The sequence below is a fragment of the Ipomoea nil genome, unplaced genomic scaffold, assembly GCF_001879475.1.
Source record: "Ipomoea nil cultivar Tokyo-kokei standard unplaced genomic scaffold, Asagao_1.1 scaffold0861, whole genome shotgun sequence".
Taxonomy (NCBI): Eukaryota; Viridiplantae; Streptophyta; class Magnoliopsida; order Solanales; family Convolvulaceae; genus Ipomoea; species Ipomoea nil.
The window spans coordinates 11,730-146,287 of NW_017617289.1; the positions used below are offsets into that span (position 1 = coordinate 11,730).

General features: G+C 33.3%; 1 protein-coding gene, 75 non-coding genes and 1 pseudogene across 76 annotated transcripts; 3 read left to right on the forward strand and 74 right to left on the reverse strand.

Moving 5' to 3' along the window:
- Positions 1-8: 8 nt before the first annotated feature.
- On the reverse strand, positions 9-80 carry TRNAK-UUU. The gene has a single exon. It is a non-coding gene; the product is annotated as a tRNA-Lys (tRNA).
- Positions 81-4,437: 4,357 nt separating this feature from the next.
- On the reverse strand, positions 4,438-4,509 carry TRNAK-UUU. Its single transcript has one exon. It is a non-coding gene; the product is annotated as a tRNA-Lys (tRNA).
- A 1,697-nt stretch (positions 4,510-6,206) lies between these two features.
- TRNAK-UUU lies at positions 6,207-6,278 on the reverse strand. The gene has a single exon. It is a non-coding gene; the product is annotated as a tRNA-Lys (tRNA).
- Positions 6,279-26,831: 20,553 nt separating this feature from the next.
- On the reverse strand, positions 26,832-26,903 carry TRNAK-UUU. The gene has a single exon. It is a non-coding gene; the product is annotated as a tRNA-Lys (tRNA).
- Positions 26,904-27,458: 555 nt separating this feature from the next.
- Positions 27,459-30,316, forward strand: LOC109178534 (15-cis-phytoene desaturase, chloroplastic/chromoplastic-like). Its single transcript, XM_019328165.1, has 6 exons — positions 27,459-27,728; positions 28,310-28,412; positions 28,671-28,759; positions 29,000-29,057; positions 29,329-29,415; positions 29,928-30,316. The coding sequence occupies exons 2-6, from the start codon at positions 28,334-28,336 to the stop codon at positions 30,047-30,049; spliced, it is 435 nt and encodes a 144-aa protein (XP_019183710.1). The 5' UTR covers positions 27,459-27,728; positions 28,310-28,333; the 3' UTR covers positions 30,050-30,316.
- Positions 30,317-30,866: 550 nt separating this feature from the next.
- Positions 30,867-30,938, reverse strand: TRNAK-UUU. Its single transcript has one exon. It is a non-coding gene; the product is annotated as a tRNA-Lys (tRNA).
- A 1,256-nt stretch (positions 30,939-32,194) lies between these two features.
- TRNAK-UUU lies at positions 32,195-32,266 on the reverse strand. Its single transcript has one exon. It is a non-coding gene; the product is annotated as a tRNA-Lys (tRNA).
- Positions 32,267-34,850: 2,584 nt separating this feature from the next.
- TRNAK-UUU lies at positions 34,851-34,922 on the reverse strand. The gene has a single exon. It is a non-coding gene; the product is annotated as a tRNA-Lys (tRNA).
- Positions 34,923-35,293: 371 nt separating this feature from the next.
- On the reverse strand, positions 35,294-35,365 carry TRNAK-UUU. Its single transcript has one exon. It is a non-coding gene; the product is annotated as a tRNA-Lys (tRNA).
- An 813-nt stretch (positions 35,366-36,178) lies between these two features.
- On the reverse strand, positions 36,179-36,250 carry TRNAK-UUU. The gene has a single exon. It is a non-coding gene; the product is annotated as a tRNA-Lys (tRNA).
- An 813-nt stretch (positions 36,251-37,063) lies between these two features.
- TRNAK-UUU lies at positions 37,064-37,135 on the reverse strand. The gene has a single exon. It is a non-coding gene; the product is annotated as a tRNA-Lys (tRNA).
- Positions 37,136-39,276: 2,141 nt separating this feature from the next.
- On the reverse strand, positions 39,277-39,348 carry TRNAK-UUU. The gene has a single exon. It is a non-coding gene; the product is annotated as a tRNA-Lys (tRNA).
- A 3,027-nt stretch (positions 39,349-42,375) lies between these two features.
- TRNAK-UUU lies at positions 42,376-42,447 on the reverse strand. Its single transcript has one exon. It is a non-coding gene; the product is annotated as a tRNA-Lys (tRNA).
- An 812-nt stretch (positions 42,448-43,259) lies between these two features.
- TRNAK-UUU lies at positions 43,260-43,331 on the reverse strand. The gene has a single exon. It is a non-coding gene; the product is annotated as a tRNA-Lys (tRNA).
- An 812-nt stretch (positions 43,332-44,143) lies between these two features.
- On the reverse strand, positions 44,144-44,215 carry TRNAK-UUU. Its single transcript has one exon. It is a non-coding gene; the product is annotated as a tRNA-Lys (tRNA).
- A 2,081-nt stretch (positions 44,216-46,296) lies between these two features.
- TRNAK-UUU lies at positions 46,297-46,368 on the reverse strand. Its single transcript has one exon. It is a non-coding gene; the product is annotated as a tRNA-Lys (tRNA).
- A 905-nt stretch (positions 46,369-47,273) lies between these two features.
- TRNAK-UUU lies at positions 47,274-47,345 on the reverse strand. The gene has a single exon. It is a non-coding gene; the product is annotated as a tRNA-Lys (tRNA).
- A 906-nt stretch (positions 47,346-48,251) lies between these two features.
- Positions 48,252-48,323, reverse strand: TRNAK-UUU. The gene has a single exon. It is a non-coding gene; the product is annotated as a tRNA-Lys (tRNA).
- Positions 48,324-49,136: 813 nt separating this feature from the next.
- On the reverse strand, positions 49,137-49,208 carry TRNAK-UUU. The gene has a single exon. It is a non-coding gene; the product is annotated as a tRNA-Lys (tRNA).
- A 371-nt stretch (positions 49,209-49,579) lies between these two features.
- Positions 49,580-49,651, reverse strand: TRNAK-UUU. The gene has a single exon. It is a non-coding gene; the product is annotated as a tRNA-Lys (tRNA).
- An 816-nt stretch (positions 49,652-50,467) lies between these two features.
- TRNAK-UUU lies at positions 50,468-50,539 on the reverse strand. The gene has a single exon. It is a non-coding gene; the product is annotated as a tRNA-Lys (tRNA).
- Positions 50,540-51,835: 1,296 nt separating this feature from the next.
- Positions 51,836-51,907, reverse strand: TRNAK-UUU. The gene has a single exon. It is a non-coding gene; the product is annotated as a tRNA-Lys (tRNA).
- An 817-nt stretch (positions 51,908-52,724) lies between these two features.
- Positions 52,725-52,796, reverse strand: TRNAK-UUU. Its single transcript has one exon. It is a non-coding gene; the product is annotated as a tRNA-Lys (tRNA).
- Positions 52,797-53,608: 812 nt separating this feature from the next.
- On the reverse strand, positions 53,609-53,680 carry TRNAK-UUU. The gene has a single exon. It is a non-coding gene; the product is annotated as a tRNA-Lys (tRNA).
- A 371-nt stretch (positions 53,681-54,051) lies between these two features.
- On the reverse strand, positions 54,052-54,123 carry TRNAK-UUU. Its single transcript has one exon. It is a non-coding gene; the product is annotated as a tRNA-Lys (tRNA).
- A 1,212-nt stretch (positions 54,124-55,335) lies between these two features.
- On the reverse strand, positions 55,336-55,407 carry TRNAK-UUU. The gene has a single exon. It is a non-coding gene; the product is annotated as a tRNA-Lys (tRNA).
- Positions 55,408-55,777: 370 nt separating this feature from the next.
- TRNAK-UUU lies at positions 55,778-55,849 on the reverse strand. Its single transcript has one exon. It is a non-coding gene; the product is annotated as a tRNA-Lys (tRNA).
- Positions 55,850-57,053: 1,204 nt separating this feature from the next.
- TRNAK-UUU lies at positions 57,054-57,125 on the reverse strand. Its single transcript has one exon. It is a non-coding gene; the product is annotated as a tRNA-Lys (tRNA).
- Positions 57,126-58,030: 905 nt separating this feature from the next.
- On the reverse strand, positions 58,031-58,102 carry TRNAK-UUU. The gene has a single exon. It is a non-coding gene; the product is annotated as a tRNA-Lys (tRNA).
- An 812-nt stretch (positions 58,103-58,914) lies between these two features.
- TRNAK-UUU lies at positions 58,915-58,986 on the reverse strand. Its single transcript has one exon. It is a non-coding gene; the product is annotated as a tRNA-Lys (tRNA).
- A 373-nt stretch (positions 58,987-59,359) lies between these two features.
- Positions 59,360-59,431, reverse strand: TRNAK-UUU. Its single transcript has one exon. It is a non-coding gene; the product is annotated as a tRNA-Lys (tRNA).
- Positions 59,432-60,244: 813 nt separating this feature from the next.
- On the reverse strand, positions 60,245-60,316 carry TRNAK-UUU. The gene has a single exon. It is a non-coding gene; the product is annotated as a tRNA-Lys (tRNA).
- Positions 60,317-60,687: 371 nt separating this feature from the next.
- Positions 60,688-60,759, reverse strand: TRNAK-UUU. The gene has a single exon. It is a non-coding gene; the product is annotated as a tRNA-Lys (tRNA).
- Positions 60,760-63,204: 2,445 nt separating this feature from the next.
- On the reverse strand, positions 63,205-63,276 carry TRNAK-UUU. Its single transcript has one exon. It is a non-coding gene; the product is annotated as a tRNA-Lys (tRNA).
- A 371-nt stretch (positions 63,277-63,647) lies between these two features.
- TRNAK-UUU lies at positions 63,648-63,719 on the reverse strand. Its single transcript has one exon. It is a non-coding gene; the product is annotated as a tRNA-Lys (tRNA).
- An 813-nt stretch (positions 63,720-64,532) lies between these two features.
- On the reverse strand, positions 64,533-64,604 carry TRNAK-UUU. Its single transcript has one exon. It is a non-coding gene; the product is annotated as a tRNA-Lys (tRNA).
- An 814-nt stretch (positions 64,605-65,418) lies between these two features.
- TRNAK-UUU lies at positions 65,419-65,490 on the reverse strand. Its single transcript has one exon. It is a non-coding gene; the product is annotated as a tRNA-Lys (tRNA).
- A 370-nt stretch (positions 65,491-65,860) lies between these two features.
- On the reverse strand, positions 65,861-65,932 carry TRNAK-UUU. Its single transcript has one exon. It is a non-coding gene; the product is annotated as a tRNA-Lys (tRNA).
- An 813-nt stretch (positions 65,933-66,745) lies between these two features.
- Positions 66,746-66,817, reverse strand: TRNAK-UUU. The gene has a single exon. It is a non-coding gene; the product is annotated as a tRNA-Lys (tRNA).
- A 371-nt stretch (positions 66,818-67,188) lies between these two features.
- Positions 67,189-67,260, reverse strand: TRNAK-UUU. Its single transcript has one exon. It is a non-coding gene; the product is annotated as a tRNA-Lys (tRNA).
- Positions 67,261-67,631: 371 nt separating this feature from the next.
- TRNAK-UUU lies at positions 67,632-67,703 on the reverse strand. Its single transcript has one exon. It is a non-coding gene; the product is annotated as a tRNA-Lys (tRNA).
- Positions 67,704-68,516: 813 nt separating this feature from the next.
- TRNAK-UUU lies at positions 68,517-68,588 on the reverse strand. Its single transcript has one exon. It is a non-coding gene; the product is annotated as a tRNA-Lys (tRNA).
- Positions 68,589-68,959: 371 nt separating this feature from the next.
- Positions 68,960-69,031, reverse strand: TRNAK-UUU. Its single transcript has one exon. It is a non-coding gene; the product is annotated as a tRNA-Lys (tRNA).
- A 371-nt stretch (positions 69,032-69,402) lies between these two features.
- Positions 69,403-69,474, reverse strand: TRNAK-UUU. Its single transcript has one exon. It is a non-coding gene; the product is annotated as a tRNA-Lys (tRNA).
- An 813-nt stretch (positions 69,475-70,287) lies between these two features.
- TRNAK-UUU lies at positions 70,288-70,359 on the reverse strand. The gene has a single exon. It is a non-coding gene; the product is annotated as a tRNA-Lys (tRNA).
- Positions 70,360-71,173: 814 nt separating this feature from the next.
- Positions 71,174-71,245, reverse strand: TRNAK-UUU. The gene has a single exon. It is a non-coding gene; the product is annotated as a tRNA-Lys (tRNA).
- A 1,256-nt stretch (positions 71,246-72,501) lies between these two features.
- Positions 72,502-72,573, reverse strand: TRNAK-UUU. Its single transcript has one exon. It is a non-coding gene; the product is annotated as a tRNA-Lys (tRNA).
- Positions 72,574-73,385: 812 nt separating this feature from the next.
- On the reverse strand, positions 73,386-73,457 carry TRNAK-UUU. Its single transcript has one exon. It is a non-coding gene; the product is annotated as a tRNA-Lys (tRNA).
- Positions 73,458-73,828: 371 nt separating this feature from the next.
- Positions 73,829-73,900, reverse strand: TRNAK-UUU. Its single transcript has one exon. It is a non-coding gene; the product is annotated as a tRNA-Lys (tRNA).
- An 813-nt stretch (positions 73,901-74,713) lies between these two features.
- Positions 74,714-74,785, reverse strand: TRNAK-UUU. The gene has a single exon. It is a non-coding gene; the product is annotated as a tRNA-Lys (tRNA).
- Positions 74,786-75,601: 816 nt separating this feature from the next.
- On the reverse strand, positions 75,602-75,673 carry TRNAK-UUU. Its single transcript has one exon. It is a non-coding gene; the product is annotated as a tRNA-Lys (tRNA).
- An 814-nt stretch (positions 75,674-76,487) lies between these two features.
- TRNAK-UUU lies at positions 76,488-76,559 on the reverse strand. The gene has a single exon. It is a non-coding gene; the product is annotated as a tRNA-Lys (tRNA).
- An 812-nt stretch (positions 76,560-77,371) lies between these two features.
- Positions 77,372-77,443, reverse strand: TRNAK-UUU. The gene has a single exon. It is a non-coding gene; the product is annotated as a tRNA-Lys (tRNA).
- A 2,147-nt stretch (positions 77,444-79,590) lies between these two features.
- Positions 79,591-79,662, reverse strand: TRNAK-UUU. The gene has a single exon. It is a non-coding gene; the product is annotated as a tRNA-Lys (tRNA).
- An 814-nt stretch (positions 79,663-80,476) lies between these two features.
- On the reverse strand, positions 80,477-80,548 carry TRNAK-UUU. The gene has a single exon. It is a non-coding gene; the product is annotated as a tRNA-Lys (tRNA).
- An 813-nt stretch (positions 80,549-81,361) lies between these two features.
- Positions 81,362-81,433, reverse strand: TRNAK-UUU. The gene has a single exon. It is a non-coding gene; the product is annotated as a tRNA-Lys (tRNA).
- Positions 81,434-83,131: 1,698 nt separating this feature from the next.
- On the reverse strand, positions 83,132-83,203 carry TRNAK-UUU. Its single transcript has one exon. It is a non-coding gene; the product is annotated as a tRNA-Lys (tRNA).
- Positions 83,204-84,016: 813 nt separating this feature from the next.
- On the reverse strand, positions 84,017-84,088 carry TRNAK-UUU. The gene has a single exon. It is a non-coding gene; the product is annotated as a tRNA-Lys (tRNA).
- An 813-nt stretch (positions 84,089-84,901) lies between these two features.
- TRNAK-UUU lies at positions 84,902-84,973 on the reverse strand. Its single transcript has one exon. It is a non-coding gene; the product is annotated as a tRNA-Lys (tRNA).
- Positions 84,974-85,344: 371 nt separating this feature from the next.
- On the reverse strand, positions 85,345-85,416 carry TRNAK-UUU. The gene has a single exon. It is a non-coding gene; the product is annotated as a tRNA-Lys (tRNA).
- Positions 85,417-86,194: 778 nt separating this feature from the next.
- TRNAK-UUU lies at positions 86,195-86,266 on the reverse strand. Its single transcript has one exon. It is a non-coding gene; the product is annotated as a tRNA-Lys (tRNA).
- A 1,257-nt stretch (positions 86,267-87,523) lies between these two features.
- On the reverse strand, positions 87,524-87,595 carry TRNAK-UUU. The gene has a single exon. It is a non-coding gene; the product is annotated as a tRNA-Lys (tRNA).
- A 1,257-nt stretch (positions 87,596-88,852) lies between these two features.
- On the reverse strand, positions 88,853-88,924 carry TRNAK-UUU. Its single transcript has one exon. It is a non-coding gene; the product is annotated as a tRNA-Lys (tRNA).
- Positions 88,925-89,738: 814 nt separating this feature from the next.
- On the reverse strand, positions 89,739-89,810 carry TRNAK-UUU. Its single transcript has one exon. It is a non-coding gene; the product is annotated as a tRNA-Lys (tRNA).
- Positions 89,811-90,623: 813 nt separating this feature from the next.
- On the reverse strand, positions 90,624-90,695 carry TRNAK-UUU. Its single transcript has one exon. It is a non-coding gene; the product is annotated as a tRNA-Lys (tRNA).
- A 1,121-nt stretch (positions 90,696-91,816) lies between these two features.
- On the reverse strand, positions 91,817-91,888 carry TRNAK-UUU. Its single transcript has one exon. It is a non-coding gene; the product is annotated as a tRNA-Lys (tRNA).
- An 813-nt stretch (positions 91,889-92,701) lies between these two features.
- On the reverse strand, positions 92,702-92,773 carry TRNAK-UUU. The gene has a single exon. It is a non-coding gene; the product is annotated as a tRNA-Lys (tRNA).
- A 1,121-nt stretch (positions 92,774-93,894) lies between these two features.
- TRNAK-UUU lies at positions 93,895-93,966 on the reverse strand. The gene has a single exon. It is a non-coding gene; the product is annotated as a tRNA-Lys (tRNA).
- An 814-nt stretch (positions 93,967-94,780) lies between these two features.
- TRNAK-UUU lies at positions 94,781-94,852 on the reverse strand. Its single transcript has one exon. It is a non-coding gene; the product is annotated as a tRNA-Lys (tRNA).
- A 3,892-nt stretch (positions 94,853-98,744) lies between these two features.
- On the reverse strand, positions 98,745-98,816 carry TRNAK-UUU. The gene has a single exon. It is a non-coding gene; the product is annotated as a tRNA-Lys (tRNA).
- Positions 98,817-99,187: 371 nt separating this feature from the next.
- On the reverse strand, positions 99,188-99,259 carry TRNAK-UUU. The gene has a single exon. It is a non-coding gene; the product is annotated as a tRNA-Lys (tRNA).
- Positions 99,260-100,514: 1,255 nt separating this feature from the next.
- Positions 100,515-100,586, reverse strand: TRNAK-UUU. The gene has a single exon. It is a non-coding gene; the product is annotated as a tRNA-Lys (tRNA).
- A 1,680-nt stretch (positions 100,587-102,266) lies between these two features.
- Positions 102,267-102,338, reverse strand: TRNAK-UUU. Its single transcript has one exon. It is a non-coding gene; the product is annotated as a tRNA-Lys (tRNA).
- A 1,256-nt stretch (positions 102,339-103,594) lies between these two features.
- On the reverse strand, positions 103,595-103,666 carry TRNAK-UUU. Its single transcript has one exon. It is a non-coding gene; the product is annotated as a tRNA-Lys (tRNA).
- A 371-nt stretch (positions 103,667-104,037) lies between these two features.
- TRNAK-UUU lies at positions 104,038-104,109 on the reverse strand. The gene has a single exon. It is a non-coding gene; the product is annotated as a tRNA-Lys (tRNA).
- Positions 104,110-124,562: 20,453 nt separating this feature from the next.
- Positions 124,563-125,473, forward strand: LOC109178533 (annotated as a pseudogene).
- Positions 125,474-126,233: 760 nt separating this feature from the next.
- TRNAL-CAA lies at positions 126,234-126,317 on the forward strand. The gene has a single exon. It is a non-coding gene; the product is annotated as a tRNA-Leu (tRNA).
- The last annotated feature ends 8,241 nt before the right edge of the window (positions 126,318-134,558 follow it).

Genomic DNA, 134,558 nt, shown 5'->3' on the forward strand with positions numbered 1-134,558 from the left:
ATTTCAATCACCGTCTATGGGGATTGAACCCACGACCACGTGGTTAAAAGCCACGCGCTCTACCACTGAGCTAAGAAGGCCTACACAATTATATGCATGTATAGTTGAGGAGAGGATATTGGATATAAACCAATATATATCTTCTTTGGAAGAATTTATTTTAGAGATTACGACTTATTTTAAGTTGAAACCAAGCTATAACTTCTATTTGGTAAAATAAAGAAAGTTTTAAATAATAGTTTACTTTGAAACGCTACCCAAAGTAGCATTTAAAATGAGATGAAAATTGAATTTTCAACTACTTACGAGAGGGTTTATGGGTATATAAGTAAAAATTTTAACCACTTATGGATTCAACAAATATAGAAATATGACAAAATTAGTATGAATCAAATTTTTAACCACCTTACGAGACGAAGAAAATACAACTTTGATAATGTTACAATTTCATTCACCATCTTTGGGGATCAAACCAACAACCATGTGGTTAAAAGCCACGCGCTCTACCACTGAGCTAAGAAGGCCAACTCAATTATATACATGTATAATGTGAGAGAGGATATTGGATATAAACCAATATTTATCTTGTTTGGAAGAATTTATTTTAGGGGTTATGACATATTTTAAGTTTTAACCATGCTATAACTTCTATTTGGTAAAACAATGAAAGTTTTAAATAATAGTTTACTCTGAAACGCTACCCAGAGTAGCATTTAAAATGAGATGAAAATTAAATTTTCAACTACTGACGAGCGGGTTTATGTGTATATAAATGAAAATTTTAGCCACTTATGGATTCAAGAAATATACAAATATGAAAAAATTAATATAAATCAAATTTTTAACCACTTACGAGATCAAGAAAATACAACTTTGTTAAACCTACAATTTCAATCACCGTCTGTGGGGATCAAACCCACGACCACGTGGTTAAAAGCCACGCGCTCTACCACTGAACTAAGAAGACCTACTCAATAATATGCATATATAGTTTAGGAGAGGATATTGGATATAATCCAATATTATCTTGTTTTGTAGAATTTATTTTAGAGATTATGACATATTTTAAGTTGAATCCAAGCTATAACTTCTATTTGGTAAAACAAAGAAAGTTTAAAATACTAGTTAATTTTGAAACGCTACCCTAAGTAGCATTTAAAATGAGATGAAAATTGAATTTTCAACTACTTACGAGAGAGTTTATGGGTATATAAATAAAAATTTTAACCACTTATGGATTCAACAAATATAGAAATATGACAAAATTAGTATGAATCAAATTTTTAACCACTTAGGAGACGAACAAAATACAACTTTGATAGTGTTACAATTTCATTCAACATCTGTGGAGATCAAACCAACAACAACGTGGTTAAAAGCCACGCGCTCTACCACTAAGCTAAGAAGGCCAACTCAATTATATACATGTATAATGTGGGAGAGGATATTGGATATAAACCAATATTTATCTTGTTTGGAAGAATTTATTTTAGGGGTTATGACATATTTTAAGTTGAAGCCATGCTATAACTTCTATTTGGTAAAACAATGAAAGTTTTAAATAATAGTTTACTCTGAAACGCTACCCAGGGTAGCATTTAAAATGAGATGAAAATTAAATTTTCAACTACTGACGAGCGGGTTTATGTGTATATAAATGAAAATTTTAGCCACTTATGGATTCAAGAAATATTCAAATATGAAAAAATTAATATAAATCAAATTTTTAACCACTTACGAGATCAAGAAAATACAGCATTGTTAAACCTACAATTTCAATCACCGTCTGTGGGGATTGAACCCACGTCCACGTGGTTAAAAGCCACGCGCTCTACCACTGAGCTTAGAAGGCCTACACATTTATATGCATGTATAGTTGAGGAGAGGATATTGGATATAAACCAATATATATCTTGTTGGAAGAATTTATTTTAGAGATTACGACTTATTTTAAGTTGAAACCAAGCTATAACTTCTATTTGGTAAAATAAAGAAAGTTTTAAATAATAGTTTACTTTGAAACGCTACCCAAAGTAGCATTTAAAATGAGATGAAAATTGAATTTTCAACTACTTACGAGAGGGTTTATGGGTATATAAGTAAAAATTTTAACCACTTATGGATTCAACAAATATAGAAATATGACAAAATTAGTATGAATCAAATTTTTAACCACCTTACGAGACGAAGAAAATACAACTTTGATAATGTTACAATTTCATTCACCATCTTTGGGGATCAAACCAACAACCATGTGGTTAAAAGCCACGCGCTCTACCACTGAGCTAAGAAGGCCAACTCAATTATATACATGTATAATGTGAGAGAGGATATTGGATATAAACCAATATTTATCTTGTTTGGAAGAATTTATTTTAGGGGTTATGACATATTTTAAGTTTTAACCATGCTATAACTTCTATTTGGTAAAACAATGAAAGTTTTAAATAATAGTTTACTCTGAAACGCTACCCAGAGTAGCATTTAAAATGAGATGAAAATTAAATTTTCAACTACTGACGAGCGGGTTTATGTGTATATAAATGAAAATTTTAGCCACTTATGGATTCAAGAAATATACAAATATGAAAAAATTAATATAAATCAAATTTTTAACCACTTACGAGATCAAGAAAATACAACTTTGTTAAACCTACAATTTCAATCACCGTCTGTGGGGATCAAACCCACGACCACGTGGTTAAAAGCCACGCGCTCTACCACTGAACTAAGAAGACCTACTCAATAATATGCATATATAGTTTAGGAGAGGATATTGGATATAATCCAATATTATCTTGTTTTGTAGAATTTATTTTAGAGATTATGACATATTTTAAGTTGAATCCAAGCTATAACTTCTATTTGGTAAAACAAAGAAAGTTTAAAATACTAGTTAATTTTGAAACGCTACCCTAAGTATCATTTAAAATGAGATGAAAATTGAATTTTCAACTACTTACGAGAGGGTTTATGGGTATATAAGTAAAAATTTTAACCACTTATGGATTCAACAAATATAGAAATATGACAAAATTAGTATGAATCAAATTTTTAACCACCTTACGAGACGAAGAAAATACAACTTTGATAATGTTACAATTTCATTCACCATCTTTGGGGATCAAACCAACAACCATGTGGTTAAAAGCCACGCGCTCTACCACTGAGCTAAGAAGGCCAACTCAATTATATACATGTATAATGTGAGAGAGGATATTGGATATAAACCAATATTTATCTTGTTTGGAAGAATTTATTTTAGGGGTTATGACATATTTTAAGTTTTAACCATGCTATAACTTCTATTTGGTAAAACAATGAAAGTTTTAAATAATAGTTTACTCTGAAACGCTACCGAGAGTAGCATTTAAAATGAGATGAAAATTAAATTTTCAACTACTGACGAGCGGGTTTATGTGTATATAAATGAAAATTTTAGCCACTTATGGATTCAAGAAATATACAAATATGAAAAAATTAATATAAATCAAATTTTTAACCACTTACGAGATCAAGAAAATACAACTTTGTTAAACCTACAATTTCAATCACCGTCTGTGGGGATCGAACCCACGACCACGTGGTTAAAAGCCACGAGCTCTACCACTGAACTAAGAAGACCTACTTAATAATATGCATATATAGTTTAGGAGAGGATATTGGATATAATCCAATATTATCTTGTTTGGTAGAATTTATTTTAGAGATTATGACATATTTTAAGTTGAATCCAAGCTATAACTTCTATTTGGTAAATCAAAGAAAGTTTAAAATACTAGTTAATTTTGAAACGCTACCCTAAGTATCATTTAAAATGAGATGAAAATTGAATTTTCAACTACTTACGAGAGGGTTTATGGGTATATAAATAAAAATTTTAACCACTTATGGATTCAACAAATAAAGAAATATGACAAAATTAGTATGAATCAAATTTTTAACCACTTACGAGACGAAGAAAATACAACTTTGATGATGTTACAATTTCATTCACCATCTTTGGGGATCAAACCAACAACCATGTGGTTAAAAGCCACGCGCTCTACCACTGAGCTAAGAAGGCCAACTCAATTATATACATGTATAATGTGAGAGAGGATATTGGATATAAACCAATATTTATCTTGTTTGGAAGAATTTATTTTAGGGGTTATGACATATTTTAAGTTGAAACCATGCTATAACTTCTATTTGGTAAAACAATGAAAGTTTTAAATAATAGTTTACTCTGAAACGCTACCCAGAGTAGCATTTAAAATGAGATGAAAATTAAATTTTCAACTACTGACGAGCGGGTTTATGTGTATATAAATGAAAATTTTAGCCACTTATGGATTCAAGAAATATACAAATATGAAAAAATTAATATAAATCAAATTTTCAACCACTTACGAGATCAAGAAAATACAACTTTGTTAAACCTACAATTTCAATCACCGTCTGTGGGGATCGAACCCACGACCACGTGGTTAAAAGCCACGCGCTCTACCACAAAGCTAAGAAGGCCTACTCAATAATATGCATATATAGTTTAGGAGAGGATATTGGATATAATCCAATATTATCTTGTTTGGTAGAATTTATTTTAGAGATTATGACATATTTTAAGTTGAAACCAAGCTATAACTTATATTTGGTAAAAGTAAGAAAGTTTAAAATACTAGTTAATTTTGAAACACTACCCTAAGTAGCATTTAAAATGAGATGAAAATTGAATTTTCAACTACTTACGAGAGGGTTTATGGGTATATAAATAAAATTTTAACCACTTATGGATTCAACAAATATAGAAATATGACAAAATTAGTATGAATCAAATTTTTAACCACTTACGAGACGAAGAAAATACAACTTTGATAGTGTTACAATTTCATTCACCGTCTGTGGGGATCAAACCAACAACCACGTGGTTAAAAGCCACGCACTCTACCACTGAGCTAAGAAGGCCAACTCAATTATATACATGTATAATGTGAGAGAGGATATTGGATATAAACCAATATTTATCTTGTTTGGAAGAATTTATTTTAGGGGTTATGACATATTTTAAGTTGAAACCATGCTATAACTTCTATTTGGTAAAACAATGAAAGTTTTAAATAATAGTTTACTCTGAAACGCTACCCAGAGTAGCATTTAAAATGAGATGAAAATTAAATTTTCAACTACTGACGAGCGGGTTTATGTGTATATAAATGAAAATTTTAGCCACTTATGGATTCAAGAAATATACAAATATGAAAAAATTAATATAAATCAAATTTTCAACCACTTACGAGATCAAGAAAATACAACTTTGTTAAACCTACAATTTCAATCACCGTCTGTGGGGATCGGACCCATGACCACGTGGTTAAAAGCCACGCGCTCTACCACAAAGCTAAGAAGGCCTACTCAATAATATGCATATATAGTTTAGGAGAGGATATTGGATATAATCCAATATTATCTTGTCTGGTAGAATTTATTTTACAGATTATGACATATTTTAAGTTGAAACCAAGCTATAACTTCTATTTGGTAAAACAAAGAAAGTTTTAAATAATAGTTCACTTTGAAACGCTACCCTAAGTAGCATTTAAAATGAGATGAAAATTGAATTTTCAACTACTTACGAGAGGGTTTATGGGTATATAAATAAAAATTTTAACCACTTATGAATTCAACAAATATAGAAATATGACAAAATTAGTATGAATCAAATTTTTAACCACTTACGAGACGAAGAAAATACAACTTTGATAGTGTTTCAATTTCATTCACCATCTGTGGGGATCAAACCAACAACCATGTGGTTAAAAGCCACGCGCTCTACCACTGAGCTAAGAAGGCCAACTCAATTATATACATGTATAATGTGAGAGAGGATATTGGATATAAACAAATATTTATCTTGTTTGGAAGAATTTATTTTAGGGGTTATGACATATTTTAAGTTGAAACCATGCTATAACTTCTATTTGGTAAAACAATGAAAGTTTTAAATAATAGTTTACTCTGAAACGCTAACCAGAGTAGCATTTAAAATGAGATGAAAATTAAATTTTCAACTACTGACGAGCGGGTTTATGTGTATATAAATGAAAATTTTAGCCACTTATGGATTCAAGAAATATACAAATATGAAAAAATTAATATAAATCAAATTTTTAACCACTTACGAGATCAAGAAAATACAGCTTTGTTAAACCTACAATTTCAATCACCGTCTGTGGGGATTGAACCCACGACCACGTGGTTAAAAGCCACACGCTCTACCACTAAGCTAAGAAGGCCTACTCAATAATATGCATGTATAGTTGAGGAGAGGATATTGGATATAAACCAATATATATCTTGTTTGGAAGAATTTATTTTAGAGATTACGACATATTTTAAGTTGAAACCAAGCTATAACTTCTATTTGGTAAAATAAAGAAAGTTTTAAATAATAGTTTACTTTGAAACGCTACCCAAAGTAGCATTTAAAATGAGATGAAAATTGAATTTTCAACTACTTACGAGAGGGTTTATGGGTATATAAGTAAAAATTTTAACCACTTATGGATTCAACAAATATAGAAATATGACAAAATTAGTATGAATCAAATTTTTAACCACTTACGAGACGAAGAAAATACAACTTTGATAGTGTTACAATTTCATTCACCGTCTGTGGGGATCAAACCAACAACCACGTGGTTAAAAGCCACGCGCTCTACCACTGAGCTAAGAAGGCCAACTCAATTATATACATGTATAATGTGGGAGAGGATATTGGATATAATCCAATATTTATCTTGTTTGGAAGAATTTATTTTAGGGGTTATGACATATTTTAAGTTGAAACCATGCTATAACTTCTATTTGGTAAAACAATGAAAGTTTTAAATAATAGTTTACTTTGAAACGCTATCCAAAGTAGCATTTAAAATGAGATGAAAATTAAATTTTCAACTACTTACGAGCGGGTTTATGTGTATATAAATGAAAATTTTAGCCACTTATGGATTGAAGAAATATACAAATATGAAAGAATTAATATAAATCAAATTTTTAACCACTTACGAGATCAAGAAAATACAACTTTGTTAAACCTACAATTTCAATCACCGTCTGTGGGGATCGAACCCACGACCACGTGGTTAAAAGCCACACGCTCTACCACTGAACTAAGAAAACCTACTCAATAATATGCATATATAGTTTAGGAGAGGATATTGGATATAATCCAATATTATCTTGTTTGGTAGAATTTATTTTAGAGATTATGACATATTTTAAGTTGAATCCAAGCTATAACTTCTATTTGGTAAAACAAAGAAAGTTTAAAATACTAGTTAATTTTGAAACGTGTTAGGAATATATTGTAAATTTTGATGAGCCGAATGTATTTTTGAAAAATCAAGTAGTCCCCAATTTTATTCTATTTGAGTCAGTCCTTGTCTACGGAGTATGGTGCACCTATATCATGAAACCCATGTACATGTCTGGAAAATCATATTTTGATTTTCGATGTTAAGTGGGATTATAGCTTAACATAATTATGTTGCGGAGAAGTCACTAAGAACCATGCTAGAGGAGTTGGAAGAAACGTGTGTGAGCTAAGCTAAGTGATCCTTAGTTCGAATCGCAAGTGAAGCAATTTTTAAGCTTTCTTTGGACACTAGCTTGGACCGTATGAGAGACTAAGTCCACCGTATGGGAGACTAGCTTCACTGTATTGGAGACTAGCTTGGATCGTATTGGAGACTAGCTTGGATCGTATGAGAGACTAGCTTGAACCGTATAACCGTATGAGAGACTAGCTCAATGTATACGAAGACCGTATGGGAGACTAGCTCAATGTATACGAAGATCGTATGGGAGACTAGCTCAATGTATACGAAGACCGTATGAGAGACTAGCTCAATGTATACGAAGATCGTATGGGAGACTAGCTTGGACCGTATAACCGTACGGGAGACTAGCTTGGAGAAGTATGAGAGACTAGCTTAAAGTATACAAAACCGTATGGAGACTAGCTTGAAAACGAGACTAGCTAAAATAGAGACTAGCTAAATGGAGACTAGCTAAAAGGAGACTAGCTAAGGAAAGACTAGCTAGAATGGAGACTAGCTAAGGAGAGACTAGCTAAATGGAGACTAGCTAAGGAGAGACTTGCTAATGGAGACTAGCTAAGGAAAATGCACAAGTCTCACAGAAGCCATGCACCATATGGAGAAACATACCAAGTATGGTGGACTAAGCTTGAAATTCGAAACAGAGCATCTCACCATGAACAACAGTGAAGTTTTTACAGAGGTTCCAGTATATTATTTTACAAGGATCATGAAGGAGAAAATATCTGATATATTTTCATCTGAACATCAAGTTTTTACGATGGAACCGGAGACGCTCGAAGAAGGCTGATTTGCGGAGAAATAATTTTATACTCAAGCAAGAATCAGCAGTTAAATTATTTGATCAACTTGACATGTCAGAGCATTTATGAAGGAGAAGAAAATCAAGCACGCCGCGCCGAACTTATTCAAATTTTGGAGGCTACAAAATTCAAGACACGGCAACGGGCAATTTATTCAAATCATCTGACAAAAAGGAGAAATGACATCTACCTACAATTGCAGATCAAGTTGACAAAATTATCAGATCAACTACAATTCAAAATGGACGATCAAGATCGAAAGTTGATCAACGGGCAAATAGCTTTCTTTGGCTATAAAATGCCCAAGCAGACTTGAAGACAAGAGAGGACTTGAACACGGCTGAAAAATTACAAGCAAGAGAAAAGCAAGCAATATTTATATCAGCCAAGAAGCAATATATTGAGCTATACACGATAGAATTCAAGTCTGAGTGAGAAAGAAATTTTATTTCTTTGTAATATTCTCTACTGAGTGTAGAAAGAGGGCGGAGTAACTAGAGAGAGTGAAAAACCCTGGTTGAGTGTAGCTTTGTGCGTAGCACTCGTGGTGAAGGGCAGAGCAGGGCCGTATTTTAAATTTTGGTGGCCCTGTTCTGGTAAATAAATGTGGCCCTACCAAAATCACAATTTTTAAAATCAATACATGCAAGTTTCGAACCTTTGACCTCCAAGTTAAAATACAATAAATATACATTTTTACCATCTCTTCATAGAACCTTTTAAGTTTAATTGAAAACTCTTAATTTTTATTTCTAAACTAGCTAGGTAAAAATTAAATATTGGACCTATAAAATTTGGGGCCCCTCTAAAATTGGGGGCCCTGTGCGGTAGCCCAGCTTGCACAGCCTAAAATCCGGCCCTGGGGCAGAGTAACAAGAGGAGCTTGTGAAAACCCTTGGAGGACGTAGCTTTGTGCGTAGTTCTCGTGGTGTAGGAGTACAGCTTGGTGCGAAGTACTCGGGAAGGCGGAGTAACAAGAGGAGCTTGCGAAAAACCTTGGAGGAGTGTAGCTTTGTGCGAAGCACTCGGAGAAGTGTCGTTGGGCACTTATTCACTATTGTATCTGGGTGATCGAAGAATAGTGAATTTCCTCCTTGAAGTGAAAGGAGAAGAGTGGACTAGGAGGATTACACTACCTCTGAACCACTATAAATCTCTCTCTCTATTTACTTACTGCTCATATATTTTGTGCATGCTTATTCTAACTGCGAACTAACCCGATTATGATTTATCGCGTATCTTTATCTGTCTGGGTTTGATAGTTCCCACGTTTGCATGCGAGCCAAACTTTGCGTACATTATATTTGAACCATATTAAGTGTTTCTAACGTATTGCATGTTTAGAATCTCTCTTTGAGCACCACACTATTAAGCATAACACTATATCGCTACCTATTCCGCTGCACACTCTAAGTTGTTTATCTTGATGATGCTTGTTACTTAGAGTTGATATAATTAAAGTGTTATTTGCCTTGTGTGTTTTGCGAAAGAATTTGAAAAGTTAGAGAAGTCTATTCACCCCCCCTCTAGACTTCTCGCCACCCATTCGGGACCAACAAGTGGTATCAGAGCGGTTGTCTATTTGAGTCAATTTTTTACTGCTAGATAGATCTCAAAATCCTCAAGATGAAGAGAGATATGGCTCTTGCTCAAAATTTGCTTTTCTCACTTGATAAATTTGATGATTGGAAAATACGTATGCAGGTGCACTTATCTGCTTTAAATGACGAAATGTGGGAAGTCATCGCAAATGGTCCTATCCAAATTATGGAAGTTAACACTGCCGCCGCACTAACTCCAAATGCTCCACGATATATTCCAAAGCCAAAAATGGAGTGGACAAAGGAAGATAGAGGGCGAAATAATTTGGACAACATTGCCAAAGATATTTTGTTCAAAGCGGTCGATGACACCATATTCCCAAAGATTCGAAAGTGCACCACAGCAAAAGAAATATGCGATACTCTCATTAGTATCGGTGAAGGCGATGAACAAGAAAAAGACAACAAACTAACCATTGCCATGAAGAGGTTCGAAGATTTCAAAATGCTACCAAACGAAAGCATCACCGACATGGAAGCTCGATTGATCAAAATTCTTGGAGAAATCACAGATCTGGGAAAAACCATTACCCAGAAAGAAATATCGCTCAAAGTGTTACGCGGACTACCTACAAATTGGGATATGAAGGTGACCGCAATGCGCGATCATAGAGATCTAAGAACATTATCTACGGATAAACTCTTTAGTGATCTTAAGGCGTATGAGTTCGAAATGAAGACACAAGTCGAGGAAGAACGCGATGAACGAACATCCGCATTGATGGCCGATCAACCGTCTACATCAAGGTCAGTAGGAAATAATGATTTTTTATCTGACGAACAATTTTCTCTATTTGTTAGAAAATTCAGGAAGTTCATGCGAAAGAACAAAGGATCACCACAAGGAAATTTCTTTCGAGAAAATAGAAGATCAAGAAGGGAACCCTCGAAGATAACACAAACGTGTGTTACAATTGTAGAAAGCCTGGACATTTTATGGCCGAATGTCCACACCCCAAGGCGGACAAAAATTCGAATACTTCTCCACAAGTGGAATACAAATCCAAAGAGAAGAAATTCAAAAAGGGCAAACGGAAGGCTCTAATAAGCGATCCGTTAGAAGCAAGTGAATCCGAAGAATCATCTAGTGACGAGAATGATTCATCACAAGAAGATACGGCGCTACTATGCCTAGTGGGCAAGACATCCGAACATGAAAAATGTTATATGGCGCGTGAAATCGACGAAGAGGTATCTTCTAGCTCTTTTAGTTCTTTTAGTTCAGTTGACACTTCTTTCCAGACTCAAGAATCATTTCAAAGTCTTATGGAAGATTGTCAAAAAGTCATGGCCACTCATACTCAAATCAAAGAGCGCAATAATACGTTAATTCTTGAAAAGGAAGAAATGTCACAAAAATTTCAAAATGCTCTAAATGAAATGAGTAACTTGAAAGCCGAAAATGTTCGACTTCAAGAAGAGTGCAAAACTAGAGAGGTTAGAGAACATAACCTTCGGGAAGTTATTGCATCATTTACGCATTCATCCAAAATAATGGATAAAATGGTAAACATGCAAAAACCCGCTGGAGATAAAGCCGGATTGGGCTACGATCCATCATGTTCTAAAACCCCTCAAAAGTTGACTAATTCTACTACTACTTTAATCAATAAAGTTCCAGTGGTAAAATTTGTAAAAAGTCAACATAGCACAATGAGACAAGGAGTTGGAAACAAAATTAATGCACAGAAAGTTGTTGCTAGGCCGAAACAACACAGTGACATTTTGGCAAGACAACAAAATTTTAAAAGGCAAAAATTTGTATCTCAAAGGAGAACCAACGAGTCTAGTGCAATAAAACCTCATAGGAATATGGGAAGAATTCCGAGAATTGGGGCTGGGAGATTATATCCCTCAGAAGAAGATTGGTCGCTTGAACATAAACCATGGACCAAGTCCAGATTTAATTTGTTTCATAGAATCAAGCAACTATCTGTTTCCCAACCCGCACCAAAGCATTATTCGCAAGTGCGTTATGATTATAATGTTTTTAATGGTTACAAATCACCTACTCTTGGATCAGTGGGATCTAGGTGGATTTGGATGCCAAAAATTACTAACGCAAAAGGACCCAAACGAGTGTGGGTACCTAAAAATAATTAATCTGTTTTGCAGGAAATTTGGTATTTCGATAGCGGATGCTCTCGACACATGACCGGCAATAAAGCTAGTCTAGTTGAGTTCAAAAGTATCGAAGGACCAAAAGTAGTGTTCGGTGGAAACGATCAATATGGAATGACAAAAGGAACCGGCGCAATTGTGAAAAATGGTCTACGAATTGATGACGTATCTTATGTCGAAGGATTAAAATTTAACTTGTTTAGTACAAGTCAATTTTGCGACAAAGGATATCTCGTAGAATTTTACAAAGGCAAATGTCAAGTCAAGGACGAATCCACGAATGAAGTCGTACTCGCCGGATCAAGAAAGAAAAACATGTATGTTGTGGATTGGAGTACAACGAAGGAATCCGTATGCTTGATGGCAAATAATTCGAATGAAGTTTGTTGGGAATGGCACAGAAGGCTAAATCATTTGAATTTCAAAACCATCAACAAGCTTGCAAGAAATAATATAGTCGAAGGACTACCCAACATTGTGTTCAAGAAAAATTAAATTTGTGATGCATGCCAGAAAGGAAAACAAATCAAAGCATCATTCAAAGTCAAAGCTCAAGAGTCAACATCAAGACCCTTAAGTCTACTGCACATGGATTTATTTGGTCCAGTAGACCCAGTAAGTATAAGTGGTAAGAAATATACTTTGGTTGTTGTTGATGATTTTTCTAGGTACACATGGACAATATTCATTAAGAAAAAGGATGAAGTCTTATCAAAGTTGCCAGAGCTATTGAAGCTACTGCAAGTCGAAAAAGACATGAAGATTGCAACAAAACGAACCGATCGAGGAACAGAGTTCGTGAACAGAGTGATTCAATCTTATTGCAATTCACAAGGAATTTTACATCAAGATTTAATTCCATTTTTGGTCCTAGACTTATTAGGGTGTCGACAATTTTCATCCTCCATAATTAAAATTGCCATTTAGTAGCCACCGTTATTCAACGGTGGACACTTTTGCTCCTCTGTGAACTTCTCCGTCTCTTGGCCGTCTATGAGAAGGGCAAACAGGTCTTTTAATTGGTCTTCTTCTCTAAGCGTATTAGTCAACTGATTAGTACTTGTACTCCACAACGTTGACGAACAGAACCAGCTCAGAAGTGCGAAGACCACAGTAACCCTAATCTTCTCGAAGGCGAATGCGAAGGCGAGGACGTAGGGAGCAAGCACAATGGAAGGCGTCAGACGAGGCGACAACAATACCCCCGGTAATTTTGGATTTTTATGCGTTGTATGTATACGTATGCGAATAATAGCGAAACCCTAGGTGAATTTGAGTGTTGTGTGTATGTAGTGAACATAATAGTTGCAAAATCGTATGTGTTTTCTTAATGTGTGGTAAAATATGAAATAGGTTGATTTGTTATGCTTGTTGGTGGTATATATAGTGTGAGTTGTGGGAGTTGTGGGTATATAATGAACTGATAAAGTGCAATTTCCTTAGCTTTGCTTTAAATATTCTGTACATGTCAGCGGTTGTTTGTTGTTTGATATACATATGCTTTGAATGGTGTGGTTGGTGTTTCACTTTAAATGTGCAGTACATCTCCATTTGTTTTTGTATTCAAAGGGGGACCACATGGGGCAGTAGCTTTTTTTTTTTTTTCTTTGAAAGGGGACCACAATTTGCTTTGTCTGTTTCTCTGTTTTGTTGCTTTGTTGACTTATAATTAGTAAACTGTTTTAATTGTTGTGTTGCTTTGTTGCTTTGTTGCTGTGTTGTCTGTTAAATTGCTACATAGATGGAGGAAGTAACACAGCTAAATTCAATCTGAAGTTAAGACATGGTGGTCGTCTTAAGACACATGGAATTGGATATATTGGAGGGGTTGTTAACAGTTTTCATTTAGACATTGATTTGTGGGGCATGATGACTCTTAGGGATACAATTGAGGAGTTGGGGTACAATATGTTAGACACCTTTAAATATTTCACCCCTACTGGTAGTGACACCCTATTTGAAATAAGTAATGATAGCGATTGTTGGGCTATTTGCGATGTTGGAATGTTTTCCAAAGAGATTGAGGTTTGGGTAGTAGGTGGTGTAGAAGGTGATGATGAAGCACCATCAGTAGAAAGTGAGGGTGATGAAGAATCTGGAGATTTTTTAGATGACTTTGAGAACAGTGCTGATGAAGTGGGAAATGATGACCAAGAGTTTGAGGCCAATGTTGACAACAATGTGGAGTTTGATGGGGTAAGAGAAAGTGGACAACCAGTAGCTGGGGTAAGAGAAAGTGAACAACATGTTGGTGGGGACAGTACTAGGGTTGTAGACAATGATCATGGTCTACAATTGTCTGATGAAGACAGTGGTAAGGACAGTGATGAAGAAGGCAAAATGAAATGGCCAGAATTTAGGTCTACCACTCAAATGCGTACCCCAAAATTCTGTGTTGGTTTAACATTTGCATCAAAGGTAGAATTCAAAGATGCAGTCCACAATTATGGTTTCAACAATGGTAAGGAATTAAAGTTTATTAGGAATGACAAAGAGAGGGTCTATGTTAGATGTAAACAAGTTGGCTGCCCTTTCAGAATTAATCTTTGGAAAGTTAAAAATGCCTTGTCATGGAGAATTGCCAGTTATAATGAATTGCATGATGGCTGTGGTTGGGTTTATGAGAACACCATGGTTAAATCAACTAGGATTGCAAAGAGATGGATGAAAGAGATTGGTGGCAACAGCAACTGGACCACTGCAGAATTTAGAGAGAGGGTTAAAGCAGATGAGGGGTTTGATTTGTCCACCAAGCAAGCCTATAGAGCTATGAGAAAGGCAAAGGAAGTCATTGAAGGTGAAGCTATTGAATTTTTCAACAAAATATGGAGCTACAAGTTGGAGATTGAAAAAACAAATCCTAACACCACATGCAAGGTAAAGGTAAGTGACTTACTATATGATGGAAAACCTAGGTTTCTAAGGATGTATTTCTGCTGGGAGGCTTCAAAGGAGGGATATAAGTTCTGTAGGAAGCTAATTGGAGTTGATGGTTGTCATCTAAAAACAAAAATTGGAGGTCAATTATTAACAGCTATTGGGATTGATGGGAATGACAGTATCTTCCCACTGGCTTATGCCATTGTTGAAGGAGAAACCAAGGATTCATGGATCTGGTTCTTGAATTTCATTAAAACAGACCTAGAAATCACTCGAGAAGCAGAACAGCAGCTTACATTTATCTCAGGTATAAACATTTATCTCATACCAGTGTATGTTTTCTGTTTTCTGTTTACATTTATCAAAGGAAGCTAATTGTAATATGTTTTCTGTTTTTAAATTGGTTGCAGACAAACAGAAAGGGCTTCTACCAGCTTTTGTAGAAGTGTTTCCATATGCCTCACATAGATTTTGTGTGAGGCATCTTCATGGGAACATGAAGCTTGCAGGATTTCAAGGCAAAGCAATGAAGGATGCACTCTGGACAGCAGCCAAGGCAACTACAGTTAACAGCTTCAGAGAAGCTATGTTAGAACTCAGGAAGTTGGATGAAGAGGCTTATCAGTGGCTAGGAGATAAACACCCTTCAGAATGGTCAAGGTCACATTTCACTCCCTTTGCTAGAAGTGATGCCTTAGTTAACAACATTTCTGAAAGTTTCAATGCCCTTATAGTAGATGCAAGGAAACAACCTCTGATTTCTTGTCTAGAAAGTATTAGGAAATTGTTGATGACAAAGTTCTTTGAAAATAAACAAAAACCTGTGAAATGGAAAGGTCCTTTCTGTCCTAACATAATGAAAAAGATAGAATCTGTTGAGAGGGATGCCAGTGGGTGTTTAGGGAATCAAGCAGATGAACACTTATTTGAGATAAGGTGCATGTCAGTGTTAGGGGGGATAGAGCAGCATTCCGTGGATTTGTTTAGGGGTACTTGTAGCTGTAGAAAGTGGGACTTAACAGGGATACCATGTAAGCATGCTGTGAGTGCCATTTGGATTAGACATGGTAATGGTCCAGTTCATCATTATGTAGACCCTTGTTACTCTATTACCAACTACTTGAATACATATGGGGGAAGGATTAAGCCACTGGCTGGTCCTAAAGAATGGCCCATTTCAAACCAAGAACCACCATTGCCACCTCTGTACAATAGCAAGCCTGGAAGACCAACAAAGTTGAGGAAGAGAGGCAGAGATGAAATGACCAAAGATGGCACACATGTTAACCCAAGTTTGCTTGTTAAGCATTGCAAGAAATGCAACAAAATAGGCCATAACTCTAGGACATGCCCAGATGATCCAACTACAAGTCAAAGAAAGGTAATGTTGACTGATTATGTAACTGGCATTAATGTTTTATTATCTTCTCTGATTATTTTTTGCAGTAATTTTTTGTTTTTCTTCTCTGATTATGTAGCTGGCTCCAAAGAAAAAAAGGAACAGAAAGAAGAAAAATGTTGCTGCCCCACCAGTTCAACCTTGTGCCTCCTCACAAGCATCTTCAGGTTTGATAGAAGAAAATATAGATTTCTGGAATGAAGCAGCAGATTTTGCAAGTTTGTTTGACCACAATGCACCTATGGCAGGTTTGGTTGGCACTCAGCATGAAGAAATCTCTATAACTCAGCCAGAAGGTATCTTTGGGATCACTCAGCAACCAATCACCCCATCTCAGGCACCAAGCATGACTCAACCACCTCAAGCACCAGTAAGGCCACCTCAAGCACCAGTCAGACCACCTCTGGCACCAATCAGAAGACCTAAGGCACCAATCAGAAGACCTCAAGCACTCAATATACCTGCTTTGCCACCATCTCAGACTCAGCCACCAATCAGGCCACCTCAAGCACTCAACATACCTGCTCTGGCACCATTTCAGACTCAGCCACCAATCAGGCCACCTCAAGCACTCAACATACCTGCTCTGGCACCATCTCAGACTCAGCCACCAATCAGGCCACCTCAAGCACCAAGCATACCACCTCAGGCACCAATCAGGTCTACATTAGGGTTAAAATCAAAATCAAAGAAGATGAAGAATACCTCTGACACACCTGTTCGTAGGAGGACAAGATCCACAACAACTCTCAAGTGTAGGTTCACCAACACATCGGACACACCTCTAAACATTGAGTAAACTTGACTTCTAGACTGATGTTTTGGTACTGTGATACTGAAATTGGTTGTATGTATGCATATATTCTGGATTTAGTTTTTGGTAGGCTACTGTGAAACTCAAACTTGGATGTAGCTTATGTTTTGGTACTGTGAAACTGCTTGTATCTATGCATATATTATGGTACAGAATCTGGATTGGTTTTTTGCTACATTGATGAACTTAATCAATTTGGAATGACATGCCTTGTATGGCTATATTCTGAACATGGATCTCTTTTATTTTATGTTCTTTGATATGGCTTAGAATTGCTACTTTTTTGGGCAATTACCACTACCACATTCCTTAAAAGATGAACAAGTAACATTGGAATAATGCGATAACAGTTACCATTGCTTAAAAGATGAACAAGTAACATTGTCATCACACTGTATAGAATTACCAAATTCATTACAAGTACCATTGTCAAATTCATTACAATGCATAACACTGCCATACACAAAAAAGCAAAACATAACACTCACTCCTTATGTCAAAACACACACTGCATAACACTTATGGGAGCAAATACACCTCATTCTTAAAACCTAACCTCTCATTTTTTCCATTACCACTGGTAAAATAAGCAATTAACAATACAATAAGCCCACATACAACAAGCAGCTTCATTGAACTACATCTTTTGCTCCTACGCATATCCTTCAAATCACCATCTTCCCCTCTTGGAACACTTCTAGGCTTTGATTTTAATTTTGCTATTTCTTCTTCACATTTGTTAATTCTCTTCAGAAGCCCCGGTATAATCCTCTTAGACCTAGGGCACATTGGAGGATCATACCACTTCACAAACGTATAGCTAGATCCATCCTGAAAATTTGCAACAATAGCAATCAAAACCACTACAAACAATTCTAAATTCCAGTAAATTAATTTAATGCACTATGCAAATACAAAAACAAAATTTGAGTACTAACCTTACAACCCGAGCATTCCCAGTACCTCCTACCGGGGTTGTCATTTGTCCATGATGTTCTCAAACTCAGTTCTTGACCACATTCGCAAACTTCGGTTGAAATCCATTCCCCATACATATAAGTCTTTCTCGTTGTTGAAGAACTCGAAGAATGACTGCGTACTACCTTCGATCCTTCCATTGAGAATTTCAAAATGATTCCCCTAACCCTAACCCTCTCTGTTGATCGACAAACACTCGAGTGAAGGAAGAAATATAAGGAAGAGAAGAAGACCAATTAAAAGACCTGTTTGCCCTTCTCATAGACGGCCAAGAGACGGAGAAGTTCACAGAGGAGCAAAAGTGTCCACCGTTGAATAACGGTGGCTACTAAATGGCAATTTTAATTATGGAGGATGAAAATTGTCGACACCCTAATAAGTCTAGGACCAAAAATGGAATTAACTCTTACATCAATTATCTGCCGCACGAACGCCGCAACAAAATGGTGTAGCTGAAAGAAGAAATCGAACACTCAAGGAAGCCGCACGAGTCATGATAACGGCCGCCGGACTACAAAAAAGATTTTGGGCAGAAGCGATTAACACGGCGTGCTATAAATCGCAGTCTAATCCACAAGTCTTATAACAAAACACCTTATGAATTATGGAAAGGGAGAAAACCCAATCTCACCTATTTTCATACATTTGGTTGTAAACGTTTTATACTTGTTAATGGAAAGTCTCAATTAAAGACTTTTGACGAACGTGCGAACGAAGGAATATTTTTGGGATATTCATCCACCAGCAAAGCGTACAGAATATTCAACAAATCAACAATGGTGGTAGAAGAATCAATTCATGTTGTGTTCAACGAGAATCACGACAAAAATGGCAAAAATGGTGAAGGTAATTGTGATTTGAATAATTATAATGAGTTGTTCGAAGATGATGTGTTGCAGGAAGTAGAAGAATCAAGTGACATGGGTATTCACCAATTTGAGGCAATATGCAATGAGGAACCCGAAATGTCACGCATGCCTGTTGCACCCGAAATTGCACAAGAAGAAACTCCAGTAGTTGAATCCGAAGAAGCACCCGTCAATAATATACAACAAGTGGTGTCACACCAAGTGGAATCACAACAAGAAGGAAACTCTGAGAATCCAACAAATTTCCAACCAAATCAAAAATGGCTAAGAAGTCACACACATGACTTAGTCATTGGAAATCCAAGTGACGGAGTGAAAACGCGATCATCTACTAGGAATCAACAACAAGATGCAATGTTCTCATGCTTTCTATCTCAACTGGAACCAAAAGAAATTGATGAAGCTTTAGCAGATCCAAGTTGGATAGATTCCATGCAAGAGGAATTAGATCAATTCAAGCGCAACGACGTATGGAGACTTGTTCCAAGACCAACGCACCAAAATGTAATTGGCACTAAATGGGTCTTTAGGAACAAAGCAAACGAAGACGGCGTCATTGTTAGGAATAAAGCAAGATTAGTTGCGAAGGGGTATTCACAAGAAGAAGGCATTGATTTTGATGAGACATTCGCCCCCGTCGCACGACTCGAAGCAATTCGGATATTCCTAGCATACGCAGCGCACAAGAATTTCGTGGTATATCAAATGGACGTAAAGAGCGCATTTCTTAATGGCTTACTTGAAGAAGAAGTTTACGTCGAACAACCACCCGGTTTTGAGGTAAAAGACGTTGGTGATCAAGTCTACAAATTAAAGAAGGCATTGTATGGGTTAAAACAAGCTCCGCGAGCTTGGTACGACACCTTGTCGATGTTCTTAATTAGTTGTGGATTCACCAAAGGTCTAGTCGATAAAACCCTCCTTAGAATTCAAGAAAATAATCACATTTTGTTAGTACAAATTTATGTTGATGATATTATCTTTGGAAGTACTGATAAATCTTTATGTGAGAAATTTTCTAAGCTCATGCAGAATAGGTTCGAGATGAGTATGATGGGAGAATTAAATTACTTTTTGGGACTGCAAGTCAAGCAACTTGAAGAAGGAATTTTCATAAATCAAGCCAAGTACACAAAAGATCTTATCAAGAAATTTGGCATAGATGGAAAATCCTCATTCAAAATTCCCATGAGTACATCTCAAAAATTGGATAAAGATGATGAAGGAAAAGACGTCGATCAAACGATGTATCGAGGGATGATTGGATCGTTACTATACTTAACCGCGAGCAGACCGGACATATCCTACTCGGTTGGCGTATGAGCAAGATTCCAATCAAAGCCCAAAGAAAGTCATCTAATTGCAACCAAGAAGATAATCTGATATCTCAAAGGAACAATCAATGTGGGATTATGGTATCCCAAAGAAGGAGATTTTACACTAACGGGTTATTCAGATGCAGATTTTGCAAGTTGTAAAATAGACCGAAAAAGTACCTCAGGGACATGCCAGTTCTTAGGGGGAAGATTGGTCTCTTGGTTCAGCAAAAAGCAAAACTCCATAGCTACGAGCACTGCCGAAGTCGAATATATTGCAGCTGGGAGTTGTTGTGCACAAATCTTGTGAATGAAGCAACAATTATTGGACTATGGGATTAAGTGCGAAAATGTTAGGATTTTATGCGATAATACAAGTGCAATCGCCATAACCCAAAATCCAGTTCTTCATTCGCGAACCAAGCATATTGATGTTCGACACCATTTTATCCGCGATCACGTCGAAAAGAAGGATTTGACAATCGATCATATTCCCATGGAGAATCAAATTGCCGATATTCTCACAAAGCCGTTGTGTGAATCTCGTTTTGCTACTCTAAGGCACGAAATGGGAATGATCGAAATGAGCTAAGCAATTTCTAAACTCTTAATTTTTGTTAATTTTGATACGTTCTGTGCATGTAATTTATGTGTCTTATGTGTTTTAATTTGATTTGGTATGTATGTATGATATATGCTTAATTGTGTACATGTTTTCGTATAATTTGTATGTACCTAAATGTGTTATAATTTTATCTTACGGAATCTACGTACCTAAATTTTGCGATTTATTTGTATGTTATGTACGTTTATTTAATTTGTCATGTTTTTGAAATATTTAATTTGTGTAATTTATTTGCCTAATTTGCTTATTTGAAATTAGTATGCAATTTAGGGGGAATTTTCTTTTATTTTGGGTTAATTATGTTAAGTATATAATTAAAAGGGAATTTTAGATGCCTAATTGGGTTTGTGTTAAAGAAAGCTTATTCTGATGAAATGTTATGCCCATAAGCTTTGGTTTTCAATAGTCAAAAATGTTGGCCCAATTACAAAAGTCAACCAATTTGGGAATTTGTAATTTTTACAGATATTAGGTATCTGTCAGATCAGTTCAAGTTTTATCAGATAACCTTTTCAGAAAATCAGCTTTATTGAAATATGAAATTGAATTAATTTTATTTATCTAGAGCATATTTATTGGACTAACAGATTATCTTCGAGATATTTTTTTTTATCTGATTTGCTCCAGGTTGGCGGTTATTTGAAGCACAATTTTTGGCGCCATGTACTCACAAATGAAGTATAAAAATCTGAGCTGGCAAATTTAAATCATGTGGAAGGTCGAATTTATCCTCAAGGAGATCAAGACTCTCTCTCTACCCACTAGAGGGCAAAAGAGTATTTTCACACCCTTTCACCCTCATTCCTAACGGGTAGAAAGAGAAAATCAAGAAGAACTCAAACTCTTCTCCATCTTTCCTCTCGCCGGCCGGAATTCAAGCTCAAGGAGAAGCCAAAATTTCACCATTGCTCAAATACCCACTCTAATTTCTCTACTCTAAAATCTTCTACACACAAAAACCCATCACCCAAACCCAAAATCCTACCCAAATAACCTCTCTACACAAAAACTCATCCCTTCTTACCTTATTTTCGGACCTCACTGCCGAAATATTCACTTTTGCACCCAAAAATTTCCTAAAAATTCTTTTATACTCAAATGGATGCTCATCAAGTGGAGATGGAGTCTTTCACAACCGGAGGATCAAGAAGGTCGAGCCGTGTGCTAAGCGGGATGATTCTTGATGTCAACGACTTCAACAAGCATGTGGAGAACAAATCTATTGGGGTAAAAATTATCAACTCTCTCGAATCTAGTGGGTTGTTAAATTTTTGCACTTTTAGATATGTTGGTTTCTATAAGGATGAAGTGACCGAACTATATATGAATGCTAGAATAGAGAATGGCTCTATTATTTCTATGATCAAAGGTGTTGATGTAGAAATTAATCTCGGTGATTTTCGGAGGATGTTTAATCTTGTTGAATCAAATTTGAGAGTTGAAAATTATGTGCATGATGTCAATGCCATATGGGCCGAGGTACGCGATGCAAACGCACCGCTATCTCCGAAGGTTAATGGTGTTAAAAAAGACTTGAAGAAGGATTATGGATTGTTGTTGGATATTATTCATAAATGTGTAGAATCACGTTATCATTGCCGTGATAGATTGTCTAAGGAGAAATTGATGATTATGGATATTATCTTGAACAATGTTTGTGTGGATTGGGGATCTTTTATGTTTGGGAGGTTGTGTGAATCTATAAGGAAGGCCAAACCTTTAGTTGATGGATGGTTCCAACAAGAGATTGGTTACGGGTTTGCCGTTGGTGAGATTTTGAGAACCAAGAATGTAACCCTTACAAAAGCCAAACACATTACCAACCATAGCTACTTGTTTCGGCCACCCAACTCAAATGAGCCTAAAAATCCCTCCTTACTCTCAAGCCTACCTAAACCCACCCGAAAGAGAAAAACACCCAACCCTTTCCTAAATCTAAGGCAATTTATTCGTGAGCTGAGTAATGAAGGCTCGAATTCTCCCGCCATGAGATCCAATGAGGAACAACATAGCCACCCAAGCTCTACACCCTTACCCACTCAAAACCCGAACCACCCGAACCGCCCCATTCTTGAAAGTCAAGGTTTTGAAAATAGAGTTGAGGAGAATGTTGTTGTGAATGATGTTGTTGAAGTTGGAAGTGATGATGAGACACCTACAATTGGAGCGGATAGTGTACTCTTGGAGGAGTTTAAAAGAGCACTAGATTGGAGATCATGGAGATTGGGAACCCATAGTGTGTTGGCCGAAACAATAGGGCCAAATACTTTGGAAAATGAAGAATTTGTGTTGAGTTGGTTGAGCACAAGAGATCTTGCAAAGGCTACCCGGCTTTCGGTGATTAAATCTTGTTTTTCTACTAAGCTTGCTAGGAAGAAGAGAACGGAAAAGGGAATGATGGTTGAAGCCACAACTGAGGAGCCTTTAGGAGAATTTGATTCAAATGATATTCGCCGTGCCACTGCTATGTCTTTAGTAGATACCCGAAGAGGACTCGGTGAGGGATCTTTGGTGAGAAGTGATGATGTACGGCCCTTAGGATTTGATCCATATCTTGCAAATTTTGGAGATGCAAATATGAATGAAGATTTAAGCTTTGAGTCCTATTTTCCACATCCCGAAACGGAGGTTACGGGATCCATTCTTGAGGAAGGGAATGCACCAAGTCAAGGGATCTCTTTGAACTTGGATGAAACAAGGAATTTGCCAACTTTGCCTCCTTCCTATGAGTTTTATGATCAAGCAAATCCAAGACATCAACCTACTTTACTTCTTTGCTACAACACCGAAGAGGCCGAACCAAGCTTTGTTGATGCAATGATCACCACACCAAGAGATGATTTTGCACACCCTTTGCCAATTTCAACCGCACCCGTGCAACATCAACCCTTGTTCAATGCACAAGCCTTGAGAGAAGAAATTGTTGGAGATGTTAAGGCAATTGTACAAGACTCTACGGGTGGATTGAACACAAAGATGGAGACAATGAACACAAAGCTTGATGACTACCACAAGGAGATGGTGGATCGTGCAACACAATTATTTAATAGGCAAGGCCTATTAAAAACCGAAATTGACACGGCCAAGGAAGAGTTGAAGAAAGATGTGTTGAAGTTGTTCAATGAAATGGGAAAGCATGGGTCCGATTCTACGTCGCGGCTCAAACTTTTGGAGCAACAAGTACAAGGTTTACTCACGCAATCGCGTATTCACATGGACCTTCTAGAGGGAGTGCGTGAAAGGCAAGATTCTTCCACAAAGAGCTTTCAACGTTTCATGGATGCTGCCGAAAAGGGGGAAGGATTGGCACGTCATTTTGTGCCACAAGCATATGCGCAACCCCGAGCTCCAAGAGGACCATTGGTTGAGCTAATTCGGCCAACAACACCAAGAGCTCCAAGCCGTGTGAGTATGATTGATTACCTCAAGGGAACTTGTCCAAGCCAAAGTTCTACATCTTTAGGAGTGTTGCCACCGACGCCAATTGTTCCAATGCCGAAGCCAATTGCAACAAGAGTTCAAAAATTGCAAGAACTTCAAACGGAGTTCGGACACCGCAATGAGCAAATGTGTGATGGCCGAACATTTGATGAATGCATTTTCTGGCATGAAGCAGGAGTACTAAAAGGGAACAACATACGGGAAGCTTATGGCAACTACATCACCAGGCAAGTGACCGCACCGTATCAACACAAAGGGCTAGAGAATGATTTCAAGAAGCTAAGAGAGTTCATCAATGACAAGCTGAAAGGGAGGTAACAATTCGAAAGACAGTTTCAAATTTTTGGTGTACAAAAATATTTTAGCTAAGCACATTTGTTTTGACATCCTACATATGCTAAGCTAAAATGGGTTTAAATTGCATGATGATACTATTTCGTAACATATGAAGTAAGTCCTAGTTAATTTATTTATTTTGTGTTTATGTTACAAGTAAATTTTCAAGTATATATATATATATATATATATATATATATATATATATATATATATATATATATATATATATATATATATTTATATTTATATCAAGGTGTGTAGTTAGTATGATAATGCACGGATTAAATATTTGGAATATTAAAATTCTAAACAACACATTTATAATAGAAGATCAAATGAAAAAGAAATTCCTTTAGAAAAAGAAATATACAAAATAAACTCAATTCTTTTTTTTTTTTTTTTTTTTTTTTTTTTTTTGCAATTTCTACACACATTGAAGAACCCTTCTACAATGAGGTTTTGTCAAATCATTCATCATATTCGGTCATTCACAAATCTTTCGTTTAGATATGCACATTGGTCCACTCCCACCAGATTTGTTAAGGATCATCATATAACCATTGAGGAAGCAAATAAAAAAAAAAAAAACTTAAACTCTTTGCAAAATAAAGGAAATAAGAAAATACAAAACCCTGCATAAGAACAACCCTGAATAAACATTCTCTTCAAAAAAAAAAAAAAATCCTGCATAATGTAGGCATTATCTATACCACTTCCAACCAGCAGAGGCACTGCAGCTACCCAAACGCTCATTGAGTCGTCACCATCTTCGACCTCTACCCTGTGCAAGTAATTGAAACATCCAAATCCTTGCCTCTTCTTCGCATGTTGCCTCGCCTCCGCCATGTACGGTTTCTCCACCATGGCCAGCCGCAGTTTTCCTTGTGTGGTCATTGATCGACCGCGACTGCAACGCATTTAACACCTACGCGAAATCCAAGAACCCAATCCTGCGACCACTATGCCTCTGCTATATATATATATATATATATATATATATATATATACTACTACTACTACAAAAATAGCCATCATTCAAGATAGAACAAAAATAGCCACATGAACAATGCAAACCTTTTCACCAGAAAGCTTTTCCAGTTTATCAATGGATCCATAACAACAATCTCCTCGCCATCCTCACTAATCCATACAGAACGTGGAGTTCCCCAGAACTTACTTCGAATCCCTTGCATTTTCCTGTCAAAGAACACACCTCATTAAAAATATCAAGTGATAAATTTATTATCTGAGTTGTCAAACAGTACCTAATCTGCTACTTCTTCTTTTCTTTTTCGCCGGAATGGGATCGGAATCCGAACCTGATCCATTTCCTTCCCGCAATCTGAGACCTACCTCAAATCCATGGACCCAATCTTGCAACCACTATGCCTATATATATATATATATATATATATATATATATTATATATATATATATATATATATATATATATATATATATATATATATATATATATATATATATATATGCGAAGATGATATCGAGAATTGAACAGGTACCTTGAGCATAACAATAGATCATTACTCTTTATCAATAAATGTTTTCTAGAAATAGGAAAAGACATATGGATAAATGAGTTGTTTGCCTAGGAAATCTAATCCAGGAACATACACCATTAAATACATCTTTTATACGGAATAATTAAATATTTCAAGAATTGTAAAATATCTGAGATTTTGCTCAAATATCACATTTACCAAACGGTGTCGTATTGCTTGGGCGGGAATTGGAGCCATTTTTTATGGCCAATACATCTGGCTTTATTATAGATAAGATTTGGTAAAACAATGAAAGTTTTAAATAATAGTTTACTTTGAAACGCTACCCAAAGTAGCATTTAAAATGAGATGAAAATTAAATTTTCAACTACTTACGAGCGGGTTTATGTGTATATAAATGAAAATTTTAGCCACTTATGGATTCAAGAAATATACAAATATGAAAAAATTAATATAAATCAAATTTTTAACTACTTACGAAATCAAGAAAATACAGCTTTGTTAAAACTACAATTTCAATCACCGTCTGTGGGGTTCGAACCCACAACCACGTGGTTAAAAGCCACGCGCTCTACCACTGAGCTAAGAAGGCCTGCTCAATAATATGCATGTATAGTTGAGGAGAGGATATTGGATATAAACCAATATACATCTTGTTTGGAAGAATTTATTTTAGAGATTATGACATATTTTAAGTTGAAACCAAGCTATAATTTCTATTTGCACTACTACAGAATTCACATATAACGTCGGGCCTTTAACGTCGGCTATATACTTAGCCGACGTTAAAAGCTTATTTTAATTTTTATTTTATTTTATAAAACTTATAACGTCGGCTATTAACAAATAGCCGACGTTAAAGCCTATTTTAATTTTTATTTTTTTTTATAAAACCTATAACGTCGGCTATTTACAAATAGCCGACGTTATAAATAAAAAAAAAAAAATACAATACAACGTCGGCTATCTATATAGCCGACGTCGTAGGTTATTTTATTGTGTATTTATTTTTTTATTTTATTTTTAACGTCGGCTATTTGTTAATAGCCGACGTTATAGGTTTTATAAAAAAAAATTTAAAATTAAAATAGGGTTTTAAAAGTAGATCTGAGTGGTTTTGAAATCATTTTCACACCACCGCCCATTTTCCCCTTCTCCGCAGCCCCTTTTCCCTTCTCCCCAGCGCCCACCGGCCGGCCAGCAACCCGCCACCGCCAACATCACAGCCACCGGCCAGCGTCGGTTTCGCTCCTCCATCGCCCACCGTCATACCGCACAGCCACCGCCACACCGCACCTTCTATTCGACGCCTCCGCTGCCGAGCCACAGACACAGCCGCCTAGCTTCCCGCCGCACGGCCGCCCACAGACGAAGCGCTGCACCGCCACACTGCCTTCAGCCGCACCCCGCTCCTTTGGTAGTTTTTTTTTTTTTTTTTTTTTTTTTTTTTTTTTTTTTTTTTTTAATTATTATTTTAATTTCTAAATATTGAAATTACAATAATTATATTTGAAATTATTTATTAATGTATTTCGAATTTTAGGAATTGTTAGGTATATATTTTGAATTTTATAAGTTATTGGTTATATATTTGGAACTATTGATATACTTGTATTTTAAGATTTATTTGTAATATGTTTCGAATTACTATTAATTTAATTTGAATTTTAGTAAATAATGTTGATATATTTGTATTTTAGGATTTATTGATAATATGGGTACAACATCTTGCCATCTTTCTAGATAATTAAGTGAATATTATCGAAGCTATCTTTCTATATAGTTTTGTTTGGGTTTCAATTGCTCTTGTTTCAGCTTTTGTTGGTGGGTTCTGTAATACTGGGAATTGTGGTTTGAGTCTCAAAGTACTAATCTTGATCTATTTTGTGTTTGTGCCCTGTTTATCTCTGCAGGTTGTGTTTTTTTCCCTTTACTTTTTAGAGTTTTAGGGTGATGTTGTAGATTTAGCAAGCTAATCCAGATTGTTTATCTGTAAAGAATCTGTTTGTGGATGTAAGCAAGATGTATGCTTACCTGTCCTCTTCATTTTGTTCTGCTCCACGTCCAAGTAAACCATTGGAAGTTGTTATTGCTGGTGCCGGTAAATGTTTACTCGGTCTCAATTATATTTTCTTATTGGCGTTTTTGAAGAAATGCTATTCCTTTGCTACTTCTGTTGTACTAGAACGTTTAGGGGGATTATTCCACTTCAGTTTTACGTTCAAACAACCCCTCACTATGCTCTAAGAAATGTAGAAAGCTCCTTTCATTCTACTATCTTACAACTATCTTATAACCGAACTGTGAAAGGAGAAAAAGGAATTCAAAGAAATTTGTTTTCGTATTTCGGTGCTTGCAGGTTTGGCTGGGTTGTCTACTGCAAAATATTTAGCAGATGCGGGCCACAAACCAATACTGCTGGAGGCACGAGATGTGCTGGGAGGAAAGGTTGGTGAGACTCTCTATCACACTATTGCTTCTCTTCTTCTATCTCACTAACAAAATGGTAACTCTCACTATCTCACCCTTTATGCTCGTCTTCTTTCTCATGAACTATTATACTTAAAAATCATCATTGCATGAATCACTAGAGCTAAACCTAAGTGCATAGGTCGTGAAATAATGTCTACTTGGAATGTTAGATGTCATCGTAATAGTATGGAGTATTAACTATCTTTGGTTTTCTAGGTAGCTGCATGGAAAGATGATGACGGAGACTGGTATGAGACTGGCTTACACATATTCTGTAAGTTTAAATTCCCATATTGTTCATATTGATTCTAGCATTGTAAGTATTGTTGCTTTAATAAACTTGGTTTCAATTAGTTTCAATTATTTTTCTCCATTAAACACTTTTTGTACGCCTCCCTGGACCCAACACACACACCTTTTTGACCTTATGAAGGACGTTACATTTCCTATGATTATACTTTTGGAATTGGTATGGTCTGGTTGTGGTTTTCTAATTCAATGCTTGGTTTCCTAAATATTTGTCCTGGATGTTAATTATGCAATAGGTTCTGAAGTTTCAGAAGCTTCTCATCAATCCATTGGCAAAAGTGATGAAGAATGGTTACATTGCAAATTACCCAAATGCATTCAAGGTATCTTTCATGCTGCTTCTGCCTGCTCTATACCATATCAATATATTTTTAGTCTGTTTAATGCATGATCTTGTTCACTACATGTCTTATATCAATGGTCACTACAGAACAAAACAAGTCATCTTGCTTTCCATGGAAGTGATGGAACATTACTAAATCGTTTATGTTACTTCTAATTTGTTCTTACTTCTTGAAAGAAATGGGGTGGCGGTATACATGCAAAACTGATGTGGATCAACTGTAATTAGCAGAATAGTAAAAACAATATATGATTAATTTATTAATTTTGTGATGCAATTTTGCCCTTTATGATCTATTCGGAGCAATTTTTTTTTCTAATTTAAAACAAAAATAAAATAAGAAACTGCAGCCATTCATTTCATTTTACATTCCTGATGGTGCACTCGTGATGTTAGTTCTGTAGTAATTTTTTTTATCATTTGCTGTTTATTCATAGATTATTATTTTGCATAAGTTAATACTCATGATGCCTTTTTTTTTTTCATCGAAAGGATGTCTTCGTTTAGAGACAAGTCAGAGGAGGGCCCTGATGCTGCTGCACTTAAAGGCAAATTGCATGCGTTTAATCAAGTTTGGTTGGAGGATTTTGGATGATGTGTATGTGGAAAAATGAACAAGCTTTTCACATTTGTTATCTTATATTAATTGCAGAGTATTAGTCAACAAGTGGGTAATTACATGAGAGATCCAAGTAAAATGATAAAGGGTATGCAGCTTAGCAGATCTGCAGTTGCGCTATTTGGAAGTGTAAGGAGAGGGTGATTACTATTTTGTTGTCTGAATCCATCTCCATATTATTACTGTTCTGTTTTTCTATATTATAAGTTAGTTAATTTTTTAATGAATGCTAAATAAGTATCATTTTTAAGGTTTGGATTCATGATTGTGGGACCACCTCAGAAGTTCAATATCATTTTTTTTTTAATTTAATAGACCCTACAACGTCAGTTATTAATAAATAACCGACGTTGAAGGCTTATTTTTTTTAATAAATAAAACTTTAAAACGTCGGTTATTTCCTAATAACCGACGTTGTACACTAGTTTAAAAAAAAAATTCGAATTAGTATACATAAAACGTCGGTTATTAATAAATAACCGACGTTGTATGTATACTATTAAAAAAAAAAAAAATTTACGACGTCGGTTTTCGTATAGCCGACGTTGTATGTTTACCATACAACGTCGGCTGCAACAACATCGCTTTTTAGCCGACGTTACAGGGTCTAAACAGACCCCAAAGTAACATTTAAAATGAGATGAAAATTGAATTTTCAACTACTTACGAGCGGGTTTATGGGTATATAAATGAAAATTTTAACCACTTATGGATTCAACAAATATACAAATATGACAAAATTAATATAAATCAAATTTTTAACCACTTACGAGATCAAGAAAATACAACTTTGTTAAACTTACAATTTCAATCACCGTCTGTGGGGATCGAACCCCCGACCACGTGGTTAAAAGCCACGCGCTCTACCACTGAGCTAAGAAGGCCTACTCAATAATATGCGTATATAGTTTAGGAGAGGATATTGGATATAATCCAATATTATCTTGTTTGGTAGAATTTATTTTAGAGATTATGACATATTTTAAGTTGAATCCAAGCTATAACTTCTATTTGGTAAAACAAAGAAAGTTTAAAATACTAGTTAATTTTGAAACGGTACCCTAAGTAGCATTTAAAATAAGATGAAAATTGAATTTTCAACTACTTATGAGAGGGTTTAAGGGTATATAAATAAAAATTTTAACCACTTATGGATTCAACAAATATAGAAATATGACAAAATTAGTATGAATCAAATTTTTAACCACTTACGAGACGAAGAAAATACAACTTTGATAATGTTACAATTTCATTCACCGTCTGTGGGGATCAAACCAACAACCACGTGGTTAAAAGCCACGCGCTCTACCACTGAGCTAAGAAGGCCAACTCAATTATATACATGTATAATGTGAGAGAGGATATTGGATATAAACCAATATTTATCTTGTTTGGAAGAATTTATTTTAGGGGTTATGACATATTTTAAGTTGAAACCATGCTATAACTTCTATTTGGTAAAACAATGAAAGTTTTAAATAATAGTTTACTTTGAAACGCTACCCAAAGTAGCATTTAAAATGAGATGAAAATTGAATTTTCAACTACTTACGAGAGGGTTTATGGGTATATAAATAAAAATTTTAACCACTTATGGATTCAACAAATATAGAAATATGATAAAATTAGTATGAATCAAATTTTTAACCACTTACGAGACGAAGAAAATACAACTTTGATAATGCTACAATTTCATTCACCGTCTGGGGGGATCAAACCAACAACCACGTGGTTAAAAGCCACGCGCTCTACCACTGAGCTAAGAAGGCCTACTCAATAATATGCATGTATATTTGAGGAGAGGATATTGGATATAAACCAATATATATCTTGTTTGGAAGAATTTATTTTGGGGATTATGACATATTTTAAGTTGAAACCAAGCTATAACTTCTATTTGGTAAAATAAAGAAAGTTTTAAATAATAGTTTACTTTGAAACGCTACCCAAAGTAACATTTAAAATGAGATGAAAATTGAATTTTCAATTACTTACGAGCGGGTTTATGGGTATATAAATGAAAATTTTAACAACTTATGGATTCAACAAATATACAAATATGACAAAATTAATATAAATCAAATTTTTAACCACTTACGAGATCAAGAAAATACAATTTTGATAAACCTACAATTTCAATCACCGTCTGTGGGGATCGAACCCACAACCATGTGGTTAAAAGCCACGCGCTCTACCACTGAGCTAAGAAGGCCAACTCAATAATATGCGTATATAGTTTAGGAGACGATATTGGATATAATCCAATATTATTTTGTTTGGTAGAATTTATTTTAGAGATTATGACATATTTTAAGTTGAATCCAAGCTATAACTTCTATTTGGTAAAACAAAGAAAGTTTAAAATACTAGTTAATTTTGAAACGCGACCCTAAGTAGCATTTAAAATAAGATGAAAATTGAATTTTCAACTACTTATGAGAGGGTTTAAGGGTATATAAATAAAAATATTAACCACTTATGGATTCAACAAATATAGAAATATGACAAAATTAGTATGAATCAAATTTTCAACCACTTACGAGACGAAGAAAATACAACTTTGATAATGTTACAATTTCATTCACCGTCTGTGGGGATCAAACCAACAACCACGTGGTTAAAAGCCACGCGTTCTACCACTGAGCTAAGATGGACAACTCAATTATATACATGTATAATGTGAGAGAGGATATTGGATATAAACCAATATTTATCTTGTTTGGAAGAATTTATTTTAGGGGTTATGACATATTTTAAGTTGAAACCATGCTATAACTTCTATTTGGTAAAACAATGAAAGTTTTAAATAATAGTTTACTTTGAAACGCTACCCAAAGTAGCATTTAAAATGAGATGAAAATTGAATTTTCAACTACTTACGAGAGGGTTTATGGGTATATAAATAAAAATTTTAACCACTTATGGATTCAACAAATATAGAAATATGATAAAATTAGTATGAATCAAATTTTTAACCACTTACGAGACGAAGAAAATACAACTTTGATAATGTTACAATTTCATTCACCGTCTGTGGGGATCAAACCAACAACCACGTGGTTAAAAGCCACGCGCTCTACCACTGAGCTAAGAAGGCCAACTCAATTATAAACATGTATAATGTGAGAGATGATATTTGATATAAACCAATATTTATCTTGTTTGGAAGAATTTATTTTATGGGTTATGACATATTTTAAGTTGAAACCATGCTATAACTTCTATTTGGTAAAACAATGAAAGTTTTAAATAATAGTTTACTTTGAAACGCTATCCAAAGTAGCATTTAAAATGCGATGAAAATTGAATTTTCAACTACTTACGATAGGGTTTAAGGGTATATAAATAAAAATTTTAACCACTTATGGATTCAACAAATATAGAAATATGACAAAATTAGTATGAATCAAATTTTTAACCACTTACGAGACAAAGAAAATACAACTTTGATAATGTTACAATTTCAATCACCGTCTGTGGGGATCAAACGAACAACCACGTGGTTAAAAGCCACGCGCTCTACCACAGAGCTAAGAAGGCCAACTCAATAATATGCATGTATAGTTGAGGAGAGGATATTGGATATAAACCAATATATATCTTGTTTGGAAGAATTTATTTTAGAGATTAAGACATATTTTAAGTTGAAACCAAGCTATAACTTCTATTTGGTAAAATAAAGAAAGTTTTAAATAATAGTTTACTTTGAAACGCTACCCAAAGTAACATTTAAAATGAGATGAAAATTGAATTTTCAACTATTTACGAGCGGGTTTATGTGTATATAAATGAAAATTTTAACCACTTATGGATTCAACAAATATACAAATATGACAAAATTAATATAAATCAAATTTTTAACCACTTACGAGATCAAGAAAATACAATTTTGGTAAACCTACAATATCAATCACCGTCTGTGGGGATCAAACCCACGCCCATGTGGTTAAAAGCCACGCACTCTACCACTAAGCTGAGAAGTCCTACTCAATAATATGCATATACAGTTTAGGAGAGGATATTGGATATAATCCAATACTATCTTGTTTGGTAGAATTTATTTTAGAGATTATGACATATTTTAAGGTTAATCCAAGCTATAACTTCAATTTGGTAAAACAAAGAAAGTTTAAAATACTAGTTAATTTTGAAACGCTACCCTAAGTAGCATTTAAAATGAGATGAAAATTGAATTTTCAACTACTTACGATAGGGTTTATGGGTATATAAATAAAAATTTTAACCACTTATGGATTCAACAAATATAGAAATATGACAAAATTAGTAAGAATCAAATTTTTAACCACTTACGAGACGAAGAATATACAACTTTGATAATGTTACAATTTCATTCACTGTCTGTGGCGATCAAACCAACAACCACGAGGTTAAAAGCCACGCGCTCTACCACTGAGCTAAGAAGGCCAACTCAATTATAAACATGTATAATGTGAGAGATGATATTTGATATAAACCAATATTTATCTTGTTTGGAAGAATTTATTTTAGGGGTTATGACATATTTTAAGTTGAAACCATGCTATAACTTCTATTTGGTAAAACAATGAAAGTTTTCAATAATAGTTTACTTTGAAACGCTACCCAAAGTAGCATTTAAAATGAGATGAAAATTGAATTTTCAACTACTTACGAGAGGGTTTATGGGTATATAAATAAAAATTTTTACCACTTATGGATTCAACAAATATAGAAATATGATAAAATTAGTATGAATCAAATTTTTAACCACTTACGAGACGAAGAAAATACAACTTTGATAATGCTACAATTTCAATCACCGTCTGTGGGGATCGAACCCACGACCACGTGGTTAAAAGCCACGCGCTCTACCACTGAGCTAAGAAGGCCTACTCAATAATATGCATGTATAGTTGAGGAGAGGATATTGGATATAAACCAATATATATCTTGTTTGGAAGAATTTATTTTAGAGATTATGACATATTTTAAGTTGAAACCAAGCTATAACTTCTATTTGGTAAAATAAAGAAAGTTTTAAATAATAGTTTACTTTGAAACGCTACCCAAAGTAACATTTAAAATGAGATGAAAATTGAATTTTCAATTACTTACGAGCGGGTTTATGGGTATATAAATGAAAATTTTAACAACTTATGGATTCAACAAATATACAAATATGACAAAATTAATATAAATCAAATTTTTAACCACTTACGAGATCAAGAAAATACAATTTTGATAACCCTAAAATTTCAATCACCGTCTGTGGGGATCGAACCCACAACCATGTGGTTAAAAGCCACGCGCTCTACCACTGAGCTAAGAAGGCCAACTCAATAATATGCATATATAGTTTAGGAGAGGGTATTGGATATAATCCAATATTATTTTGTTTGGTAGAATTTATTTTAGAGATTATGACATATTTTAAGTTTAATCCAAGCTATAACTTCTATTTGGTAAAACAAAGAAAGTTTAAAATACTAGTTAATTTTCAAACGCGACCCTAAGTAGCATTTAAAATGAGATGAAAATTGAATTTTCAACTACTTATGAGAGGGTTTAAGGGTATATAAATAAAAATATTAACCACTTATGGATTCAACAAATATAGAAATATGACAAAATTAGTATGAATCAAATTTTCAACCACTTACGAGACGAAGAAAATACAACTTCGATAATGTTACAATTTCATTCACCGTCTGTGGCGATCAAACCAACAACCACGAGGTTAAAAGCCACGCGCTCTACCACTGAGCTAAGAAGGCCAACTCAATTATATACATGTATAATGTGGGAGAGGATATTGTATATAAACCAATATTTATCTTGTTTGGAAGAATTTATTTTAAGGGTTTTGACATATTTTAAGTTGAAACCATGCTATAACTTCTATTTGGTAAAACAATGAAAGTTTTAAATAATAGTTTACTTTGAAACGCTAACCAAAGTAGCATTTAAAATGAGATGAAAATTAAATTTTCAACTACTTACGAGCGGGTTTATGTGTATATAAATGAAAATTTTAGCCACTTATGGATTGAAGAAATATACAAATATGAAAAATTTAATATAAATCAAATTTTTAACCACTTACGAGATCAAGAAAATACAACTTTGTTAAACCTACAATTTCAATCATCGTCTGTGGGGATTGAACCCACGACCACGTGGTTAAAAGCCACGCGCTCTACCACTGAGCTAAGAAGGCCTACTCAATAATATGCATATATAGTTTAGGAGAGGATATTGGATATAATCCAATATTATCTTGTTTGGTAGAATTTATTTTAGAGATTATGACATATTTTAAGTTGAATCCAAACTATAACTTCTATTTGGTAAAACAAAGAAAGTTTAAAATAGTAGTTAATTTTGAAACGCTACCCTAAGTAGCATTTAAAATGAGATGAAAATTGAATTTTCAACTACTTACGAAAGGGTTTATGGGTATATAAATAAAAATTTTAACCACTTATGGATTCAACAAATATAGAAATATGACAAAATTAGTATGAATCAAATTTTTAACCACTTACGAGACGAAGAAAATACAACTTTGATAATGTTACAATTTCATTCACCGTCTGTGGGGATCAAACAAACAACCACGTGGTTAAAAGCCACGCGCTCTACCACTGAGCTATGAAGGCCAACTCAATTATATACATGTATAATGTGGGAGAGGATATTGGATATAAACCAATATTTATCTTGTTTGGAAGAATTTATTTTAGGGGTTATGACATATTTTAAGTTGAAACCATGCTATAACTTCTATTTGGTAAAACAATGAAAGTTTTAAATAATAGTTTACTTTGAAACGCTACCCAAAGTAGCATTTAAAATGAGATGAAAATTAAATTTTCAACTAATTACGAGCGGGTTTATGTGTATATAAATGAAAATTTTAGCCACTTATGGATTGACGAAATATACAAATATGAAAAAATTAATATAAATCAAATTTTTAACCACTTACGAAATCAAGAAAATACAGCTTTGATAAAACTACAATTTCAATCACCGTCTGTGGGGATTGAACCCACGACCACGTGGTTAAAAGCCACGCACTCTACCACTGAGCTAAGAAGACCACCTCAATAATATGCATGTATAGTTGAGGAGAGGATATTGGATATAAACCAATATATAAATTGTTTGGAAGAATTTATTTTAGAGATTATGACATATTTTAAGTTGAAACCAAGCTATAACTTCTATTTGGTAAAATAAAGAAAGTTTTAAATAATAGTTTACTTTGAAACGCTACCCAAAGTAACATTTAAAATAAGATGAAAATTGAATTTTCAACTACTTACGAGCGGGTTTATGGGTATATAAATGAAAATTTTAACCACTTATGGATTCAACAAATATACAAATATGAAAAAATTAATATAAATCAAATTTTTAACCACTTACGAGATCAAGAAAATACAACTTTGTTAAACCTAAAATTTAAATCACCGTCTGTGGGGATCAAACCAACGATCACGTCGTTAAAAGCCACGCACTCTACCACTGAGCTAAGAAGGCCTACTCAATAATATGCATATATAGTTTAGGAGAGGATATTGGATATAATCCAATATTATCTTGTTTGGTAGAATTTATTTTAGAGATTATGACATATTTTAAGTTGAATCCAAGCTATAACTTCTATTTGGTAAAACAAAGAAAGTTTAAAATACTAGTTAATTTTGAAACGCTACCCTAAGTAGCATTTAAAATGAGATGAAAATTTAATTTTCAACTACTTACGAGAGGGTTTATGGGTATATAAATAAAAATTTTAACCACTTATGGATTCAACAAATATAGAAATATGACAAAATTAGTATGAATCAAATTTTTAACCACTTACGAGACGAAGAAAATACAACTTTGATAGTGTTACAATTTCATTCACCGTCTGTGGGGATCAAACGAACAACCACGTGGTTAAAAGCCACGCGCTCTACCACAGAGCTAAGAAGGCCAACTCAATAATATGCATGTATAGTTAAGGAGAGGATATTGGATATAAACCAATATATATCTTGTTTGGAAGAATTTATTTTAGAGATTAAGACATATTTTAAGTTTAAACCAAGCTATAACTTCTATTTGGTAAAATAAAGAAAGTTTTAAATAATAGTTTACTTTGAAACGCTACCCAAAGTAACATTTAAAATGAGATGAAAATTGAATTTTCAACTATTTACGAGCGGGTTTATGTGTATATAAATGAAAATTTTAACCACTTATGGATTCAACAAGTATACAAATATGACAAAATTAATATAAATCAAATTTTTAACCACTTACGAGATCAAGAAAATACTATTTTGGTAAACCTACAATTTCAATCACCGTCTGTGGGGATCAAACCCACGACCATGTGGTTAAAAGCCATGCGCTCTACCACTGAGCTGAGAAGTCCTACTCAATAATATGCATATATAGTTTAGGAGAGGATATTGGATATAATCCAATATTATCTTGTTTGGTAGAATTTATTTTAGAGATTATGACATATTTTAAGTTGAATCCAAGCTATAACTTCAATTTGGTAAAACAAAGAAAGTTTAAAATACTAGTTAATTTTGAAACGCTACCCTAAGTAGCATTTAAAATGAGATGAAAATTGAATTTTCAACTACTTACGATAGGGTTTATGGGTATATAAATAAAAATTTTAACCACTTATGGATTCAACAAATATAGAAATATGACAAAATTAGTATGAATCAAATTTTTAACCACTTACGAGACGAAGAAAATACAACTTTGATAATGTTACAATTTCATTCACCGTCTGTGGCGATCAAACCAACAACCACGAGGTTAAAAGCCACGCGCTCTACCACTGAGCTAAGAAGGCCAACTCAATTATAAACATGTATAATGTGAGAGATGATATTTGATATAAACCAATATTTATCTTGTTTGGAAGAATTTATTTTAGGGGTTATGACATATTTTAAGTTGAAACCATGCTATAACTTCTATTTGGTAAAACAATGAAAGTTTTAAATAATAGTTTACTTTGAAACGCTACCCAAAGTAGCATTTAAAATGAGATGAAAATTGAATTTTCAACTACTTACGAGAGGGTTTATGGGTATATAAATAAAAATTTTAACCTCTTATGGATTCAACAAATATAGAAATATGATAAAATTAGTATGAATCAAATTTTTAACCACTTACGAGACGAAGAAAATACAACTTTGATAATGCTACAATTTCAATCACCGTCTGTGGGGAGCGAACCCACGACCACGTGGTTAAAAGCCACGCGCTCTACCACTGAGCTAAGAAGGCCTACTCAATAATATGCATGTATAGTTGAGGAGAGGATATTGGATATAAACCAATATATATCTTGTTTGGAAGAATTTATTTTAGAGATTATGACATATTTTAAGTTGAAACCAAGCTATAACTTCTATTTGGTAAAATAAAGAAAGTTTTAAATAATAGTTTACTTTGAAACGCTACCCAAAGTAACATTTAAAATGAGATGAAAATTGAATTTTCAACTACTTACGAGTGGGTTTATGGGTATGTAAATGAAAATTTTAACCACTTATGGATTCAACAAATATACAAATATGACAAAATTAATATAAATCAAATTTTTAACCACTTACGAGATCAAGAAAATACAACTTTGTTAAACCAACAATTTCAATCACCGTTTGTGGGGATCGAACCCACGACCACGTGGTTAAAAGCCGCGCGCTCTACCACTGAGCTATGAAAGCCTACTCAATAATATGCGTATATAGTTTAGGAGAGGATATTGGATATAATCCAATATTATTTTGTTTGGTAGAATTTATTTTAGAGATTATGACATATTTTAAGTTGAATCCAAGCTATAACTTCTATTTGGTAAAACAAAGAAAGTTTAAAATACTAGTTAATTTTGAAACGCTACCCTAAGTAGCATTTAAAATGAGATGAAAATGGAATTTTCAACTACTTACGATAGGGTTTATGGGTATATAAATAAAAATTTTAACCACTCATGGATTCAACAAATATAGAAATATGACAAAATTAGTATGAATCAAATTTTTAACCACTTACGAGACGAAGAAAATACAACTTTGATAATGTTACAATTTCATTCACCGTCTGTGGGGATCAAACCAACGACCACGTGGTTAAAAGCCACGCGCTCTACCGCTGAGCTAAGAAGGCCAACTCAATTATATACATGTATAATGTGAGAGAGGATATTGGATATAAACCAATATTTATCTTGTTTGGAAGAATTTATTTTAGGGGTTATGACATATTTTAAGTTGAAACCATGCTATAACTTCTATTTGGTAAAACAATGAAAGTTTTAAATAATAGTTTACTTTGAAACGCTACCCAAATTAGCATTTAAAATGAGATGAAAATTGAATTTTCAACAACTTACGAGAGGGTTTATGGGTATATAAATAAAAATTTTAACCACTTATGGATTCAACAAATATAGAAATATGACAAAATTAGTATGAATCAAATTTTTAACCACTTACGAGACGAAGAAAATACAACTTTGATAATGTTACAATTTCAATCACCGTCTGTGGGGATCAAACCAACAACCACGTGGTTAAAAGCCACGCGCTCTACCACTGAGCTAAGAAGGCTTACTCAATAATATGCATATATAGTTGAGGAGAGGATATTGGATATAAACCAATATATATCTTGTTTGGAAGAATTTATTTTAGAGATTATGACATATTTTAAGTTGAAACCAAGCTATAACTTCTATTTGGTAAAATAAAGAAAGTTTTAAATAATAGTTTACTTTGAAACGCTACCCAAAGTAACATTTAAAATGAGATGAAAATTGAATTTTCAACTACTTACGAGTGGGTTTATGGGTATATAAATGAAAATTTTAACCACTTATGGATTCAACAAATATACAAATATGACAAAATTAATATAAATCAAATTTTTAACCACTTACGAGATCAAGAAAATACAACTTTGTTAAACCTACAATTTCAATCACCGTTTGTGGGGATCGAACCCACGACCACGTGGTTAAAAGCCGCGCGCTCTACCACTGAGCTATGAAAGCCTACTCAATAATATGCGTATATAGTTTAGGAGAGGATATTGGATATAATCCAATATTATTTTGTTTGGTAGAATTTATTTTAGAGATTATGACATATTTTAAGTTGAATCCAAGCTATAACTTCTATTTGGTAAAACAAAGAAAGTTTAAAATACTAGTTAATTTTGAAACGCTACCCTAAGTAGCATTTAAAATGAGATGAAAATGGAATTTTCAACTACTTACGATAGGGTTTATGGGTATATAAATAAAAATTTTAACCACTCATGGATTCAACAAATATAGAAATATGACAAAATTAGTATGAATCAAATTTTTAACCACTTACGAGACGAAGAAAATACAACTTTGATAATGTTACAATTTCATTCACCGTCTGTGGGGATCAAACCAACAACCACGTGGTTAAAAGCCACGCGCTCTACCGCTGAGCTAAGAAGGCCAACTCAATTATATACATGTATAATGTGAGAGAGGATATTGGATATAAACCAATATTTATCTTGTTTGGAAGAATTTATTTTAGGGGTTATGACATATTTTAAGTTGAAACCATGCTATAACTTCTATTTGGTAAAACAATGAAAGTTTTAAATAATAGTTTACTTTGAAACGCTACCCAAATTAGCATTTAAAATGAGATGAAAATTGAATTTTCAACAACTTACGAGAGGTTTTATGGGTATATAAATAAAAATTTTAACAACTTATGGATTCAACAAATATGGAAATATGACAAAATTAGTATGAATCAAAGTTTTAACCACTTACGAGACGAAGAAAATACAACTTTGATAATGTTACAATTTCAATCACCGTCTGTGGGGATCAAACCAACAACCACGTGGTTAAAAGCCACGCGCTCTACCACTGAGCTAAGAAGGCCTACTCAATAATATGCATGTATAGTTGAGGAGAGGATATTGGATATAAACCAATATATATCTTGTTTGGAAGAATTTATTTTGGGGATTATGACATATTTTAAGTTGAAACCAAGCTATAACTTCTATTTGGTAAAATAAAGAAAGTTTTAAATAATAGTTTACTTTGAAACGCTACCCAAAGTAACATTTAAAATGAGATGAAAATTGAATTTTCAACTACTTACGAGCGGGTTTATGGGTATATAAATGAAAATTTTAACAACTTATGGATTCAACAAATATACAAATATGACAAAATTAATATAAATCAAATTTTTAAACACTTACGAGATCAAGAAAATACAACTTTGATAAACCTACAATTTCAATCACCGTATGTGGGGATCGAACCCACAACCACGTGGTTAAAAGCCACGCGCTCTACCACTGAGCTAAGAAGGCCAACTCAATAATATGCATATATAGTTTAGGAGAGGATATTGGATATAATCCAATATTATCTTGTTTGGTAGAATTTATTTTCGAGATTATGACATATTTTAAGTTGAATCCAAGCTATAACTTCTATTTGGTAAAACAAAGAAAGTTTAAAATACTAGTTAATTTTGAAACGCGAGCTACGTAGCATTTAAAATACGATGAAAATTGAATTTTCAACTACTTATGAGAGGGTTTAAGGGTATATAAATAAAAATATTAACCACTTATGGATTCAACAAATATAGAAATATGACAAAATTAGTATGAATCAAATTTTCAACCACTTACGAGACGAAGAAAATACAACTTTGATAATGTTACAATTTCATTCACCGTCTGTGGGGATCAAACCAACAACCACGAGGTTAAAAGCCACGCGCTCTACCACTGAGCTAAGAAGGCCAACTCAATTATATACATGTATAATGTGGGAGAGGATATTGGATATAAACCAATATTTATCTTGTTTGGAAGAATTTATTTTGAGGGTTTTGACATATTTTAAGTTGAAACCATGCTATAACTTCTATTTGGTAAAACAATGAAAGTTTTAAATAATAGTTTACTTTGAAACGCTACCCAAAGTAGCATTTAAAATGAGATGAAAATTAAATTTTCAACTACTTACGAGCGGGTTTATGTGTATATAAATGAAAATTTTAGCCACTTATGGATTGAAGAAATATACAAATATGAAAAATTTAATATAAATCAAATTTTTAACCACTTACGAGATCAAGAAAATACAACTTTGTTAAACCTACAATTTCAATCATCGTCTGTGGGGATTGAACCCACGACCACATGGTTAAAAGCCACGCGCTCTACCACTGAGCTAAGAAGGCCTACTCAATAATATGCATATATAGTTTAGGAGAGGATATTGGATATAATCCAATATTATCTTGTTTGGTAGAATTTATTTTAGAGATTATGACATATTTTAAGTTGAATCCAAGCTATAACTTCTATTTGGTAAAACAAAGAAAGTTTAAAATACTAGTTAATTTTGAAACGCTACCCTAAGTAGCATTTAAAATGAGAAGAAAATTGAATTGTCAACTACTTACGAAAGGGTTTATGGGTATATAAATAAAAATTTTAACCACTTATGGATTCAACAAATATAGAATTATGACAAAATTAGTATGAATCAAATTTTTAACCACTTACGAGACGAAGAAAATACAACTTTGATAATGTTACAATTTCATTCACCGTCTGTGGGGATCAAACCAACAACCACGTGGTTAAAAGCCACGCGCTCTACCACTGAGCTAAGAAGGCCAACTCAATTATATACATGTATAATGTGGGAGAGGATATTGGATATAAACCAATATTTATCTTGTTTGGAAGAATTTATTTTAGGGGTTATGACATATTTTAAGTTGAAACCATGCTATAACTTCTATTTGGTAAAACAATGAAAGTTTTAAATAATAGTTTACTTTGAAACGCTACCCAAAGTAGCATTTAAAATGAGATGAAAATTAAATTTTCAACTAATTACGAGCGGGTTTATGTGTATATAAATGAAAATTTTAGCCACTTATGGATTGACGAAATATACAAATATGAAAAATTAATATAAATCAAATTTTTAACCACTTACGAAATCAAGAAAATACAGCTTTGTTAAAACTACAATTTCAATCACCGTCTGTGGGGATTGAACCCACGACCACGTGGTTAAAAGCCACGCGCTCTACCACTGAGCTAAGAAGGCCACCTCAATAATATGCATGTATAGTTGAGGAGAGGATATTGGATATAAACCAATATATAAATTGTTTGGAAGAATTTATTTTAGAGATTATGACATATTTTAAGTTGAAACCAAGCTATAACTTCTATTTGGTAAAATAAAGAAAGTTTTAAATAATAGTTTACTTTGAAACGCTACCCAAAGTAACATTTAAAATGAGATGAAAATTGAATTTTCAACTACTTACGAGCGGGTTTATGGGTATATAAATGAAAATTTTAACCACTTATGGATTCAACAAATATACAAATATGAAAAAAATAAAAAAAAAACAAATATTTAACACTACAAAAAAAAAAACAAATAGAAAACCAAAATTAAATAAGAATTGGATAAACAAACGAAGATTAAAAATTAATGACAGAAACAAAACAATAAATAAAATATTATAAATAAAAGAGATATGAATAATCAATATTAAGTGAATAAATATAAATATAGAAAACAAATATTTAATATAAATCAAAAACATGATCCACAAATCAAGAAAAAATACTAATTAATATGAAAACGAACATAAGTAAACATTATAAAAAAATGAGATGAAAATGAAAATAAAAAAAAAAAAATAACATAATTTATGGTAAATAAAATAAAAATTTAACACATAATGAATCAACAAAATATAAGAAATATGAAAAAATTAATATAAATCAAATTTTTAACCACTTACGAGATCAAGAAAATACAACTTTGTTAAACCTAAAATTTCAATCACCGTCTGTGGGGATCAAACCACGACCACGTGGTTAAAAGCCACGCGCTCTACCACTGAGCTAAGAAGGCCTACTAAATAATATGCATATATAGTTTAGGAGAGGATATTGGATATAATCCAATATTATCTTGTTTGGTAGAATTTATTTTAGAGATTATGCCATATTTTAAGTTGAATCCAAGCTATAACTACTATTTGGTAAAACAAAGAAAGTTTAAAATACTTGTTAATTTTGAAACGCTACCCTAAGTAGCATTTAAAATGAGATGAAAATTGAATTTTCAACTACTTACGAGAGGGTTTATGGGTATATAAATAAAAATTTTAACCACTTATGGATTCAACAAATATAGAAATATGACAAAATTAGTATGAATCAAATTTTTAACCACTTACGAGACGAAGAAAATACAACTTTGATAGTGTTACAATTTCATTCACCGTCTGTGGGGATCAAACCAACAACCACGTGGTTAAAAGCCACGCGCTCTACCACTGAGCTAAGAAGGCCAACTCAATTATATACATGTATAATGTGAGAGAGGATATAGGATATAAACCAATATTTATCTTGTTTGGAAGAATTTATTTTAGGGGTTATGACATATTTTAAGTTGAAACCATGCTATAACTTCTATTTGGTAAAACAATGAAAGTTTTAAATAATAGTTTACTTTGAAACGCTACCCAAAGTAGCATTTAAAATGAGATGAAAATTAAATTTTCAACTACTTACGAGCGGTTTTATGTGTATATAAATGAAAATTTTAGCCACTTATGGATTCAAGAAATATACAAATATGAAAAAATTAATATAAATCAAATTTTTAACCACTTTCGAAATCAAGAAAATACAGTTTTGTTAAAACTACAATTTCAATCACCGTTTGTGGGGATTGAACCCACGACCACGTGGTTAAAAACCACGCGCTCTACCACTAATCTAAGAAGGCCTACTTAATAATATGCATGTATAGTTGAGGAGAGGATATTAGATATAAACCAATATATAAATTGTTTGGAAGAATTTATTTTAGAGATTATGACATATTTTAAGTTGAAACCAAGCTATAACTTCTATTTGGTAAAATAAAGAAAGTTTTAAATAATAGTTTACTTTGAAACGCTACCCAAAGTAACATTTAAAATGAGATGAAAATTGAATTTTCAACTACTTACGAGCGGGTTTATGGGTATATAAATGAAAATTTTAACCACTTATGGATTCAACAAATATACAAATATGAAAAAATTAATATAAATCAAACTTTTAACCACTTACGAGATCAAGAAAATACAACTTTGTTAAACCTAAAATTTCAATCACCGTCTGTGGGGATCGAACCCACGACCACGTGGTTAAAAGCCACACGCTCTACCACTGAGCTAAGAAAGCCAACTCAATAATATGCATATATAATTTAGGAGAGGATATTGGATATAATCCAATATTATCTTGTTTGGTAGAATTTATTTTAGAGATTATGACATATTTTAAGTTGAATCCAAGCTATAACTACTATTTGGTAAAACAAAGAAAGTTTAAAATACTAGTTAATTTTGAAACGCTACCCTAAGTAGCATTTAAAATGAGATGAAAATTGAATTTTCAACTACTTACGAGAGGGTTTATGGGTATATAAATAAAAATTTTAACCACTTATGGATTCAACAAATATAGAAATATGACAAAATTAGTATGAATCAAATTTACGAGAGGTTTAAGGGTATATAAATAAAAATATTAACCACTTATGGATTCAACAAATATAGAAATATGACAAAATTAGTATGAATCAAATTTTCAACCACTTACGAGACGAAGAAAATACAACTTCGATAGTGTTACAATTTCATTCACCGTCTGTGGCGATCAAACCAACAACCACGAGGTTAAAAGCCACGCGCTCTACCACTGAGCTAAGAAGGCCAACTCAATTATATACATGTATAATGTGGGAGAGGATATTGTATATAAACCAATATTTATCTTGTTTGGAAGAATTTATTTTAAGGGTTTTGACATATTTTAAGTTGAAACCATGCTATAACTTCTATTTGGTAAAACAATGAAAGTTTTAAATAATAGTTTACTTTGAAACGCTACCCAAAGTAACATTTAAAATGAGATGAAAATTGAATTTTCAACTACTTACGAGCGGGTTTATGGGTATATAAATGAAAATTTTAACCACTTATGGATTCAACAAATATACAAATATGAAAAAATTAATATAAATCAAACTTTTAACCACTTACGAGATCAAGAAAATACAACTTTGTTAAACCTAAAATTTCAATCACCGTCTGTGGGGATCGAACCCACGACCACGTGGTTAAAAGCCACACGCTCTACCACTGAGCTAAGAAAGCCAACTCAATAATATGCATATATAATTTAGGAGAGGATATTGGATATAATCCAATATTATCTTGTTTGGTAGAATTTATTTTAGAGATTATGACATATTTTAAGTTGAATCCAAGCTATAACTACTATTTGGTAAAACAAAGAAAGTTTAAAATACTAGTTAATTTTGAAACGCTACCCTAAGTAGCATTTAAAATGAGATGAAAATTGAATTTTCAACTACTTACGAGAGGGTTTATGGGTATATAAATAAAAATTTTAACCACTTATGGATTCAACAAATATAGAAATATGACAAAATTAGTATGAATCAAATTTACGAGAGGGTTTAAGGGTATATAAATAAAAATATTAACCACTTATGGATTCAACAAATATAGAAATATGACAAAATTAGTATGAATCAAATTTTCAACCACTTACGAGACGAAGAAAATACAACTTCGATAGTGTTACAATTTCATTCACCGTCTGTGGCGATCAAACCAACAACCACGAGGTTAAAAGCCACGCGCTCTACCACTGAGCTAAGAAGGCCAACTCAATTATATACATGTATAATGTGGGAGAGGATATTGTATATAAACCAATATTTATCTTGTTTGGAAGAATTTATTTTAGGGGTTATAACATATTTTAAGTTGAAACCATGCTATAACTTCTATTTGGTAAAACAATGAAAGTTTTAAATAATAGTTTACTTTGAAACGCTACCCAAAGTAGCATTTAAAATGAGATGAAAATTAAATTTTCAACTACTTACGAGCGGGTTTATGTGTATATAAATGAAAATTTTAGCCACTTATGGATTGAAGAAATATACAAATATGAAAAATTTAATATAAATCAAATTTTTAACCACTTACGAGATCAAGAAAATACAACTTTGTTAAACCTACAATTTCAATCATCGTCTGTGGGGATTGAACCCACGACCACATGGTTAAAAGCCACGCGCTCTACCACTGAGCTAAGAAGGCCTACTCAATAATATGCATATATAGTTTAGGAGAGGATATTGGATATAATCCAATATTATCTTGTTTGGTAGAATTTATTTTAGAGATTATGACATATTTTAAGTTGAATCCAAGCTATAACTTCTATTTGGTAAAACAAAGAAAGTTTAAAATACTAGTTAATTTTGAAACGCTACCCTAAGTAGCATTTAAAATGAGAAGAAAATTGAATTGTCAACTACTTACGAAAGGGTTTATGGGTATATAAATAAAAATTTTAACCACTTATGGATTCAACAAATATAGAATTATGACAAAATTAGTATGAATCAAATTTTTAACCACTTACGAGACGAAGAAAATACAACTTTGATAATGTTACAATTTCATTCACCGTCTGTGGGGATCAAACCAACAACCACGTGGTTAAAAGCCACGCGCTCTACCACAGAGCTAAGAAGGCCAACTCAATTATATACATGTATAATGTGGGAGAGGATATTGGATATAAACCAATATTTATCTTGTTTGGAAGAATTTATTTTAGGGGTTATGACATATTTTAAGTTGAAACCATGCTATAACTTCTATTTGGTAAAACAATGAAAGTTTTAAATAATAGTTTACTTTGAAACGCTACCCAAAGTAGCATTTAAAATGAGATGAAAATTAAATTTTCAACTAATTACGAGCGGGTTTATGTGTATATAAATGAAAATTTTAGCCACTTATGGATTGACGAAATATACAAATATGAAAAAATTAATATAAATCAAATTTTTAACCACTTACGAAATCAAGAAAATACAGCTTTGTTAAAACTACAATTTCAATCACCGTCTGTGGGGATTGAACCCACGACCACGTGGTTAAAAGCCACGCGCTCTACCACTGAGCTAAGAAGGCCACCTCAATAATATGCATGTATAGTTGAGGAGAGGATATTGGATAAAAACCAATATATAAATTGTTTGGAAGAATTTATTTTAGAGATTATGACATATTTTAAGTTGAAACCAAGCTATAACTTCTATTTGGTAAAATAAAGAAAGTTTTAAATAATAGTTTACTTTGAAACGCTACCCAAAGTAACATTTAAAATGAGATGAAAATTGAATTTTCAACTACTTACGAGCGGGTTTATGGGTATATAAATGAAAATTTTAACCACTTATGGATTCAACAAATATACAAATATGAAAAAATTAATATAAATCAAATTTTTAACCACTTACGAGATCAAGAAAATACAACTTTGTTAAACCTAAAATTTCAATCACCGTCTGTGGGGATCAAACCCACGACCACGTGGTTAAAAGCCACGCGCTCTACCACTGAGCTAAGAAGGCCTACTAAATAATATGCATATATAGTTTAGGAGAGGATATTGGATATAATCCAATATTATCTTGTTTGGTAGAATTTATTTTAGAGATTATGCCATATTTTAAGTTGAATCCAAGCTATAACTACTATTTGGTAAAACAAAGAAAGTTTAAAATACTTGTTAATTTTGAAACGCTACCCAAAGTAGCATTTAAAATGAGATGAAAATTGAATTTTCAACTACTTACGAGCGGGTTTATGGGTATATAAATAAAAATTTTAACCACTTATGGATTCAACAAATATAGAAATATGACAAAATTAGTATGAATCAAATTTTTAACCACTTACGAGACGAAGAAAACACAACTTTGATAATGTTACAATTTCATTCACCGATCTGTGGGGATCAAACCAACAACCACGTGGTTAAAAGCCACGCGCTCTACCACTGAGCTAAGAAGGCCAACTCAATTATATACATGTATAATGTGAGAGAGGATATTGGATATAAACCAATATTTATCTTGTTTGGAAGAATTTATTTTAGGGGTTATGACATATTTTAAGTTGAAACCATGCTATAACTTCTATTTGGTAAAACAATGAAAGTTTTAAATAATAGTTTACTTTGAAACGCTACCCAAAGTAGCATTTAAAATGAGATGAAAATTAAATTTTCAACTACTTACGAGTGGATTTATGTGTATATAAATGAAAATTTTAGCCACTTATGGATTCAAGAAATATACAAATATGAAAAAATTTAATATAAATCAAATTTTTAACCACTTTCGAAATCAAGAAAATACAGCTTTATGTAAAACTACAATTTCAATCACCGTCTGTGGGGATTGAACCCACGACCACGTGGTTAAAAGCCACGCGCTCTACCACTAAGCTAAGAAGGCCTACTTAATAATATGCATGTATAGTTGAGGAGAGGATATTGGATATAAACCAATATATAAATTGTTTGGAAGAATTTATTTTAGAGATTATGACATATTTTAAGTTGAAACCAAGCTATAACTTCTATTTGGTAAAATAAAGAAAGTTTTAAATAATAGTTTACTTTGAAACGCTACCCAAAGTAACATTTAAAATGAGATGAAAATTGAATTTTCAACTACTTACGAGCGGGTTTATGGGTATATAAATGAAAATTTTAACCACTTATGGATTCAACAAATATACAAATATGAAAAAATTAATATAAATCAAACTTTTTAACCACTTACGAGATCAAGAAAATACAACTTTGTTAAACCTAAAATTTCAATCACCGTCTGTGGGGATCAAACCCACGACCACGTGGTTAAAAGCCACAGCGCTCTACCACTGAGCTAAGAAAGCCAACTCAATAATATGCATATATAATTTAGGAGAGGATATTGGATATAATCCAATATTATCTTGTTTGGTAGAATTTATTTTAGAGATTATGACATATTTTAAGTTGAATCCAAGCTATAACTTCTATTTGGTAAAACAAAGAAAGTTTAAAATACTAGTTAATTTTGAAACGCTACCCTAAGTAGCATTTAAAATGAGATGAAAATTGAATTTTCAACTACTTACGAGAGGGTTTATGGGTATATAAATAAAATTTTAACCACTTATGGATTCAACAAATATAGAAATATGACAAATTAGTATGAATCAAATTAAATTTAAGATTATATTAAATATCAAAATTTTTAACCACTTACGAGACAAAGAAAATACAACTTCTGATAGTGTTACAATTTCATTCACCGTCTGTGGGCGATCAAACCAACAACCACGATGGTTAAAAGCCACGCGCTCTACCACTGAGCTAAGAAGGCCAACTCAATTATATACATGTATAATGTGGGAGAGGATATTGGTATATAAACCAATATTTATCTTGTTTGGAAGAATTTATTTTAGGGGTTATGACATATTTTAAGTTGAAACCATTGCTATAACTTCTATTTGGTAAAACAATGAAAGTTTTAAATAATAGTTTACTTTGAAACGCTACCCCAAAGTAACATTTAAAATGAGATGAAAATTGAAATTTTCAACTACTTACGAGCGGGTTTATGTGTATATAAATGAAAATTTTAAGCCACTTATGGATTGAAGCAAATATACAAATATGAAAAAATTAATATAAATCAAATTTTTAACCACTTACGAGATCAAGAAAATACAACTTTGTTAAACCTAACAATTTCAATCACCGTCTGTGGGGATCGAATCCACAACCACGTGGTTAAAAGCCACGCGCTCTACCACTGAGCTAAGAAGGCCAACTCAATAATATGCATATATAGTTTAGGAGAGGATATTGGATATAATCCAATATTATCTTGTTTGGTAGAATTTATTTTAGAGATTATGACATATTTTAAGTTGAATCCAAGCTATAACTTCTATTTGGTAAAACAAAGAAAGTTTAAAATACTAGTTAATTTTGAAACGCTACCCTAAGTAGCATTTAAAATGAGATGAAAATTGGAATTTTCCAACTACTTTATCGAGAGGGTTTAAGGGTATATAAATAAAAATATTAACCACTTATGGATTCAACAAATATAGAAATATGACAAAATTAGTATGAATCAAATTTTCAACCACTTACGAGACGAAGAAAATACAACTTTGATAATGTTACAATTTCATTCACCGTCTGTGGGGATCAAACCAACAACCACGAGGTTAAAAGCCACGCGCTCTACCACTGAGCTAAGAAGGCCAACTCAATTATATACATGTATAATGTGGGAGAGGATATTGGATATAAACCAATATTTATCTTGTTTGGAAGAATTTATTTTAGAGGTTATGACATATTTTAAGTTGAAACCATGCTATAACTTCTATTTGGTAAAACAATGAAAGTTTTAAATAATAGTTTACTTTGAAACGCTACCCAAAGTAGCATTTAAAATGAGATGAAAATTAAATTTTCAACTACTTACGAGCGGGTTTATGTGTATATAAATGAAAATTTTAGCCACTTATGGATTGAAGAAATATACAAATATGAAAAATTTAATATAAATCAAATTTTTAACCACTTACGAGATCAAGAAAATACAACTTTGTTAAACCTACAATTTCAATCATCGTCTGTGGGGATTGAACCCACGACCACATGGTTAAAAGCCACGCGCTCTACCACTGAGCTAAGAAGGCCTACTCAATAATATGCATATATAGTTTAGGAGAGGATATTGGATATAATCCAATATTATCTTGTTTGGTAGAATTTATTTTAGAGATTATGACATATTTTAAGTTGAATCCAAGCTATAACTTCTATTTGGTAAAACAAAGAAAGTTTAAAATACTAGTTAATTTTGAAACGCTACCCTAAGTAGCATTTAAAATGAGAAGAAAATTGAATTGTCAACTACTTACGAAAGGTTTATGGGTATATAAATAAAAATTTTAACCACTTATGGATTCAACAAATATAGAATTATGACAAAATTAGTATGAATCAAATTTTTAACCACTTACGAGACGAAGAAAATACAACTTTGATAATGTTACAATTTCATTCACCGTCTGTGGGGATCAAACCAACAACCACGTGGTTAAAAGCCACGCGCTCTACCACTGAGCTAAGAAGGCCAACTCAATTATATACATGTATAATGTGGGAGAGGATATTGGATATAAACCAATATTTATCTTGTTTGGAAGAATTTATTTTAGGGGTTATGACATATTTTAAGTTGAAACCATGCTATAACTTCTATTTGGTAAAACAATGAAAGTTTTAAATAATAGTTTACTTTGAAACGCTACCCAAAGTAGCATTTAAAATGAGATGAAAATTAAATTTTCAACTAATTACGAGCGGGTTTATGTGTATATAAATGAAAATTTTAGCCACTTATGGATTGACGAAATATACAAATATGAAAAAATTAATATAAATCAAATTTTTAACCACTTACGAAATCAAGAAAATACAGCTTTGTTAAAACTACAATTTCAATCACCGTCTGTGGGGATTGAACCCACGACCACGTGGTTAAAAGCCACGCGCTCTACCACTGAGCTAAGAAGGCCACCTCAATAATATGCATGTATAGTTGAGGAGAGGATATTGGATAAAAACCAATATATAAATTGTTTGGAAGAATTTATTTTAGAGATTATGACATATTTTAAGTTGAAACCAAGCTATAACTTCTATTTGGTAAAATAAAGAAAGTTTTAAATAATAGTTTACTTTGAAACGCTACCCAAAGTAACATTTAAAATGAGATGAAAATTGAATTTTCAACTACTTACGAGCGGGTTTATGGGTATATAAATGAAAATTTTAACCACTTATGGATTCAACAAATATACAAATATGAAAAAATTAATATAAATCAAATTTTTAACCACTTACGAGATCAAGAAAATACAACTTTGTTAAACCTAAAATTTCAATCACCGTCTGTGGGGATCAAACCCACGACCACGTGGTTAAAAGCCACGCGCTCTACCACTGAGCTAAGAAGGCCTACTAAATAATATGCATATATAGTTTAGGAGAGGATATTGGATATAATCCAATATTATCTTGTTTGGTAGAATTTATTTTAGAGATTATGCCATATTTTAAGTTGAATCCAAGCTATAACTACTATTTGGTAAAACAAAGAAAGTTTAAAATACTTGTTAATTTTGAAACGCTACCCTAAGTAGCATTTAAAATGAGATGAAAATTGAATTTTCAACTACTTACGAGAGGGTTTATGGGTATATAAATGAAAATTTTAACCACTTATGGATTCAACAAATATAGAAATATGACAAAATTAGTATGAATCAAATTTTTAACCACTTACGAGACGAAGAAAATACAACTTTGATAGTGTTACAATTTCATTCACCGTCTGTGGGGATCAAACCAACAACCACGTGGTTAAAAGCCACGCGCTCTACCACTGAGCTAAGAAGGCCAACTCAATTATATACATGTATAATGTGAGAGAGGATATTGGATATAAACCAATATTTATCTTGTTTGGAAGAATTTATTTTAGGGTTATGACATATTTTAAGTTGAAACCATGCTATAACTTCTATTTGGTAAAACAATGAAAGTTTTAAATAATAGTTTACTTTGAAACGCTACCAAAGTACATTTAAAATGAGATGAAATTAATTTCACTACTTACAGCTTATGGTATATAAATGAAATTTTACCACTTATGGATTCAAATACAATAAATTAATATAAATCAAATTTTAACCACTACGAATCAAGAAAATACACTTGTTAAACTAAATTTCAATCACCGTCTGTGGGATGAACCACGACCACGTGGTTAAAAGCCACCGCTCTACCACTAGCTAAGAAGCCAACTCAATAATATGCATTATATTGAGGAGAGGATATTGGATATAAACAATATTATTGTTTGGAGAATTTATTTTAGAGATTATGACATATTTTAAGTTGAACCAGCTATAACTTCTATTTGGTAAAACAAAGAAAGTTTTAAATAATAGTTTACTTTGAAACGCTACCCAAAGTAGCATTTAAAATGAGATGAAAATTGAATTTTCAACTACTTACGAGCGGGTTTTATGGTGTATATAAATGAAAATTTTAGACCACTTATGGATTCAAGAAATATACAAATATGAAAAAATTAATATAAATCAAATTTTTAACCACTTTACGAAGATCAAGAAAATACAGCTTTGTTAAAACTACAATTTCAATCACCGTCTGTGGGGATTGAACCCACGACCACGTGGTTAAAAGCCACGCGCTCTACCACTGAGCTAAGAAGGCCTACTTAATAATATGCATGTATAGTTGAGGAGAGGATATTGATATAAACCAATATATATATTGTTTGGAAGAATTTATTTTAGAGATTATGACATATTTTAAGTTGAAACCAAGCTATAACTTCTATTTGGTAAAATAAAGAAAGTTTTAAATAATAGTTTACTTTGAAACGCTACCCAAAGTAACATTTAAAATGAGATGAAAATTGAATTTTCAACTACTTACGAGCGGGTTTATGGGTATATAAATGAAAATTTTAACCACTTATGGATTCAACAAATATACAAATATGAAAAAATTAATATAAATCAAACTTTTAACCACTTACGAGATCAAGAAAATACAACTTTGTTAAACCTACAATTTCAATCACCGTCTGTGGGGATCGAACCCACGACCACGTGGTTAAAAGCCACACGCTCTACCACTGAGCTAAGAAGGCCAACTCAATAATATGCATATATAATTTAGGAGAGGATATTGGATATAATCCAATATTATCTTGTTTGGTAGAATTTATTTTAGAGATTATGACATATTTTAAGTTGAATCCAAGCTATAACTACTATTTGGTAAAACAAAGAAAGTTTAAAATACTAGTTAATTTTGAAACGCTACCCTAAGTAGCATTTAAAATGAGATGAAAATTGAATTTTCAACTACTTACGAGAGGGTTTATGGGTATATAAATAGAAAATTTTAACCACTTATGGATTCAACAAATATAGAAATATGACAAAATTAGTATGAATCAAATTTTTAACCACTTACGAGACGAAGAAAATACAACTTGATAATGTTACAATTTCATTCACCGTCTGTGGGATCAAACCAACACCACGTGGTTAAAAGCCACGCGCTCTACCACTGAGCTAAGAAGGCCAACTCAATATATACATGTATAATTGGAGAGGATATTGGATATAACCAATATTTATCTTGTTTGGAAGAATTTAAGTATAATATTTAAGGAACCATCTATATTCTATTGTAAAACAAGAATTAAAAATAGTTATTGAAACGTACAATACATTTAAAATGAGATGAAAATAATTTTCAACTATTACAGAGGTTTATGGTATATAAATAAAAATATTAACCACTTATGGATTCAACAAATATAGAAATATGACAAAATTAATATAAATCAAATTTTAACCACTTACGAGACGAAGAAAATACAACTTTGATATGTTACAATTTCATTCACCGTCTGTGGGATCAAACCAACAACCACGTGGTTAAAAGCCACGCGCTCTACCACTGAGCTAAGAAGGCCAACTCAATTATATACATGTATAATGTGGAGAGGATATTGATATAAACCAATATTTATCTTGTTTGGAAGAATTTATTTTAAGGTTATGACATATTTTAAGTTGAAACCATGCTATAACTTCTATTTGGTAAAACAATGAAAGTTTTAAATAATAGTTTACTTTGAAACGCTACCCAAAGTAACATTTAAAATGAGATGAAAATTGAATTTTCAACTACTTACGAGCGGGTTTATGGGTATATAAATGAAAATTTTAACCACTTATGGATTCAACAAATATACAAATATGAAAAAATTAATATAAATCAAACTTTTAACCACTTACGAGATCAAGAAAATACAACTTTGTTAAACCTAAAATTTCAATCACCGTCTGTGGGGATCGAACCCACGACCACGTGGTTAAAAGCCACACGCTCTACCACTGAGCTAAGAAAGCCAACTCAATAATATGCATATATAATTTAGGAGAGGATATTGGATATAATCCAATATTATCTTGTTTGGTAGAATTTATTTTAGAGATTATGACATATTTTAAGTTGAATCCAAGCTATAACTACTATTTGGTAAAACAAAGAAAGTTTAAAATACTAGTTAATTTTGAAACGCTACCCTAAGTAGCATTTAAAATGAGATGAAAATTGAATTTTCAACTACTTACGAGAGGGTTTATGGGTATATAAATAAAAATTTTAACCACTTATGGATTCAACAAATATAGAAATATGACAAAATTAGTATGAATCAAATTTACGAGAGGTTTAAGGGTATATAAATAAAAATATTAACCACTTATGGATTCAACAAATATAGAAATATGACAAAATTAGTATGAATCAAATTTTCAACCACTTACGAGACGAAGAAAATACAACTTCGATAGTGTTACAATTTCATTCACCGTCTGTGGCGATCAAACCAACAACCACGAGGTTAAAAGCCACGCGCTCTACCACTGAGCTAAGAAGGCCAACTCAATTATATACATGTATAATGTGGGAGAGGATATTGTATATAAACCAATATTTATCTTGTTTGGAAGAATTTATTTTAGGGGTTATAACATATTTTAAGTTGAAACCATGCTATAACTTCTATTTGGTAAAACAATGAAAGTTTTAAATAATAGTTTACTTTGAAACGCTACCCAAAGTAGCATTTAAAATGAGATGAAAATTAAATTTTCAACTACTTACGAGCGGGTTTATGTGTATATAAATGAAAATTTTAGCCACTTATGGATTGAAGAAATATACAAATATGAAAAATTTAATATAAATCAAATTTTTAACCACTTACGAGATCAAGAAAATACAACTTTGTTAAACCTACAATTTCAATCATCGTCTGTGGGGATTGAACCCACGACCACATGGTTAAAAGCCACGCGCTCTACCACTGAGCTAAGAAGGCCTACTCAATAATATGCATATATAGTTTAGGAGAGGATATTGGATATAATCCAATATTATCTTGTTTGGTAGAATTTATTTTAGAGATTATGACATATTTTAAGTTGAATCCAAGCTATAACTTCTATTTGGTAAAACAAAGAAAGTTTAAAATACTAGTTAATTTTGAAACGCTACCCTAAGTAGCATTTAAAATGAGAAGAAAATTGAATTGTCAACTACTTACGAAAGGGTTTATGGGTATATAAATAAAAATTTTAACCACTTATGGATTCAACAAATATAGAATTATGACAAAATTAGTATGAATCAAATTTTTAACCACTTACGAGACGAAGAAAATACAACTTTGATAATGTTACAATTTCATTCACCGTCTGTGGGGATCAAACCAACAACCACGTGGTTAAAAGCCACGCGCTCTACCACAGAGCTAAGAAGGCCAACTCAATTATATACATGTATAATGTGGGAGAGGATATTGGATATAAACCAATATTTATCTTGTTTGGAAGAATTTATTTTAGGGGTTATGACATATTTTAAGTTGAAACCATGCTATAACTTCTATTTGGTAAAACAATGAAAGTTTTAAATAATAGTTTACTTTGAAACGCTACCCAAAGTAGCATTTAAAATGAGATGAAAATTAAATTTTCAACTAATTACGAGCGGGTTTATGTGTATATAAATGAAAATTTTAGCCACTTATGGATTGACGAAATATACAAATATGAAAAAATTAATATAAATCAAATTTTTAACCACTTACGAAATCAAGAAAATACAGCTTTGTTAAACTACAATTTCAATCACCGTCTGTGGGGATTGAACCCACGACCACGTGGTTAAAAGCCACGCGCTCTACCACTGAGCTAAGAAGGCCACCTCAATAATATGCATGTATAGTTGAGGAGAGGATATTGGATAAAAACCAATATTATAAATTGTTTGGAAGAATTTATTTTAGGAGATTATGACATATTTTAAGTTGAAACCAAGCTATAACTTCTATTTGGTAAAATAAAGAAAGTTTTAAATAATAGTTTACTTTGAAACGCTACCCAAAGTAACATTTAAAATGAGATGAAAATTGAATTTTCAACTACTTACGAGCGGGTTTATGTGTATATAAATGAAAATTTTAACCACTTATGGATTCAACAAATATACAAATATGAAAAAATTAATATAAATCAAATTTTTAACCACTTACGAGATCAAGAAAATACAACTTTGTTAAACCTAAAATTTCAATCACCGTCTGTGGGGATCAAACCCACGACCACGTGGTTAAAAGCCACGCGCTCTACCACTGAGCTAAGAAGGCCTACTAATAATATGCATATATAGTTTAGGAGAGGATATTGGATATAATCCAATATTATCTTGTTTGGTAGAATTTATTTTAGAGATTATGCCATATTTTAAGTTGAATCCAAGCTATAACTACTATTTGGTAAAACAAAGAAAGTTTAAAATACTTGTTAATTTTGAAACGCTACCCAAAGTAGCATTTAAAATGAGATGAAAATTGAATTTTCAACTACTTACGAGCGGGTTTATGGGTATATAAATGAAAATTTTAACCACTTATGGATTCAACAAATATAGAAATATGACAAAATTAGTATGAATCAAATTTTTAACCACTTACGAGACGAAGAAAACACAACTTTGATAATGTTACAATTTCATTCACCATCTGTGGGGATCAAACCAACAACCACGTGGTTAAAAGCCACGCGCTCTACCACTGAGCTAAGAAGGCCAACTCAATTATATACATGTATAATGTGAGAGAGGATATTGGATATAAACCAATATTTATCTTGTTTGGAAGAATTTATTTTAGGGGTTATGACATATTTTAAGTTGAAACCATGCTATAACTTCTATTTGGTAAAACAATGAAAGTTTTAAATAATAGTTTACTTTGAAACGCTACCCAAAGTAGCATTTAAAATGAGATGAAAATTAAATTTTCAACTACTTACGAGTGGATTTATGTGTATATAAATGAAAATTTTAGCCACTTATGGATTCAAGAAATATACAAATATGAAAAAATTTATATAAATCAAAATTTTAACCACTTTCGAAATCAAGAAAATACAGCTTTATTAAAAACTACAATTTCAATCACCGTCTGTGGGGATTGAACCCACGACCACGTGGTTAAAAGCCACGCGCTCTACCACTAAGCTAAGAAGGCCTACTTAATAATATGCATGTATAGTTGAGGAGAGGATATTGGATATAAACCAATATATAAATTGTTTGGAAGAATTTATTTTAGAGATTATGACATATTTTAAGTTGAAACCAAGCTATAACTTCTATTTGGTAAAATAAAGAAAGTTTTAAATAATAGTTTACTTTGAAACGCTACCCAAAGTAACATTTAAAATGAGATGAAAATTGAATTTTCAACTACTTACGAGCGGGTTTATGGGTATATAAATGAAAATTTTAACCACTTATGGATTCAACAAATATACAAATATGAAAAAATTAATATAAATCAAATTTTTAACCACTTACGAGATCAAGAAAATACAACTTTGTTAAACCTAAAATTTCAATCACCGTCTGTGGGGATCAAACCCACGACCACGTGGTTAAAAGCCACGCGCTCTACCACTGAGCTAAGAAGGCCTACTCAATAATATGCATATATAGTTTAGGAGAGGATATTGGATATAATCCAATATTATCTTGTTTGGTAGAATTTATTTTAGAGATTATGACATTTTAAGTTGAATCCAAGCTACAACTTCTATTTGGTAAAACAAAGAAAGTTTAAAATACTAGTTAATTTTGAAACGCTACCCTAAGTAGCATTTAAAATGAGATGAAAATTGAATTTTCAACTACTTACGAGAGGGTTTATGGGTATATAAATAAAAATTTTAACCACTTATGGATTCAACAAATATAGAAATATGACAAAATTAGTATGAATCAAATTTTTAACCACTTACGAGACAAAGAAAATACAACTTTGATAGTGTTACAATTTCATTCACCGTCTGTGGGGATCAAACCAACAACCACATGGTTAAAAGCCACGCGCTCTACCACTGAGCTAAGAAGGCCAACTCAATTATATACATGTATAATGTGGGAGAGGATATTGGATATAAAACAATATTTATCTTGTTTGGAAGAATTTATTTTAGGGGTTATGACATATTTTAAGTTGAAACCATTCTATAACTTCTATTTGGTAAAACAATGAAAGTTTTAAATAATAGTTTACTTTGAAACGCTACCCAAAGTAGCATTTAAAATGAGATGAAAATTAAATTTTCAACTACTTACGAGCGGGTTTATGTGTATATAAATGAAAATTTTAGCCACTTATGGATTGAAGAAATATACAAATATGAAAAAATTAATATAAATCAAATTTTTAACCACTTACGAGATCAAGAAAATACAACTTTGTTAAACCTACAATTTCAATCACCGTATGTGGGGATCGAATCCACAACCACGTGGTTAAAAGCCACGCGCTCTACCACTGACCTAAGAAGGCCTACTCAATAATATGCATATATAGTTTAGGAGAGGATATTGGATATAATCCAATATTATCTTGTTTGGTAGAATTTATTTTAGAGAATATGACATATTTTAAGTTGAATCCAAGCTATAACTTCTATTTGGTAAAACAAAGAAAGTTTAAAATACTAGTTAATTTTGAAACGCTACCCTAAGTAGCATTTAAAATGAGATGAAAATTGAATTTTCAACTACTTACGAGAGGGTTTATGGGTATATAAATAAAAATTTTAACTACTTATGGATTCAACAAATATAGAAATATGACAAAATTAATATAAATCAAATTTTTAACCACTTACGAGATCAAGAAAATACAACTTTGTTAAACCTACAATTTCAATCACAGTATGTGGGGATCGAATCCACAACCACGTGGTTAAAAGCCACGCGCTCTACCACTGACCTAAGAAGGCCTACTAAATAATATGCATATATAGTTTAGGAGAGGATATTGGATATAATACAATATTATCTTGTTTGGTAGAATTTATTTTAGAGATTATGACATATTTTAAGTTGAATCCAAGCTATAACTTCTATTTGGTAAAACAAAGAAAGTTTAAAATACTAGTTAATTTTGAAACGCTACCCTAAGTAGCATTTAAAATGAGATGAAAATTGAATTTTCAACTACTTACGAGAGGGTTTATGGGTATATAAATAAAAATTTTAACTACTTATGGATTCAACAAATATAGAAATATGACAAAATTAATATAAATCAATTTTTTAACCACTTACGAGATCAAGAAAATACAACTTTGTTAAACCTACAATTTCAATCACCGTCTGTGGGGATCGAACCCACGACCACGTGTTTAAAAGCCATGCGCTCTACCACTGAGCTAAGAAAGCCTACTCAATAATATGCGTATATAGTTTAGGAGAGGATATTGGATATAATCCAATATTATCTTGTTTGGAAGAATTTATTTTAGAGATTATGACATATTTTAAGTTGAATCCAAGCTATAACTTCTATTTGGTAAAACAAAGAAAGTTTAAAATACTAGTTAATTTAGTATGATTCAAATTTTTAACCACTTACGAGACGAAGAAAATACAACTTTGATAGTGTTACAATTTCATTCACCGTCTGAGGGGATCAAACCAATAACCACGTGGTTAAAAGCCACGCGCTCTACCACTGAGCTAAGAAGGCCAACTCAATTATATACAAGTATAATGTGGGAGAGGATATTGGATATAAACCAATATTTATCTTGTTTGGAAGAATTTATTTTAGGGGTTATGACATATTTTAAGTTGAAACCATGCTATAACTTCTATTTGGTAAAACAATAAAAGTTTTAAATAATAGTTTACGTTGAAACGCTACCCAAAGTAGCATTTAAAATGAGATGAAAATTGAATTTTCAACTACTTACGAGCGGGTTTATGGGTATATAAATAAAAATTTTAACCACTTATGGATTCAACAAATATACAAATATGAAAAAATTAATATAAATCAAATTTTTAACCACTTACGAGATCAAGAAAATACAACTTTGTTAAACCTACAATTTCAATCACCGTCTGTGGGGATTGAACCCACGACCACGTGGTTAAAAGCCACACGCTGTACCACTGAGCTAAGAAGGCCTACTCAAAAATATGCATGTATAGTTGAAGAGAGGATGTTGGATATAAACCAATATATATCTTGTTTGGAAGAATTTATTTTAGAGATTATGACATATTTTAAGTTGAAACCAAGCTATAACTTCTATTTGGTAAAATAAAGAAAGTTTAAAATTATAGTTTACTTTGAAACGCTACCCAAAGTTGCATTTAAAATGAGATGAAAATTGAATTTTCAACTACTTACGAGCGGGTTCATGGGTATATAAATGAAAATTTTAACCACTTATGGATTCAACAAATATACAAATATGACAAAATTAATATAAATCAAATTTTTAACCACTTACGAGATCAAGAAAATACAACTTCGTTAAACCTACAATTTCAATCACCGTCTGTGGGGATCGAACCCACAACCACGTGGTTAAAAGCCACGCGCTCTACCACTGAGCTAAGAAGGCCTACTCAATAATATGCATATATAGTTTAGGAGAGGATATTGGATATAATCCAATATTTCCTTGTTTGGTAGAATTTATTTTAGAGATTATGACATATTTTAAGTTGAATCCATGCTATAACTTCTATTTGGTAAAACAAAGAAAGTTTAAAATACTAGTTAATTTTGAAACGCTACCCTAAGTAGCATTTAAAATGAGATGAAAATTGAATTTTCAACTACTTACGAGAGGGTTTATGGGTATATAAATAAAAATTTTAACCACTTATGGATTCAACAAATTTAGAAATATGACAAAATTAGTATGAATCAAATTTTTAACCCCTTACGAGACGATGAAAATACAACTTTGATAATGTTACAATTTCATTCACCGTCTGTGGGGATCAAACCAACAACCACGTGGTTAAAAGCCACGCGCTCTACCACTGAGCTAAGAAGGCCAACTCAATTATATACATGTATAATGTGAGATAGGATATTGGATATAAACCAATATTTATCTTGTTTGGAAGAATTTATTTTAGGGGTTATGACATATTTTAAGTTGAAACCATGCTATAACTTCTATTTGGTAAAACAATGAAAGTTTTAAATAATAGTTTATTTTGAAACGCTACCCAAAGTAGCATTTAAAATGAGATGAAAATTAAATTTTCAACTACTTACGAGCGGGTTTATGTGTATATAAATGAAAATTTTAGCCACTTATGGATTCAAGAAATATACAAATATGAAAAAATTTATATAAATCAAATTTTTAACCACCTACGAAATCAAGAAAATACAGCTTTGTTAAAACTACAATTTCAATCACCGTCTGTGGGGATTGAAGCCACGACCACGTGGTTAAAAGCCACGCGCTCTACCACTAAGCTAAGAAGGCCTACTCAATAATATGCATGTATAGTTGAGGAGAGGATATTGGATATAAACCAATATATAAATTGTTTGGAAGAATTTATTTTAGAGATTATGACATATTTTAAGTTGAAACCAAGCTATAACTTCTATTTGGTAAAATAAAGAAAGTTTTAAATAATAGTTTACGTTGAAACGCTACCCAAAGTAGCATTTAAAATGAGATGAAAATTGAATTTTCAACTACTTACGAGCGGGTTTATGGGTATATAAATGAAAATTTTAACCACTTATGGATTCAACAAATATACAAATATGACAAAATTAATATAAATCAAATTTGTAACCACTTACGAGATCAAGAAAATACAACTTTGTTAAACCTACAATTTCAATCACCGTCTGTGGGGATTGAACCCACGACCACGTGGTTAAAAGCCACACGCTGTACCACTGAGCTAAGAAAGCCTACTCAATAATATGCATGTATAGTTGAGGAGAGGATATTGGATATAAACCAATATATATCTTGTTTGGAAGAATTTATTTTAGAGATTATGACATATTTTAAGTTGAAACCAAGCTATAACTTCTATTTGGTAAAATAAAGAAAGTTTAAAATTATAGTTTACTTTGAAACGCTACCCAAAGTTGCATTTAAAATGAGATGAAAATTGAATTTTCAACTACTTACGAGCGGGTTCATGGGTATATAAACGAAAATTTTAACCACTTATGGATTCAACAAATATACAATTATGACAAAATTAATATAAATCAAATTTTTAACCACTTACGAGATCAAGAAAATACAACTTCGTTAAACCTACAATTTCAATCACCGTCTGTGGGGATCGAACCCACGACCACGTGGTTAAAAGCCACGCGCTCTACCACTGAGCTAAGAAGGCCTACTCAATAATATGCATATATAGTTTAGGAGAGGATATTGGATATAATCCAATATTTCCTTGTTTGGTAGAATTTATTTTAGAGATTATGACATATTTTAAGTTGAAACCAAGCTATAACTTCTATTTGGTAAAATAAAGAAAGTTTAAAATTATAGTTTACTTTGAAACGCTACCCAAAGTTGCATTTAAAATGAGATGAAAATTGAATTTTCAACTACTTACGAGCGGGTTCATGGGTATATAAATGAAAATTTTAACCACTTATGGATTCAACAAATATACAAATATGACAAAATTAATATAAATCAAATTTTTAACCACTTACGAGATCAAGAAAATACAACTACGTTAAACCTACAATTTCAATCACCGTCTGTGGGGATCGAACCCACGACCACGTGGTTAAAAGCCACGCGCTCTACCACTGAGCTAAGAAGGCCTACTCAATAATATGCATATATAGTTTAGGAGAGGATATTGGATATAATCCAATATTACCTTGTTTGGTAGAATTTATTTTAGAGAATATGACATATTTTAAGTTGAATCCATGCTATAACTTCTATTTGGTAAAACAAAGAAAGTTTAAAATACTAGTTAATTTTGAAACGCTACCCTAAGTAGCATTTAAAATGAGATGAAAATTGAATTTTCAACTACTTACAAGAGGGTTTATGGGTATATAAATAAAAATTTTAACCACTTATGGATTCACCAAATATAGAAATATGACAAAATTAGTATGAATCAAATTTTTAACCACTTACGAGACGAAGAAAATAAAACTTTGATAATGTTACAATTTCATTCACCGTCTGTGGGGATCAAACCAACAACCACGTGGTTAAAAGCCACGCGCTCTACCACTGAGCTAAGAAGGCCAACTCAATTATATACATGTATAATGTGAGATAGGATATTGGATATAAACCAATATTTATCTTGTTTGGAAGAATTTATTTTAGGGGTTATGACATATTTTAAGTTGAAACCATGCTATAACTTCTATTTGGTAAAACAATGAAAGTTTTAAATAATAGTTTATTTTGAAACGCTACCCAAAGTAGCATTTAAAATGAGATGAAAATTAAATTTTCAACTACTTACGAGCGGGTTTATGTGTATATAAATGAAAATTTTAGCCACTTATGGATTCAAGAAATATACAAATATGAAAAAATTTATATAAATCAAATTTTTAACCACCTACGAAATCAAGAAAATACAGCTTTGTTAAAACTACAATTTCAATCACCGTCTGTGGGGATTGAAGCCACGACCACGTGGTTAAAAGCCACGCGCTCTACCACTAAGCTAAGAAGGCCTACTCAATAATATGCATGTATAGTTGAGGAGAGGATATTGGATATAAACCAATATATAAATTGTTTGGAAGAATTTATTTTAGAGATTATGACATATTTTAAGTTGAAACCAAGCTATAACTTCTATTTGGTAAAATAAAGAAAGTTTTAAATAATAGTTTACGTTGAAACGCTACCCAAAGTAGCATTTAAAATGAGATGAAAATTGAATTTTCAACTACTTACGAGCGGGTTTATGGGTATATAAATGAAAATTTTAACCACTTATGGATTCAACAAATATACAAATATGACAAAATTAATATAAATCAAATTTGTAACCACTTACGAGATCAAGAAAATACAACTTTGTTAAACCTACAATTTCAATCACCGTCTGTGGGGATTGAACCCACGACCACGTGGTTAAAAGCCACACGCTGTACCACTGAGCTAAGAAGGCCTACTCAATAATATGCATGTATAGTTGAGGAGAGGATATTGGATATAAACCAATATATATCTTGTTTGGAAGAATTTATTTTAGAGATTATGACATATTTTAAGTTGAAACCAAGCTATAACTTCTATTTGGTAAAATAAATAAAGTTTAAAATTATAGTTTTCTTTGAAACGCTACCCAAAGTTGCATTTAAAATGAGATGAAAATTGAATTTTCAACTACTTACGAGCGGGTTCATGGGTATATAAACGAAAATTTTAACCACTTATGGATTCAACAAATATACAATTATGACAAAATTAATATAAATCAAATTTTTAACCACTTACGAGATCAAGAAAATACAACTTCGTTAAACCTACAATTTCAATCACCGTCTACGGGGATCGAACCCACGACCACGTGGTTAAAAGCCACGCGCTCTACCACTGAGCTAAGATGGCCTACTCAATAATATGCATATATAGTTTAGGAGAGGATATTGGATATAATCCAATATTTCCTTGTTTGGTAGAATTTATTTTAGAGATTATGACATATTTTAAGTTGAATCCATGCTATAACTTCTATTTGGTAAAACAAAGAAAGTTTAAAATACTAGTTAATTTTGAAACGCTACCCTAAGTAGCATTTAAATTGAGATGAAAATTGAATTTTCAACTACTTACGAGAGGGTTTATGGGTATATAAATAAAAATTTTAACCACTTATGGATTCAACAAATTTAGAAATATGACAAAATTAGTATGAATCAAATTTTTAACCACTTACGAGACGATGAAAATACAACTTTGATAATGTTACAATTTCATTCACCGTCTGTGGGGATCAAACCAACAACCACGTAATTAAAAGCCACGCGCTCTACCACTGAGCTAAGAAGGCCAACTCAATTATATACATGTATAATCTGAGATAGGATATTGGATATAAACCAATATTTATCTTGTTTGGAAGAATTTATTTTAGGGGTTATGACATATTTTAAGTTGAAACCATGCTATAACTTCTATTTGGTAAAACAATGAAAGTTTTAAATAATAGTTTATTTTGAAACGCTACCCAAAGTAGCATTTAAAATGAGATGAAAATTAAATTTTCAACTACTTACGAGCGGGTTTATGTGTATATAAATGAAAATTTTAGCCACTTATGGATTCAAGAAATATACAAATATGAAAAAATTTATATAAATCAAATTTTTAACCACCTACGAAATCAAGAAAATACAGCTTTGTTAAAACTACAATTTCAATCACCGTCTGTGGGGATTGAAGCCACGACCACGTGGTTAAAAGCCACGCGCTCTACCACTAAGCTAAGAAGGCCTACTCAATAATATGCATGTATAGTTGAGGAGAGGATATTGGATATAAACCAATATATAAATTGTTTGGAAGAATTTATTTTAGAGATTATGACATATTTTAAGTTGAAACCAAGCTATAACTTCTATTTGGTAAAATAAAGAAAGTTTTAAATAATAGTTTACGTTGAAACGCTACCCAAAGTAGCATTTAAAATGAGATGAAAATTGAATTTTCAACTACTTACGAGCGGGTTTATGGGTATATAAATGAAAATTTTAACCACTTATGGATTCAACAAATATACAAATATGACAAAATTAATATAAATCAAATTTGTATCCACTTACGAGATCAAGAAAATACAACTTTGTTAAACCTACAATTTCAATCACCGTCTGTGGGGATTGAACCCACGACCACGTGGTTAAAAGCCACACGCTGTACCACTGAGCTAAGAAGGCCTACTCAATAATATGCATGTATAGTTGAGGAGAGGATATTGGATATAAACCAATATATATCTTGTTTGGAAGAATTTATTTTAGAGATTATGACATATTTTAAGTTGAAACCAAGCTATAACTTCTATTTGGTAAAATAAAGAAAGTTTAAAATTATAGTTTACTTTGAAACTCTACCCAAAGTTGCATTTAAAATGAGATGAAAATTGAATTTTCAACTACTTACGAGCGGGTTTATGGGTATATAAATGAAAATTTTAACCACTTATGGATTCAACAAATATACAAATATGACAAAATTAATATAAATCAAATTTTTAACCACTTACGAGATCAAGAAAATACAACTACGTTAAACCTACAATTTCAATCACCGTCTGTGGGGATCGAACCCACGACCACGTGGTTAAAAGCCACGCGCTCTACCACTGAGCTAAGAAGGCCTACTCAATAATATGCATATATAGTTTAGGAGAGGATATTGGATATAATCCAATATTACCTTGTTTGGTAGAATTTATTTTAGAGAATATGACATATTTTAAGTTGAATCCATGCTATAACTTCTATTTGGTAAAACAAAGAAAGTTTAAAATACTAGTTAATTTTGAAACGCTACCCTAAGTAGCATTTAAAATGAGATGAAAATTGAATTTTCAACTACTTACAAGAGGGTTTATGGGTATATAAATAAAAATTTTAACCACTTATGGATTCACCAAATATAGAAATATGACAAAATTAGTATGAATCAAATTTTTAACCACTTACGAGACGAAGAAAATAAAACTTTGATAATGTTACAATTTCATTCACCGTCTGTGAGGATCAAACCAACAACCACGTGGTTAAAAGCCACGCGCTCTACCACTGAGCTAAGAAGGCAAACTCAATTATATACATGTATAATGTGAGATAGGATATTGGATATAAACCAATATATAAATTGTTTGGAAGAATTTATTTTAGGGGTTATGACATATTTTAAGTTGAAACCATGCTATAACTTCTATTTGGTAAAACAATGAAAGTTTTAAATAATAGTTTATTTTGAAACGCTACCCAAAGTAGCATTTAAAATGAGATGAAAATTAAATTTTCAACTACTTACGAGCGGGTTTATGTGTATATAAATGAAAATTTTAGCCACTTATGGATTCAAGAAATATACAAATATGAAAAAATTTATATAAATCAAATTTTTAACCACCTACGAAATCAAGAAAATACAGCTTTGTTAAAACTACAATTTCAATCACCGTCTGTGGGGATTGAAGCCACGACCACGTGGTTAAAAGCCACGCGCTCTACCACTAAGCTAAGAAGGCCTACTCAATAATATGCATGTATAGTTGAGGAGAGGATATTGGATATAAACCAATATATAAATTGTTTGGAAGAATTTATTTTAGAGATTATGACATATTTTAAGTTGAAACCAAGCTATAACTTCTATTTGGTAAAATAAAGAAAGTTTTAAATAATAGTTTACGTTGAAACGCTACCCAAAGTAGCATTTAAAATGAGATGAAAATTGAATTTTCAACTACTTACGAGCGGGTTTATGGGTATATAAATGAAAATTTTAACCACTTAAGGATTCAACAAATATACAAATATGACAAAATTAATATAAATCAAATTTGTAACCACTTACGAGATCAAGAAAATACAACTTTGTTAAACCTACAATTTCAATCACCGTCTGTGGGGATTGAACCCATGACCACGTGGTTAAAAGCCACACGCTGTACCACTGAGCTAAGAAGGCCTACTCAATAATATGCATGTATAGTTGAGGAGAGGATATTGGATATAAACCAATATATATCTTGTTTGGAAGAATTTATTTTAGAGATTATGACATATTTTAAGTTGAAACCAAGCTATAACTTCTATTTGGTAAAATAAAGAAAGTTTAAAATTATAGTTTACTTTGAAAAGCTACCCAAAGTTGCATTTAAAATGAGATGAAAATTGAATTTTCAACTACTTACGAGCGGGTTCATGGGTATATAAATGAAAATTTTAACCACTTATGGATTCAACAAATATACAAATATGACAAAATTAATATAAATCAAAATTTTAACCACTTACGAGATCAAGAAAATACAACTTCGTTAAACCTACAATTTCAATCACCGTCTGTGGGGATCGAACCCACGACCACGTGGTTAAAAGCCACACGCTCTACCACTGAGCTAAGAAGGCCTACTCAATAATATGCATATATAGTTTAGGAGAGGATATTGGATATAATCCAATATTTCCTTGTTTGGTAGAATTTATTTTAGAGATTATGACATATTTTAAGTTGAATCCATGCTATAACTTCTATTTGGTAAAACAAAGAAAGTTTAAAATACTAGTTAATTTTGAAACGCTACCCTAAGTAGCATTTAAAATGAGATGAAAATTGAATTTTCAACTACTTACGAGAGGGTTTATGGGTATATAAATAAAAATTTTAACCACTTATGGATTCAACAAATATAGAAATATGACAAAATTAGTATGAATCAAATTTTTAACCACTTACGAGACGATGAAAATACAACTTTGATAATGTTACAATTTCATTCACCGTCTGTGGGGATCAAACCAACAACCACGTGGTTAAAAGCCACGCGCTCTACCACTGAGCTAAGAAGGCCAACTCAATTATATACATGTATAATGTGAGAGAGGATATTGGATATAAACGAATATTTATCTTGTTTGGAAGAATTTATTTTAGGGGTTATGACATATTTTAAGTTGAAACCATGCTATAACTTCTATTTTGTAAAACAATGAAAGTTTTAAATAATAGTTTACTTTGAAGCGCTACCCAAAGTAGCATTTAAAATGAGATGAAAATTAAATTTTCAACTACTTACGAGCGGATTTATGTGTATATAAATGAAAATTTTAGCCACGTATGGATTCAAGAAATATACAAATATGAAAAAATTAATATAAATCAAATTTTTATCCACTTACGAAATCAAGAAAATACAGCTTTGTTAATACTACAATTTCAATCACCATCCATGGGGCTTGAACCCACGACCACGTGGTTAAAAGCCACGCGCTCTACCACTGAGCTAAGAAGGCCTACTCAATAATATGCATGTATAGTTGAGGAGAGGATATTGGATATAAACCAATATATAAATTGTTTGGAAGAATTTATTTTAGAGATTATGACATATTTTAAGTTGAAACCAAGCTATAACTTCTATTTGGTAAAATAAAGAAAGTTTTAAATAATTGTTTACTTTGAAACGCTACCCAAAGTAACATTTAAAATGAGATGAAAATTGAATTTTCAACTACTTACGATCGGGTTTATGGGTATATAAATGAAAATTTTAACCACTTATGGATTCAACAAATATACAAATATGAAAAAATTAATATCAAATAAATTTTTAACCACTTACGATATCAAGAAAATACAACTTTGTTAAACCTACAATTTCAATCACCGTCTGTGGGGATCGAACCCACGACCACGTGGTTAAAAGCCACGCGCTCTACCACTGAGCTAAGAAAGCCTACTCAATAATATGCATATATAGTTTAGGAGAGGATATTGGATATAATCCAATATTATCTTGTTTGGAAGAATTTATTTTAGAGATTATGACATATTTTAAGTTGAATCTAAGCTATAACTTCTATTTGGTAAAACAAAGAAAGTTTAAAATACTAGTTAATTTTGAAAGGCTACCCTAAGTAGCATTTAAAATGAGATGAAAATTGAATTTTCAACTACTTACGAGAGGGTTTATGGGTATATAAATAAAAATTTTAACAACTTATGGATTCACCAAATATAGAAATATGACAAAATTAGTATGAATCAAATTTTTAACCACTTACGATACGAAGAAAATAAAACTTTGATAATGTTACAATTTCATTCACCGTCTGTGGGGATCAAACCAACAACCACGTGGTTAAAAGCCACGCGCTCTACCACTGAGCTAAGAAGGCCAACTCAATTATTACATGTATAATGTGAGAGAGGATATTGGATATAAACGAATATTTATCTTGTTTGGAAGAATTTATTTTAGGGGTTATGACATATTTTAAGTTGAAACCATGCTATAACTTCTATTTGGTAAAACAATGAAAGTTTTAAATAATAGTTTACTTTGAAGCGCTACCCAAAGTAGCATTTAAAATGAGATGAAAATTAAATTTTCAACTACTTACGAGCGAATTTATGTGTATATAAATGAAAATTTTAGCCACGTATGGATTCAAGAAATATACAAATATGAAAAAATTAATATAAATCAAATTTTTAACCACTTACGAAATCAAGAAAATATAGCTTTGTTAATACTACAATTTCAATCACCGTCCGTGGGGATTGAACCCACGACCACGTGGTTAAAAGCCACGCGCTCTACCACTGAGCTAAGAAGGCCTACTCAATAATATGCATGTATAGTTGAGGAGAGGATATTGGATATAAACCAATATATAAATTGTTTGGAAGAATTTATTTTAGAGATTATGACATATTTTAAGTTGAAACCAAGCTATAACTTCTATTTGGTAAAATAAAGAAAGTTTTAAATAATTGTTTACTTTGAAACGCTACCCAAAGTAACATTTAAAATGAGATGAAAATTGAATTTTCAACTACTTACGATCGGGTTTATGGGTATATAAATGAAAATTTTAACCACTTATGGATTCAACAAATATACAAATATGAAAAAATTAATATCAATTAAATTTTTAACCACTTACGAGATCAAGAAAATACAACTTTGTTAAACCTACAATTTCAATCACCGTCTATGGGGATCGAACCCACGACCACGTGGTTAAAAGCCACGCGCTCTACCACTGAGCTAAGAATGCCAACTCAATAATATGCATATATAGTTTAGGAGAGGATATTGGATATAATCCAATATTATCTTGTTTGGAAGAATTTATTTTAGAGATTATGACATATTTTAAGTTGAATCCAAGCTATAACTTCTATTTGGTAAAACAAAGAAAGTTTAAAATACTAGTTAATTTTGAAAGGCTACCCTAAGTAGCATTTAAAATGAGATGAAAATTGAATTTTCAACTACTTACGAGAGGGTTTATGGGTATATAAATAAAAATTTTAACCACTTATGGATTCAACAAATATAGAAATATGACAAAATTAGTATGAATCAAATTTTTAACCACTTACGAGACGATGAAAATACAACTTTGATAATGTTACAATTTCATTCACCGTCTGTGGGGATCAAACCAACAACCACGTGGTTAAAAGCCACGCGCTCTACCACTGAGCTAAGAAGGCCAACTCAATTATATACATGTATAATGTGAGAGAGGATATTGGATATAAACGAATATTTATCTTGTTTGGAAGAATTTATTTTAGGGGTTATGACATATTTTAAGTTGAAACCATGCTATAACTTCTATTTGGTAAAACAATGAAAGTTTTAAATAATAGTTTACTTTGAAACGCTACCCAAAGTAGCATTTAAAATGAGATGAAGATTAAATTTTCAACTACTTACGAGCGGGTTTATGTGTATATAAATGAAAATTTTAGCCACTTATGGATTCAAGAAATATACAAATATGAAAAAATTTATATAAATCAAATTTTTAACCACCTACGAAATCAAGAAAATACAGCTTTGTTAAAACTACAATTTCAATCACCGTCTGTGGGGATTGAACCCGCGACCACGTGGTTAAAAGCCACGCGCTCTACCACTGAGCTAAGAAGGCCTACTCAATAATATGCATGTATAGTTGAGGAGAGGATATTGGATATAAACCAATATATAAATTGTTTGGAAGAATTTATTTTAGAGATTATGACATATTTTAAGTTGAAACCAAGCTATAACTTCTATTTGGTAAAATAAAGAAAGTTTTAAATAATAGTTTATGTCGAAACGCTACCCAAAGTAACATTTAAAATGAGATGAAAATTGAATTTTCAACTACTTACGAGCGGGTTTATGGGTATATAAATGAAAATTTTAACCACTTATGGATTCAACAAATATACAAATATGACAAAATTAATATAAATCAAATTTTTAACCACTTACGAGATCAAGAAAATACAACTTTGTTAAACCTACAATTTCAATCACCGTCTGTGTGGATTTTGAACCCACGACCACGTGGTTAAAAGCCACACGCTGTACCACTGAGCTAAGAAGGCCTACTCAATAATATGCATGTATAGTTGAGGAGAGGATATTGGATATAAACAAATATATATCTTGTTTGGAAGAATTTATTTTAGAGATTATGACATATTTTAAGTTGAAACCAAGCTATAACTTCTATTTGGTAAAATAAAGAAAGTTTAAAATTATAGTTTACTTTGAAACGCTACCCAAAGTTGCATTTAAAATGAGATGAAAATTGAATTTTCAACTACTTACGAGCGGGTTCATGGGTATATAAATAAAAATTTTAACCACTTATGGATTCAACAAATATACAAATATGACAAAATTAATATAAATCAAATTTTTAACCACTTAAGAGATAAAGAAAATACAACTACGTTAAACTTACAATTTCAATCACCGTTTGTGGGGATCGAACCCACGACCACGTGGTTAAAAGCCACGCGCTCTACCACTGAGCTAAGAAGGCCTACTCAATAATATGCATGTATAGTTGAGGAGAGGATATTGGATATAAACCAATATATAAATTGTTTGGAAGAATTTATTTTAGAGATTATGACATATTTTAAGTTGAAACCAAGCTATAACTTCTATTTGGTAAAATAAAGAAAGTTTTAAATAATAGTTTACGTTGAAACGCTACCCAAAGTAGCATTTAAAATGAGATGAAAATTGAATTTTCAACTACTTACGAGCGGGTTTATGGGTATATAAATGAAAATTTTAACCACTTCTGGATTCAACAAATATACAAATATGACAAAATTAATATAAATCAAATTTTTAACCACTTACGAGATCAAGAAAATACAACTTTGTTAAACCTACAATTTCAATCACCGTCTGTGGGGATTGAACCCACGACCACGTGGTTAAAAGCCACAAGCTGTACCACTGAGCTAAGAAGGCCTACTCAATAATATGCATGTATAGTTGAGGAGAGGATATTGGATATAAACCAATATATATCTTGTTCGGAAGAATTTATTTTAGAGATTATGACATATTTTAAGTTGAAACCAAGCTATAACTTCTATTTGGTAAAATAAAGAAAGTTTAAAATTATAGTTTACTTTGAAACGCTACCCAAAGTTGCATTTAAAATGAGATGAAAATTGAATTTTCAACTACTTACGAGCGGGTTCATGGGTATATAAATGAAAATTTTAACCACTTATGGATTCAACAATTATACAAATATGACAAAATTAATATAAATCAAATTTTTAACCACTTACGAGATCAAGAAAATACAACTACGTTAAACCTACAATTTCAATCACCGTCTGTGGGGATCGAACCCACGACCACGTGGTTAAAAGCCACGCACTCTACCACTGAGCTAAGAAGGCCTACTCAATAATATGCATATATAGTTTAGGAGAGGATATTGGATATAATCCAATATTACCTTGTTTGGTAGAATTTATTTTAGAGATTATGACATATTTTAAGTTGAATCCATGCTATAACTTCTATTTGGTAAAACAAAGAAAGTTTAAAATACTAGTTAATTTTGAAAGGCTACCCTAAGTAGCATTTAAAATGAGATGAAAATTGAATTTTCAACTACTTACGAGAGGGTTTATGGGTATATAAATAAAAATTTTAACAACTTATGGATTCACCAAATATAGAAATATGACAAAATTAGTATGAATCAAATTTTTAACCACTTACGATACGAAGAAAATAAAACTTTGATAATGTTACAATTTCATTCACCGTCTGTGGGGATCAAACCAACAACCACGTGGTTAAAAGCCACGCGCTCTACCACTGAGCTAAGAAGGCCAACTCAATTATTACATGTATAATGTGAGAGAGGATATTGGATATAAACGAATATTTATCTTGTTTGGAAGAATTTATTTTAGGGGTTATGACATATTTTAAGTTGAAACCATGCTATAACTTCTATTTGGTAAAACAATGAAAGTTTTAAATAATAGTTTACTTTGAAACGCTACCCAAAGTAGCATTTAAAATGAGATGAAGATTAAATTTTCAACTACTTACGAGCGGGTTTATGTGTATATAAATGAAAATTTTAGCCACTTATGGATTCAAGAAATATACAAATATGAAAAAATTTATATAAATCAAATTTTTAACCACCTACGAAATCAAGAAAATACAGCTTTGTTAAAACTACAATTTCAATCACCGTCTGTGGGGATTGAACCCGCGACCACGTGGTTAAAAGCCACGCGCTCTACCACTGAGCTAAGAAGGCCTACTCAATAATATGCATGTATAGTTGAGGAGAGGATATTGGATATATACCAATATATAAATTGTTTGGAAGAATTTATTTTAGAGATTATGACATATTTTAAGTTGAAACCAAGCTATAACTTCTATTTGGTAAAATAAAGAAAGTTTTAAATAATAGTTTATGTTGAAACGCTACCCAAAGTAACATTTAAAATGAGATGAAAATTGAATTTTCAACTACTTACGAGCGGGTTTATGGGTATATAAATGAAAATTTTAACCACTTATGGATTCAACAAATATACAAATATGACAAAATTAATATAAATCAAATTTTTAACCACTTACGAGATCAAGAAAATACAACTTTGTTAAACCTACAATTTCAATCACCGTCTGTGTGGATTTTGAACCCACGACCACGTGGTTAAAAGCCACACGCTGTACCACTGAGCTAAGAAGGCCTACTCAATAATATGCATGTATAGTTGAGGAGAGGATATTGGATATAAACAAATATATATCTTGTTTGGAAGAATTTATTTTAGAGATTATGACATATTTTAAGTTGAAACCAAGCTATAACTTCTATTTGGTAAAATAAAGAAAGTTTAAAATTATAGTTTACTTTGAAACGCTACCCAAAGTTGCATTTAAAATGAGATGAAAATTGAATTTTCAACTACTTACGAGCGGGTTCATGGGTATATAAATAAAAATTTTAACCACTTATGGATTCAACAAATATACAAATATGACAAAATTAGTATGAATCAAATTTTTAACCACTTACGAGACGATGAAAATACAACTTTGATAATGTTACAATTTCATTCACCGTCTGTGGGGATCAAACCAACAACCACGTGGTTAAAAGCCACGCGCTCTACCACTGAGCTAAGAAAGCCAACTCAATTATATACATGTATAATGTGAGAGAGGATATTGGATATAAACCAATATTTATCTTGTTTGGAAGAATTTATTTTAGGGGTTATGACATATTTTAAGTTGAAACCATGCTATAACTTCTATTTGGTAAAACAATGAAAGTTTTAAATAATAGTTTACTTTGAAACGCTACCCAAAGTAGCATTTAAAATGAGATGAAGATTAAATTTTCAACTACTTACGAGCGGGTTTATGTGTATATAAATGAAAATTTTAGCCACTTATGGATTCAAGAAATATACAAATATGAAAAAATTTATATAAATCAAATTTTTAACCACCTACGAAATCAAGAAAATACAGCTTTGTTAAAACTACAATTTCAATCACCGTCTGTGGGGATTGAACCCGCGACCACGTGATTAAAAGCCACGCGCTCTACCACTGAGCTAAGAAGGCCTACTCAATAATATGCATGTATAGTTGAGGAGAGGATATTGGATATAAACCAATATATAAATTGTTTGGAAGAATTTATTTTAGAGATTATGACATATTTTAAGTTGAAACCAAGCTATAACTTCTATTTGGTAAAATAAAGAAAGTTTTAAATAATAGTTTATGTTGAAACGCTACCCAAAGTAGCATTTAAAATGAGATGAAAATTGAATTTTCAACTACTTACGAGCGGGTTTATGGGTATATAAATGAAAATTTTAACCACTTATGGATTCAACAAATATACAAATATGACAAAATTAATATAAATCAAATTTTTAACCACTTACGAGATCAAGAAAATACAACTTTGTTAAACCTACAATTTCAATCACCGTCTGTGTGGATTTTGAACCCACGACCACGTGGTTAAAAGCCACACGCTGTACCACCGAGCTAAGAAGGCCTACTCAATAATATGCATGTATAGTTGAGGAGAGGATATTGGATATAAACCAATATATATCTTGTTTGGAAGAATTTATTTTAGAGATTATGACATATTTTAAGTTGAAACCAAGCTATAACTTCTATTTGGTAAAATAAAGAAAGTTTAAAATTATAGTTTACTTTGAAACGCTACCCAAAGTTGCATTTAAAATGAGATGAAAATTGAATTTTCAACTACTTACGAGCGGGTTCATGGGTATATAAATAAAAATTTTAACCACTTATGGATTCAACAAATATACAAATATGACAAAATTAATATAAATCAAATTTTTAACCACTTAAGAGATCAAGAAAATACAACTACGTTAAACTTACAATTTCAATCACCGTCTGTGGGGATCGAACCCACGACCACGTGGTTAAAAGCCACGCGCTCTACCACTGAGCTAAGAAGGCCTACTCAATAATATGCATGTATAGTTGAGGAGAGGATATTGGATATAAACCAATATATAAATTGTTTGGAAGAATTTATTTTAGAGATTATGACATATTTTAAGTTGAAACCAAGCTATAACTTCTATTTGGTAAAATAAAGAAAGTTTTAAATAATAGTTTATGTTGAAACGCTACCCAAAGTAGCATTTAAAATGAGATGAAAATTGAATTTTCAACTACTTACGAGCGGGTTTATGGGTATATAAATGAAAATTTTAACCACTTCTGGATTCAACAAATATACAAATATGACAAAATTAATATAAATCAAATTTTTAACCACTTACGAGATCAAGAAAATACAACTTTGTTAAACCTACAATTTCAATCACCGTCTGTGGGGATTGAACCCACGACCACGTGGTTAAAAGCCACAAGCTGTACCACTGAGCTAAGAAGGCCTACTCAATAATATGCATGTATAGTTGAGGAGAGGATATTGGATTTAAACCAATATATATCTTGTTTGGAAGAATTTATTTTAGAGATTATGACATATTTTAAGTTGAAACCAAGCTATAACTTCTATTTGGTAAAATAAAGAAAGTTTAAAATTATAGTTTACTTTGAAACGCTAACCAAAGTTGCATTTAAAATGAGATGAAAATTGAATTTTCAACTACTTACGAGCGGGTTCATGGGTATATAAATGAAAATTTTAACCACTTATGGATTCAACAATTATACAAATATGACAAAATTAATATAAATCAAATTTTTAACCACTTACGAGATCAAGAAAATACAACTACGTTAAACCTACAATTTCAATCACCGTCTGTGGGGATCGAACCCACGACCACGTGGTTAAAAGCCACGCGCTCTACCACTGAGCTAAGAAGGCCTACTCAATAATATGCATATATAGTTTAGGAGAGGATATTGGATATAATCCAATATTACCTTGTTTGGTAGAATTTATTTTAGAGATTATGACATATTTTAAGTTGAATCCATGCTATAACTTCTATTTGGTAAAACAAAGAAAGTTTAAAATACTAGTTAATTTTGAAACGCTACCCTAAGTAGCATTTAAAATGAGATGAAAATTGAATTTTCAACTACTTACGAGAGGGTTTATGGGTATATAAATAAAAATTTTAACCACTTATGGATTCACCAAATATAGAAATATGACAAAATTAGTATGAATCAAATTTTTAACCACTTACGAGACGAAGAAAATAAAACTTTGATAATGTTACAATTTCATTCACCGTCTGTGGGGATCAAACCAACAACCACGTGGTTAAAAGCCACGCGCTCTACCACTGAGCTAAGAAGGCCAACTCAATTATATACATGTATAATGTGAGAGAGGATATTGGATATAAACGAATATTTATCTTGTTTGGAAGAATTTATTTTAGGGGTTATGACATATTTTAAGTTGAAACCATGCTATAACTTCTATTTGGTAAAACAATGAAAGTTTTAAATAATAGTTTACTTTGAAGCGCTACCCAAAGTAGCATTTAAAATGAGATGAAAATTAAATTTTCAACTACTTACGAGCGGGTTTATGGGTATATAAATGAAAATTTTAACCACTTATGGATTCAACAATTATACAAATATGACAAAATTAATATAAATCAAATTTTTAACCACTTACGAGATCAAGAAAATACAACTACGTTAAACCAACAATTTCAATCACCGTCTGTGGGGATCGAACCCACGACCACGTGGTTAAAAGCCACGCGCTCTACCACTGAGCTAAGAAGGCCAACTCAATAATATGCATATATAGTTTAGGAGAGGATATTGGATATAATCCAATATTACCTTGTTTGGTAGAATTTATTTTAGAGATTATGACATATTTTAAGTTGAATCCATGCTATAACTTCTATTTGGTAAAACAAAGAAAGTTTAAAATACTAGTTAATTTTGAAACGCTACCCTAAGTAGCATTTAAAATGAGATGAAAATTGAATTTTCAACTACTTACGAGAGGGTTTATGGGTATATAAATAAAAATTTTAACCACTTATGGATTCATCAAATATAGAAATATGACAAAATTAGTATGAATCAAATTTTTAACCACTTACGAGACGAAGAAAATAAAACTTTGATAATGTTACAATTTCATTCACCGTCTGTGGGGATCAAACCAACAACCACGTGGTTAAAAGCCACGCGCTCTACCACTGAGCTAAGAAGGCCAACTCAATTATATACATGTATAATGTGAGAGAGGATATTGGATATAAACGAATATTTATCTTGTTTGGAAGAATTTATTTTAGGGGTTATGACATATTTTAAGTTGAAACCATGCTATAACTTCTATTTGGTAAAACAATGAAAGTTTTAAATAATAGTTTACTTTGAAGCGCTACCCAAAGTAGCATTTAAAATGAGATGAAAATTAAATTTTCAACTACTTACGAGCGGGTTTATGGGTATATAAATGAAAATTTTAACCACTTATGGATTCCACAAATATACAAATATGAAAAAATTAATATAAATTAAATTTTTAACCACTTACGAGATCAAGAAAATACAACTTTGTTAAACCTAAAATTTCAATCACCGTCTGTGGGAATCGAACCCACGACCACGTGGTTAAAAGCCACGCGCTTTACCACTGACCTAAGAACGCCAACTCAATAATATGCATATATAGTTTAGGAGAGGATATTAGATATAATCCAATATTATCTTGTTTGGAAGAATTTATTTTAGAGATTATGACATATTTTAAGTTGAATCCAAGCTATAACTTCTATTTGGTAAAACAAAGAAAGTTTAAAATACTAGTTAATTTTGAAAGGCTACCCTAAGTAGCATTTAAAATGAGATGAAAATTGAATTTTCAACTACTTACGAGAGGGTTTATGGGTATATAAATCAAAATTTTAACCACTTATGGATTCACCAAATATAGAAATATGACAAAATTAGTATGAATCAAATTTTTAACCACTTACGAGACGAAGAAAATAAAACTTTGATAATGTTACAATTTCATTCACCGTCTGTGGGGATCAAACCAACAACCACGTGGTTAAAAGCCACGCGCTCTACCACTGAGCTAAGAAGGCCAACTCAATTATATACATGTATAATGTGAGAGAGGATATTGGATATAAACGAATATTTATCTTGTTTGGAAGAATTTATTTTAGGGGTTATGACATATTTTAAGTTGAAACCATGCTATAACTTCTATTTGGTAAAACAATGAAAGTTTTAAATAATAGTTTACTTTGAAGCGCTACCCAAAGTAGCATTTAAAATGAGATGAAAATTAAATTTTCAACTACTTACGAGCGGGTTTATGGGTATATAAATGAAAATTTTAACCACTTATGGATTCAACAATTATACAAATATGACAAAATTAATATAAATCAAATTTTTAACCACTTACGAGATCAAGAAAATACAACTACGTTAAACCTACAATTTCAATCACCGTCTGTGGGGATCGAACCCACGACCACGTGGTTAAAAGCCACGCGCTCTACCACTGAGCTAAGAAGGCCAACTCAATAATATGCATATATAGTTTAGGAGAGGATATTGGATATAATCCAATATTACCTTGTTTGGTAGAATTTATTTTAGAGATTATGACATATTTTAAGTTGAATCCATGCTATAACTTCTATTTGGTAAAACAAAGAAAGTTTAAAATACTAGTTAATTTTGAAACGCTACCCTAAGTAGCATTTAAAATGAGATGAAAATTGAATTTTCAACTACTTACGAGAGGGTTTATGGGTATATAAATAAAAATTTTAACCACTTATGGATTCATCAAATATAGAAATATGACAAAATTAGTATGAATCAAATTTTTAACCACTTACGAGACGAAGAAAATAAAACTTTGATAATGTTACAATTTCATTCACCGTCTGTGGGGATCAAACCAACAACCACGTGGTTAAAAGCCACGCGCTCTACCACTGAGCTAAGAAGGCCAACTCAATTATATACATGTATAATGTGAGAGAGGATATTGGATATAAACGAATATTTATCTTGTTTGGAAGAATTTATTTTAGGGGTTATGACATATTTTAAGTTGAAACCATGCTATAACTTCTATTTGGTAAAACAATGAAAGTTTTAAATAATAGTTTACTTTGAAGCGCTACCCAAAGTAGCATTTAAAATGAGATGAAAATTAAATTTTCAACTACTTACGAGCGGGTTTATGGGTATATAAATGAAAATTTTAACCACTTATGGATTCCACAAATATACAAATATGAAAAAATTAATATAAATTAAATTTTTAACCACTTATGAGATCAAGAAAATACAACTTTGTTAAACCTAAAATTTCAATCACCGTCTGTGGGAATCGAACCCACGACCACGTGGTTAAAAGCCACGCGCTTTACCACTGACCTAAGAAGGCCAACTCAATAATATGCATATATAGTTTAGGAGAGGATATTAGATATAATCCAATATTATCTTGTTTGGAAGAATTTATTTTAGAGATTATGACATATTTTAAGTTGAATCCAAGCTATAACTTCTATTTGGTAAAACAAAGAAAGTTTAAAATACTAGTTAATTTTGAAAGGCTACCCTAAGTAGCATTTAAAATGAGATGAAAATTGAATTTTCAACTACTTACGAGAGGGTTTATGGGTATATAAATCAAAATTTTAACCACTTATGGATTCACCAAATATAGAAATATGACAAAATTAGTATGAATCAAATTTTTAACCACTTACGAGACGAAGAAAATAAAACTTTGATAATGTTACAATTTCATTCACCGTCTGTGGGGATCAAACCAACAACCACGTGGTTAAAAGCCACGCGCTCTACCACTGAGCTAAGAAGGCCAACTCAATTATATACATGTATAATGTGAGAGAGGATATTGGATATAAACGAATATTTATCTTGTTTGGAAGAATTTATTTTAGGGGTTATGACATATTTTAAGTTGAAACCATGCTATAACTTCTATTTGGTAAAACAATGAAAGTTTTAAATAATAGTTTACTTTGAAGCGCTACCCAAAGTAGCATTTAAAATGAGATGAAAATTAAATTTTCAACTACTTACGAGCGGGTTTATGTGTATATAAATGAAAATTTTAGCCACTTACGGATTCAAGAAATATACAAATATGAAAAAATTAATATAAATCAAATTTTTAACCACTTACGAAATCAAGAAAATACAGCTTTGTTAAAACAACAATTTCAATCACCGTCTGTGGGGATTGAACCCACGACCACGTGGTTAAAAGCCACGCGCTCTACCACTAAGCTAAGAAGGCCTACTCAATAATAAGCATGTATAGTTGAGGAGAGGATATTGGATATAAACCAATATATATCTTGTTTGGAAGAATTTATTTTCGAGATTATGACATATTTTAAGTTGAAACCAAGCTATAACTTCTATTTGGTAAAATAAAGAAAGTTTAAAATTATAGTTTACTTTGAAACGCTACCCAAAGTTGCATTTAAAATGAGATGAAAATTGAATTTTCAACTACTTACGAGCGGGTTCAGGGGCATATAAATGAAAATTTTAACCACTTATGGATTCAACAAATATACAAATATGACAAAATTAATATAAATCAAAATTTTAACCACTTACGAGATCAAGAAAATACAACTACGTTAAACCTACAATTTCAATCACCGTCTGTGGGGATCGAACCCACGACCACGTGGTTAAAAGCCACGCGCTTTACCACTGAGCTAAGAAGGCCTACTCAATAATATGCATATATAGTTTAGGAGAGGATATTGGATATAATCCAATATTACCTTGTTTGGTAGAATTTATTTTAGAGATTATGACATATTTTAAGTTGAATCCATGCTATAACTTCTATTTGGTAAAACAAAGAAAGTTTAAAATACTAGTTAATTTTGAAACGCTACCCTAAGTAGCATTTAAAATGAGATGAAAATTGAATTTTCAACTACTTACGAGAGGGTTTATGGGTATATAAATAAAAATTTTAACCACTTATGGATTCAACAAATATAGAAATATGACAAAATTAGTATGAATCAAATTTTTAACCACTTACGAGACGATGAAAATACAACTTTGATAATTTTACAATTTCATTCACCGTCTGTACAGATCAAACCAACAACCACGTGGTTAAAAGCCGCGCGCTCTACCACTGAGCTATGAAGGCCAACTCAATTATATACATGTATAATGTGAGAGAGGATATTGGATATAAACCAATATTTATCTTGTTTGGAAGAATTTATTTTAGGGGTTATGACATATTTTAAGTTGAAACCACGCTATAACTTTTATTTGGTAAAACAATGAAAGATTTAAATAATAGTTTAATTTGAAACGCTACCCAAAGTAGCATTTAAAATGAGATGAAAATTAAATTTTCAACTACTTACGAGCGGGTTTATGTGTATATAAATGAAAATTTTAGCCACTTATGGATTCAAGAAATATTTGCACTTACGAAATCAAGAAAATACAGCTTTGTTAAAGCTACAATTTCAATCACCGTCTGTGGGGATTGAACCCACGACCACATGGTTAAAAGCCACGCGCTCTACCACTGAGCTAAGAAGGCCTACTCATTAATATGCATGTATAGTTGAGGAGAGGATATTGGATATAAACCAATATATAAATTGTTTGGAAGAATTTATTTTAGAGATTATGACATATTTTAAGTTGAAACAAAGCTATAACTTCTATTTGGTAAAATGAAGAAAGTTTTAAATAATTGTTTACTTTGAAACGCTACCCAAAGTAACATTTAAAATGAGATGAAAATTGAATTTTCAACTACTTACGAGCGGGTTTATGTGTATATAAATGAAAATTTTAGCCACTTATGGATTCAAGAAATATACAAATATGAAAAAATTAATATAAATCAAATTTTTAACCACTTACGAGATCAAGAAAATACAACTTTGTTAAACCTACAATTTCAATCACCGTCTGTGGGGATCGAACCCACGACCACGTGATTAAAATCCACGTGCTCTACCACTGAGCTAAGAAGGCCTACTCAATAATATGCATATATAGTTTAGGAGAGAATAATGGATATAATCCAATATTATCTTGTTTTGGTAGAATTTATTTTAGAGATTATGACATATTTTAAGTTGAATCCAAGCTATAACTTCTATTTGGTGCAACAAAGAAAGTTTAAAATACTAGTTAATTTTGAAACGCTACCCTAAGTAGCATTTAAAATGAGATGAAAATTGAATTTTCAACTACTTACGAGAGGGTTTATGGGTATATAAATAAAAATTTTAACCACTTATGGATTCAACAAATATTTAAATATGGCAAAATTAGTATGAATCAAATTTTTAACCACTTACGAGACGAAGAAAATACAACTTTGATAATGTTACAATTTCATTCACCGTCTGTGGGGATCAAACCAACAACCACGTGGTTAAAAGCCACGCGCTCTACCACTGAGCTAAGAAGGCCAACTCAATTATATACATGTCTAATGTGAGATAGGATATTGGATATAAACCAATATTTATCTTGTTTGGAAGAATTTATTTTAGGGGTTATGACATATTTTAAGTTGAAACCATGCTATAACTTCTATTTGGTAAAACAATGAAAGTTTTCTATAATAGTTTACTTTGAAACGCTACCCAAAGTAGCATTTAAAATGAGATGAAAATTAAATTTTCAACTACTTACGAGCGGGTTTATGTGTATATAAATGAAAATTTTAGCCACTTATGGATTCAAGAAATATACAAATATGAAAAAATTAATATAAATCAAATTTTTAACCACTTACGCAATCAAGAAAATACAGCTTTGTTAAAACTACAATTTCAATCACCGTCTGTGGGGATTGAACCCACGACCACGTGGTTAAAAGCCACGCGCTCTACCACTAAGCTAAGAAGGCCTATTCAATAATATGCATGTATAGTTGAGGAGAGGATATTGGATATAAACCACTATATATCTTGTTTGGAAGAATTTATTTTAGAGATTATGACATATTTTAAGTTGAAACCAAGCTATAACTTCTATTTGGTAAAACAAAGAAAGTTTAAAATACTAGTTAATTTTGAAACGCTACCCTAAGTAGCATTTAAAATGAGATGCAAATTGAATTTTCAACTACTTACGAGAGGGTTTATGGGTATATAAATAAAAATTTTAACCACTTGCGGATTCAACAAATATAGAAATATGACAAAATTAGTATGAATCAAATTTTTAACCACTTACGAGACGAAGAAAATACAACTTTGATAATGTTACAATTTCATTCACCGTCTGTGGGGATCAAACCAACAACCACGTGGTTAAAAGCCACGCGCTCTACCACTGAGCTAAGAAGGCCAACTCAATTATATACATGTATAATGTGAGAGAGGATATTGGATATAAACCAATATTTATCTTGTTTGGAAGAATTTATTTTAGGGGTTATGACATATTTTAAGTTGAAACCATGCTATAACTTCTATTTGGTAAAACAATGAAAGTTTTAAATAATAGTTTACATTGAAACGCTACCCAAAGTAGCATTTAAATTGAGATGAAAATTAAATTTTCAACTACTTACGAGCGGGTTTATGTGTATATAAATGAAAATTTTAGCCACTTATAGATTCAAGAAATATAAAAATATGAAAAAATTAATATAAATCAAATATTTAACCACTTACGAAATCAAGAAAATACAGCTTTGTTAAAACTACAATTTCAATCACCGTCTGTGGGGATTGAACCCACAACCACGTGGTTAAAAGCCACGCCCTCTACCACTAAGCTAAGAAGGCCTACAAAATAATATGCATGTATAGTTGAGGAGAGGATATTGGATATAAACCACTATATATCTTGTTTGGAAGAATTTATTTTAGAGATTATGACATATTTTAAGTTGAAACCAAGCTATAACTTTTATTTGGTAAAATAAAGAAAGTTTTAAATAATAGTTTACTTTGAAACGCTACCCAAATTAACATTTAAAATGAGATGAAAATTGAATTTTCAACTACTTACGAGCGGGTTTATGGGTATATAAATGAAAATTTTAACCACTTATGGATTCAACAAATATACAAATATGACAAAATTAATATAAATCAAATTTTTAACCACTTACGAGATCAAGAAAATACAGCTTTGTTAAAACTACAATTTCAATCACCGTCTGTGGGGATTGAACCCACGACCACGTGGTTAAAAGCCACGCGCTCTACCACTAAGCTAAGAAAGCCTATTCAATAATATGCATGTATAGTTGAGGAGAGGATATTGGATATAAACCACTATATATCTTGTTTGGAAGAATTTATTTTAGAGATTATGACATATTTTAAGTTGAAACCAAGCTATAACTTCTATTTGGTAAAACAAAGAAAGTTTAAAATACTAGTTAATTTTGAAACGCTACCCTAAGTAGCATTTAAAATGAGATGCAAATTGAATTTTCAACTACTTACGAGAGGGTTTATGGGTATATAAATAAAAATTTTAACCACTTGCGGATTCAACAAATATAGAAATATGACAAAATTAGTATGAATCAAATTTTTAACCACTTACGAGACGAAGAAAATACAACTTTGATAATGTTACAATTTCATTCACCGTCTGTGGGGATCAAACCAACAACCACGTGGTTAAAAGCCACGCGCTCTACCACTGAGCTAAGAAGGCCAACTCAATTATATACATGTATAATGTGAGAGAGGATATTGGATATAAACGAATATTTATCTTGTTTGGAAGAATTTATTTTAGGGGTTATGACATATTTTAAGTTGAAACCATGCTATAACTTCTATTTGGTAAAACAATGAAAGTTTTAAATAATAGTTTACTTTGAAGCGCTACCCAAAGTAGCATTTAAAATGAGATGAAAATTAAATTTTCAACTACTTACGAGCGGGTTTATGGGTATATAAATGAAAATTTTAACCACTTATGGATTCAACAATTATACAAATATGACAAAATTAATATAAATCAAATTTTTAACCACTTACGAGATCAAGAAAATAGAACTACGTTAAACCTACAATTTCAATCACCGTCTGTGGGGATCGAACCCACGACCACGTGGTTAAAAGCCACGCGCTCTACCACTTAGCTAAGAAGGCCAACTCAATAATATGCATATATAGTTTAGGAGAGGATATTGGATATAATCCAATATTACCTTGTTTGGTAGAATTTATTTTAGAGATTATGACATATTTTAAGTTCAATCCATGCTATAACTTCTATTTGGTAAAACAAAGAAAGTTTAAAATACTAGTTAATTTTGAAACGCTACCCTAAGTAGCATTTAAAATGAGATGAAAATTGAATTTTCAACTACTTACGAGAGGGTTTATGGGTATATAAATAAAAATTTTAACCACTTATGGATTCATCAAATATAGAAATATGACAAAATTAGTATGAATCAAATTTTTAACCACTTACGAGACGAAGAAAATAAAACTTTGATAATGTTACAATTTCATTCACCGTCTGTGGGGATCAAACCAACAACCACGTGGTTAAAAGCCACGCGCTCTACCACTGAGCTAAGAAGGCCAACTCAATTATATACATGTATAATGTGAGAGAGGATATTGGATATAAACGAATATTTATCTTGTTTGGAAGAATTTATTTTAGGGGTTATGACATATTTTAAGTTGAAACCATGCTATAACTTCTATTTGGTAAAACAATGAAAGTTTTAAATAATAGTTTACTTTGAAGCGCTACCCAAAGTAGCATTTAAAATGAGATGAAAATTAAATTTTCAACTACTTACGAGCGGGTTTATGGGTATATAAATGAAAATTTTAACCACTTATGGATTTCACAAATATACAAATATGAAAAAATTAATATAAATTAAATTTTTAACCACTTATGAGATCAAGAAAATACAACTTTGTTAAACCTACAATTTCAATCACCGTCTGTGGGGATCGAACCCACGACCACGTGGTTAAAAGCCACGCGCTTTACCACTGAGCTAAGAAGGCCAACTCAATAATATGCATATATAGTTTAGGAGAGGATATTGGATATAATCCAATATTATCTTGTTTGGTAGAATTTATTTGAGAGATTATGACATATTTTAAGTTGAATCCAAGCTATAACTTCTATTTGGTAAAACAAAGAAAGTTTAAAATACTAGTTAATTTTGAAACACTACCCTAAGTAGCATTTAAAATGAGATGAAAATTGAATTTTCAACTACTTACGAGAGGGTTTAAGGGTATATAAATAAAAATTTTAACCACTTATGGATTCAACAAATATAGAAATATGACAAAATTAGTATGAATCAAATTTTTAACCACTTACGAGACGAAGAAAATACAACTTTGATAAAGTTACAATTTCATTCACCGTCTGTGGCGATCAAACCAACAACCACGAGGTTAAAAGCCACGCGCTCTACCACTGAGCTAAGAAGGCCAACTCAATTATATACATGTACAGGGCCGGATTTGAGACTGTGCAAGCTGGGCTACCGCACAGGGCCCCCAATTTAAGAGGGGCCCCAAATTTTAGAGGCCCAATATTTAATATTTACCTAGCTAGTTTAGAAATAAAAATTAAAAGTTTACAATTGATTTTAAAAGGTTTTATGAAGTGATGGTAGAAATGTGTATTTGTTGTATTTTAACTTGAAGGTCAAAGGTTCGAAACTCGCATATGTTAGTTTTATAAATTAAGATTTTGGGGGCCTCAGTTATTTACTATAACAGGGCCACAAAAACCTAAAATCCGGCCCTGTACATGTATAATGTGGGAGAGGATATTGGATATAAACCAATATTTATCTTGTTTGGAAGAATTTATTTTAGGGGTTATGACATATTTTAAGTTGAAACCATGCTATAACTTCTATTTGGTAAAACAATGAAAGTTTTAAATAATAGTTTACTTTGAAATGCTACCCAAAGTAGCATTTAAAATGAGATGAAAATTAAATTTTCAACTACTTACGAGCGGGTTTATGTGTATATAAATGAAAATTTTAGCCACTTATGGATTGAAGAAATATACAAATATGAAAAAATTAATATAAATCAAATTTTTAACCACTTACGAGATCAAGAAAATACAACTTTGTTAAACCTACAATTTCAATCACCGTCTGTGGGGATCGAACCCACGACCACGAGATTAAAAGCCACGCGCTCTACCACTGAGCTAAGAAGGCCTACTCAATAATATGCATATATAGTTTAGGAGAGGATATTGGATATAATCCAATATTATCTTGTTTGGTAGAATTTATTTTAGAGATTATGACATATTTTAAGTTGAATCCAAGCTATAACTTCTATTTGGTAAAACAAAGAAAGTTTAAAATACTAGTTAATTTTGAAACGCTACCCTAAGTAGCATTTAAAATGAGATGAAAATTGAATTTTCAACTACTTACGAGAGGGTTTATCGGTATATAAATAAAAATTTTAACCACTTATGGATTCAACAAATATAGAAATATGACAAAATTAGTATGAATCAAATTTTTAACCACTTACGAGACGAAGAAAATACAACTTTGATAGTGTTACAATTTCATTCACCGTCTGTGGGGATCAAACCAACAACCACGTGGTTAAAAGCCACGCGCTCTACCACTGAGCTAAGAAGGCCAACTCAATTATATACATGTATAATGTGGGAGAGGATGTTGGATATAAACCAATATTTATCTTGTTTGGAAGAATTTATTTTAGGGGTTATGACATATTTTAAGTTGAAACCATGCTATAACTTCTATTTGGTAAAAAAATGAAAGTTTTAAATAATAGTTTACTTTGAAACGCTACCCAAAGTAGCATTTAAAATGAGATGAAAATTAAATTTTCAACTACTTACGAGCGGGTTTATGTGTATATAAATGAAAATTTTAGCCACTTATGGATTGAAGAAATATACAAATATGAAAAAATTAATATAAATCAAATTTTTAACCACTTACGAGATCAAGAAAATACAACTTTGTTAAACCTACAATTTCAATCACCGTCTGTGGGGATCGAACCCACGACCACGTGGTTAAAAGCCACGCGCTCTACCACTGAGCTAAGAAGGCCTACTCAATAATATGCATATATAGTTTAGGGGAGGATATTGGATATAATCCAATATTATCTTGTTTGGTAGAATTTATTTTAGAGATTATGACATATTTTAAGTTGAATCCAAGCTATAACTTCTATTTGGTAAAACAAAGAAAGTTTAAAATACTAGTTAATTTTGAAACACTACCCTAAGTAGCATTTAAAATGAGATGAAAATTGAATTTTCAACTACTTACGAGAGGGTTTAAGGGTATATAAATAAAAATTTTAACCACTTATGGATTCAACAAATATAGAAATATGACAAAATTAGTATGAATCAAATTTTTAACCACTTACGAGACGAAGAAAATACAACTTTGATAAAGTTACAATTTCATTCACCGTCTGTGGCGATCAAACCAACAACCACGAGGTTAAAAGCCACGCGCTCTACCACTGAGCTAAGAAGGCCAACTCAATTATATACATGTACAGGGCCGGATTTGAGACTGTGCAAGCTGGGCTACCGCACAGGGCCCCCAATTTAAGAGGGGCCCCAAATTTTAGAGGCCCAATATTTAATATTTACCTAGCTAGTTTAGAAATAAAAATTAAAAGTTTACAATTGATTTTAAAAGGTTTTATGAAGTGATGGTAGAAATGTGTATTTGTTGTATTTTAACTTGAAGGTCAAAGGTTCGAAACTCGCATATGTTAGTTTTATAAATTAAGATTTTGGGGGCCTCAGTTATTTACTATAACAGGGCCACAAAAACCTAAAATCCGGCCCTGTACATGTATAATGTGGGAGAGGATATTGGATATAAACCAATATTTATCTTGTTTGGAAGAATTTATTTTAGGGGTTATGACATATTTTAAGTTGAAACCATGCTATAACTTCTATTTGGTAAAACAATGAAAGTTTTAAATAATAGTTTACTTTGAAATGCTACCCAAAGTAGCATTTAAAATGAGATGAAAATTAAATTTTCAACTACTTACGAGCGGGTTTATGTGTATATAAATGAAAATTTTAGCCACTTATGGATTGAAGAAATATACAAATATGAAAAAATTAATATAAATCAAATTTTTAACCACTTACGAGATCAAGAAAATACAACTTTGTTAAACCTACAATTTCAATCACCGTCTGTGGGGATCGAACCCACGACCACGTGGTTAAAAGCCACGCGCTCTACCACTGAGCTAAGAAGGCCTACTCAATAATATGCATATATAGTTTAGGAGAGGATATTGGATATAATCCAATATTATCTTGTTTGGTAGAATTTATTTTAGAGATTATGACATATTTTAAGTTGAATCCAAGCTATAACTTCTATTTGGTAAAACAAAGAAAGTTTAAAATACTAGTTAATTTTGAAACGCTACCCTAAGTAGCATTTAAAATGAGATGAAAATTGAATTTTCAACTACTTACGAGAGGGTTTATCGGTATATAAATAAAAATTTTAACCACTTATGGATTCAACAAATATAGAAATATGACAAAATTAGTATGAATCAAATTTTTAACCACTTACGAGACGAAGAAAATACAACTTTGATAGTGTTACAATTTCATTCACCGTCTGTGGGGATCAAACCAACAACCACGTGGTTAAAAGCCACGCGCTCTACCACTGAGCTAAGAAGGCCAACTCAATTATATACATGTATAATGTGGGAGAGGATGTTGGATATAAACCAATATTTATCTTGTTTGGAAGAATTTATTTTAGGGGTTATGACATATTTTAAGTTGAAACCATGCTATAACTTCTATTTGGTAAAAAAATGAAAGTTTTAAATAATAGTTTACTTTGAAACGCTACCCCAAAGTAGCATTTAAAATGAGATGAAAATTAAATTTTCAACTACTTACGAGCGGGTTTATGTGTATATAAATGAAAATTTTAGCCACTTATGGATTGAAGAAATATACAAATATGAAAAAATTAATATAAATCAAATTTTTAACCACTTACGAGATCAAGAAAATACAACTTTGTTAAACCTACAATTTCAATCACCGTCTGTGGGGATCGAACCCACGACCACGTGGTTAAAAGCCACGCGCTCTACCACTGAGCTAAGAAGGCCTACTCAATAATATGCATATATAGTTTAGGGGAGGATATTGGATATAATCCAATATTATCTTGTTTGGTAGAATTTATTTTAGAGATTATGACATATTTTAAGTTGAATCCAAGCTATAACTTCTATTTGGTAAAACAAAGAAAGTTTAAAATACTAGTTAATTTTGAAACGCTACCCTAAGTAGCATTTAAAATGAGATGAAAAGTGAATTTTCAACTACTTACGAGAGGGATTATGGGTATATAAATAAAAATTTTAACCACTTATGGATTCAACAAATATAGAAATATGACAAAATTAGTATGAATCAAATTTTTAACCACTTACGAGACGAAGAAAATACAACTTTGATAGTGTTACAATTTCATTCACCGTCTGTGGGGATCAAACCAACAACCACGTGGTTAAAAGCCACGCGCTCTACCACTGAGCTAAGAAGGCCAACTCAATTATATACATGTATAATGTGGGAGAGGATATTGGATAAAAACCAATATTTATCTTGTTTGGAAGAATTTATTTTAGGGGTTATGACATATTTTAAGTTGAAACCATGCTATAACTTCTATTTGGTAAAACAATGAAAGTTTTAAATAAGAGTTTACTTTGAAACGCTACCCAAAGTAGCATTTAAAATGAGATGAAAATTAAATTTTCAACTACTTACGAGCGGGTTTATGTGTATATAAATGAAAATTTTAGCCACTTATGGATTGAAGAAATATACAAATATGAAAAAATTAATATAAATCAAATTTTTAACCACTTACGAGATCAAGAAAATACAACTTTGTTAAACCTACAATTTCAATCACCTTATGTGGGGATCGAATCCACGACCACGTGGTTAAAAGCCACGTGCTCTACCACTGACCTAAGAAGGCCTACTTCATAATATGCATATATAGTTTAGGAGAGGATATTGGATATAATCCAATATTATCTTGTTTGGTAGAATTTATTTTAGAGATTATGACATATTTTAAGTTGAATCCAAGCTATAACTTCTATTTGGTAAAACAAAGAAAGTTTAAAATACTAGTTAATTTTGAAACGCTACCCTAAGTAGCATTTAAAATGAGATGAAAATTGAATTTTCAACTACTTACGAGAGGGTTTATGGGTATATAAATAAAAATTTTAACCACTTATGGATTCAACAAATATAGAAATATGACAAAATTAGTATGAATCAAATTTTTAACCACTTACGAGACGAAGAAAATACAACTTTGATAGTGTTACAATTTCATTCACCGTCTGTGGGGATCAAACCAACAACCACGTGGTTAAAAGCCACGCGCTCTACCACTGAGCTAAGAAGGCCAACTCAATTATATACATGTATAATGTGGGAGAGGATATTGGATATAAACCAATATTTATCTTGTTTGGAAGAATTTATTTTAGGGGTTATGACATATTTTAAGTTGAAACCATGCTATAACTTCTATTTGGTAAAACAATGAAAGTTTTAAATAAGAGTTTACTTTGAAACGCTACCCAAAGTAGCATTTAAAATGAGATGAATATTAAATTTTCAACTACTTACGAGCGGGTTTATGTGTATATAAATGAAAATTTTAGCCACTTATGGATTGAAGAAATATACAAATATGAAAAAATTAATACAAATCAAATTTTTAACCACTTACGAGATCAAGAAAATACAACTTTGTTAAACCTACAATTTCAATCACCGTATGTGGGGATCGAATCCACGACCACGTGGTTAAAAGCCACGCGCTCTACCACTGACCTAAGAAGGCCTACTCAATAATATGCATATATAGTTTAGGAGAGGATATTGGATATAATCCAATATTATCTTGTTTGGTAGAATTTATTTTAGAGATTATGACATATTTTAAGTTGAATCCAAGCTATAACTTCTATTTGGTAAAACAAAGAAAGTTTAAAATACTAGTTAATTTTGAAACGCTACCCTAAGTAGCATTTAAAATGAGATGAAAATTGAATTTTCAACTACTTACGAGAAGGTTTATGGGTATATAAATAAAAATTTTAACTACTTATGGATTCAACAAATATAGAAATATGACAAAATTAATATGAATCAAATTTTTAACCACTTACGAGATCAAGAAAATACAACTTTGTTAAACCTACAATTTCAATCACCGTCTGTGGGGATCGAACCCACAACCACTTGGTTAAAAGCCACGCGCTATACCACTTAGCTAAGAAGGCCTAGTCAATAATATGCATATATAGTTTAGGAGAGGATATTGGATATAATCCAATATTATCTTGTTTGTAAGAATTTATTTTAGAGATTATGACATATTTTAAGTTGAATCCAAGCTATAACTTCTATTTGGTAAAACAAAGAAAGTTTAAAATACTAGTTAATTTTGAAACGCTACCCTAAGTAGCATTAAAAATAAGATGAAAATTGAATTTTCAACTACTTACGAGAGGGTTTAAGGGTATATAAATAAAAATTTTAACCACTTATGGATTCAACAAATATAGAAATATGACAAAATTAGTATGAATCAAATTTTTAACCACTTACGAGACGAAGAAAATACAACTTTGATAGTGTTACAATTTCATTCACCGTCTGAGGGGATCAAACCAACAACCACGTGGTTAAAAGCCACGCGCTCTACCACTGAGCTAAGAAGGCCAACTCAATTATATACAAGTATAATGTGGGAGTGGATATTGGATATAAACAAATATTTATCTTGTTTGGAAGAATTTATTTTAGGGGTTATGACATATTTTAAGTTGAAACCATGCTATAACTTCTATTTGGTAAAACAATGAAAGTTTTAAATAATAGTTTACTTTGAAACGCTACCCAAAGTAGCATTTAAAATGCGATGAAAATTGAATTTTCAACTACTTACGAGCGGGTTTATGGGTATATAAATGAAAATTTTAACCACTTATGGATTCAACAAATATACAAATATGACAAAATTAATATAAATCAAATTTTTAACCACTTTAGAGATCAAGAAAATACAACTTTGTTAAACCTAAAATTTCAATCACCGTGTGTGGGGATCGAACCCACGACCACGTGGTTAAAAGCCACACGCTGTACCACTGAGCTAAAAAGGCCTAGTCAATAATATGCATGTATAGTTGAGGAGAGGATATTGGATATAAACCAATATATATCTTGTTTGGAAGAATTTATTTTAGAGATTATGACATATTTTAAGTTGAAACCAAGCTATAACTTCTATTTGGTAAAATAAAGAAAGTTTAAAATTATAGTTTACTTTGAAACGCTACCCAAAGTTACATTTAAAATGAGATGAAAATTGAATTTTCAACTACTTACGAGCGGGTTTATGGGTATATAAATGAAAATTTTAACCACTTATGGATTCAACAAATATAGAAATATGACAAAATTAGTATGAATCAAATTTTTAACCACTTACGAGACGAAGAAAATACAACTTTGATAATGTTACAATTTCATTCACCGTCTGTGGCGATCAAACCAACAACCACGTGGTTAAAAGCCACGAGCTCTACCACTGAGCTAAGAAGGCCAACTCAATTATATACATGTATAATGTGGGAGGGGATATTATCTTGTCTGGAATAATTTATTTTAGGGGTTATGACATATTTTAAGTTGAAACCATGCTATAACTTCTATTTGGTAAAACAATGAAAGTTTTAAATAGTAGTTTACTTTGAAACGCTACCCAAAGTAGCATTTAAAATGAGATGAAAATTAAATTTTCAACTACATACGAGCGCGTTTATGTGTATATAAATGAAAATTTTAGCCACTTATGGATTGAAGAAATATACAAATATGAAAAAATTAATATAAATCAAATTTTTACCACTTACGAGATCAAGAAAATACAGCTTTGTAAAACCTACAATTTCAATCACCGTCTGTGGGGATCGAACCCACGACCACGTGGTTAAAAGCCACGCGCTCAACCACTGAGCTAAGAAGGCCAACTCAATAATATGCATGTATAGTTGAGGAGAGGATATTGGATATAAACCAATATATATCTTGTTTGGAAGAATTTATTTTAGAGATTATTACATATTTTAAATTGAAACCAAGCTATAACTTCTATTTGATAAAATAAAGAAAGTTTTAAATAATAGTTTACTTTGAAACGCTACCCAAAGTAGCATTTAAAATGAGATGAAAATTGAATTTTCAACTACTTACGAGCGGGTTTATGGGTATATAAATGTAAATTTTAACCACTTATGGATTCAACAAATATACAAATATGACAAAATTAATATAAATCAAATTTTTAACCATTTACGAGATCAAGAAAATACGACTTTGTTAAACCTACAATTTCAATCACCGTCTGTGGGGATCGAACCCACTACCACGTGGTTAAAAGACACGCGCTCTACCACTAAGCTAAGAAGGCCTACTCAATAATATGCATATATAGTTTAGGAGAGGATATTGGATATAATCCAATATTATCTTGTTTGGAAGAATTTATTTTAGAGATTATGACATATTTTAAGTTGAATCCAAGCTATAACTTCTATTTGGTAAAACAAAGAAAGTTTAAAATACTAGTTAATTTTGAAACGCTACCCTAAGTAGCATTTAAAATGAGATGAAAATTGAATTTTCAACTACTTACGAGAGGGTTTATCGGTATATAAATAAAAATTTTAACCACTTATGGATTCAACAAATATAGAAATATGACAAAATTAGTACGAATCAAATTTTTAACCACTTACGAGACGTAGAAAATACAACTTTGATAATGTTACAATTTCATTCACCGTCTGTGGGGATCAAACCAACAACCACGTGGTTAAAAGCCACGCGCTCTACCACTAAGCTAAGAAGGCCAACTCAATTATATACATGTATAATGTGGGAGAGGATATTGGATATAAACCAATATTTATCTTGTTTGGAAGAATTTATTTTAGGGGTTATGACATATTTTAAGTTGAAACCATGCTATAACTTCTATTTGGTAAAACAATGAAAGTTTTAAATAATAGTTTACTTTGTAACGCTACCCAAATTAGCATTTAAAATGAGATGAAAATTAAATTTTCAACTACTTACGAGCGGGTTTATGTGTATATAAATGAAAATTTTAGCCACTTATGGATTCAAGAAATATACAAATATGAAAAAATTAATACAAATCAAATTTTTAACCACTTACGAGATCAAGAAAATACAACTTTGTTAAACCTACAATTTCAATCACCGTATGTGGGGATCGAATCCACGACCACGTGGTTAAAAGCCACGCGCTCTACCACTGACCTAAGAAGGCCTACTCAATAATATGCATATATAGTTTAGGAGAGGATATTGGATATAATCCAATATTATCTTGTTTGGTAGAATTTATTTTAGAGATTATGACATATTTTAAGTTGAATCCAAGCTATAACTTCTATTTGGTAAAACAAAGAAAGTTTAAAATACTAGTTAATTTTGAAACGCTACCCTAAGTAGCATTTAAAATGAGATGAAAATTGAATTTTCAACTACTTACGAGAAGGTTTATGGGTATATAAATAAAAATTTTAACTACTTATGGATTCAACAAATATAGAAATATGACAAAATTAATATGAATCAAATTTTTAACCACTTACGAGATCAAGAAAATACAACTTTGTTAAACCTACAATTTCAATCACCGTCTGTGGGGATCGAACCCACAACCACGTGGTTAAAAGCCACGCGCTATACCACTTAGCTAAGAAGGCCTAGTCAATAATATGCATATATAGTTTAGGAGAGGATATTGGATATAATCCAATATTATCTTGTTTGTAAGAATTTATTTTAGAGATTATGACATATTTTAAGTTGAATCCAAGCTATAACTTCTATTTGGTAAAACAAAGAAAGTTTAAAATACTAGTTAATTTTGAAACGCTACCCTAAGTAGCATTAAAAATAAGATGAAAATTGAATTTTCAACTACTTACGAGAGGGTTTAAGGGTATATAAATAAAAATTTTAACCACTTATGGATTCAACAAATATAGAAATATGACAAAATTAGTATGAATCAAATTTTTAACCACTTACGAGACGAAGAAAATACAACTTTGATAGTGTTACAATTTCATTCACCGTCTGAGGGGATCAAACCAACAACCACGTGGTTAAAAGCCACGCGCTCTACCACTGAGCTAAGAAGGCCAACTCAATTATATACAAGTATAATGTGGGAGTGGATATTGGATATAAACAAATATTTATCTTGTTTGGAAGAATTTATTTTAGGGGTTATGACATATTTTAAGTTGAAACCATGCTATAACTTCTATTTGGTAAAACAATGAAAGTTTTAAATAATAGTTTACTTTGAAACGCTACCCAAAGTAGCATTTAAAATGCGATGAAAATTGAATTTTCAACTACTTACGAGCGGGTTTATGGGTATATAAATGAAAATTTTAACCACTTATGGATTCAACAAATATACAAATATGACAAAATTAATATAAATCAAATTTTTAACCACTTTAGAGATCAAGAAAATACAACTTTGTTAAACCTAAAATTTCAATCACCGTGTGTGGGGATCGAACCCACGACCACGTGGTTAAAAGCCACACGCTGTACCACTGAGCTAAAAAGGCCTAGTCAATAATATGCATGTATAGTTGAGGAGAGGATATTGGATATAAACCAATATATATCTTGTTTGGAAGAATTTATTTTAGAGATTATGACATATTTTAAGTTGAAACCAAGCTATAACTTCTATTTGGTAAAATAAAGAAAGTTTAAAATTATAGTTTACTTTGAAACGCTACCCAAAGTTGCATTTAAAATGAGATGAAAATTGAATTTTCAACTACTTACGAGCGGGTTTATGGGTATATAAATGAAAATTTTAACCACTTATGGATTCAACAAATATAGAAATATGACAAAATTAGTATGAATCAAATTTTTAACCACTTACGAGACGAAGGAAATACAACTTTGATAATGTTACAATTTCATTCACCGTCTGTGGCGATCAAACCAACAACCACGTGGTTAAAAGCCACGAGCTCTACCACTGAGCTAAGAAGGCCAACTCAATTATATACATGTATAATGTGGGAGAGGATATTATCTTGTCTAGAATAATTTATTTTAGGGGTTATGACATATTTTAAGTTGAAACCATGCTATAACTTCTATTTGGTAAAACAATGAAAGTTTTAAATAGTAGTTTACTTTGAAACGCTACCCAAAGTAGCATTTAAAATGAGATGAAAATTAAATTTTCAACTACATACGAGCGCGTTTATGTGTATATAAATGAAAATTTTAGCCACTTATGGATTGAAGAAATATACAAATATGAAAAAATTAATATAAATCAAATTTTTACCACTTACGAGATCAAGAAAATACAGCTTTGTAAAACCTACAATTTCAATCACCGTCTGTGGGGATCGAACCCACGACCACGTGGTTAAAAGCCACGTGCTCAACCACTGAGCTAAGAAGGCCAACTCAATAATATGCATGTATAGTTGAGGAGAGGATATTGGATATAAACCAATATATATCTTGTTTGGAAGAATTTATTTTAGAGATTATTACATATTTTAAATTGAAACCAAGCTATAACTTCTATTTGATAAAATAAAGAAAGTTTTAAATAATAGTTTACTTTGAAACGCTACCCAAAGTAGCATTTAAAATGAGATGAAAATTGAATTTTCAACTACTTACGAGCGGGTTTATGGGTATATAAATGTAAATTTTAACCACTTATGGATTCAACAAATATACAAATATGACAAAATTAATATAAATCAAATTTTTAACCATTTACGAGATCAAGAAAATACGACTTTGTTAAACCTACAATTTCAATCACCGTCTGTGGGGATCGAACCCACTACCACGTGGTTAAAAGACACGCGCTCTACCACTAAGCTAAGAAGGCCTACTCAATAATATGCATATATAGTTTAGGAGAGGATATTGGATATAATCCAATATTATCTTGTTTGGAAGAATTTATTTTAGAGATTATGACATATTTTAAGTTGAATCCAAGCTATAACTTCTATTTGGTAAAACAAAGAAAGTTTAAAATACTAGTTAATTTTGAAACGCTACCCTAAGTAGCATTTAAAATGAGATGAAAATTGAATTTTCAACTACTTACGAGAGGGTTTATCGGTATATAAATAAAAATTTTAACCACTTATGGATTCAACAAATATAGAAATATGACAAAATTAGTACGAATCAAATTTTTAACCACTTACGAGACGAAGAAAATACAACTTTGATAATGTTACAATTTCATTCACCGTCTGTGGGGATCAAACCAACAACCACGTGGTTAAAAGCCACGCGCTCTACCACTAAGCTAAGAAGGCCAACTCAATTATATACATGTATAATGTGGGAGAGGATATTGGATATAAACCAATATTTATCTTGTTTGGAAGAATTTATTTTAGGGGTTATGACATATTTTAAGTTGAAACCATCCTATAACTTCTATTTGGTAAAACAATGAAAGTTTTAAATAATAGTTTACTTTGTAACGCTACCCAAATTAGCATTTAAAATGAGATGAAAATTAAATTTTCAACTACTTACGAGCGGGTTTATGTGTATATAAATGAAAATTTTAGCCACTTATGGATTCAAGAAATATACAAATATGAAAAAATTAATATAAATCAAATTTTTAACCACTTACGAGATCAAGAAAATACAGCTTTGTTAAACCTACAATTTCAATCACCGTCTGTGGGGATCAAACCCACAACCACGTGGTTAAAAGCCACGCGCTCTACCACTAAGCTAAGAAGGCCTACTCAATAATATGCATGTATAGTTGAGGAGAGGATATTGGATATAAACCAATATATATCTTTTTTGGATGAATTTATTTTAGAGATTATGACATATTTTATGTTGAAACCAAGCTATAACTTCTATTTGGTAAAATAAAGAAAGTTTTAAATAATAGTTTACTTTGAAACGCTACCCAAAGTAGCATTTAAAATGAGATGAAAATTGAATTTTCAACTACTTACGATCGGGTTTATGGGTATATAAATGGAAATTTTAGCCACTTATGGATTCAACAGATATACAAATATGACAAAATTAGTATAAGTCAAATTTTTAACCACTTACGAGATCAAGAAAATACAGCTTTGTTAAACCTACAATTTCAATCACCATCTGTGGGGATCGAACCCACGACCACATGGTTAAAAGCCACGCGCTCTACCACTGAGCTAAGAAGGCCTACTCAATAATATGCATATATAGTTGAGGAGAGGATATTGGATATAATCCAATATTGGTAAAAGTATCTACAAGGTCCTTGTACTATAGCGTTTTGTTGAATTTAGTCCTTATACCTTTATCTTGTTCAATTTAGTCCCTGTACTTTCAAAAGTTGTGCAATTAAGGACAATAGTTAACGGTGTTAATATTATCGTTAACTTATGATACGTGACGCTGACGATATTTATATTCCTAGTCATATATTACTTTATAAATATTTAAAATTAATTATTTTTACCACTAATATATTAAATTAGTATGTCCAAAATAAATAATTACAACTATGTTCTTAATAAGATTTAGACAATTGTCCTTAGCTTCACCACTTTTTAAAGTAGAGGGACTAAATTGAACACAATAAAGGTATAAGGACTAAATTGAACAAAATACGATAGTATAAGGACTTCATAGGTACTTTGACCTCCAATATTATCTTGTTTGGTAGAATTTATTTTAGAGATTATGACATATTTTAAGTTGAATCCAAGCTATAACTACTATTTGGTAAAACAAAGAAAGTTTAAAATACTAGTTAATTTTGAAACGCTACCCTAAGTAGCATTTAAAATGAGATGAAAATTGAATTTTCAACTACTTACGAGAGGGTTTATGGGTATATAAATGAAAATTTTAACCACTTATGGATTCAACTGTCACGCCCCACTTTTAGGACATGACCCGGCCGTATCGTTACGTGAAGACCTGTAACAATACGAAGCCTAACCATACATACCTCTCAGAATCTTCATAATAACACTTGAATATACAATAATTCCACAACCCAAAATGACAAAATATAATCGACTTATTCTTCCCAAAAACTCATCAAATCCACTATTAGATATTTACAATCAAGAGTAGTATGTCCAAAATGCATCACAAGCACCAAAGCCAAGCACAATGGTCTACCAAAAAACACAAAGGGTCAAAGGGAATGTCTAAATAAACAAAAATCCATGATAAGCTCCAAAAGTAGGACTAAGTCTCCAAGTTTCAAAAGTCACCTTCGAGACCCCACCACTTGTGCTCGTGCTATTCACATGTCCTTAACTACTCTGAAACATGAGAAAAAATACAAATAATGAGCTAATGCCCAGTAAGTGATACTCCTCTCAACCCCGGATCAAGTAGCCCCAATATAATACAAAAAGCTTTAGAGTAACAACTAGATGCAAAACTCAGTCCTTAAATTATATCAAAATCATAACATACTTCCATCATACTATACACAAATTCCCAAAACGAAAAACTTTAGCTACATGGGCATCAATATTATTTCATAAAACAATACTTTCAAAAGCACCAATCATTCCTTTACATATAACTCATTGGCAACCTACAACCACCATTATATTATGTGGCACATGCCATTATCTGTATAATGGTCCAAAAAGACTCGACGATTCGGAATGAGTCAGGCTCGACGATTCAGAATGAGCCGGATGGAACGTTCCAACAAATAATTCAAAAGACTCGACGATTCGGAATGAGTCAAGCTCGACGATTCAGAATGAGCAATTAGGAACGTTCCAAGCCAAACAAAACAAACAACAAAATGTAGGTTGCCTCATGAGTTTGATCAAATAATAAAAATAGTTCTTATAATCAAATAGCCCGATGTAGCAAAAATCATTCGCTTAAAATCACATAACAAAGTTCATATTTCCAAAATAGGTAATAAGCTTATCAAACTAAGAAATATGCAAGGTATAAACCATTCTCAAAATAATAATTTTCTTAGTACATAACTCTTTAGACATCATAGAATGGTTTATTAAACCAATGTAATTTCAAAGGGATTGAAATGGTTTAGTTAGAAGAACTTAAGTTAATATAAGCATGAGGTTAAGAGTTCAAATTTCACTTTAAGCAAACAACCCATTTTATAAACATATAGCATACAAGTAAAACAGCACACAAAATGTTAGCAAGGGGAGTTGAACACGCAACATGCAACATCTCACCAAGGCACCAACAAACCACTCCAACACCTCTACACATAGTGCCAGCTTTCAGTCCAGAATATATAAGTCAAGACCCGAAACAGTTTCAGTCCAAAATACTCAACATTTCCAGGGCAAAAAACAGAGTTTTGAAACACAGTTCCGGTAGACATTTCCAGTCCAAAAACGCAGCTCAAAACATCAATATACAACTTAAAACACAAGTTTAATTTATAGTATAGGGTAAAAATAGTTTGAGAGAAATAAACACTTACCTAAAACATCCAAATCTTAGCTATTTAGCTTGCCCAAATACTCCTTGTCAAAATCCCTAATATTTTCAAATATCAATTTTAGGGCTCCAAAGATAAACCCAACTCATAATGAGTAAAAGATAGAGGTTAAACTCACCTAGAATACCCAATATCTTAGAGATCTAAGCTTGAAGAAGATGGAGATCAAACCCACAACCACGTGGTTAAAAGCCACGCGCTCTACTACTGAGCTAAGAAAGCCAACTCAATTATATACATGTATAATGTGGGAGAGGATATTGGATATAAACCAATATTTATCTTGTTTCGAAGAATTTATTTTAGAGATTATGACATATTTTAAGTTGAAACCAAGCTATAACTTCTATTTGGTAAAACAAAGAAAGTTTTAAATAATAGTTTACTTTGAAATGCTACCCAAAGTAGCATTTAAAATAAGATGAAAATTAAATTTTCAACTACTTACAAGCGGACCAGGACTATGTGGTCTAATGGTACCTGGGTTAGATTTCCATTTGGAAGGTTGTGAGTTCGAGCCTTAGTAGAGGCGTTATTAGCTCTTTGTGTTTCAGTAGGTTGAGAAGCTAGTAGCATTCAAAAAAAAAAAAAAACTACTTACGAGCGGGTTTATGTGTATATATAAATGAAAATTTTAACCACTTATGGATTCAACAAATATACAAATATGACAAAATTAATATAAATCAAAATTTTAACCACTTACGAGATCAAGAAAATACAACTTTGTTAAACCTACAATTTCAATCACCGTCTGTGGGCATCGAACCCACGACCATGTTGTTAAAAAACACATGCTCTACCACTGATCTAAGAAGGCCAACTAAATTATATACGTGTATAATGTAGGAGAGGATATTGGATATAAACCAATATTTATCTTGTTTGGAAGAATTTATTTTAGAGATTATGACATATTTTGAGTTGGATCCAAGCTATAACTTCTACTAGGTAAGACAAAGAAAGTTTAAAATAATAGTTTATTTTAAAACGCTACCCTAAGTAGCATTTAAAATGAGATGAAAATGTGAGATTTAAATATACAAAGCATAATCTACGAGAAACTTAACTCGTAGTAGCGGAAGCGGAAGCACTGTAGATCTCCAGCCATGGTTGATATCCTGTTGTATTGCCTTTGAACAGTAGATCTGCAAAATAGGGTTAGCCGTTTTGTCTCATACTTGACTCAGAACCCTAGACGGTGTACTGGTATTTTCTGAGTAGTATGAGTACCATATAATGTTCATGTATCTTGTATCCCATCAATACAAGCTTTATATAGGCACATTGGTGGATATAAGACTTAAACCTAAAGGTCCAACCCAACCAATTAATAATGGGCCTAGTCCACTTGCACCACATAAGTAAGACCCATAATATATAATATATATTATACGGGAAAGTCTTACAGTCTCCCACTTGGTGCAAGTACTAGAACAATTCTCATTAAAGAATGAAACACACGAATCATAGTAATATGTCCTCTACTGAATAAGTGAGTAATATCTCCTGTGATCACATGCATTTTTATTCCCCAACTTGAATCCTTTATGAACAAACCCAACGTTTATTCTTGGTACCTTAAGGGATGTTTCTCAAAATAAAATATATATATGCGCAACTTAAGAGAGAAAACCATCCAAATTGTACAAAAGAGTACACTGTATGATCTCTAATATCCTTAAAAGCATGCCTTAAGTAGAGATCTCTTAATTAGCATAGTGCTAACTATATATTCCATGACTTCTTTATAAGTTAACATAAGTACTACCTCTAACGGCTAAGAGCTTAGAGTTGACACGTCTGTCACTCCCACTCATCAAAATAGCCAAAAGATAGTCAAGTCACAGAAGCATTCCAATAACTTAGACAATAAACCAAAACTCTAAGTCCATAAATTTGGAATCTTAAACATACACCATAACTTCCCAAATAATCTTAAGGTCCACCTCAAAATGAACTGAACATTATGAGTATTACTTTTATGTTTCTCAAAATTGTCTTGAGCCTTACAAACTAAAATGGCCCAGGATCAATTTTAAAGAAACTAAATACTATTAAATGCTGAAGAATTTATTACTTAAAAGTGCACCACAAGTTATATGTTTTGTTCTAATAAACTCTTTAATATTGTTACAACATCTTCATATGAAAACCGAATGGAGGAACAAGAAAATGTGCTACAAATTGAAGTGTCACTAAGCCGTGCCGAACCAATTGCCACTGCCGAACCACTCATTCATACACTTGATGAGCCTTTGTGTCTTGAGGATACACCACATGTGGAAGCACCAGAGCCGGATAACACCACACTGCCGAGACATCCACATGAGACACACAAGGAGGTACATTCTTCATCCATTGATATTAATGCCTTGAAAGAAAATATTATTGGGGATGTACGAAAAGAAATTCACAAATTGAAAGGAGATGTCTTTCAAGAGTTTGAGAAAGTCCAAAATCAATTTGGTAATGTTGATACCAAATTAGATGATTTTCACAAGCAAGCTTATGAAAGGGCCGAATCCTTGTTACTTGGACAAGGATCAATCCAAGGTGATATGGCCACAATGTCTACTAAGCAAGAAGAGCGTAATAGGGAAGTCTTGAAGATGTTCCTTGACTTAGGGAAGAAAGGAACGGAGTGTGAATCGAGGCTACGATTGGTAGAGAACCAATTGAAAGCTCTACTACATCAAGTTGGCGTGAACAATGATCTTTTAATTGGAGTCCAAAAGAGCCAAGACAAAGCTTCGGCGAGTTTCCAACATTATGTGGATGCTGCCGAAAAGGGGGAAAGAGCTAGAGGAGCTCCAAGTCATTTGGTGAACCATTTGATTGGACCGTCGTCACAACGGCCACTAGTTGAGCTTGTTAGACCTCCAGGAGCACCGAGAGGAGTCACACCCACACTGAGAGCTCAAGGCCGAGGAAAAATGGAGAATAATGGATTATTTGATGACCCCTCAAGGCATGGATTTTCCTAGCCAACAAGGATGCCAAAGATCAACACCTTCAAGATCAATTTATGAAGAAAACAAGTTGAAGCTTATACGAGAGTTGAGACATTCTTTGGGCACACAAGCAACGAAATGGTGGATGGAAGATCTTTTGAAGAATGCGTTGCTTGGTACCAAGCCGGAGTGTTACGGGGTGACAATATTCAAGAAGCTTATGGAAATTATGTTACCGAGCAAGTCACCGCACCATACCAACTCGAAGGAAAGAAATAAGACTTCAAGGAATTATGGGCACACGTGAATGCCTTAATTGGCAAGAGGTAAAATTTTGAAGCCTCATTTTTTTTGGTGTACATAATAGCTAGCTTGTTCGAATTATGCCTTTTGGTACATAATATAAATTGCTAGCATATGGTTTAATTCTTTATTATGTCTAGTATGTTTATTGCTTTAAAGTCTCAAGATTTTAAATTGGACTTAGTAATTGCATGTGAGGCGTATAATTGAGAAAATAAAATTGAAAGGGGGAAGAAAAATTAAAAGATAAAAATCAATACGCAACCCCGCGTTATAGTCTCAATATACGTTTAGGACCGTCCAAAATTAAAATCTCTAGGTCTTAAATGTGTTAAACCCGTCAAATGGCTAGTCGCAATAAAATTGGACAAAAAGATTATTTTTCAAAAATTTGACATAGCCAAATGACTTGGGTATAAGTTTCGGCATCATCAAAAAGGGGGAAATTGTTAGGAATATATTGTATAAGTTTTGATGAGCCAAATGTATTTTGTAGACCCCAATTTTGTTTTATTTGAGTCAGTTTTGGTTCACAAAGTATAATGCACCACTGCCATGAAGCCTACATCAAGTCTACGTGAAAGCAGTTTGAAGGAAGAATAAATGAAAACGAGAACATAGCTTAACACATTTATGAAGCATCAAGTTACCAAAGGTTGAGATGGACGAGATGGTAAAAAACTTGTTGAAGCATGCTTAATGTGAGATGATCCACAGTTTGATTCTCATTAGAAGCAATTTTGGTGTAAAGATGAATTGCTATCGTGAAGTAGCAATATCAGGAGATGATGTCATCATGAGAACAATTTTTTATCCCAGCCGAGATCCCTTGCCAAGCAAAGCAAATGGTCCACAGTTCGATTCCCACTTGAAGCAATTTTATGAAAACATGATATTGGTCCATGATATACAATGGAACGTGGTATCTGGTCCATGATACAAGGTGGAACATGATAGCTAGCTCATGATATGAAATGGAACATGATATATATATGGTCCATGATACAAGGTGGAACATGATATATATAGTCCATGATACACTATTGGGACATGACATCATCAAAAAGAGCTATGACATCATGATAGAATTAGACAGAAACATTATTTTGAAGCTCTGTTTCTGCAGAAGAAGTCGAAGGAGAAGAAGAAGCTGATATACGAAGGAAATCTTTTTAATACTCAAGCAAGAATCAGCAGATAAATTATTTGATCAACTTGGCACATCAGATCAATAATTCAACACAAGTCATGCCAGAGAAAATTCAAAATTGGAGGCTACCCATTCCAGAGAAAAGCTTTGTCAGATTAAAGGAGAGCAACGACGAGATTTCTCAAAATCTCTGGGTGATTGAAGAATAGTGAATTTCCTCCTTGAAGTAAAAGGAGAAGAGTGGACTAGGAGGATTACACCACTTCTGAACCATTATAAATCTCTCTCTCTATTTACTTACTGCTCATATATATTCCGTGCATGCCTATATTATTTGTGAACTAACCCGTTATGGTTTATTGCGTATCTTTATCTGTCTGGGTTTGATAGTTCCCTCGTTTGCATGCAAGTGAAATTTTATATACATCATCCTACATCTATATTAAGTGTTTCTAACGTGATGCATGTATGAAATCTCTCTTGAGCACGACACAATTTAAAGCATAACACTTTGCCGTTACATTTCCGCTGTGCACACTCTAAGTTGTTATACTTGTTTATGCTTGTTACTTAGAGTTGAAGTTACAAAGTGTTGTTTGCAGAAGAATTTTGAAAAAGTTAGAGAAGTCTATTCACCCCCCCTCTAGACTTCTCGCCACCCTTTCGGGACCAACAGTGTAAATAAAATTTTTAACCACTTACGAGACAAAAAATATTCAACTTTGTTAAACCTACAATTTCATTACGGTCTGTGGGGATTGAACCCACGACTATGTAGTTAAAAACCATGGGCTCTACCACTGAGCTAAGAAGGCCAACTTAATTATATGCATGTATAATGTGGGAGAAGATATTGGATATAAACCAATAATATCTTGTTTGGAAGTATTTATTTTAGAGATTATGACTTATTTTAAGTTGAAACCAAGCTATAACTTCTATTTGGTAAAAGAAAGAAAGTATTAAATAATAGTTTATTTTGAAACGCTACCCTAAGTAGCATTTAAAATGAGATGATAACTGAGTTTTCAACTACTTACAAGAGGGTTTATGTGTATATATATGAAAATTTTAACCAATTATGGATCCAACAAATAAACAAATTTGATAAAATTAGTGTAAATAAAATTTTTAACCACTTACGAGACCAAAAAAATACAACTTTGTTAAACCAACAATTTCAATCACCGTCTGTGGAGATCGAACCCATGACCACGTGGCTCTACCACTGAGCTAAGAAGGCCTACTCAATAATATGCATGTATAACGGGGTGAAGACATTGGATATAAACCAATATTATCTTGTTTGGTAGAATTTATTTTAGAGATTATGACATATTTTAAGTTGAAACCAAGCTATAACTTCTATTTGGTAAAACAAAGAAAGTTGTAAATAATAGTTTATTTTGAAACGCTACCCAAAGTAGCATTTAAAATGAGATGGAAATTGAATTTTCAACTACTTACGAGAGGGTTAATGGGTATATAAATGAAAATTTTATCCACTTACGGATCCAACAAATAATCAAATTTGATAAAATTAGTGTAAATAAAATTTTTAACCACTTACGAGACCAAAAAAATACAACTTTGTTAAACCAACAATTTCAATCACCGTCTGTGGAGATCGAACCCATGACCACGTGGCTCTACCACTGAGCTAAGAAGGCCTACTCAATAATATGCATGTATAACGGGGTGAAGACATTGGATATAAACCAATATTATCTTGTTTGGTAGAATTTATTTTAGAGATTATGACATATTTTAAGTTCAAACCAAGCTATAACTTCTATTTGGTAAAACAAAGAAAGTTGTAAATAATAGTTTATTTTGAAACGCTATCCAAAGTAGCATTTAAAATGAGATGAAAATTGAATTTTCAACTACTTACGAGAGGGTTAATGGGTATAAATATGAAAATTTTAACCACTTATGGATCCAACAAATAAACAAATTTGACAAAATTAGTGTAAATAAAAATTTTAACCACTTACGAGACCAAAAATATTCAACTTTGTTAAACCTACAATTTCATTTACGGTCTGTGGGTAACGAACCCACGACTACGTAGTTAAAAACCACAGGCTCTACCACTGAGCTAAGAAGGCCAACTTAATTATATGCATGTATAATGTGGGAGAGGGTATTGGATATAAACCAATAATATCTTGTTTGGAAGAATTTATTTTAGAGATTATGACTTATTTTAAGTTGAAACCAAGCTATAACTTCTATTTGGTAAAAGATAGAAAGTTTAAAATAATAGTTTATTTTGAAACGCTACCCTAAGTAGCATTTAAAATGAGATGAAAACTGAGTTTCAACTACTTACAAGAGGGTTTATGCGTATATAAATGAAAATTTTAAAAAATTATGGATCGAACAAATAAACAAATTTGATAAAATTATTGTAAATAAAATTTTTAACCACTTACGAGTCCAAAAAAATACAACATTGTTAAACCTACAATTTCAATCACAGTCTGTGGGGAACGAACCCACGACCACGTGGCTCTACCCCTGAGCTAAGAAGGCCGGCCTACTCAATAATATGCATGTATAACGGGGTGAAGACATTGGATATAAACCAATATTATCTTGTTTGGTAGAATTTATTTTAGAGATTATGACATATTTTAAGTTGAAACCAAGCTATAACTTGTATTTGGTAAAACAAAGAAAGTTGTAAATAATAGTTTATTTTGAAACGCTACCCAAAGTAGCATTTAAAATGAGATGGAAATTGAATTTTCAACTACTTACGAGAGGGTTAATGGGTAATAAACAAATTTGACAAAATTAGAGTAAATAAAATTTTTAACCACTTACGAGACCAAAAAAATTCAACTTTGTTAAACCTACAATTTCATTCACTGTCTGTGGGGATCAAACCCATGACCACATAGTTAAAAACCACGCAGTCTACCACTGAGCTAAGAAGGCCAACTTAATTATATGCATGTATAATGTGAGAGAGGATATTGGATATAAAACAATAAATCTTGTTTGGAAGAATTTATTTTAGAGATTATGACTTATTTTAAGTTGAAACCAAGCTATAACTTCTATTTGGTAAAAGAAAGAAAGTATAAAATAATATTTTATTTTGAAACGCTACCCTAAGTAGCATTTAAAATGAGATGAAAACTGAGTTTTCAACTACTTACAAGTGAGTTTATGCGTATATAAATGAAAATTTTAACCAATTATGGATCCAACAAATAAACAAATTTGATAAAATTAGTGTAAATAAAATTTTTAACCAACATACTATCTTGTTCAACATAACCACGGCACACAGGCCCAAAACACTATCTATAAAGTCCAAGGGAGCTACACTACAACCAACAGCTAGCGCACTCGGCATAAGCTACTCAAGACCTATAAAGTAACATAAAGAAAGGGGACGACGCCCGTTCAGCGAATATTGCTGGTAACCCATCAATACGCGTTAAGTAGCATATATAATTGTATAAAACAATACCATTTTCGAAACGGAATACATTATATATTAGTTTAAAAGTCGTAGATAGAAGTTAACTGTAAAGACTCTATTTCACTCTCAAAAGAGCAAGGGAAATCAACATCTCAAAACAACGACAAGACAAGGACAACAACAATAACTAGATACAACTCGAGGCATATTCTACTGATCACAAAGTAGAATACCACTCGACATGCTCATTAAAAAGGAATAGACATTCAAGCATTGGCAACTACATGCCACCGTGACACATTATGTCACAAGTTCCAACCTTATGCCCTGTTCCAACCTTATGGCTACCCCCAGCCTTATTACAGTTCCAACCATTGCCTCCAGGACCCCTGTACTCCAAAGTCCAACTTTATGCCTCCGAGGACCGTCGTCCCCACTCCGACAATCTCCAACATTTCCACCAACACATAGTACACGAGGGTACCGTTCATTTCATTCACAATCTCCGACAAGTGAGCCTATTGTAACGCACGGACAGTGTTCCTGCAAGTTTCCGAGGGTTTCTACACCTCTCTGAAATTTTCTAGCACATGTACATAGTATCCCGTAGATTATAGAACATTCTAGAAGCATGTACATAATACTAGGAGAAGTAGGGATAGTTATAGAATATTCCGGAATCCTACAGAATCCTCTTGGTGTGTAGGGAGTTTTAGAGGATTCTTGAGAATTCTGCATGAGGAGGTGGAGTAGTATAAATACCCCACAAGGGGCTCATTTGTAAACTATCCTAGCAAAGTTCGAAATACTCAAGCAATAAAGCTCTCAAGTACTTTTGCGATATTCTTGCCTACTTGCTTTCCTAGCCATCACGATTACTTAGCATACTTTTCGAGGGTCGAACGAGAGGCTGACTTGGATATTTAGAGGGGAAAAATAGCTAAAGCCATACGTGACTTAGTGAGGGGAAATTAGTCCGTGACAGTTGGTATCAGAGCCACGTTCGTGATTGGGTTGCTGGTTCATTGCGATGGCTAATGTGGAGGATGTTCGTGTGTCGGACACGACCAAGGAACGAGGGAGGGAGCCCGTTCCTACCCATGGCAAGAAGAAACGCGACCAAAGCAAGGCAAGGGAGGTTGCTGCTTTGGAGCAAATCATTGGTGATAGGCTCGAGAAGGTCGAGTTCAACTTCAAGACACTTGAGGAGCACGTTATGGGGGAGTTCGATAGGGTCAAGGACGAGCATCAAGCCATGGAGGATCGTCTAGACCAACTCAAGGAGAAAATGATGAGTATGTTCGAGCTGTTGTAAGCGAGCATCGAGTCTATACACGAGGATCTTGCGCTGTGCAAGAAGGCCGCCGCGAGTGGAGAGGCAGCCACTGCCACCTCGAGCCCGAGGAACGAAGTACCATGCCCGGCATGTTTCAAAGGCGTACGGGATGCCAAGGAGGTCGAGAATTTCCTTTGGCAAATGGAGCAATATTTTGAGAATATTGGCCTCACCGACGAAGCGAAGAAAATCAAGGCTGCTACCCCTTATCTTACGAACACTGCCATGCTGTGGTGGAGACGGAAGCACGCCGATATCGAACGGGGAACCTGCCGCATAGACACATGGGACGCTTTTAAGAAGGAGCTCAAGCGACATTTTTATCCCGAAAATGTAGTCTATGAGGCTCGAAGAAAATTGAGGGAGTTGAAACAGCGTGGATCCATCCGAGATTATGTGCAAGAGTTTACAACTCTCATACTGCAAATCCCCAACCTTTCCGAGGAGGATCTCTTGTTCCACATTACCGATGGACTACAACAATGGGCCAAACAGGAAGTACATCAAAAAAATGTTCAGTCCGTGGACGAGGCGATTGCGGTCGCGGAATCATTGACTGACTTTCGTTCCTCAAGCAATTTCGGTCCATCGAGGAGGAGGGATAAGAATCCGGCCAAGGGTGGGGGAGAACGAAGGGAAACTCGTGAAAGGGACAATCAACGAGGGCCACCGCCAAGGAGTTCGGACAGAAACACCGCACGAAGGGAATACGAGGAGAAGAAGAAGGCCTTTGTGCCAAAATTCGGATGCTGCATATGAAAGGGGCCGCATCCAATGAGGGACTGTCCGAAACTTGGTTCCCTTTTCGCAATTGTGGAACAGCATGAGGCCAAGGCTCAAGATGAGGAAGAGGCAAGCATGGGAAGCCAAGACAACACCAACGACTTCGAGCAAAGGGTTGATGTACGTCGAAGCCTTGGTGAATGGGAAGCCCACAAAGGCCTTAGTCGATACTGGTGCCACACATAATTTCGTCACCGAGGATGAGGCGAGGAGACTCGGTCTTAGTTGGACGAAAGGGGAAGGTTGGCTCAAGACCGTGAATGCGAGAGCTCAACCACTTAATGGCGTAGCACGAGGCGTCGAGTTACGCCTAGGAACTTGGAGAGGCCAATTGAATTTTTCAGTGGCACCAATGGACGACTTTAAGGTCGTACTTGGGATGGATTTCTTTCAGCAAGTTGCATCAATTCCAAAACCATAAACAACTGTTCATTTTTTAATGTATTAAACTTAAACATTCTAAAAGATGCACTTTTAATACATTATAAAAGTTATGAAGGCAGGATGGTCGAGTGGTCTAAGGCGCCAAACTCAAGTTCTGGTCCTCGTGAGAGGGTGTGGGTTCAAATCCCACTCTGACATAATAAAATATAAAACTATAAAAAGTAAGTAAAGATCTCGCTTCTTAATATATATATGCTCATGGGATAGCAAGTAATTTATACGTAAAATTAAAAATAGTTTGAAAGTTTATTTGACCATTCTTCTATGACTTCATTTATGTCATGAGATTTTATATGTTGTCGATTCAATAATATATGTATTTAATTAATTTGTAATAAATTTTTTAAAATATAATAGGAATATGGCATTTAAAAGGGCAAATGAGGCAGCTACAGTTGGAACAAGTGGGACGAAAGCAGACAGAGCAATGAGTTAATACCATATTAGGTCCTTCGAGTATAGTGGTTTTGCCACGTTTAGTCGTAAACTTTCGATACTTGTAAAGTTCACTATTTGTACATGACGTTCACTATTTGTGTGAATGTTTTTTTATGCATGATCCACAGTAAAATTGCCATCAATAGGTTACCACATTTAACAACATACATGATACACCAACCACAATCCGCATTACGAGATAAACCATAGACAACTGTTCATTTTTTAATGTATTAAACTTAAACATTCTAAAAGATGGACATTTAATACATTATAAAAGTTCTGAAGGTAGGATGGTTGACTGGTCTAAGGCGCTAGACTCAAGTTTTGGTTCTCGTGAGAGGGCGGGGGTTCAAATCCCACTTTTGACATAATAAAATAAAACTATAAAAGGTAAGTAAAGATCTAGTTTCATAATATATGCTCATGGGATAGCAAGTAATTTATACTACACTTTTAGAAAGTTTTAAAAATAGTTTGAAAGTTTATTTGACCATTCTTCTATGACTTCTTTTACGTCAGGAGGTTTTAAATGTTGTCGATTCAATAATATTTGTATTTAATTAATTTGTAATAGGAATATAGCATTTTAAAGGGAAAATGAGGCAACTACAGTTGGAATAAGAGGGACGAAAGCAGACGGAGAAATGAGTTAATACCTTATTAGGTCTTTCGAGTAGAGTGGTTTTGCCACGTTTATTTGTAAACTTTCGAATTGGCTATTTGTGGTCTTTCGTGTTTCAAATTTAACCATTCGTTGTCAAAGTTAACCACCCTAGTCCTTCAACTTTCAAAATTTTACCACCCCTGGACCTCTGTCGCAATTTCTCACGGAGCAATGGATTACTCCATATGAATATAGGCATTACCCAGTGTGGGTGGATCCATCAAAGCCCTACGAGTCTTGCATGTGACGTCAACGTGGCCCCATATCAATAGGCCATGCTTATTAGGTGAACTATGATCTAAAGGACATTATTTTTATACATAAATTACATTATTTTTATGCATAGAGTACATTATTTTTATATGTAATGTTCAATATTTGAATGTATGCAAAATAGTATAAAAACAAATAGAACATTCATTATTTTTGTGCATAAGGTTCACTGATTGTATGGATATGGTTTATTATTTGAGCATGTACATACTGATTGATGTTCTAGGTTCATTTTTGTGGTACATGATGTTCTTTGTTTGCTGAATATTTTATTCCATTGTAGAGTATTGATGGATGTACTTATTCGGCACACCCATTTTCCTTTACTTAAAAATATGATACTTAACAAATCTATGTTCACTATTTTTATACATAATATTCATTACTTGTATAGCAAGTTTATACGTAAAAATGTTCTACTTACACTTTTAGAAAGTTTAATATAAAATCTTTTGTAATTACAAATAGTTTGAAAGTAATTTAAGTAATTTATACGTAAAAATGTTCTACTTACACTTTTAGAAAGTTTAATATAAAATCTTTTGTAATTACAAATAGTTTGAAAGTTTATTTGACCATTCTTCTATGACTTCTTTTACGTCAAGAGGTTTTACATGTGGTCGATTCAATAATATTTGTATTTAATTAATTTGCAATAAATTTTTAAATATAATAGGAATATGGCATTTAAAAGGGCAAATGAGGCAGCTAGAGTTGGAACAAGTGGGACGAAAGCAGACGGAGCATTGAGTTAATACCATATTAGGACCTTCGAGTATAGTAGTTTTGCCACGTTTAGTCGTAAACTTTCGAATTGACTATTTGTGGTCCTTTGTATTTCAAATTTAACCATTCGTGGTCCAAGTTAACCACCCTAGTCCTTTAACTTTCAAAATTTAACCACCCCTGGACCTCTGTCGTAATTGCTCACGAAGCAATGGATTACTCCATATGAATATAGGCATTACCCAGTGCGGGTGGATCCATCAAAGCCCCACGAATCTTTCACGTGACGTCAACGTGGCCCCATATCAACAAGCCATGCATATTAGGTGAACTATGATCTAAAGGACATTATTTTTATACATAAATTACATTATTTTTATGCATAGAGTACATTATTTTTATATGTAATGTTCAATATTTGAATGTATGCAAAATAGTATAAAAACAAATAGAGTAAATACCAGCCAAGGTCCATCGAGTTTGGTGGTTTCACCACCTATAGTCCCTAACTTCCGTAATTACCAGGTGTGGTCCTCCGAGTTGCGAAAACTGACCTGCTACCATCCTCTCGTTAGTTTCTTCTATCTAAGCCGTCAAAAGCAGGGGTAGAAAGTTCATTTGGCCTATATAATTCTTTTTTCACATTCCTTGTTGTTTCCAATTTTTGAATCAAATTTCGGGTGCTTTTTGCAAATCAGCCCGGAGCTCCTAATCAAAAATGTCAGAGCACGTGGAACATTCAGATCATCACGAAGAATCCTTGATGGAGAAGATAGCTGAGAAGATTCACCGGGCCGACAGCTCGTCTTCCTCCGATTCTGAATCTGAGAAAGAGCATCCGAAGGCTAATGTGTCACCGTCGTCCGTAAAGGCTAATATTTGGCGACTTTTCGACCGAGAACAACCTGTGCACAAGGTTTTCGGTGGAGGCAAACCTGATGATGTGTTTTTGTGCAGGAACAAGAAGATATCTGGTGGAGTGCTTGGTGGAGCTACTGCTGTCTGTGTTCTGTTTGAATTGCTCGATTACCACCTACTAACACTAGACTGCCAAGGAAATACTTCTTCGGGGCAATAGTTCGGGGGGACTATACACACTTTCATTACCTAGTTCGTCTCCGTCAGCGTTTATTTCCGCTCGTGCCTCGGCTTCCACTTGGCACAATCGTCTAGGTCATCCTCATAACCGTGTTCTTAGCCATATACTTCGTTCTTGTTTGGTTAGTGGGTCTCGTGATAATATTCGCTGTCATAATTTTTTATGCAATGCGTGTCAATTAGGCAAATCTGCCCGTTTTCCCCTCCCCCGTGTTGCTTCCTCTAGTTCTCAAGTCCTAGATCTTATTTACACAGACATTTGGGGTCCTGCGCCCACTTTATCTACTTCTGGCTTCCGTTATTTTGTGATCTTTGTGGATGACTATTCTCGTTATACATTGTTCTTTCCTATGAAACTAAAGTCTGATCTTTATGTCATCTTTGATCAATTTCGTAATCTTGTTGAACGGTCCTTTAATTGCAAAATAAAGGCCATTCAGTCTGATTTAGGTGTTGAGTACAAAAAGTTGCATTCTTTGTTTGTTCAATTAGGAATTCAACATAGACAATCCTGTGCCTATACACATGAACAGAATGGTCGTGTTGAACAAAAACATCGTCACATTGTTGAAACTGGTCTGGCTCTTCTAGCTCATGCCTCTGTTCCTTTGAAATTTTGGGATTTTGCCTTTGAGACTGTTGTCTATTTAATTAACAGAATGTCATCTTCTGTATTAAATAACTCCAGTCCTCATTTCCTGTTACATAAATCCCCTCCTTCCTATCTTTTTCTTCGTGTCTTTGGGTGTTTATGCTACCCTCATCTTCGACCATATAATCGTCATAAGATGTCATACAGGTCTTCTCCATGTGTCTTCCTAGGTTATCCTGAGTCCTTTAGGGGGTACAGATGCATGGACTTACATACTAATAAGATTTACACATGCAGGCATGTCAGATTTGATGAAGAAGTTTTCCCCTTTGCTACTAAAACTTCTTTGCAGGATCTATCTACTCCGTTTTCTGGATCTTGGGCGGAATCTGTTCTCAGTCACAGCACACCTATTCCTGCCGTGTCCAATGATGAGCTGCCAGAACCGCCGCTACCTGCTTCATTCGAACCAGCCGTGGATCCTGGACAGGCTGCCTCGTCGGGTGATCCTGTAGAGCCTGTTGCTCGCCGGCGAGGCCGTCCACGTGGGCGGTCCATCAGGCCCAATGTCCATACTCACTCTATGGCCACTCGCAGCAACGCAGATGCTCCTCTTTTTGCTCTAGCAGCTCAAGTGCATCCCACGGAACCCACATGTTACTCTCAAGCTGTCAAATATCCTGAGTGGCGTGAAGCCATGGACCAAGAATTCAATGCTCTCCTGCATAACCACACATGGTCTCTAGTTCCACCCACTGCAGGTATGAATATTATTGGCTGTAAATGGGTGTTTCGTACGAAGAGAAAGGCTGATGGTGCTATTGAAAGGCATAAAGCCAGGCTGGTTGCGAAAGGTTTTAATCAGGTTCCAGGTCAGGACTTCTTCGACACTTTTAGTCCAGTGGTAAAGCCTACGACTGTAAGACTCCTTCTATCACTAGCTTTATCATCTGGGTGGTCTATCAAATAGCTAGATGTTCATAATGCTTTTCTGAATGGTAATCTGGCTGAAACAGTTTATATGAAGCAACCCCCTGGTTATATTGATGCTAACTTCCCGAATCATGTTTGTTTGTTAAAAAGATCTCTGTATGGGTTAAAACAAGCTCCCAGAGCTTGGTTTAATCGACTACATACGTTCTTACTATCGGTTGGCTTTCAAGCATCCAAGACAGATGTCTCTCTGTTCTATTACTCTAAAGACTCTGCTTTGGTTTATCTATTGGTGTACGTGGATGACATTCTTGTAATGGGAAGTGATCAAGGTATTATGTCTCAGCTCTTGTCCAAACTGTCTACTACATTCAAAATCAGAGATCTTGGTGAACCAAATTTTTTTCTGGGTATTAAAACAGTTAAGAGTGACAATGGGATTATTTTATCTCAACAACGGTATATGAATGATATTTTAAAACGGGCTGGAATGGCTGAATGCAAACCCCTTTCTACACCTATCTCTGTCTCGAAAACTGTCCCCTTCAATTCAGATCTATATGATGATCCCACACAGTACAGGAGTCTAGCTGGAGCACTGCAATATCTCACTGTCACACGACCTGACCTATCCTTTGCAGTTAATCAGTTATGCCAGCATATGCATGCCCCCACCATATCACACTGGGAGCAGCTCAAACGGGTACTCAGGTATGTTAAAGGAGAACAGTTGATCATGGTTTACGCATACGACGGTGCTCATCTAGAGACATTCATGCTTTCTCTGATTCTGATTGGGCTGGTTGTCCTGACGATCGAAAATCCACGAGTGGTTTTGCTGTTTTCTTGGGGAGTAATCTTATATCATGGGTTTGCAAGAAACAGAGAACTGTTGCCAGGTCATCCACTGAGGCTGAATACAAAGCTCTTGCAGATGTTTGTGCTGAGGTTCTATGGATTATGTCATTATTGCGTGAGATACAGATTCCGGGTATTTCCATTCCAAAATTATGGTGTGATAATCTAGGAGCTACATATATGAGTGCCAATCCAATCTTTCATGCGCGCACCAAGCATGTGGAGATTGATTATCATTTTGTTCGTGATCGAGTAGCTTCGGGCGATATCCAAGTCAACTTCATCTCCACAAAGGATCAACTTGCTGATATCTTCACCAAAGCTCTGCCTGGACCTAGATTTTCTTCCTTAAGGGACAAGCTACAGGTTACTAGTATACACTGTGCTTAAGGGGGAGTATTAGGACTCTATGTATATGAGTCTGTTTAGAACTTCTTATCCTTGTCACACTGTGACTCTCTACTTCTTATCATTGTCACACTGTGACTCTCTATTCTATATATTCACATCATCTGATCTCATTGTAATTAAGTTCAGAAAATATAATACAATCAGTTCTCATCGTATTTAATCAAAACAAATAGAACATTCATTATTTTTATGCATAAGGTTCACTGTTTGTATGGATATGGTTTATTATTTGAGCATGTACATACTGATTGAAGTTTTAGGTTCATTTTTGTGGTACATGATATTCTTTGTTTGTTGAATATTTTATTCCGTTGTAGAGTATTAATGGACGTACTTATTTGGGACACCCTTTACCTTTATTTAAAAATATGATATTTAGCAAATCTATGTTCACTATTTTTATACATAATATTCATTACTTGTATACATAAAGTTCACTATTTGTGTGAATGTTTTTTTATGCATGATCCACAGTAAAATTGCCATCAATAGGTTACCACATTTAACAACATACGTGATACACCAACCACAATCCACATTACAAGATAAAGCATAGATAAATTTTTATTTTTTTAATGTATTAAACTTAAACATTCTAAAAGACGAACTTTTAATACATTGTAAAAGTTCTGAAGTCAGGATGACTGAGTGGTCTAAGGCGCCAGACTCAAGTTCTGGTCCTTGTGAGAAGGTGTGGGTTCAAATCCCATTTTTGACATTTATAATAAAATAAAACTATAAAAATAAAATAAAACTATAAAAAGTAAGTAAAGATCTAGTTTCATAATATATGCTCATGGGATAACAAGTAATTTATACGTAAAAATGTTCTACTTACACTTTTAGAAAGTTTAATATGAAATCTTTTGTAATTAAAAATAGTTTGAAAGTTTATTTGACCATTCTTCTATGACTTCTTTTATGTCAAGAGGTTTTACATGTGGTCGATTCAATAATATTTGTATTTAATTAATTTGCAATAATTTTTTTTTAAATATAATAGGAATATGGCATTTAAAAAGGCAAATGAGGCAGCTACAGTTGGAACACGTGGGACGAAAGCAGACGGAGCAATGAGTTAATACCATATTAGGTCCTTCGAGTATAGTAGTTTTACCACGTTTAGTCGTAAACTTTCGAATTGACTATTTGTGGTCCTTCGTATTTCAAATTTAACCATTCGTGGTCCAAGTTAACCACCCTAGTCCTTCAACTTTCAAAATTTAACCACCCTTGGACCTCTGTCGCAATTGCTCACGGAGCAATGGATTACTCCATATGAATACAGGCATTACCCAGTGCGGGTGGATCCATCAAAGCCCCACGAGTCTTGCACGTGACGTGAACGAGGCCCCATATCAATAAGCCATGCTTATTAGGTGAACTATGATCTAAAGGACATTATTTTTATACATAAATTACATTATTTTTATGCATAGAGTACATTATTTTTATATGTAATGTTCAATATTTGAATGTATGCAAAATAGTATAAAAACAAATAGAGTAAATACCAGCCAAGGTCCATTGAGTTTGGTGGTTTCACCACCTATAGTCCCTAACTTCCGTAATAACCAGATGTGGTCTTCCGAGTTGCGAAAACTGACCTGCTACCATCCTCCCGTTAGTTTCTTCTATCTAAGCCGTCAAAAGCAGGGGTAGAAAGGTCATTTGGCCTATATAATTCTTTTTTCACATTCCTTGTTGTTTCCAATTTTTAATCAAATTTCGGGTGCTTTTTGCAAATCGGATCGGAGCTCCTAATCAAAAATGTCAGAGCACGTGGAACATTCAGATCATCACGAAGAATCCTTGATGGAGAAGATAGCTGAGAAGATTCACCGTGCCGACAGCTCGTCTTCCTCTGATTCTGAATCTGAGAAAGAGCATCCGAAGGCTAATGTGTCACCGTCGTCCGTAAAGGCTAATATTTGGCGACTTTTCGACCGAGAACAACCTGTGCACAAGGTTTTTGGTGGAGGCAAACCTGATGATGTGTTTTTGTGCAGGAACAAGAAGATATCTGGTGGAGTGCTTGGTGGAGCTACTGCTGTCTGTGTTCTGTTTGAATTGCTCGATTACCACCTACTAACACTAGACTGCCATGTTTTGATAATTGCTCTTGCAATCTCGTTCTTGTGGTCCAATGTATCATCCTTCATGAATAATCCTCCTCCCCGCATCCCAGAAGTTCACATTCCAGAGGATCCCTTCCTTCAGGTTGCTGTTGCCCTGAGAATTGAGAATTAACCGCGGTCTGACTTTGCTGTGAGAAATTGCATCTGGAAGAGATCTCAAGATATTTCTTACTGTAATTTTAGGTTTATGGGTCCACTCAATTGTTAGCAGTTGGTGTAACTTTTTGACTTTGTTTACATAATATTTGTACTACTGCATACTGTTCCAGTCATTTATGAGAAGTATGAAGACAAAATTGATCCAATTGCCGAGAAAGCAATGGTGGAGATCAAGAAGCAATATGCAGTGTTTGAAGCAAAAGTTTTGAGTAAAATTCCTCGGGGCCATTGAAGGACAAGAAGAGGACTTGAGCAGTGGTATGCAAATGACATCGCAATGGCCGTGGGCTTTGAAAACTGTGTTGGAGTTCTATTGTATTTGTGTATGATTCCATGACTTGTTTTTGGGTTCTTTGATAAGGATGGAATTGGAAGATTGCAGAATTTAAAAAAAAAAAATCATGGCAGATATCAGTAACACAGCCTTCGAAGTTTTTCCGTTGATCAGACGGGGAGGGGAGGGATCCCATGGCTGAAAATGGCCACCAAAGAATTATATATGCCAATTGACCTTTCTACCCATGCATTTTACGGCTTAGCCGACAGAGAGTAATGGAAGGATGGTAGCAGGTCAATTTCGTAACTCGGAGGACCACGGATGGTAATTACGGAAGTTAGGGACTATAGGTGGTGAAACCACCAAACTCGAGGGACCTTGGCTGGTATTTAATCAAATCAAATAGAACATTCATTATTTTTATGCATAAGGTTCATTGTTTGTATGGATATGGTTTATTATTTGAGCATGTACATACTGATTGAAGTTCTAGGTTCATTTTTGTGGTACATGATATTCTTTGTTTGTTGAATATTTTATTCCGTTGTAGAGTATTGATGGACGTACTTATTCGGGACACCCTTTACCTTTATTTAAAAATATGATATTTAGCAAATCTATGTTCATTATTTTTATACATAATATTCATTACTTGTATACATGAAGTTCACTATTTGTGTGAATGATTTTTTATGCATGATCCACAGTAAAATTGCCATAAATAGGTTACCACATTTAACAACATACGTGATACACCAACCACAATCCACATTACAAGATAAAGCATAGATAAATTTTTATTTTTCTAATGTATTAAACTTAAACATTCTAAAAGACGAACTTTTAATACACTGTAAAAGTTCTGAAGTCAGGATGGCCGAGTGGTCTAAGGTGCCAAACTCAAGTTCTGGTCCTCGTGAGAGGGCGTGGGTTCAAATCCCACTTCTAACATAATAAAATAAAACTATAAAAAGTAAGTAAGATCTAGTTTCATAATATATGCTCATGGGATAGCAAGTAATTTATACGTAAAAATGTTACTTACTTTTAGAAAGTTTAATATGAAATCTTTTGTAATTAAAAATAGTTTGAAAGTTTATTTGACCATTCTTCTATGACTTCTTTTACGTCAAGAGGTTTTACATGTGGTCGATTCAATAATATTTGTATTTAATTAATTTGCAATAATTTTTTTTTAAATATAATAGGAATATGGCATTTAAAAGGGCAAATGAGGCAGCTACAGTTGGAACAAGTGGGACGTAAGCAACGGAGCAATGAGTTAATACCATATTAGGTCCTTCGAGTATAGTGGTTTTGCCACGTTTAGTCGTAAACTTTCGAATTGACTATTTGTGGTCCTTCGTATTTCAAATTTAACCATTCGTGGTCCAAGTTAACCACCCTAGTCCTTCAACTTTCAAAATTTAACCACCACTAGACCTCTGTCGCAATTGCTCACGGAGCAATGGATTATTCCATATGAATACAGGCATTACCCAGTGCGGGTGTATCCATCAAAGACCCACGAGTCTTGCACGTGACGTCAACGTGGCCCCATATCAATAGGTCATGCTTATTAGGCGAACTATGATCTAAAGGACATTATTTTTATACATTAATTACATTATTTTTATGCATAGAGTATATTATTTTTATATGTAATGTTCAATATTTGAATGTATGCAAAATAGTATAAAAACAAATAGAACAATCATTATTTTTATGCATAAGGTTCACTATTTGTATGGATATGGTTTATTATTTGAGCATGTACATACTGATTGAAGTTCTAGGTTCATTTTTGTGGTACATGATATTCTTTGTTTGCTGAATATTTTATTCCGTTGTAGATTATTGATGGACGTATTTATTTGGGACACCCCTTTACCTTTACTTTAAAATATGATATTTAGCAAATTTATGTTCACTATTTTTATACGTAATATTAATTACTTCTATGCATGAAGTTCACTAATTGTGTGAATGTTTTTTATGCTTGATCTACAGTAAAATTGCCATCAATAGGTTACCATATTTAACAACATACATGATACACCAACCACAATCCGCATTACAAGTTAAAGCATAGATAAATGCTCATTTTTTTAATGTATTAAACTTAAACATTCTAAAAGATGAACTTTTAATACACTATAAAATTTTGAAGTTAGGATGGCTGAGTGGTCTAAGGAGCCAGACTCAAGTTATGGTCCCCGTGAGAGGGCGTGGGTTTAAATCCCACTTCTGACATAATATAATAAAATAAAACAATAAAAACTAAGTAAAGATCTAGCTTCATAACATATGCTCATGGGATAGCAAGTAATTTATACGTAAAAATGTTCTACTTACACTTTCAGAAAGTTTAATTTGAAATCTTTTGTAATTAATAATAGTTTGAAAGTTTATTTGACCATTCTTCTATGACTTCTTTTACGTCAGGATGTTTTAAATGTTATCGATTTAATAATATTTGTATTTAATTAATTTTTAATAAATTTTTTAAATATAATATGAATATGGCATTTAAAAGGGCAAATGAGGCAGCTACAGTTGGAACAAGTGGGACGAAAGCAGACGGAGCAATGAGTTAATACCACATTAGGTCCTTCGAGCATAGTGGTTTTGCCATGTTTAGTCGTAAACTTAAAAATTGACTATATGTGGTCCTTCGTATTTCAAATTTAACCATTCGTGGTCCAAGTTAACCACCCAAGTCCTTCAACTTTCAAAATTTAACCACCCCTGAACCTCTGCCGCAATTGCTCACGGAGCAATGGATTACTCCATACGAATATAGGCATTACCCAGTGCGGGTGGATCCATCAAAGCCCCACGAGTCTTGCACGTGACGTCAACGTGGCCCCATATCAATAGGTCATGCTTATTAGGTGAACTATGATCTAAAGGATATTATTTTTATACATAAATTACATTAATTTTATGCATAGAGTACATTATTTTTATATGTAATGTTCAGTATTTGAATGTATGCAAAATAGTATAAAAACAAATAGAACATTTATTAGTTTTATGCATAAGGTTCACTGTTTGTATGGATATGGTTTATACTTTGAACATGTACATACTGATTGAAGTTCCTAGCTTCATTTTTGTGGTACATGATGTTCTTTGTTTGTTGAATATTTTATTCCATTGTAGAGTATTGATGAACGTACTTATTCGGCACACCCCTTTAACTTTACTTAAAAATATGATATTTAGCAAATCTATGTTCACTATTTTTATACATAATATTCAGTACTTGTATACATGAAGTTCACTATTTGTGTGAATGTTTTATTATGCATGATCCACAGTAAAATTGCCATCAATAGGTTACCACATTTAACAACATACATGATACACCAATCACAATCCGCATTACAAGATAAACCATGGATAAATGTGTAACAACCCCGAAAACACGTGCTATAAAAAGCCTAAACACATGCAGATCATACAACAACACACTAGCACAACGGAAGGTAAAACGATAACTGGATAAAAGGAATCCAAACGGGGTGTTATGCCACGTTTACCAACCACGGTAAACGCTACGGCGGTCAAATCTGCAATGTGTATACATCTATCCCAAAGACATCAGTCTAAAACTACATTGGCGCACAGGCCACAGAACAAGGATAAAGGTACTAAGCTACCGGCCACTAGACATCGCACTCATCTAGACATCACCTGTAAGAACACAAAGATAAACATGGGACGACGCCCGGTCAGCGAATAATGCTGGTAACCCACCAATACATGTGAAATATCATACATAGATAGATATAAGTTGTAAAGCCATTTTTGAAACGGAATACATAAGTATATAAGTCAAAAGCCAAGATCAACAATCAACACAAGACTCATCACTCACAAGGATAACACGGGAACACATCCCAAACCACAAAGGTTAACCACAACGCAAAGGATAAAGACAAGACCGATGGCAACACATGCCAAAGCAACACATGCCTCCGTGACTACACACGTCACGAGAGAACAACACACAACGCCGGCTTTACAAGCCCTCGCAACAACACCCATCACGAGTTGATATGCCTTCCTTATGCCCTGTTCCAACCTTATGGCTACCCCCAACCTTGTATCTTCATTCCAACCATTACCTCCAGGACCCCTGTATAGCCAAGTCCAACCTTATTCCCCTGGGACCGTCGTCCCCCACCAACGACCACCAACGAGACCACCAATTCACGGCAACACATGCCCGGATAACACATGTTATCCCCCAAAAACGTGAACCTTACACAAAGGGCACAACTCCATAATCACGTCACGGCCACCACGAGGACCACTGCAATACCTTCGTGACTAGTGTCCCATACCACTAATCGTGAAATCCAGGTAACGCCACACACGCACCACAACCCAACAAGAGTCAAACAACGGATCACAACGAAGGTATGAAACATACTCAATCAAGGAACGGGTCACAGCCCAACAAAACTCAATGTTGAACACTTAGCACGATTCAAGACACCAGAGTCCTACATGGATACCTACCATATAGTTCTAGACATACGAAACATCAAGAAGACGCTCAAATAGTTCCACAAAAGAACAACAGGAAGTCAAAAGACCAAATACCGAGTCAAACGAATCACGGGGAACAAATCCCGATCCAACTCCACTGTGTTCCCCGCGGGTGGACCCACGGGTAGGCTCCCACCCGTGGTTCCGCCTGCGGGTACACTACCCACGAGGTTACATGTTCCCCGCGGGTGGGCGGCGGATGGAGCTCGACCCGTCGTTCCGCCCGCGGGTACATATACGTGTGCAAATTAATCCCTTCGGGGATTTTCTTCTCCAAACACCAATTCAAGTCCAAAACATGCCAAATCTCACCCAATACAACAAAATGACTTGAATCATGGAAAATGCCAAGCAATGGCACAAAGGAACCCTAAACACAAGCTCTAGATATGCAATATCACAAGACAAATGCAAAAACCCTCATATTTCATAGCAAAACACAAGTAGAATCCAAGAAATCACATATAGTTAAGCAAAATAGGTTTTGTAGAGCATGGGTTACCGCATTCGCTTATCCAACCAAAACCAACGCCAACATCGGCTCAACTCATAAAACCAAGCTACCGGGAACCTGTGAATCAAACCGATCCTTCGACTATTAACACAAGCACTAATAAAACTAATTATGCTAATAAGGGGTATTGAACCCTAGATTTGTCCTTAATTACCCACAAGCTTAAACAACTAAGCTAAGCATCTTATTGGTAACTTAATCAACACATAATTACACTAATAGATAAGCTAATAACCAAGCTCCCTAATAAAACTATTAAGAGCTAAGAGGGAATCGAACCAAGGCCAACTAAAATACTAAGCATACATCTAACCACCACACTAATTAATCCTTTGATAACCAAACCATCCTTAAATCTAATAAACCCAAACTAGACAACAAGACACAAAAGAACGGGAGCTCACCAACTTTCTTCGTCTTCTTCATCTCCTTGCTGCAGGGCCGGATTTTAGGCTGTGCAAGCTAGGCTACCGCACAGGGCCCCAGATTATAGAGGGGCCCCAAATTTTAGAGGTCCAATATTTAATTTTTACATAGTTAGTTTAGAAATAAAAATTAAAAGTTTTCAATTGAATTTAAAAGGTTTTATGAAGAGATGGTGAGAATGTGTATTTGTTGTATTTTAACTTGGAGGTCAAAGGTTCGAAACTTGCATGTATTGATTTTCGAAATTGTATTTTGTAGGGCCACATTTATTTACTGGAACAGGGCCACAAAAATTTAAAATACGGCCCTGCCTTGCTGCATGCAAACCGCGGGTGGAACACGGTTACTGTCTCCACCCTCCGGTGTGTTGAAGCCACCACGCCACCCCTCCATAAGGTTGCCGTCGAACTACCAAGCCGGGGAGAGGTGGAAACCGGAGATTGCCTTCGCCGCACCGTAACGAACCCGCCGTCGGAGGAGAGAAACCACTGTACTGCTCCGCATCGGCCAAGAGCCACCTCCGAGATCACCGGAAGAGCTCCATTACAGTCCGCCACCATTGAGCTCGCCGGAAACCATGGTTCATCCTGTTGTCGCCGTCGTGCTGTAGCTGAACCGCCAAGCTCCACTGCCTATGCTGTCTGCTCTGCTCGCCGGAGGACTCTGCTCTGCCGGAACAAGGAAAGATGACGGCAAAACAAAGGGGCTGAAAGAAGGATGATTAAGGCTTGCTTGGTCGAAGGAGGAAGCCTCCATTTTCTTCGGGTTACACATCACGCCGATGAAAATAGCAAAAGAAGGAGGATCGGCTGTGGTTTTTACTATCACAAGGAGAAATGCCAAAAAAAATGAACATCTAGGTCTACACCTATGTACATAACACAATTGGTAGGTTTATTAAATGGATTGGGTTAGGAAGTTGGGTTGGTTACAACTCTTGGGTCAATACCCATACATACTGATAGTGTTAATTGTCACGTGGTACGGTAATTAAATAACTAAGAGACCAATTAAAGCAAGTAAATAACTCTTATTGATCAATGAAGGCCCTAAGTACAATCTACTTGGTTGCTCTGAGTACCGACTGACTGCGGTCGGGATTCTCTAACAACAACCTATCGATCGTCCAAAAGTTCTTCACACTGTCGCTATCGCGGGTATTTATAGCCGCGGAGACGGAGACACAAATCCGGCCGTTTGGCACGCTTCCCACGTAGCAACCACGTGTCGTCGTCCCGGGTGCCCGACCTGTCAACGCGTGGAGCCGCCACGTGTTCCTCGTCAGCTCTCTCGCCTAAGGGCTACCGCTCGGTGGTCGACACTGCCGTTCGGGTAACTCCCGGTCGTGTCCCGACCGGGTCCTTCACAAGAAATCCGACCTGTTACCTGCAAAGACAAGAAGAAAAGGACGAAAGCACACCGATCGGGGTAGAGCTATGTCGGTCGGGATATTCCCTACCAAGAGCCCCCCCAGCCCGGGCCTTTTTGACCGTCCGGGAAAAAACGGGACGGGATGAAGAAGCCCAACCGTCAATCGCCAAACCGACCGGCCAGCTGTCATTCCTTCTCTCGCCACGTGTCGGCGACTGCCGGCCTCTGTGACTGCAACAGTCGCCTCGGAATCAACGCGGGTTACATTGCGCAAGTGGATTGGTTTCCCTCCCAAGTGCTCTCCTATAAATAGACCCTTGAGGCCCTCAATTGAACTTTTCTCAATCTTCTGAATCAACCGGCACCCTCAGAGAGTCCCGAGTGAACATCAGCAGATCAACTGAGCAAACCAACTGCAAGCTCCATCAAAGTCTCCCTGATCGGTAAGCTTTCTTCTTCCTTGCTTTGTTTTTTATTTTAAGCTTTGCGTAGCAGTAGGATAGGACTAACTCCGACCCGACGTCCCGAGCCCTGTACTAACCATGACCGACCTTTAGGTAGAAAAGATGTCAGACTCAGACAGCCAGAACGTCTCAGTCGCAGACTACGACGACGAGGTCGAGCAAATCAGCGAGGAGGTGGACATCATGTCCTATTCTCCGGAGGTCGAGGAACGACCGCAACAAATCCCCGACCGAGCCGCCGAGCAAGAAAGGTCATCAAGCTCGTTGGGGACGTCAGGGTCGAGCTCCAGCAGATCGGGGAGCTCGAGCGAAGGGAGCGGGGAAATGTCCACGAGCGGACGGAATTCCCCGACTGAAGGCGTTAGGGAAACGCCCACGAGGGTAATAGGGGATTACCCTCAAGTTGAGCCCGAAGGGGGCAGCCGGGCAGACGACGTGGAGGCGGTCGAGGAAGACCCGGCTGGGACGGCGGCACCAGGCGGGGACGAGTTCGAGTTCCTCAACAGCGAGAGCGTCGAAAACCAGATGAGCTTGCTGACAAAAGGAGAAGCGAGCAGGATCGCTGCAACACTTGCTGGTCGGGTCGAGTTCGACACCAGCCGCCAGCTCGGGAATATCATCGAGCGGCACCGGGGAAAGTGGCTCGGGATGCATTACGACTCCCTCATGGCCCCGATCACTTTCCCCTTCTCGGTCTTCCTCACCGCATTCCTGGGTTATTACCAGGTGGTGCCCGGGCAGATCTGCCCGAATGCGCACCGGATGATTGCATGCTTCCCGCAGATCTGCGGTCGACACCAGCTGGCCTGCACCATGGAACTCTTCAACTTCATCTACCAGGTGAAGATGCTAGCGGCCACATATGGGGGCGGGTATCTGATGACCCAATCCCGGGCGGACATGTGCTCGATTGAAGGTCTGCCCGGGAACAGCTGGGTATGGAAGAACCGGTTGTTCTCCGTGAAGTACGAGCCGTGGATTCTACCGGTCGAGAGGGTCTGGAGTTAACGCTTCAGGAAACAAGTTGTACCAGCCGAGACTCAGACCCTCAAGGACGCGGCCACCAAGATATCCGGGGAAATCTACGACTACCGGATCTTCAGGACGCCCGAGTCCCTTGAAGCGGCCGACCTGCCCGAGCCCGTGTACAACGTGCCCGAGACGTACAAGCGGATGCCCGCTCGGGGCAAGCGGAAGGGTAAAGGTTTAACGCTAACCACTCTTCCCTACCCTAACACCCCGAACGACTTTACTTTTCTCGAACTAACTGCCTTGTTTCTTTTATTTTGCAGAAATGGCAGATTTCGGTGACGATGAAGCTCCTCTTCCCCCGCCCGCCAAGATCTCACTCGGCGACAAGAAGAAGCCAAAGGCCAAGCCGGCCGGGCAAAAGGAGGTCCCCATGGCCCGACCGATTGGGACTTCGACCATCACTACGGCCGAAGGCTTTGTGGTCGAGCCGACCAACGTCGTGGTCACCCGGGTGGAGGTCGCCCAAGGAAAGGAGAAGGTGCCCGAGAAGGGCGTAACCGAGGTCGGCGGCATCAAACGCCGCAGAGAGCAGCACAGTCCGAGCCCCTCGGCCGGGCGGAACAAGGACGAAACGTCCATACTGGCCCGTATTGGCAACGCCGGGCCAGTGAAGGAGGATCTGGGGAAGATGACCGCGACCCAGGTGGCCGAGCGGATCGGCCACGACTTGGCCGAGGTAAGCGTTTTCTCCACTTGATTTTTCGTGCAAGTGTCTCTGACCGGGCTGACTCTGACCGTTTTTCGTATTGCAGATCTCCTGAGCGGCCCAGCTCCTTCAAGGTCGAGCCATGCTGGCCGATGAGGCCGATCGGCACAAAAAGGCCG

Coding starts and splice junctions, on each gene's coding strand:
- LOC109178534 (XM_019328165.1), top strand. CDS start 28,334: ATGTATGCTTACCTGTCCTCTTCATTTTGTTCTGCTCCACGTCCAAGT. Junction 28,413..28,670: donor AGTTGTTATTGCTGGTGCCG/GTAAATGTTTAC, acceptor CGGTGCTTGCAG/GTTTGGCTGGGTTGTCTACT. Junction 28,760..28,999: donor GAGATGTGCTGGGAGGAAAG/GTTGGTGAGACT, acceptor TTGGTTTTCTAG/GTAGCTGCATGGAAAGATGA.